The sequence below is a fragment of the Miniopterus schreibersii genome (assembly GCF_964146895.1).
Source record: "Miniopterus schreibersii genome assembly, chromosome: 5".
NCBI lineage: Eukaryota > Metazoa > Chordata > Mammalia > Chiroptera > Miniopteridae > Miniopterus > Miniopterus schreibersii.
In genome coordinates this window covers 24,742,594-24,870,588 of record NC_138106.1, presented here as the reverse complement: position 1 = coordinate 24,870,588, position 127,995 = coordinate 24,742,594, and the positions used below count along the sequence as shown (strand labels likewise).

General features: G+C 38.4%; 1 protein-coding gene across 2 annotated transcripts; it reads left to right on the top strand.

Moving 5' to 3' along the window:
* The first annotated feature begins 16,452 nt into the window (after positions 1 to 16,452).
* Positions 16,453 to 127,658, top strand: WDR49 (WD repeat domain 49). 2 transcript variants are annotated; one of them, XM_081138476.1, is made up of 19 exons: positions 16,472 to 16,609; positions 16,928 to 17,141; positions 36,445 to 36,885; positions 42,073 to 42,249; positions 43,457 to 43,631; positions 53,615 to 53,782; positions 55,424 to 55,572; positions 67,265 to 67,498; positions 81,131 to 81,295; positions 84,467 to 84,582; positions 90,851 to 90,981; positions 93,046 to 93,144; positions 94,799 to 94,963; positions 96,857 to 97,044; positions 97,967 to 98,164; positions 101,650 to 101,831; positions 108,496 to 108,605; positions 110,658 to 110,804; positions 126,219 to 127,658. In XM_081138476.1, the coding sequence occupies exons 2-19, from the start codon at positions 16,998 to 17,000 to the stop codon at positions 126,347 to 126,349; spliced, it is 3,120 nt and encodes a 1,039-aa protein (XP_080994602.1). In that variant the 5' UTR covers positions 16,472 to 16,609; positions 16,928 to 16,997; the 3' UTR covers positions 126,350 to 127,658. The 2 variants fall into 2 exon arrangements, with proteins under 2 accessions (XP_080994601.1, XP_080994602.1); XM_081138475.1 differs by having other exon boundaries at positions 16,453 to 17,141.
* The last annotated feature ends 337 nt before the right edge of the window (positions 127,659 to 127,995 follow it).

Here is a 127,995-nt window from a genome sequence, read left to right as displayed (position 1 = left end):
TAGACATTCTTGTAGATACAAAGCGGTATCTCATGGATTAAATTTGCAGTTCCCTAAAGATAAATGAAGTTGAGCACCTTTTCGTGTGCTTATTAGCTGTTTCACATACAGAATTCATAGAGATCTTTAGCATTCTTTATTTTTTTGTAGATAGCTTAACATTCCATGGTGTGTAGATACTATATTTTATCTTATCAATCCACTATACTTGGGCATTTAGGTGTTCTATATCTTGCAAAATTACAAATACTATTACAATGAATTACCTTACATAAGCATTTCTGTTTAAAGGTATACCTTCAGAGTAACTTCCAAAAGCAGTATGCATATGCATGTGTAGTTTTATTAGATCGCCAAATTCCTTTCCGTAAAAGTTGTGGCAATTTGGATTCCACCAGGAATGTGAGACTATTTTCCCAAAGCTTCACTAACAATATATTGTCAAGCTTTTGAGTTTTTGCCAATCTGATGGGTGAGAAATGGTATCTCATTGCAGCTTTAATTTGCATTTCTCCTTTAAGTGAAGTTAAAAATCTTTCATATTTAAGGACCATTTTATGTCTTTTTGTGATTTTGATTTTGCTATAGTTTTTATCATACAAACTTCTAAAATTTTTATGTAGATAAATTTATCAATTCCTTTATGAAACCATCAGGGCTTAGTGCTTTTTTGTTATCAAAAAAAGTTTCCTTGATAACTTTCTTTTATGTGTTGGTTCTTTAAACTTTGTGCAGGAGTCATTTTGCTAAACCATTTTTCTAAGAAACTATCCATATCCTCTAGGTATTCAGATGTATTTCCATTGAAGTGAGTGAAATAATATTCTATGTTTAAAATTTTTTTCTCTAATTGGCTATTTCTCTATTGTTACCTCTTATTCTGTATATATGCACTTTCTCCCCTTTATTAAACTAGCACATCCTTTGTCGACATTTTTGTTTTTACAGGATTTTTATTCATTAATTTGATGTATTTCTGTTCTCTACCTCTTTAATTTCAATTTGTTAATTTCTGTTCTTGTATTTATTATTTTCTTCCTTGGGCTTTCTTTTGTTTTACTTTTTGTCCTAGACTCTTTCAGATGGGAATATAATTAATCTTCATTATTTATCGATATAGGTGTTTAGTGCTATGCAATTTTCTCTAATCACTGCTTAGAATGTATTCCACAGAAGTATTTATCATTATTTTCAGAAATTCTGTAATTTTTGTTTGTATTTTTTATTTTGCCCTCGAGTTAAGTTTATTAGAATATCTCTAATTTCCAAATGGAAGAACCTTTTTGTTTGCATTATTAATTTCTATTTTTATTGCATTATAATTAGCAAGTTTGTAATAACTTTATAGTACTCGCTGATTCTTTCTATGTGCAATAATATATAGTCAGGTTTTTGCATGTCTGTGTAAATGTTTCATGCATACTTGAGAAGGTTGTATATTCTCTTATTAGGATATAGTATTCAATATAAATCCGTAACATGTATCTTTAGCTTTTTTTCTGCTGTTCACTGGCCCTGTGTTGCACTGTTTGTGAAAGTGTCTGTTAGTAGTGTGTTTCTATCTTTCTCCTGGCCTCTCTTGTAGTATTTGTTTTGTTTAGGTGGTTGATGTGTTATTTGTTGTGTAGATATTCATACCTGTTACATCCTAAATGTGAAATGTGGATTTTAACATTATAAAGCGCCCTTTTTTGTCTAATTTAATGCTTTTTGAAGTTTGTCTTTTCACCTTGAGTTAAACCCATTCACATTTATTGAGATGACTGTTATGTTTGGGCTTAATTCTGTTATATTATTTGTTATAATTTCTATGTGTGTATTTTTTCTTTTTGGTGTGTCCACTTAAAAAAAAAAAATCCTTTTGGTATTTAAGAAAGTTTGTACTTTTAACCTTGTTGTGGCTTTAGATTAATAATTATAGGATTTTTAAATCGCCTTTTTTTCTTAAACTTGTCCTGTCTGGTATGCCAAGTGAAATCATGTTCTTCCACTCTCACCTATTACCTAAATGAGAGTACTTTTTCCCCCCTTACATTTCCCTTTTTCTCTTTCATCTCTCATTTTATTGGCATTTTTCTACCTTATCAAGACATAGAGTATTTACACATTACATTTCAACCTCTGGTCCCACCGGTTTCAGTCTAAACTCGACAATTAAATATATGAATTGCTCCTAACTAGTATTTTTGCCTAAATTTTCTCAATCATTTAGGTTGGATGAAACTCATGCCCTAGTAGCTTCTATACTACACATTTATATAGTGTTCTGAGTTCTTGGATGTTCAACATAATTTTCCTATAGTCTTGATACTTAAGGGATATCTTGGTTGTATATATCATGCTTGGTTCACATTTTCTTAAGTTCATGAAAATGTAGCTTTCCTGTTGCTTTGTACAGGGTGGGGCAAAAGTAGGCTTACGGTCCTTTCACATACTCACAACTGTAAACCTACGTTCGCCACACCCTGTATGTTGTTTGGAGCAGCCCAATGTTAGTCTCACTCTCGCCTTTAAATTATTTTTTCTTTTTGCCTGGAAACCCTGGAGATTTTTTCCCCTGTTTTCAGAGTCCAGAAATTTTGTTAGGATACGTATCAGAATGGATGATTCCAGCTCAATTTCCTGCACTTTGATAGGCCCTTTCTGTGTGTAGCTTGAGGTCTTCCTGTATGTCTAGAAAGTTTTCTTGGGTTACAGTTTTAAGTGTTAATTCTGTCCATTGTTTTTGACCTTCTGAGACATCAGTTAACACGTTGGGTCCTCTTTGCCTGTCTTCTGTTTTAACCACTTTCTCTGACCTTTTCAACTTCATGCTTTTTTTAATTTTCACTTCTCCTGGTTGTTTTTTCGTGTTTTTATTCAAGACTGTTAAATTTTTATCCAAATGTACTCTATCCGGCACCTTTGAATTTAATCTTGATTTTTGGTATAACTTCTTTTTTCTTTCCTGCATTCAATCAACTCTCATTTCTTCCTATTTTTGTGCTTTTCTGTTCTTAGCACTTCTGATTTAGGCTACTTTTTTCATATGTCATATGTTCACTTGAGCCTACTTTCTTTAGTTGGGATGTACAGTTATGGTTTTATTTAGTTCCTTTGGATATTTTTGGAAGGAGGGGATTTGCAGCAGCAGCCATGAATTGTGGTGGTGCTGGGGAAAGAAGCCCAGTGTGCCTTGCCTCTTTTTATTACTATCAGATACTTAAATCCCTTCTTATTTCCTTCTTTCCTCCCACTGCCTCCTCTTCTGGATACAGCCCTGCCTCTTCCGTGTAACTAGTTCTATGAACTATGAAATAACCACTTAATTTTCAGAATCTTGGCCTTTACCGTTGCACTTTCTCTTTCTAGGGATGATTTCGCCTTTGCTTTCTCTACATCTTCTGTTCCTTCTCTGCTCCTTTTCACAGAATCTCCTAAACTCCTCCTTCCTTGCTGTTCTTACTCTCAGGCTGGCCAGCCGCAGGAGAGAAGTGTGAGCTCTGCTGGGATTTTTCTTCTCTACTTATAGGTGATTTGGAGGTTGTAGTGATCACTGTCTCCTAATACTGAAGGCACAAGTCATCTAAGGTTTAATTTACACTCCTTGTTGAAATTAATCATTTTATTTAGCCGGGTGCAGGGGGATATTAAGACTCAGCCAGCCACTGTTCGCCAAACCTGAAATTTCCTTTTTCAGTTTCTAAAATAATTCTGCTGGTTTGTGAAATCCAAAATTCCTAAAACCTATGGAATAAAAGACTGGGCTTTAGGGATACGTCATCACCCAGCCTTTTTCCTGGGAGGCCGGGTCAGGAGAAAGCTGTTGGCTCCCCTCTGTTCTTTCAGTCCCCTCTCCCATAGGCAGCCCTGGTAGGAAATGAGCTCTGCTGCTCTTTCCCTGGTCTTGGCACTCTTGCCGCTCATTTGCAGGTTAACTTGGGATACACTCTTCTGTTCCAAGAAAGTTCTAAATGGCATATCCATGTTGGCTAAAATGGAATACTCATGGGCTTCAAATTAAGAAATAATGTCTATTGAGTCCAGTGGTTATTTTGAGTCATCCAGTGGAATATGCAAATTAACTGTGATAAGTGATGGCATAAATATAAATTTTTAGTAAAATCTAGTACTATTAATGATGCCTAAATTCACATATATTAGTCTACTTTGGCTGCTATAAGGAAATGCCATCAACCACATGCCATAAACAATAACAATTTATTTTCCCACAGGCCTAGAGGCTGGAAGTCTGAGGTCAGGGTGTCAGTACAGTCAGGTGCTGGTGAAGGCTCTCTTCCTGGCTTGTAGATGGCCACCTGCTCACTGTGTGCTCATATGGCGGAGAGAGAGAGGGGAAAGGGGGGAGAGATTGATTTTAGTATAAGGAATTGGTTCATGTAATTGTGGAAGCTGACATGTCTCAAGATCTGCAAGTTGAGTTGGCAAGCTGGAGACGCAGGAGGGCAATAATTTAGTTCCAGTCTGAGTCTGAAAGCCTGAGAACCAGGAGAGTCTGAGGGCAGGAAAGAAGCTAATATCCCAATTCAAAGACCATCAGGCAAGAAAGAATTTTCTCTTACTCAGGGTAGGGCCAACCTTTTTGTTCTAGTGAGGCCTTCCACTGATTGGATGAAGCCCACCTACATTACAGAGGTAGTCTGCTTTACTCAGTCTACGACTTAAATGTTAACCTCATCCAAAAATTCCTACTCAGAATAATGTTTGACCAATTATCTGGGAGTCCCCTCTCGCAGTCAAGCTAACCATCACAGACTGCGGGGAGGGAGTCTTGGACCTGTTGGTAAGACTTGGAAAGGAGATAACAGAACAGCCTAGAAGAACTAACAGTTTAAAAATCTGAATTTAGAATTTAATGCACATGTGAAACATTCCCTTGTCTTTGAAATGTGATAGTGACATCACTGATGAGGTCAGGCATTACAATAATTTGGGTTCCGAATGTAAAATGATCTTAAGTTTTGAATTTGGCAAATCAATGGTGTATTTTGATGCCCCTCCCTCCCAAACTATAGCTTACCAACAAGTAGGCCTAAAGAAAGATGAAATCTAATTTATTTTAGCTGAAAAATAAATAGGACTCATAAATGATATCTGTTAAATAATTGTAATTGCCAATACAATTATTTAACAGAATGCCACCTTCTTCCTAAAGCATGCACAGGAAAACATGGAGAGGCCAGAAGAGGAAAGGACAGCCAGCACAGTGCTTAAACTTAGGCACTCCATGAATATTGAAGGAATGACCCATTAAACTACTTTTACAAAACGGTGAAATAACATTAAATGTATGTTAAGTGTAGAAAATCTTTAGAGAAGATTAAGAGAGGGTTAAGGGTGCTAAGTGAAAACAGGATTTTTTTTCTCCCTTGCAGAGCAACAGAGAAAGAATCAAGGAAGATAATGCTAACAGAAACGAGTGAACCTTCAGACATCTTAAGGAAGATCTAAGATAGATGCTAAAATTAATACTAACAAGGAGGGATAAAGCCCCTGGGAAAAAACACAAGAATGAAAAAATGAATTTGCATACTAGGCCTTTCAGCTACGAGAAATGAAATTAGGAGAAGGGAACTGTTGTTCTAGAGGATGAGTCTAAATAACGTTACCTTATAAATGTACTAAAATGTTTCATTTCACATGAAATATTAAGATACTTTTGAGTGTTTTGTAAAGACGCTAAATAAGAGCAAATATTGCTTCAGAAAAGATTTCACCTGGGCACAATGCCTAAAAAGCTACAAAAATTATCCAGGACATTATTCTAAATGGAATTTGAAAAAAAAAAGAAATTATATACATTAAATTCCAAATGAGCTAAGATTTCTGTAGGGGGGATGTGGGGATGGGAGTGTATTGGTCTATTTCACCTACTTTTTTTGATTGGCATTTGCATTTGGCTTCTTTATAATGTTTATGTATTTTTCTTTTTTAGTAAGCCTTTTCCAAAAGTTGTTTTTGAGAGTATTTTTTTTATTTTGACAGTTTGACATTTATATTCCAAACAAAAGTGCTAAGCTTTTTCAAGCCTGTGTTACTAAGGTCTTTGAGAAAATGAACCCAGTCATTTGGTACCACTGCAGGGAAATAGTTATCTTTCTGAGTCAAATCAGCTGTCACACAGGTGTTCCATACTTCATTTTATTCTATAATTATCCTACGGCGTCTGCTTTGCGAGCGTGGGTGGAAAGCCACTCTGCACAGCAGGGTACGCACCACCGCATTTCTTCCCTGCCTCCTTCGGTGGAACCTGTACTCGGAAGCGCCAGGTCAGCCGCCTGGGCTTCCTCCAGGCGCCCCTCTTAAGGAAACTGCCTCACCCACGGTCTTTGCTGAAGGAGAACGACCTTGGCTGTTTCTGTGTGACCTTTCCCAGCTACACTGATTGGAACAGGGGTGGAAACCTATCCAAGGGCAAAAAATTGCTGGCGGATGGCCTTTGAGTTTGCCAGTTCATAGTATGACTTGGCTCCATCGTGATGAGCCACTGCAGATTCTTGCTTCAGCTTCTAAACTAGATGATTCTGAAGATTGGTTGGCAGGCGGAGAGGAAGCTGAAAAGGCACAAGGAAGCTGTAAAGCAGACAGGGCTTCCCTGAGCGACACGGGGAGGAAGCAGAGGATGGGGGAGGGAAAACTGATCCAGGGGTCAGTGGTCAGCTTGTAGTGAAAAAATAGTGTGAAGACAAAGAAACAGCTGGGAGGTTCTCAACGTACATTTAAATAATAATCCAGTTGACTGCTGTGAGATAAAATAATCCAGTTCCCAGCCCTGGTTGGGTTCCAGAATGACCTTCCTGTACTTTTTAGTAGTTCATCAAATTTGGTGGTGCTCTAATTCCTTACTTCTCCAGGAGTGCCCACCCCTCCTCCCTCCCTCCCTCCCTCCCTCCCTCCCTCCCTCCCTCCCTCCCTCCCTCCCTCCCTCCCTCCCTCCCTTCCTCCCTCCCTCCATCTCTCTCTTCCCCCATCTCCATCTCTCCCTCCCTCTTTTTAATAGCACTATATAACAAATCCTCATTACGTGGCTATCTGAGTGAGCTTGTTTTTATAACCAAAATAGCCTGGCCTACATTGCTTAATGGTAGTTTTTGGGTGGCTCTATTTGTGGAACATTAATAGTTAGGTATTCATTTATTTCCCTAGTGCCAAAATATTACATTTATTCTCTTAATTTCTCCATTTCCCCCAATATAGTTTGCCTCCCCTCCCCCCCTTTTTTTTGGAGACAGTTCACCACTGAAATGAAGGTGGGCGGGGGGGCGGGGGGGGTGTGCAATCTAATTAACAATGCTCTCCCTGGGGTCTGCACAATCACCAGCCACAGAATCCCCTGGCTAATCAGAAGTTCCTTATACTTTAGAAGAGGGGGATGCCTCCAGTTCTACCTATCACTGACTAATAAAAGGCAGTTATATGTTTTTAGGTTTATTTCCTTTTTTCTTTCCTGCTTAAGAGTGAAAACCGTACAAAACAGATACTTCCCAGGTAACAGGAAGGCACGAAGGAGCAATAGTCCTCGCCTGTTCCTTTCCTCCTGTGTGTTCAAAACTACAAAAAGCACAGAAACACGGGAAAATTATGTCAGGCCCAGCTTTTCCATGACTAGTGGTCAGAATCCTGATCTGCGCTGATCCCCCATCTTGATCTCCTTCCTCCCGCCCCAAATATGAAACACGGAGAAAGCACCCCAACATACATAACCTCTTCTCGATTGGACACCCTCTTAGCTGGTTCCCAGAAACCTGGGTCTAACAATTACAAAACGGCACTTACTGCTAAACCTTGCATATTCTCTAGTATTTTCTAACAAGACAAATGTTACCATCTTCCTAATTGTGTGTATCTGTTAGGAAAAATTAGGCTGCACGTAACAAAACTCTCCTATTTAAATAAATAGGAATTTTTTTTTTAAACATAAGAAATCTAGAAAAAGGCAGTTGCTGATGTTGGTTAAGTGGCTCAAGCATTGACTTTCTGAGAATTTGCTGTCTTTCCCTCATTACTCCTGTCATGATGTCCACGTTCAGGGCAGGATGGAGAAAAGGGGAACTCCTGGCCTATTTTACCATATAAAACATAAGTTTTTCCAGGACCCACAACAGTCTTGCACTTAGGGTTGTGTTGGTCGGAGTTGTGTCATGTGGCCGTTTCTGCCTGGAAGGGAGTCTGAGGAAAAAGCAGGCCACCTTGCCTGGTGTTGGACACGGTGTTCTACGTGAAACGCGGGCCTTGTTAGCAAAGGAGAGGCAGGGAGGAGATGCGGGCAGGAAACCCAAACTGCTTGCAAGGTGGCCAGAAGAAAAGATTAGCAGTTGGTTCACTCGCCTTTACAAGCCTCAGAAAGGTCAAGCATTTGACCTTTTATAGAATCGCTCTTGACACATTAACTCCAAGAATTATAAGGAGGCTGTGTATGCTGGACCTAAGGAAAAGGAGAGTCCCACCAAATGTGACAATGGTCCAAGCACCTGTACTTCCCTGTCGCAAATGAGCGTGGAGAAATGAATAACTGGTACTACGAGATGCGGGCTGCCCTGGAGAGTGGGCATAGTCATGGGCACCTGGGTGGGAGCAGCGGTGCTGTGACTCCCAGGTGAAAAGCTGAAGCAACCCCAGAGCCAAGGGTTTCCCTGAGCGAGGTTGTCCTACCCAGATGAGAGCCACGGGGCATCCGGGATCTTCCATAAATGCACATCTCATCACGCTCCAGACTCTGCTTGAAAATTGCCACAGCCTCAGTGCCCTCAGCATGCACGCCTGGCTCCTCAGTGCGGCTGTCATGGTCTGGACCCGCTTCTGCAGCCAGGCTCCCGCCCCTCCTCCCGGGCCTCCTTCCCTAGGCATGAGCCCTCCACACGACACTGCTTCTGTCCCCAGAAATCCACCGTGAACTCGGTTCCCTCCAGACCTTTGACATACTGTGTCCTCTGCTTAAACCCTCTTCTTCCTGCTCTTACCTGGCAAACAGCGAATCAGCACTTGGGTGCCATCAGAGCTATGGTTTCTTTCAATCACATCTTTCCTCACCTTGCAACTTTGGGTTAGGAGGCCCCGCGTGTCCTTCCTTGAATCCAGCTCATCAGCTCTCTTAGAGCACTGTAGGTAGTTCCTCTGCTTATTTGCTATCTCGCCCTACTAGATCGTGAGCTTCATGAGAGTAGGGGCCAGCCTGTCTTTGTGACTTTATATCGCCAGTGCCTAGCACTGTGCTTGGTCCTTAGTATCAGTCACTGTATGGGGAAATGAATGAATGAATGGGTGAAGACACAAATATATTTACATTGTATTTCTTTGAGAGAGTTCACTTGCTATAAACAAGTACCAAAATCCCCACTGTGATCCAACAGGAGAAGCAGGTGGTATAGGGCTCAGCGTGTGGCAGGTATACAGGTGTTTGACTGACAGATCCATTAGTTGATCATATGATTTCACTCATCATCATTTAGAAACTATTGTCAGAGTCCACATTCATGTTCTGGGTATTACACATATGACTATAATAATATTACCTGGGACGTAACATCTTCTCTTTCTCTGTGGCACTCACAACATTCTTATACTTTCCCCCTCCCCTCTTTTTAAAATTAAGTATTGGAAGGGACTTTAAAAATCATGTGATTTAAGTTTTTAGATGAAGATTCTGAAACCAGAGAAGTTGAATAACTTTCCCCAAGGTCAAGCAGCTGGTTGTTGTCATAGATCTGTATCATTATTTCCTTTGTTGGAAACCTGACTCACTTCCCTAAATTTAGCATCCCACTTGGTAAATCTGTGAGCCCAGACCATTACCACTGCTATATTTTCCCAGTAGGTGGATGAGCTCTTTCTCTGAGCCGACTGCCTCCCTCTCCGCACTTGCACACATCTGTAGTGGACACGAACACAGTAATCAGCATCCTCCCATCTGTGCACTCCCTGCCTCATTCGGGACTGCACTTTAAAGGACCTTGTGTTTTGTGTGTGTGTTTTTTCAGACATTGGCAAGAATTAATCTTGAAAGTTACAAAACCAAAATATGTTGAGTAAATTAAGACCCATTTTCTCTGACAGCATTTGGTCTAGGCAGTGATTGCAAAAGCTCCATCTGCATTTTGCAAGATGCCATCTCTATGAGTACACTTAACAACCTGATTTAGGAGTGTACTTCTGATATGAATTTGACTATTGCTGCTCCTGCCATGGAGAAATAGAGGCCCTTGGTCTTTAGGGCTTTTCATCAGAGTGCCATTTCGGGAGCACTGTGTTCTGCGAGAAATATTTATTGTGGCCGTGCTCTCTTGGGATCGCAGCTTTCAATCTTTTAGAGTGCATTTGTCTCAGAACTTTGATTTTTACAAGTTTTTGAATTTCTTTTTATTGCCTTTTATTTTTTAAAATTTCTTTGCTTTCCTACATAGACTTTCTTAGAGTAAAGAAAAGTGAAATGGCTGCATTTTTCACAGGAGTGAAAAATTTTCTGAGTTTGTGTGTGTGATAAATACAGGATTGGCCCAAGGGCAGAAGTATGAAATACATAATTATCTCCAAATTACACTTCTGCCACCCAATTAGTGATCAGTGCTCATCCAAAGCTCTGTGACTACTCACTGTCCTCCTGTGCTCATTAGGCAACTTGCCTGAGAAGCTACACTCCTACACATCTCCTCTCCCTCTCCCTGCCTTTCTCTATGTATATGTACATATACATGTATATGAATATGCATATGTACATGTATGATCTTTCCCTGAGGCTAACCCATTCAGAGAGTCCATATTGAATTAAAATCTGCTTCCCTTCTAGAATAGTTTTTAATGCTTTATAAACAAAACATCTGATTCTGAGGATTTGGGGACTCAACCTGAGAGTCGCTTTATGACAGACAGTAGTTACACTGTTTTGGTTTGGGGAAAAAGCCATTTCTGATGTTATTAAAACTCGGTTCAGACAGTGCCAGACAGACCAGTTAGTTCTTCTCAGAGAAGACTTCTGTAGTTACCATTAGTGCGATTCATTCTAAGAGAGAAAATGTTTCTTCAAAGTGTTAAAAACCACACATACACACACATTGCATTCATAACCCACCTTGAAAATATTGATATGGAATAGATTTAGACATTAGCATGCCCTAGAAGCAATAGGAAGGATTATACAATCCTGGCTTCAATATGAAGCTTCATGACATGGGTAATTTTGCTTCATTCTGTTTTACAACTGCAATGTTCCAGCCCCTCTGTGAACTCCTGTATGGCCTCCCCGAGCTTGGAGCAATTTGCTTTCCTCCGAGTGTGTACTAATATTAATGCTGATTCTTGTGCATAATGTTCCTGCAATTTACAGACAGCTTTCACCATGTTATGTCATTTTAACCTTAAAGCCATTCAGTGACCTAAATAACATTGCTATCTTCATTTGGAGAAATGAGTCAGTTTGCTCAAGATTATAGCGTTGAAAGCGAGAGGTCCGAAATTTGAGCCTGGTATTCTAACTGCAAATTCTAAGCTCCTTTGATTTTATTATCTAGGCTATGCTTTATTATTTTCCCACTTTCCCCACTCCTCCGCTCCCAAACTGGATTAGAATTTACGACAGTGTTTAGCAGATTATACTGTACGTGGTTTTACACTATGGACTACATAGAAGAGTCTGAGTTTTGAGTTCCAGCTTTGCTACTTCTTTGCTATTGGACAAATTGCTTAATCTGCTTAAGCCTCAGTTTATAAATAATGTTGACCAGAATAGTGCCTACATCATAGGATTTCAAAGAGAATTAAATGACAAAAAATTGGTGTAAAGTCTTAGCAGAGACCATAACATGACATTATTATATTATGCAATTTACAAGTTGTGTGAAGTTGGGAAAGATACTTAATCATGCTTAGTTCCATCATCAGTTTAAAAAAAAAAAAAGGGACAATATTAAGTACTGTGCAGGCATATCATGAGGTTTAATAGAATATCATTTGTGAAAGGGCCTAACACAGTACTTGGCGCATACTAGGAACTCAATAATTGTTAATTTCCAACCTACCTGCTTTCTTTCTCTCTTCAAAGAGGAAATCAATACGTGTTTACTGGATTTTCAGTGACTCCTTTCATGCAATGATTTTATGACTATTTTTTAGTGGTTCTATACATAGATGCAAGTATTCGATATCAAGGTGACTTTGACAAACCGTTCTAAAGCTCCAAGTAGAATAAAGCGCAGCGTTTTCTCAGAGAGGCGACATAAAGGAACCTGGTAACCTCGTTCAGAGTAATTGCCCAGAAAGTGGCTCCCTAGTGAAACCTTCGCGGACAACCAGCAAGTCCACTGCGACCTTGAACATAGACATTGGATTTCAAAGAGAAGTATTTGTTCAAGCAAAGAGGAGCTCAAAAGTGATTAACTGTTCAGAAGACCCATCAGAATTTGCTCTAAAAGACTGAACTTGAGATATTTTTTAGGCACTTATTCTTAATATTCAATTCGGTAGACTCTATGTGTCTCCTGATAAAACCCCTTTTCAAATGGGTAGGGATTCTGAAGTCAATAATTGGGATTTTCTCAATTTTACATTTCCTTCCATATATTTTTAAATTTGGCCACCACCCTTTGCTTAGACTAGAACTTAAAATACAATGACAAGTAATTTATTGCAGAATTGCACACTTAGTTATTTTAGGATATCATTATTTCACAAATTCTCTTGTTCAAATACTCGAACAATCTGAGAAATGCTGTTATGAAAATAGTTTTGTTACTTTGGACATTGTGTTTGGACATTGTTCAGCAGATCAGAGGAAGGCAAACATTGTGTTCCCTCCGATTTAACAGGGGACCTGCTTTCTCAAGAGATAGGATTAATTTGAAACCAACATTTACTGTTAACCTGTATCTCTGAGCAACGGTGGGCATAGAGCTGTGTCTCACTCCTCTTTGCTTTTCTGGTGCTAGAGTAGCGCCTGGCACAGTGTAAGGCCTCAACACATTTTCATCTTACGTAGAAATTATACATACATGCATGTATATACACACATATAATAAATGCTTTGTTTCAAGAGCGCTTGAATAGTGTATTAAAAGTGCCTTGAAGGTGCACTTTCCAATTTTGTTTCCCTCATTTTCTTGTATCACGGAATCCTGCCACTGTATCTCACTCAATGCCCCCTATTCCCAAGACCCTGCCCTGCAAACTCAAAGCTGTAGGTGAATTTCACTTCCCACCCATCCTATTTTACAGATGAGTTCCCACTGCTATATGCTGTGTAGTTATGCAAAGCTCTGCGCTGGGCAATGTAAGGCATCGGTGAGGCACTGTCCTTGTTCTTAGGGAGTTAATGTAGTCAGAGAGATACACAGGCAACTAATTATATTTCAAGGCAGAAAGAAAAAGTGCTGTGGTGAAAGTACAAACAAAATGCTGTGGTTGCAGAGTGGAGGGAGTAATTAAGTTGGACTGGGAGGATCAGGAGCAAGGAAGGAAAGGAACTAATATTTATTGAGGGCCTAGAAGCTGCCAAAAGCACGGCTGGTGCTTTCTTTCCCTCAGGCTCTGGGAGGAGATTGGGTTTAAAGTGAGCCTGGGGAGCCCTGGCCTGTGTGGCTCCCCCCAGTCAAGGGCATGCACCTGGCTACAGGTTCATTTCCCTGCCCCAGTCGGGGCCAGTGCAGGAGGCCTCTCTCACATCCATGTTTCTCTCTCTCCCCCCTCCCTCCCCCTTCCCTTCCTCTCTCTCTGAAAAATCAAGTGAAGGTTAACAACAACAACAACAACAAAAGAGCCCAGAGAGATATGGCGACTGGGCCATATTAGGAAGGCCCATGTTTAAGAAGCGAGGAGACCATGGGAAGCCACCCTTCCTTCTACTGGCCCCAAGGGACAGGGACGGGATAAGAAGCAGCCTCAGCAGCCTCAACTTGAAATGGTTCGGTGGGCAATGGGGTGGAACCTGACTTCCATTAAAGTGAGGAGGTGTTGGGGAGGGTTCTAGGCACAGGTGAAGAATTTTAGTAAGAAAAGGCTTCACTGCGAGGGGAGGGCAAACATAGGGAAGGGGAATTAGAGGAAAGACGAGGCCCGCGTTTGTGTCGATGAGTATAAATTACTGGGGAAAACAGAGCAGGGATTTGGGGTTGCGCTGGGGAGTTATGAAAAAGACACATATGGGGGTGCCTGTTCAATGGGGAGAGCGAATCAGTCCCAAGGTGCCAGAGGGGGCAAAGGAGAGTGGGTGTCTGTGCTTGCTTTGCTCTCTTGGGTGCTTTGCTCTCCAGGATGCTAGTAGTGCTGGCCCATTCCTAAAGAGGTGGGAGCAAGTGTTGGTTCATTTGTTAGCATTCTCTCTCAGCTCAACCCTCCACTCCTTCAGAGCATGGACTATCTCCATCACTACACCGTTCTCCAAAGAGCCTGCTATTGGAGTGGGCATGTGGCAGATAGTGACAAAATCATAATTGCTTCATGACAAGCAAGAAGATACATTTCAGCAGAGTCAAGAGGCTAGTTATGGATTTTCCAGGGTTGTGGAAATTTAACCTGAAAATTAACCATACACTTCCAAAGTGGTTTAAAGCCATTTACGATTTTATGATCAAGAACTATCTCTAATGACATAATTTTACAGAAAGAACATGGTGTCAATTGATTAACTTCTAGAGTAATGTGTTAGCTGCTCGTTATATTTTCCTGTTTTGATTAATGAAAACGTTTAAAGCTGCATCTTTATGAAGGCCAAGTAAGCCAGGCAGTTTGACCGTCTTAGAATAATGAGAGAGGCCCTGGCCGGTGCGGCTCAATTGGTTGGGCGTCGTACCATACACCGAAAGGTTACTAGTTGGATTCCTGGTCACAGCACATGCCCGAGGTGCAGGCTTGATCCCCTGTAGGGGGTGATAGGAGACAGCAGGTCAATGTTTTCCCCTCACTTTGATGTTTCTCTCCCTTCCTCTCTCTCTAAAAATCAATAGAAAAAATCTTTAAAAAAAGAATAGAGAATTTTGCATCACCAGCCAGTGGGATACCTACCTCTCCTGCAACTTCCCTCATTAGTGTCTGTTACTGAGCAAAGCCCAGCTCTCCAGAATACCACTATAAAACATTCTGCAGACATTTATGGACAGATCCAGCTCATCTAAACTATTATTAATTTACAAGTTAGGATGGGATAAGACAAATTTTGTTCTTATGTGAGATAACTTAGGGGAATTTATAATATTAGCTCTTAAAATGGTTTCCTAGCTTACGTGAAGTGATAAGCCAAAACAGGGACATTGGTGGTAGACATGTCCCTTTTGCCTTCCTGTGCCCCTGATACACAGCTATAATATATGATGCCACTCTTTTCCTCTGAGCCAAGATAGGACTTCATAATCCTTCTCAACACAGCACTATAAACAGCAAGAGGTTTGGACTGGGCTGAAAGATGAACTAGACAGGTAATTGCTTCTAAAAAACTATAAACCATTTGGGACAGGTCCCAGGTCCAATTCAGGACTTGACATAGGATAGGTTTTTAATAAATGATTTTTGGAATAAATGATGGACAGATAGATAGATGAATTAGTGAATTCATAAATGTCATGTCTTTTCTTTTTCTTAAACTGGTATAGGAATGTCTGCAGGAAGCTTCCTTCCCTGTGTTGAAGGCAATGTACTGCGTGCCACCATGTGTCTTGTAAACACCAGCTCATACAGTGATAGGGTGGAAAGGACCTAGAGACTATTTAGTGACAACTTTTCAGTTTTACAGAGACAAAAATAAGGTGCAGAGAGGGGAACATCTGTAATTCAGGCTCCTGAGGAGGGAGCCAGGCAGGCTGCCCACTGTATCTCACCCCTTACTGACCGAGTGGCCTGTGGCATTTGCCTTGTCTCTTCATCTATACAGGGGCACAGAGATCTAACCTGCCCAGAGGGTTGTTGCGAAGTTTGAGGTAAGGAATACAAAGTGCTCACTGTAGTGCCTGGCACACGGCAAATAGTCTAAAAATGTCAACATGTCTTCTTTTCCCTCTTTTATATTAATAGTAGCTGAACCAGTGATGGTACTATAAGTAGTTTTATCATAAGGTTAATCATATTATATGTTGCTGTTTTTTGTCATATTTTCAGTGAATTGAAAATTCTTTCAAACCATCCTCACTTTAGGCAAAGAGAATATAAAGAATGGATTCTTATTAAATAAGAAAAAAGAACCGCAACATTTCCCCTGTGCAAAACATATAATTCTTGAATGTTATGCCCTTTTCTTTGGCTAATCATATCATTTCATAATACACGCCATGCTTCATAGAAAATATATTTATAAAAGGCGACTTTAAATAACACAGCGATAAGATTTAATGAAAAATGAGTGGGCTGAATTGTCCTTTAAAAAAACCCCTCAGCATTTGCATTATATAGTCCACCCTTCAGGTCAGTTATTAGCTGGGGGCTGGGGGAGGAAGAAAGGAAGAGTTGTAGTTGGCTCTATGTGGGTTGCCAGGAAACATACAAAAGCAGCAGCGACAGAGGAAACAAACAACTCGCTGGCGGGAAGGTGGCCTTCAGGGCAGCGCTTCGCGGGACACAAACCCTGCAGCTGCCCATCCGATGTCTCCAGACAAGACAGTGGACTTTCAAACCGCAGCATGTTCATAGAGACAAGGTTAGCCAACAAGGTTCTGAGAAGGTGCTTTTCTAATGCATTTGACATGAGGATTAGGAGCTGCTCTCTGTGTCAGTTGCTATAAATATGGGGGAAACTTTACCCATTTTTAACCAAGTCAGGTTCAACAGAGTGTAAGGAGGGGGTGTTTTAAAACATTGGACTGCGGACTTTGAAAATAAACTGTGAAAGTGTGGGGGACGAGGGCTTCCATTCTCTCCCTCTCAGCTCGAACATTCTGCCTCCTTCTTATAAGCCTTGAAGTGGATTTTGATTTGGATTTGGAATTCTATTGCTAAGTTGGGTTTCTTTTCAAAGATACTTGTTGAAGGAAGAAAAAAAAAAGTCTAGAAATAGTTGAAGGCTCTTGAAAAGAGGCGAAGTCATTATGAGTTACCAGAGTGCTGCACTTGAGCTGAACAAGGGGTCGGAGCCTGGGCCGGAAAGAACAGAAGGTGAAGGCCACGGCGCAGCTCTGCTCGAAAACCAACTCAGTGCGGGCGACTTTGTCAAAATACAGAGGGCCTTTGAGGTAAGCACTAATCGTATATACTGGAGGCTTGGAGTTGCTACTGAAGGAGACTAGATGAAACAGGGAGATTTTCCTCTTAAAAATTGTTATGTATTTAATGGTTAAAATATATTTAATGGTTTTATATATTTAATGGTTAAGTTCACACAGTGACAGATGATTACTAGACTTAGGGAGGTGATCAAATTATAAGGTATAAAGATGTTGAATCGCTATATTGTACACCTGAAACTAACACAACCAATATAAGATCATACACCAAATATAGTTAAATTAAAAAAATAATTAATAAAAAAGAAAACCAAATAAAGGTATTATTCTTAAAAACAAAACAAATGAGACAAAATGGAATTGAAAAGAATTGATCAGGCTTGGATTTAAAACCAGAGTAACTTTATCCCTCTATTCTTCCAGTCAAATTATATTATTTAATTTAGTGTGAAAGTGCTGCTGTTGAATACCATTACCACGGAGGAAGGAAAATGAATTATTGGACAAAATTCTTCTTAGAGATCAACGAAAAGTTATGGTTATGAGTGGGGAAAGCCAGATGTCTAAGGCGACTCCCAGCAATAGCTGTTCTTGCACGTAACAGGGAAGTAAAACTCTGCATCGCAACATGCGCCTCTAGTTTGTGAAAATCCCCCCCCCCCCCAGGTGACCCAGCTCCTTTTCAAAGCTGATTTTGGCACTTCCTTGTCTGGAGATCCCACATGAAGGACCCGTCTCCCACTCTTTTTCTAAATTTTGGAACAATGCCAATGAAAACAAAATGTAAAGTTTTCATTTTAATTATACACATGAAATAAAGCTTAGGAATTCTAACTATAAATGAACATTTTTTTCTCTCTTAGTTAATTAGTTGGGAATTCTGCAGCTATGCTCCATAAAGAGCCCATATTAAAATGGTTTTTAGTTTCTCACGCGGATAGGAAGAAGTGGTCTGTGTTGTGGAATTTAGGTAGGCATGAGCCTCCAATCTTTCTACTTCATTATGTTTGTTAAAATATGACCTCAGGGCTTCAGAAGGTCCTCCCAGGGTGCTTGGAAGTGTCCATATTAATTTGAAACCCACATACAATATTTTGGAATATTACCTTGAAATTAACAAAGTATGATGAAATCTAAAAACTATATTATCCTGTAATTGGCACAAATTTTAACCTTTAGCTATTCCAAAAAAAAAAAAAGGTTGCTAACCACTGAAAAACTGCTGTACTGTGTTTTGTATAACATGTTAGATTTTACCTGTGTTGATAAATTAATGTCCCAACAGTATCGATCATTTCTTCATGATAGAATCTACCATAGTTAGTAGCAAAGACCTGCTCTGCCCTACACTTTTTTCATTCTTATCTTTACATATTTGCTGTTCATCCAACCCCCTTTGTCTGAAAGATTTCAGTGCTGCTCTTGTCCGATGCCCCAAATAAATTTGCCATATTTTGATAGACATAGCAAACAATTTGACAGGACATTTGGAAAAACATATCAGCAGATTATGACAGCTCTGACTCTGGAATGAATAAAAATGTGGTGGTTTTGTTCTGGTGCTAAGAACACAAAGAATCTGAATGCTCAGGTTTATTAGGAGAGTCAACATTATAAAGTCAATATGTTAGAGAATGAAACCGTTCAGAAAGATGGGGGGTGGGTGTTCTTTTCAAATTACTGATTGATTATTTGGGGTAAATCCATGTGAAACTGGTCAATTAAATCTCAAGATTTTTTTTTCTTTTTTTCACTTTAAACGTTTCAAAGGCCAGACCACTTAATTTGAAATTACCAGTTGGAGAAACACGTATTACTGATGGGAGAAGAGATTGCAGTCCAGAGCTATTGTGAACATAGAGAATCTAATGATAGCTTTTTAAAAAAAGAAATTGAACTTTGCAGGTGTACTATCAAGGGAAAAAAAAGTCTCTCCATTTTTTAACAGACTCAACACACACAGAATGGAATAATTCAATGGCAAATGTGCAGGTAGGACTAAAAGTTAGGCCCTTGATCCAACACGATTTCCAAACACAGTGTGGACACCTAGAGAAGAATGATACCCTAGGCGATTTCACTGGAGCCCAGCCCGTCTGTCATGAGCGCTGGGCCCACAGGCTACGGGTACAGATAGAGCTGTGAAAGGAAACATTGCCCTCGGCAGCTGTCCTGCAACACTGAACTGTAAAGGCAGTGATTTGTAGCCCAGTCACTGACACATCACCTTAGAGATTGACTCTAGATCCCTTTATCTCTTATTTTGTTTATTGTTTATATGCAGTCTCTTTATTTGGATCTGAAGAGTTGTCAGACGTGAGGTAAAGCCCATCCCCTTTAATAGCTGTGGTGATGCTTGATTGAAAATGGGAAGTTGGGTCCTTCAATTGTATAGCAAATATTTTACACATATTTCCAAATGAAATGTTGCATATCATATAAATCTTAGTAGTAATATTTAGAAATAAAGTAAGTCAAATTCTTATGTTTATCATGTGACAGTACAAATGAGTCACAATCACTTAATGTTTGAATTCCAGTTTTGCGAATTATGATGTGACTGTGCCAATCACTTAACCTCTTTGGGCCTCAGTTTCCTTTATTTCTAACTTGGGGATAATAGAGTTGTTATGAGGATTAAGTGAGAGCTCAATTAACAGCTATTACATGCTCACTTAGTCGAGGGTGAACCACATGGTCTCTAATGTCTTCATTCTAATTCATATATTTCCTAAAGGCAATTAAATTTTAATAACACTCACTGCTCCGCTTCTACCTTTCTTTTAGCTGTGGTAGGAAGTGGGAATAGTAAGATTTTCAAAGATATAAATTCACATAGAAGAGAGCAAAAGCATCATTTCCCATCTCCTGCTTTATATTTTAATAGCATTCGAAACATTTTAATTGATGCCATGATCCTTTTTTTTAGAGCAAAAGTTTCCTGGGTAGAAGTACTAGAAAAATAACTTATGAATTTCATTTTCTTTCAAGTGATGGTGTCCAAAAAGCCATATGTCAGCTGGAAGGGAGGGAAACGTGTATTATTCATAGAATTGTAAAATGGCTGTTCCCCAAAGCTTCCTATAGCTCCTATGATGCTTAGAGAAATGGCACGGCCTCTGGGTATTCCTATTATTTTGATGTCAACCATAATTTACATGTTCTTAGGTACTTCAAAAGCCAGCTATTGTGTAAGGAAGGATGGCTGTGGCTTGCTGATTTGATAGGAATGTTGAGAAGTAGAAATTATGGGCCAAGGGAAAGTTGGGAAAGGTGATGGGCCTAGAGCTGGGGGCTGGCCCCATCTACTCCATGCTGCCATTTACCCAAGCTCTGAGAAATCTTTAGATTAAAATAGCTAGAAACGGTGTTTCCTAAACCATATGTAAAAGGTGGGGTGTTTATACTCAGAGCAGGAAAGGCCAAAACCAGTTCAGGGTGAGAAAGGCAGAGTAAAGGCCTGAGCAGGAAGCCCCACCGACGTTCAGGGAGGGTTCTCGGAACAAACCTGTCCCGGGCGTGGGGGGGGGGGGCGCAAAATGGAATCTGAACACTATACACTTGTGCCAACTTCACCTCAAAGGACCGGGGAAGTTCAGGAGGCAATGGCGCAGGTCTGAGATTCGTGCTTGAGGTGTAATGAAGTGAATGATCCACAGGACGTGGGATATCCTCGTGCTTGATTGTCTTTGTAAAGTTCCACTGATGGCTGCAGACAGGTTCTCCCGCAGGGCTATCGGCAATGCTTCTTTGCTCCAACAGGTCGAAGCTGAGGGGTCTGACACCCGGCCGGGCACGCTAGGCTCAAGGGGTCAAGAGAATCAGACTTAGTCCTGTTCTACCTTTCCATTGTCTTTCTTTCAAAACGCCCAGGATTACTCCCAATTCATTAAGGAACAGTCTTCTCTTCTTTTCTCACTGTTGTATCTTCACTATCAAGTTACCCAAATGGACAGGAGTTCCTGGACATGTCTCATGTGCTAGACGATTCTCATCTCTGGCTTCTTTCCTTTCTACCCCAGGAATCACCATCTCAAACACATAAATAAAGTCACCCTTCCTTGTTCCATTTCCTTTCTTTAGAACTGTTAGATTTTGCTCCTCTCTGACAAAATATGAGACAGTCCCTAAAGTTTTAAAAATGAAATAAACCTGATCGTTAAAAATTCTGGTGCTCACTTCGGCAGCACATGTACTAAAACTGGAACAACACAGAGAAGATTAGCATGGCCCCTGCACAAGTGTGACATGCAAATTCATGAAGCAAAAAACAACAACAAAACCACACACACACACACACACACAACTCTGTATTATGTTCTTCAATAAACTTTCAAATTTAAAAACCTTCATTTTTATAGTGTGCAAACTGTGTAAAATAGCTCAAACATGATAGAGGTTCCTTTCTCACTCATGTAAAGTAGAAAGCGGGTGTTTCTAATTGGTGGCAGCGCCAAGTAATTCAGGTGCTCAGGCTCCTTGTAACGTCTACCTTCCATGCCCCCCACACATCGAGCTAGTGCTTGGGGGAAGGGGTGCAGGAGCCCATGGGAAGGTTTTGTGGGCTCCCATCCCAACTGCAAGGGCGACTGGAGAATGTAGACAGGCGTGTGCCCAGAAAACAATCTCACCACACTTCTCAGAGTTTAATGGCAGGAGATTTTTCTTCGCTCCTATAAACCAGCATGCTTCATTTTGTAAATGAAGGAGAGTCATGTGCCGAATAGTGCTTTGTGTTCTGCCTTAGCCGCCAGGAAGTTAAAAGCTAAATTTAGTGTTCAATTGATAGAACTATTTTTAACATCGGTTTTTCTGGAACAATTATCTGCTATTTTCATTATATGACTCTTGCTCTTTTATCTTTGCTTTAATGGTCCAGCTGCCTATGAACCTTCTGTTGTAACGGAACTAAAACTCTTTCTGGAAATCAGTGGAGGTAAAATGGTGAATACGAATTTAATGCTTTTCAAGCATGGTACGATCTGCTAAAGCACTTCTATATGTATTTTGATATTTGATACTCTCACCAACCTGGAATGTGGGCAGGGCCGACATTTCTATTTCCCATTTACACATAAGGAGAACAAAGCTCAAAAATGTTTAATTGAATTACCCCTGGGGCAGAAGGAGCCAGGGCTCAGGGGGCAGACTGTCGGCTCTCCAGCCCATTGTATGGCATGGCTCCCACTGGCCACAAGACAACCTCTCTTTGGGACATTGCTCTAAGGGACAGGGTAAGGACTGCATTAGCTAAATGAGCATTGCTAAGTTAATAGCACACAGGCACTGTATCTCACTATCTTGGAATTAATGTGTAATCAGCAAATAAGCAATAATTCCTACAATAAAATCAGTGCAGAGAAAGAATGGATGAATAAAAGGAAAAGATAAGAATATTCCATTGTTTTTTTTATTATATTTTCCTTTCTAAAGGCTTCTCAGTGGAGACTTGTGAGAAGGCAAACAGGTAAAGCTTAATTTATAACTCTCTTATATGGTGCAGAGTGCACACAGCAGCTCAGTCAATTCATCACCTACTGAAAAAGGAAGCAGGTCAGAACATGTCTCACCCTAACTCTCTCAGTGGAATCAAAACCCCTATTTTTGATGGCAGCAGAAAAATCAGTGAGGCTCTGCAAGTCCCTCTTCTCAGCATTAGGTAATAGTGTAAAGACAAATCCAATTCCACTGCAGCTGGCACAATTGGAAATGACAGAGGACTCTGGTGGTTTGGTCCAACTTGTTAGAATTCATGGGTGAGGTTAGCAAACAATGTCATCACCAAAACGCAATAAGTGAAGTTGTGTGTCAACACATGAAAAATTGGTTTTCCTTGAATGCTGTGGCCTTTGAGCTGAATTCTGTGACAACTTCTAACAGCTTCATGCCTTTTCCAATTTCTCTGTGTGCTTTTGGAACAGGTGTTTATAAACATTAATCTGGATCAGAGAGGCTGACGAGCAGTGCTTTTGGTGAACAAATGTTTTAACCTTGAGCTTGGGCCAGGACTGGAGCAGAGGAGGCAACCAGGAAACTTGTTATAAAGGAGAGAGAAGGGCAGCAAAGGTGCTGTTGCTATTCATTTGTGGTGCATGTAGCCAGACCTGTAGACCAAATCTTACTTTTTCAAATTTCCTGAGAATTAAAAGAAAACAAAGAACTTTAATTTGTGCCATTTTGACTTCACATTTCTCACATATTACCAAGTATAGCATACCCAATAATGACACAAGGCCCCACCAACTCTGTTGTTACAAATAGGGAGCCTCTGAATTGTCCCTTGATGATTTCTGACTTTTTTCCTAGACTCTGTGTCACACTTGCTCAGGCACAAGTTCCCTGGGGTCTTTTCTTTCTTCTTCATGTCTTACCACCGTTTTGTGGATGTGACTCTCATTAAATCTCGACTCTCTGGGCACCAGCGTTCTCTGCTGAGGATGGGCAGGTACACTGTTTTCCTCTACCCCTTGGCTTCCCGTGTGTGCATGCTTCTTCCCTAATTCTCAACACAGCTGAGGCCAGGTTGTCACACTGGTCTTGCTATAGACCCGCACTGTCCAACACGGTGGCCACAAACCATATGTAGCTATTTAAATTAAAATGAAATGAAATAAGAATTTAATAAAATAAAACATTCAGTTCATCAAAAGCAAAGCCACATTTAAAGTACTCAGTAGCCACATGTGGCTAGTAGCTACCATATTGGACAGCTAAGGAAGGAAAAGATGCAGGCCAATCTATATGTGGGGTGCAGAAATTTGAGAAAGTTCCCATCTGATTGACATCTCCTCTTCTCCTCTTCCTCCTCTCATCTTCCTCTTTTTCTCCCCTTCATTTCTGTGACTTACAAGTTAAATTTCTTTATTAGTAGAAAGTGGAGAATAAGACTAAGAGTTTGGCAAGAAAACTTGGAAGGGTTCCAAGTAGTTTAGAGGACCTTTTTGAGGTTGGAGAGCCTGTGTTTTCTTACAGTGATAACATTCTGCCCATTTGTATGACCGTTGTCCATCAGTGTTCAGCAGCCTGCATGTGGGCCTGGAGAAGATGCTTTTCCAGGGCTAGTTACTAGATACCTGAAATAATGAGAGATCAAAGGTATGAGTATAATAACCGGAGATTGACTGAAGTGTTGGACCTTTGGTTTGAGAAATGCAATAGCAAGGAGGAGATGATAATTTGGGTATAAGGGTTTTCTTCTAGAACCTGGTTGGGAATCTTTCTGACTTTTGAGTCATTTCATGCTTACTTTATTGATTTGGAGTTCATATATAAATTTTGAGTATAACATCATAAAGTTTTAGGGTTCTAAGTAAATATCTTTTACCAAAACTGCATGAGATCATTTGAGTATACACATTCCAACCTCATATTTTTCAGCTTTGTTGGTGAACATGTTATGCTAGAGATAATCAAGTTTGGTTGAAATCAATGTATTTGTGCTGTGATAAAAGTGATTAGGAATTAAAAGTCCTTGTTTGTAGGCCCACTTTTGCCAATAGTGTGCTTTGTGTCCTGAGAAGTCTTTTTAACTCTCTGGGCCTCAGTGTTTTCCTTTTAAATGAAAAGTTTGGTGTAGATTCTCTAAACTTTCTCCCAGCTCTAAAATGCATGGAATTCAGGATGCATTAAATCCTTTGACTCAATTTATGGTTTCTAACAAAAGAACAAGAGCCCAGATGCCCATCAGTAGATGAGTGGATAAAAAAGCTGTGGTATACTTACACAATGAAATATTACACGACTGTAAAAAAGAAGGAAATCTCACTTTTGTGACAGCATGGATGGACCTGGAGGGTATTAAGCTAAATGAAATATGCCATTCAGGGAAAGGCAAATATCATATGATCTTACTTATATGTGGAATCTAATGAACAAAATAAACCAATGAACAAAATAGAACCAGAGACGTGATTAGGTGGAACAGACTGACAGCTGTCAGAGGGGAGGTGGCTGAGGAGACTAGGTGAAAGAAGGTGAAAGATTTAGCTAAAGAACATATATGCATAACCCATAGACACAGAGAGCAGTGTGGTGATAGTCAGAGGGAAATGTAGGTGGGGGCTGGGTGAAGGTGGGCAAAGTGGGTGGAAATGGGGACAGGAAGAGACTTCGCTTGGGGCGATGGGCACACAATGTGGTATGCAGATGATGTTTTATTGAGGTGTACACTTGAAACCTGTATGGTTTTGTGAACCAATGTCACCCCAATAAATTCAATTAAAATATTTAAAATAACAACAATTAAAATGGTTTTTATAAACAGTATATGTTTAACCTTTTGTAGTGATATTTCCAGATGGAGCTCATTGAAGCTCAGTTGTCTCTTGGTGGCACCATTCCTCTGGGCAGGCTCATGACCCCAAGTTTCTAGCTTAAACAAAACAGATAATAGTAATAAATATCACTTAGGCCTAAAGCAGAGAACTGAAAACTTCCATAGATAGAGAAAAATGATATGGACAATTATACATCTCGGCGATTACAATTATCTTTATTTAAAAGTGAAAGATAGATTTATAGATTTTGTTTTTCCTGCAGCTGCAATTCAATTTCAATTTTTCCAATTTATAAGGAAATCTAACTGCTGAAATTTTGGTTTGGGAAAGTTTAGTTCCAAAGTTTAAATTCAGTACAGGGATTTCAAGGTGTGTGTCTTTGTTAGTCACAAAATTTAAACTCCATTTAGTTTGGTGAGCTTTTGAATCATTGATATCATCATGTAAATGAAAATTAAAACCAACTAAAATCAGTTGAAGCAAGAGAAACAGCACTATGAACCTCGGTTGGTAGGCTGGTCTCCTGTTCTGTTCTTCAGTCTCTCATGAATGTTCACTGGGAGGTGAAAATTGCAGGGGGTGATGTCAACTGATGCCTCTGTTTTGAAATTACATATCTAATTTGCTCCAGAAGATGCTCATAGGGTTTGACAGCACACCCTAATACATATTCATTACCAATGTGCTTTGTAACCAAGGGAAATTGAGGCAAGTGAGGCAGCATAAAGCATGAGAAAGCAACGTGTTAATTTTAAATTTAATTACAGAGATGGGGACAAGAATGCATGTTGATAGTGCATATTAATTCCGCTGTCACGAAACATTACCCCCAAATCATGCCAAATGTTTGGCAGAAAAAAATGTTGTTTATGGTGAGGCGCTTGTTAAAACTAGAGGATTCTGAGGAAAACAAGATTCTGAAACCCTATTAGAAACTATTTTTTCATGTAGAGAAAAAGAAACATTGCAGAATTCTAATGATCAAAAGTAAAAGCAGGAAGAAAAAAGCTTTCCAACTAAGGAGAGGTGGCTGGGCCATACCAGATTTCTGTTTATGGAATTTTATGGAATGTTTAAAGGTATGAATTCAGTATGAATTTGGAAAATTCAGTATGAATTTGGAAAAAACAGTAATTAGTATGATTCTTGTGATCTCTTTACTTTTGGTACCTAGAACCACGTGTCATTCATTGTGACCAGCACACCTCGCCTCCCCACTTAAGTATAAGGATTTGAAGAGCATAGACCTTGTCTGTCTTGTTCGCAGCTGGTGATGAGTGCTTAGAATAGAGTTTGACATGGAGCAGGCAGTTAATAAGTGTTTGCTTAATAAATAAACCTACCCCATGCTAGCTTGTGTCGTTTACATGCCCAATAGATCAATAAATAGATATATAGAAGGATGGATGGATGGATGGATGGATGGATGGATGGATGGATGGATGGATGGAAAGATTTCTCTAAGTGCCTTACAATTCATCATTAGGCATTAATTTTTGGGATCTGGAAGAAAATACTAACACTGGATAAGGGTAGTGATCCTTGGGTCATTGACATGCAAACACACTGTCAGTTTTGACAGAGGAGAAAATACCCAGATTTCTGATCCAGTGGAATTATGTTCTCTCCATAGTTTGTAACTGGGAACTGTATTCTTGTCTTGGGCAAGTCCTTATTTACCGAGTAGGAGAAAAGAAACTTTGTCTTTCCTCATTTCATTATAAAATATTGCTATATATAGGGAAAAGTTAAGGGAAAAAACAAACAACATTTCTGAGAGGTAGCAGGTTTTTGACAGAACTGAATGTCTGCTTTGGGAATGTATTGCTCTGTTCTACCAGAAAGTTTGTAAATGTTTAGGCTTACTAGAACTATTTTTTAGCAACTGATGAGTTCTATAAGGGTGAGAATACCACAACTTGGTAAGCTTTGGAGCAATATAGGCAATCTCATATACTTTTGATGGAAATGTAAATTTGTCCAACCACCTCCAGAGGAGGGTTTGGGGAGATACATAAAAAACTTTCAGAATGTGCAAATTCTTTGACTCAGCAATTCCGCTTCTAGGAAATTTCCCTCAGGAAATAATTGGGCAACTGAGCAAAGATATATGCATAGGGATGTTACTGGGTTGTTTACATAAAACAGCAAAGATAGAAAATAATAGGGGTTTGTAAATTGTATGTCTTCTCCTTAGAAAATTGTGCAGCCATTAAAAATGATGATAAAGACCAGTATATATTGTATAGGCACAGCTTCATGACATGACCTAAAGTGGGAAAGCAGCAGAGATATGTATATCGTGACACCATTTGGTGAATAAAACACAGATATTTATATTTCTGCCTAGAAAAAAATCTGAAAGACCGATGGCATTATGGAGGATTTTAATTTTGGGTTTATCTATATCTTATATGTTCTATAGTAAAAACAGATTATTTTGTGCAAAAATGAACAATTTTAAAAATGCACTGGCGCACACACATTGCCAATTGAAAGCACATGATATCTTCCTTAAGAAAAAAAGGCTGTCAAGTTTCTTACAAAGGGTATTTTCTTGAAGGTTTGCACTTAAGTTTAGTGCTCAGTTTTCCTATAAGTTACAGTGAAACCCAAATTTTGCAAAGCTCAGAAGCTGAAGGGAATTTTACAGAGTTCATTTTTTGTTTTTATAAACAAGATAGGCAGCTCACTAGCACTAACTGTACCTGCAGAAAAGCATTTATAGGCAGAAGGAAATGATTTTTAGAATATTCTCTGAAAGGGATTCAGGGAGACAGGAACCTTTTCTAATGGTCTAGAGTTGTGCATACTGAAATAATCAACCGGACATGCTGAGTATATTACCTGTCTTGCAAGAAAAGTCAGAGGAAATAACTGATTATTTTCTTACATAGCGAAATAACATAGCAAAATAAATTTACAAACATTATCTTACGGAGGGCTGAATGAGAATATGTTTTCCAATGGATCATACACTTTTCACTTTTACCAGAAAATGAGTTCTCAGAGACACAGGGGCACTAAATTTTACCTCAAAAAAACCCAGAGAGAGAATATTGACTAATAGGAGTGACAGGCATACATTAAAACACGATTAGGTAGTTTTTATTTGGTAGGTCTACATCAAATTAGAACAAATTGGAAGAAAATTTTATTAAACCCATATAAATTAAATTTTCAAGTGAAGGGACTGAGAATTAATTATTTTGTGCTCTATGTTTTATAATGAAATCAAATTTTCTAAATTCTTACTATTTCCCTAATTATACTGAATACATGCTAGTGAATTTAGCTTGATGTGGATGTATCTTCAACAATAATAACTGTTTGAATAGAATTATCTAATGAAAAAATGGTCTTATATACAGATTATCTTATTGGACCTTCAGACAAACACTGAGGCAGATTATGGCTGGCCTGTGGTGACACAAATATTATTTAACAAACTCAGGCATAAAACCCAGCTGCTATAAAAATTAGTACTGATTTAAATATGTAAGTATATATGTATACATACAGATATACATACATATATATATACACATATAAAAAATATATATATCCAGCCCTGGCCACTTTGGCTCAGTTGATTGGAGCATTGTTCTGGTTGTGGGTTTGATTCCTGCTCATGGCACATACCTAGGTTGCAGGTTCAATCTGGTTGGGGTACATAATGAAGGCAACAGATAGATTCACATCAATGTTTCTCTCTCTCTGTCTCTCTTCCTCTCTCTCTAAAATCAATAGACATATCCTTGGGTGAGGATTTATGGATATATGTATTAATATATATACATATATATACATACATATATCTACAAAGATAGCTCAAAGAGAAATTATTTTGCCACTCACTACTGAAATTAACACAGGTTGAGAGTTTGTAGAAATTAAATCATAGTATACACAAGCTCATGTTTAAATTGAAGGATTATTTTTTCTTCCTTTCTGTGAAGTAACATTTTGCCAAGAAGTTTAAGGCAAAAATCTCTAGCTCACCTAAAGTTCATAGAGTAGCAGTACACGTGGCTCAATACAAGAGGGAAGCTACTGTTACTCACAGTGATGAAATGTAAGTCTTATGTGTATGAAATGGTCACCTGGTCTTGGTTTCTGGGAACAGGTAAACTTTCACCGGGCTCACTTAGGATAGTTTATATTTATGCCTCTGAGGAAGAGCAGGTGACAGAATGTGTACACAGTTTCTGTTTCATGTTATGCCTCAAACTAGCATCTGCTGTCATGATGGCAATGGTCAGAGACACAGGGCTTCACATCCGATTGTGGAATCTCCTACACATATTCTTCTGACCTACTAAGAAGTCTCTTAGAACCATCTAGTTAGCAACTAGCTAACCCTGATAGATAGGACCAGCTTATTTTATTTTTAAAAAGAACTTTGTGTATTGATTTTAGAGAAAGAAAGGACGGGGTGGGGGGGGGAGAAGTTTGTTGTTCCACTTATTTATGCATTCATTGGTTGATTCTTGTATGTGCCCTGACCAAGAATCGAACCTGCAATCTTGGTGCATCAGGCAGTGATCTAACCAACTGAGCTACTTGGCCAGGGCAGATTAGTTTATTAAAATTAGTAATTTTGTACAACTTCAGAGGCCTTACACACGCACACACATACACACACATGCACACACACACAAGCACACACATCAACAAATGAATTTAGCTTAAATCTTCAGAGAAGAGTCATTGTTATCATGATGACTTAATTTATAGTCTTAATCTTTAAAACCTTTAGCAGAGAATTAACTTTTATGGAGTATAAGTGTGCTATGCTCACATGAAATTATCCCATGTGGTATACATACATTGAATTATCAACTAATCCTGAGATCGGCCCTAAGGGCTCGTTATTATGATCCCCATTAGAGGTGCAGTAGCTGAGGCTGAGGCAACTATACAACCACACAATCTCCTTACCACAGCTGTGATGTATACTATAATATATATGTGTGTGTGTGTGTGTGTGTATATATATATATAAATATATATATATAAAAAATATAGCAGAATGAATGAAGTAATCCTAGGCCCAGAACGTAAATGGGAGCTACTGACAAAATAAGAGTTAATCATATGGTTAAGCATTTGTGCTTTAAAGCTTCTATAAAAGATCACATACTTTAATTGTACATTTAACTAATTTATTAAAGCGACATACTAGAATAAAATAAACCACATACTTATTGATCAAGGCATAATGGTTCTTGAATAAGTTGAGATTTTTCAGTAAAGGCAAATTCCTAAATTTTACCCAAAGATATGCCAAAATCATGGTTTTATTTTAAACTTAAAACAACAAAAGCTAATGAGTGAACAATCAGTAATGGAACTGTCAGGTATATCATACAATTGTACCTTTCTGTCAAATTTCTTAAAGTGGGAGTACTCATCAAATCTTCCCAGTGCATACTGGCATTATCAATGTGCAGAAATTATTTTCATTGTTTAACTCACTTCAGGGAAGAAAATTTGTTTTAGTCTTTGTTTATGATCTAGTTCCAATTTCATATTCCAGAATATATAAAAGATTGTTTTGATATTTGTCTGTCAGAAGAGTTTCTTGTTCTTAGAAATAAAAATAAGTTATTACTTTATAGGAGGAAAATACTCTGAGATTCAGCTTTAAAATATATATATATTTTAAAAATGGGACACTAACATAGATAAGAGGTTGATTGATGTAATGCAATGATTTAAGTACAAGGTCAACATTGACTCAGTTTTCAAATAGTTTGCAGTTTTGGCTCAGATGGAGTGTTTTTAGGATCAGATTTCTTTCTCTACACTTAAAATACGGGTCACTGAAAAATTTCCATCTATCTAAGCTTTTTAGACTAAAAATAATTTAAGATAGATAAGAATAATGGACTTCTGAGTAGTTCAAAGGGACAGATATCAATTATTTCACAGGAAGTTAATTTAATTAAAAACATAGATTAACTTCTGTTAAATACTTGATTACATAGTTCTGGCACACATAATATCCTGCCTCAAGTTGACTATATTTTTGTGGGTCTACTTCTGAGCTCTCTGTTCTGATCCATTGATATATTTATCTATTCTTATGCCAATACCACACTGTCTTGGTTACTATAACTTTTTTTAAAAAATTTATCTTTATTGTTGAAAGTATTACAGGTGTCCCATTTCTCCCCCCCCCCCCAATTGACCCCCTCCACTTCACTCGTACCCCCTCCCCAGGCCTTCACCCTATTGTTGACTGTGTCCATGGGTTATGCATATATACATAGAACTTCTGTGGTTAATCTCTTCCCACCCTCCACCACCCTTCCCTCTTTCCTCTGAAATATGATCGTCTGTTGCATGCATCAATGTCTCTGGATCTATTTAGTTTGTCAGATTCTTTTGTTCATTAGCTTCTTAAAGAAGACCCTTCCTGTAGTGCTGGTCTGGTGGTGATGAACTCCTTTAGCTTTTCCTTGTCTGTGAAGCTCTTTATCTGACCTTCAGTTCTAAATGACAGCTTTGCTGGGTAGAGCAATCTTGGTTGTAGGTCCTTGTTTTTCACCACTTTGAATATTTCTTGCCACTCCCTTCTGGCCTGCAAAGTTTCTGTTGAGAAATCAGTTGACAGTTGTATGGGTGCTCCCTTGTAGGTAACTAATTGCTTTTCTCCTGGTGCTTTTAAGATTCTCTCTTTGTCTTTAACCTTTGGCATTTTAATTCTGATGTGTCTTGCTGTGGGCCTCTTTGGGTTCCTCTTGTTTCGGACTCTCTGTGCTTCCTGGACTTGTAAGTCTATTTCTTTCCCCAGGTAGGGGACTTTTTCTGTAATTATTTTTTCAAATAAGTTTTCGATTTCTTGCTCTCTTTCCTCTCCTTCTGGCACCCCAATAATATGATGTTGGGCCTCTTGAAGTTGTCCCAGAGCCTCCTTATGCTATCTTCATATTTCTGGATTCTGTTTTCTTTTTGCTCTTGTGGTTGGGTGTTTTTTGTTTCCTCATGTTCCAAATGGCTGATTTGATTCTCAGTGTCCTCTACTTTACTGTTGATTCCCTGTAAATTATTCATTTCAGTTCATGTAGCCTTCCTTTCTGATTGGTATTTTATTATGTTGTCAATTTTCTCAGTTATTTTCATAATAATATGCTTGAGCATCCTTATAAACAAAATTCTGAACTCTGTATCTGTTAGCTTGCTTGGATCTATTTCATTTAGTTCCTTTTCTAGAGATTTCTTCTGTTCTTTCCTTTGTGACATGTTTCTTTGCCTCCGCATTTTGGCTGCTTCCAGGTGTTTGTTTCTATGTATTGGGTAGAGCTGCTTTGTCTCCTGGAATTTGTAGAGTGGCTTTGTGTAGTAGGTGTCCTGTAGGGTCCAGTGGCTCAGCCTCCCCAGTCACCTGAGCTGGGCCTTCTAGGTGCTCCCCTGTGTGCGCTGTGTGCTCTGACCTGTTGAAGTTGAGCCTTGGTTGCTGTTGGCGTCCCTGGGAGGAATTGACCCCCAGGCCAATCAGCTGTGAGGACCAGCTGCAACTACAGCCAGAGAGCTGCTGTGCTGGAGACACCCCTATGGAGCAGGATTTACTTCAGTGGAGCTTTGGTGTTCACCAAGTGCGCCCCTTGAGTGTGTCACTCATGGGTATGGTAGGGTTGTAATCCAGTGTGGTTGAGTCTGACCACCAGGTGCACTGTCTCTGGGGCCTCCTGGGAGGTGTAGTCAGTCTCCGCCAGTGCCTTGCCCAGGGCCACCCAGCATGAGCTACACAGCAAACCATAGTTGGCTGCTACTTGTGCTGGGCTTGGAGGTGCCCAGGAGAGGCCAAGCTATGAGCCAACGCAGCTGCCGCTAGTGCCAGGCCTGGGGCCACTTATCAAGCCGTCTGGGCCATGCTGCTGCTTGTTTGAGAGATTTTAGGAAAGTCCTAAGCATGAGGCTCGAGAGGCCACTTGCACAGAAAAGCCCCTGGAAATGGCCTGGATGAGCTGCAGGTGGGGAGGGCGGGGCCTCCGGGAATCACGGGGCGGGGCCCAAGGTGGGAGTCAGGTGCTGGCGATTCAAACATGGCGCCTGCCTGCGGGCTGTGCGGGGAGGACTCGCCAAAGGAGCCATGGCCTCCGCCAGCCCTTCTGCCTGGGAGGAAGCCGCCCCTCCGCCTCTCGCCCGGATCTCAAGCAGGTTAGTTCCCCCCCCCGAGTGTCCCGGGTCCTTTCAGGCTGCTGCCTGGCGCTGGGCGCAGAGGGAGCGTCCGAGTGAGTCCGCGCCGGGCCCTTTGAGAGGAGCTGCTGGGGCTCCCGCAGCCTCCACGACCCTCAGGGACAGTCCCCACTGGTTTCACAGCCCGAAGGTGTGGGGACGTCTCTTCCTGGCCTGGAGCCCTGGGCTGGGGGCCTGCTGGGGGGCTGGGACCCCTCCCTCCTCCGGGAAACCCCCACCGCCGAGATGCCCTCTCGGGTTTAAATGGTGGCACCGGTGTGGGCTCGTGGCTGCGTCTCCAATTCAGCCCCGATCCGCCCGCATTTCCGCGCCTCCTATTGCTCTCGGTGCTCCTTCGGCTCCCTGGTTGTGGGGCTTCTGTGCAGCTGGATCTCAGGAGGCTCTGAGTGACGGTGGGTCTGTGTTTTAGGTGTGATTTTGGCGTGGTTGCAGCTGCTACCTGCACCGTCATCTGGTTTCCCGGCTACTATAACTTTAAAGTAAGCCTGGAAGTTGGGTAGAGTCAGTCCTCCAGCTTTGTTTTTGTCTTTCAATATTTTACTAGATCATCTGGGTCTTTTGCTTTCTCCATGTAAACTTTAGAATCAGTTTTTTCATATCCACCAAATAAGTTGCTGAGGTTTTGATTGGAATTGCATGAAAACTTTGGATTATCTTGAGTCTCCCTGCTCTTGAACAGGAACAATTTCTCCATTTATTTAGTTCTTCATGATTTCATTAATCGAAGGTTTGTAGTTTTTCTCATATAGGTCTTGTACATATATATTTTGTTAGATTTACACATAAGTATTTCATTTTTGTGGATGGTAATGTAAATGGTATGGTTTTAATTTCAAATTCCATTTGTTCATTGATGGTGTATAAGGAAGCCATTGCCTTTTGTCTATTAGCCTTGTATCCTACAGCCTTGCTGTAATCACTTATTAGTTTCAGGAGTTTGTTGATTCCTTCAGATTTTCTACATAGATGACCATGTCATCTGAGAACAAATGCAGTTTCAGTTCTTCCTTCACAATCTTTATATCTCTTATTTCCTTCTTCTTTTTTTTTTTTTTTTTGGTCTTATTGCATTAAGTAAAGCTTCCAGTATGATGTTGAAGAACAATGGTAAGAGAGTACATTTTGGCCTTATACTTGATCTTAGTAGAAAAGCTTTAAGTTTCTCACCATTACACATATTGCATGTTTTTTGCAGATAGTCTTTATCATGAATGGGTGTTGAATTTTGTCAAATGTTCTTCTGCATCTATTGATATGTCAGTTAACCTTCATAACAATTTTCTTGGGACTCATGTTCATTTTAGAGATGGGATAATTAAACAGTGACGTAACCTCCCAATAGTTCCCACAGTTCCTGGTAGAATCAGGATTAAACCTAGAATTGTTTGACCTGCTCTCCAATATGCTGCCTCCCAGAGCTAACTGTCAATCCTGACTTTGGCTCTGAAGTAATAGGAAAAGTAGATTCTCTCATCATGAATCTCACCAAACGAGACAACCTATTAATATTAAGTTATGTACTTTCTTGCAATATGGATGATTTTTATTATTCATGAATTCTGTATTTGTAAATTTGCCTACTTGCTGAAATTTATTTGTAATGACAAAGTTAGTACTTAAGATAATTTTATGAACTTTCACAGACATATCCAGAGTAGCAAAAAACTTCAACTTCCAATGTGCATACTCCAGGCTGAGGTCAAACAAGATAATACTCTGCTTTCTTATTTCAGCTCTCATACTGTAAACAATTGTCCTATTTGTGATTTCTTTAGTGCAAAGATTTTTGCATTTTGTGCTTTTTGTTGGTGATTTCACTCTTTAAAATAGCCCTCAAGAGTAGGACTGAAGTGCTATCTAGTGTTTCTAAGTGCAAGAAGGCTGTGATGTGCTCTATGGAGAAAATACATGTGTTAGATAAATTTCATTCAGTCGTGAGTTAAAGTCCTGTTGGCTATGCGTTCAATGTTAATGAATTAACAATATACATTAAAATAAGATGTCTTTCCACAGAAACACACATAAATCAAAATTATGAATTGATCAGTTGATGGAAATACTGTGACCAGAGGCTCAAAGAAACCTAACCTTGTATTTCCCCTGGGAGCAATGGTTCAATATCTGCTGATTTAGTATTTACAGAGACTTCATAAAACATAACTATCATGAATAACAAAAATCAACCTTATATGGGTTCACTATTCTCTGTGTATATTTACAGACATGGACTTCTTGCCCTTGGATTAAAGTTTCACTGTTGTATAAATTCACTGGCTGTGCTAAACTTTCTTCAGGGATTCATCCATTTTCTGTAAATCACTGTATTAATTTCCTATAGATGTTATAACAAATTACCATGAATTTAGTAGCTTAAAATACACAACTTTATTATCTCACAGTTCTAGAGGTCAGAAGTTCCAAAATGGGTTTTATAGGGCTAAACCAAGGTGATGTCACAGTTGTCTTTCCTCTGTAGGTTGTAGGAGAGAATCTGTTTCCTTTCCTTTTTCAACTTCTAGAGGCTGCCTGCAACATTGGCCCATAGTCCTGCATCATTCTGACCCATGCTTTTATTATTATATCAAACTTCTGACTCTCCTCCTCCCTCTTTCACTTATAAGGATACTTGTTATTGAGGATGTCTGCTTGTATCACTATCAATTATTTTCTCCCCAGTGCAATTCACTTTAGTGCTGTTATAATGTAAAAGACATTTTTCTTTGCATCGTAAAAGAATTGCTGATTAGATCCACCTTGGGGGGTGGGGATAGCACAATACTCTGGTACTTATGATGCTTTCACTGTTGTCTTGTTTTTATCCCAATTTCTAGCCTCCAGAGTCAAGTCAAACCACTTGTATGTCCAGAGAAGCGTTTATGCAGACAATGACAGAGATTGTTGGTTGGGGCACAAAGGAGGAATATGGGAAGCTCTTTGACAAAGTGGATGTGGCCCAAGATGGCTTCATTAATTGGGACAAGCTGACTTCATTCATGCTGTTAACACTTTATGAGAATGATGAAAGAACAAAGGCAACTGTGGTTCCCCAGTGGAAAGACCTTGAATTCCTCCCAGTGAAACACAAGGACACCATTCAAAAGGTCGTTTTCTTAAAGAGTTCAAGCCGTTATCTGACCATCAGTAAGGAGGGTTTATTAGGAATCTGGGGAGAGAATTTAAAGCTGCAAGAAACACTTCCCATCACTTCAGATGCCACCAAGCTTAAACACCTGTGGGTGACAAGTCTGGTTTCTCTGGAAAATGTAAACAAGGTACAAAGTCTTTATACATCAATTTACTGCTTGTATAAGGAGAAAATTGATGGGACAGGGTTCCAGATCAATATCTAGTATAACGCCAGCAGTGACAGATTGCTGCATTGCTCTTTTGTGCCTCTACCCTGACCTGGAGGGAATATAAGTAGAGCCAAGGGAGCTACTCTATTTTCCAAGCTGTTCTCTTGTGTGCCTTTAAATGACATGGCTGATACTGACTCAGATGCTAGACTTTGTCTCAAATGTGGTCATGGTGCATTACTAGCTAATAAGACCTTTACGGCTATACAGTTTACAGCAGAATCCTGGATCTATATGCAGAGCTGAGAGACTGTACAATGCGTGGCACAGCTGAGCACAGTTACAGGGCACTGCTTGTCTCATTTTAATGATGTTGACCACTGTACCAATCAGTTTCTTAATTCTGATGTGTAGGGTCCACTCAGTCCAAATATAATTATGTCAAGAGCAAGGTGACATACTGAAAGGAAAATGAGTTTGTGAGGGAAGGATGCAGCTTAAAGAATTCATGTTCTTGATCTTTTATATTAAGCAGATGGTAAATTTCACTTTGAAAAATTTTAAACTCACACACAAGCATGAATAATAGTATTAAGAACCAATATTCACCTTTAACCATTTTCCAATTCACACCCAATCTTGTTTCATCTCTACTTCCCCTCAGTTGGAATCCCAAACATCCGATCATTTAATCTGTAAATATCTAGTATTTTTAAAATGTGTTTCTTTTTAGTACAACCATAATACCACTACACATTTAATGAAAATAGCAATAAATCCTTAATATCATTAAATATCCAGTCATGTACATCCTTCCTTGTCTTATGATTTCTAATAGTTTATTATTTATTTAATAGTTAGTTTGAACCAAGATCCAAATATAGTTCAAACATTGTTAATTGTTGATATGTCTCTTCTGATCTACGTATTTCCCTTCTCTCCCTCTTTATCCTTGCATTTCATTGTGGCTGATGTGTGATGTTTTGTTAAAGAAACTAAGTGTTTGTCCTTTAGACTTTCCCACAGTCTAGATTTTGCAGATTGTATTTACCTGGGGTTGTTTAACATGTCCACTTGTTCTCTGTATTTCCAGTTAATGAGTAGTCAAGACTAAAGCCTTGGAATAGGTGTTCCTCAACCAGGAGGCACAAAATGCCTGGTTCTCTCTCTTCTTGGGATGTTAACAATTATGGCAGATTATTCCAGATTCATCCGTGTATTAGGAATTGCAAGATGATGATGTGAATGTCATCATTTCATCTTTAGTATTTATATGCTGGAATACCTCTATAAAAAGAAAGTCCACTTGTCAATTATTTAGCTATCATGTTGCATAAGTTGTAGAACAAAGACAGAATAAATGCCTAATTCTTTACTTTTATTTACCACTATTCAACATAATGAGCTGTTTTTCTAATATCTTCTGAAGTTAAAACATGAGTACTACTATCACTATGGTTATCAATAGCATTACAAACTCATGGATTTAAACAAATTTGAATTGTGTCAATCCACTGAGTTATTATCCCATCCCCCAAATTGTACCATCTTTGTTCAGTGGAACTAATGTAAGTCAGCTTCTGAGTCTTCTTTGATATAAGCCTAACAGTCCTTGAAAAATTCTTTGCTTCCTGATATAACCAGATGTTCCAGGATTATCTTGATATATTAAGCTAGACCCAGAATCAGCCATTTCTCCAAAGAGCAAGGATTCATTTTAGTGGGAAATAGTGTACTCTACTTTCTGGACCCATAAAAAGAAAATCATCATCATTAGCTTCCCCTGTGGCATGCCCTGTTCTATTAATCCCCTCAAGGTCACCATAAAGTAGATATTATCCCCCTTTAAGAGTTAGAGATTGAGCAAGGAGAGGCTGTGAAATCTGCCCCAGGTCACACAGGATGTAATCAGTGTTGCAAGATTTGTTAATGGATGCAGCCTAATTTCAGAACCTGTGCTTCAGCCTTTGCTGCCCGGTTCCTTCCTGCTGAGGATCTGGTGTTACTGCTTAACTGGTATGGCTTAAAACATAGTTCTAGTCCAGATTTTTTTTTTTATGCCTATGTGCAGCATTCTGTTCTTATAAATATAATGCTTGTGTTGCTTTTTAATATAATGATTATGTTGCACTATTTTTTCTTTCCAAGACTGATAAATCTTAGCCTTTCTTTTGTATTTACTCAACATACAAACTTCAAGAATGCTGCTTTTGCTTCTTTTTAAAAATAGCTTTATTGAAATATAATTACACAAAATAAATTGTACATATTAAAAGTATCCAAGTTAATCGATTTAAATACATTTATATACCTGTGAAAAATCAACAGTACGATGAAGATAATGAACATATTCATCATCTTCAAAACTTCCCCTGTATCCTTTTGTAATCCTCCCTCCAGCGCCTCCTACCCTTCCTTGTCCAGTCGGTAACCACAGATATGATTTCTGTCACTATAGATTACTTTGCATTTTGTAGACTTTTATATAATTGGCATCATACTGTGTGTGCTCCTTTTATGTCCAACTTCTTTAACTTGGCTTAATTATTTTGAGATACATCCATGTTATTTTATTTATCTTTGTAATGCTTTTATTGGTGTGTAATATTCCTTGTATGGATATAGCATATCTTTACCAATGCTATGATCAGGGTTTTTGTTCTCTGAATTTGAGCCATTTTATTTTATTTTATTTTACTTTATTTTATTTTTATTTTTAATGTTTCTTTATCTTTATTGTTGAGACCATTACAGGTCTCCACCTTTTAACCCCACTGATCCCCTCCACCCCACATCCATCCCACCCCCAGGCCCTCCCCACACCAATGTCCACGTCCATGGGTCATGCCCATAAACATACAAGTTCCCTGATTAATCTCTTTCCACCCACACCCCTCTCCCCACCTTCCCTCTGAGATCCCTCAGTTTGTTCCAAGCTTTTATGTTACTGGATCCACTTTGTTCATCAGTTTATTTTGTTTATAATATTCCACATATAAGTGAGATCATTTGGTACTTGTCCTTCTCTGACTGTCTCATTTCACTTAGCATAATACTCTCTAGTTCCCTCCATGCTGTGCCAAAGGCCAAAAGGTCCTTCCTCTTCACAGCCGCAGAGTACTCCATGCTGTAAATGTCCCACAGCTTTTTTATCAGCTCATCTACTGATGGGCACTTGGGCTGTTTCCAAATCGTAGCTATTGTGAATTGTGCTGCTATGAACATAAGGTTGCATAAGTTCTTTGTGATTGGTGTTTTGGGTTCCTTAGGATATATTCCTAGAAGTGGGATCACTGGGTCAAATGGCAGCTCAATTTTTAATCTTTTGAGGAAACTCCATACTGCTTTCCATAGTGGCTGCACCAGTCTGCATTCCCACCAGCAGTGTACAGGGTGCCCTTTTCCCTACACCCTCACCAGCACTTGAGTTCATTGACTTGTTGATGGTGCCATTCTGACAGGTGTGAAGTGATACCTCACTGTGGTTTTAATTTGCATCTCTCTGATGATTAGCGACATTGAGCATTTTTTCATATGTCTCTTACCGTCTGTATGTCCTCTTTGGAGAAGTGTCTATTTAAGTCCATTGCCCATTTTTTAATTGGATTGTTTGTATTTTATTATATTGTGGTTTTAATTCACATTTCCCTAATGACTAATCATATTGAGTATATTTCCATGTACCGATTTGCTGCCTATATATCCTCTTTGGTGAAGTATCTGTTTAAATCTTTTATTTTTTTATGACTTTGTTTTGTTATTATTGAGTTTTGGAGTTATTTATATATTCTTGGTTTATACATTTATCAAATGAATACTTTACAAATATTGTATCCCAGTCTATGTTTTGTGTTTACATTCTTCAAACACTGCTTTTGGTAATTTCATGTTCAGATTGCTCATTGTTAGTATAAAAAGTATAATTGATTTTTTAAAAATGACCTTATGTCCTGCAACTTAGCTGAACTCATTTATTTGTTCTAATCTTTGTTGTTGTTATTGTCATTGTTGTTAGTTGTTGTTGATTTTTTAGGATGTATGAGATTATGCCACCTACTAATAGGGATAGTTTAAATTATTCCTTTACAATCTGGATGCTTTTATTTATCTTTCTTGCCTAATTCCCCTGGCCAGAAACTTCAGTACAGTGTTAAACAGAAGTGGTAAGAGTGAACCTTCTCATCTTGTTCCTGATCTTTGGGAGAATATATTCAGATTTTCACCGTTAAGAATTACATCAACCGTGGGTTTTGTTTTTTTTATACATGCTCTTTCTTAGGCTGAAGAAGTTCTCTTCTTTTCCTGGTTTGTGAGTATCGTTATCATGAAAATGTGTTGGATTTTGTCAAATGCTTTCTTTGGTATCTATTGAGATCATCATGCAGTGTTTGTCCTTTATTAATATGGTGTATTACATTGATTATACCTGTATGTTAAACTAACCTTTCATTCCTGGTATAAATATCACTTATTCATGGTATGTAATCTTTTAAATGTCTTATTGGATTCTCTTTGCTAGTATTTATTTGAAGATTTTTACATCTATATTCATTAGAGATATTGATCTGCAGTTTTTTGTGATGTCTCTGTGAGGTTTGGTATTAGGATAATATTGGCTTCATAAAATGATTTGGGAAGTGTTTCTTCACACTTGTATTTTTTAGGTGACTTTTAGGCAAGTTCTGTCAATTTTATTGACAAATTTATTTACCCTTTTAAATATAGGTTTTAGGATATTATCTGACTTAGGGAGGCTTCTTACCAAGTTTTTATCAATTGATATCTGTGAAAGCTTTTGCCTGCTTTGTAAAACATGGTTTGTAAAGTTTGTGGTATGACTGTGTGAACTTGGAGCTCTGTGTCTGTTTTTCCTGTGTGATTAGTCATCTAGTCTCCATGGATAGAAGAAGTTGGTGGGTGTGTGAACTGACGATAGACAAGAAAGTATTTTCAAATGACTTTAGTGGGAAATATTTTTTCTTGGTTACCATCCAAAATTAGAATAAAGCACATTTGTGCCACCATACCTTATTTCTGTAATGCTCTTAAGAACGCTCAGGGAATAATGTCTGATTTGGTGCTAAGATTTTCATGTCTGCTTTGCATATTGATTTCACTAAATCCATCAGAAGTGCTTTCTGACTTTCTACTTTGCTACTTTAGATAGCGGTGGCTTTTACAACTAAAGAGATTTGTTTTTATGATCTGCTGTCCAAAGAACAATTTCCTTGCCAATATAAACTCCAAGGCTTGAAAGGAACACCAATTTGCATGGATTATTGGTATGACCCTCTTGATGCCAATGAATCAATTCTTTCTTTTGGGGACATAACTGGAAAGGTAAGTAAGGGAACAGTAAGATTGAACACTATCTTATTTATTTATTTATTTATTTAGAAATTTATCTTTCTTGTTGAAACTATTACAGATATCCTCCTTTCTCCCCTCATTGATCCCTCCCCCACCAGGCCTTCGCCACACTGTCTGTGTCTATGGGTTATATATATATGCATATAAGTTCTTTGGTTAATCTCTTCCTGCCCCCCTCCCCCCTTCCCTCTTATCAAACAGTAGCCAAATATAGAAATAGAATTCAATGAGTGTCTCCTTCTAATTGAACTACATTATAGATCATAAGATCACACATGATGAACATGAAAAATGGATTAGGTCACAATTTTTCTTCTTTTTTTATTTTAAATTTTTATTGATTGGTTGATTGATTGATTTTAGAGAAAGGAAGAGAGAGAGAAAGAAATATTGATCAATTGCCTCCCTCACTCACCCTGACCAGGGATTGAACCCAGCACCTTTTGGTGTATGGGATGACACTGCAACCAACTGAGCCACTCCAGCCAGAGCTTATCTTCTTGCTTATGAAAAAGAATCTTTATTGTGGGTTTTCTTGAGTATGTATAATCTCAATTTTCATATTTAGAGATTTTTTTTTTTGCCTCTTTCACCACAGGATGCTTATAATCTATTAGATCCCAATATTAATACACATTAACTATCAAATGTTTAAAGTTATCTCTCATAACTATTTCAAATTAATTATTCTGATTTTCATTCATAAGATTTCAGGCTTCTCAGTACCAGCCTCCTGGAAAGTGATCATTTCCTATGTCATATAACATAGATGCATTAGAGAGAGCAGCACAGACACCCAGGCGTGGAGGCAATGATTTCTGTCTTTTTATCAAATTCCACCGGACCGCTTTAAAATTCCTACTGAATGACACTAGAATATGCCTGTGAACTCTTAAGTAGTCTAATTTGAACAATTTTCTTTCATAGTTGTGAAAGATTTTTATTCTTACTGTTACTAATGACAAGTGTATCATAAAAGCAAATGAACTGCTCTTGGTAATTGCCTTACTTACATTGTAGTTCTGTCTTTTAATATAACTGCTTGTGTCTTTTAGATAATATTGAAGAGCTTCCTATTAACTCAATATCAATTTTTTTATTAATGATAAAAAATATAGATTTTTCTTGCAACCATTTCTCTGCCCACGTTTGTTTTTCTTTCAATGTTTCTTTCAAGGTTCAAGCCATTATTTTCACGATGGCCTTGATCTCTCTGTTTGAGCGTCCTGCTAGTGCCTGTGAAGATGAAGAACCCGCCATGACCATTAATTGGGCAGAACTGCTCTCTGGGTATCACAAATGTTGCTATACACTAGAGCATACACTTCACCATGGAGACTGGGTCAGGCAAGGTACTGAATTTGCACAGTAATGAATGAAATGGTCAGTTTCGGCTTCTACATTTATATCCTTTGATGAAAATGTTACATACAAAATGTTCACTTTTAGAAACCAATAATTAGTTCTCTGGAGGTTTTGTGCTGGACTCTGCTATCCCCTGCATACTAGCAGGAATCCTTTCTTTCTTTTATTTCCTTCTAAATTATGCCTCATACAATTAATTAGGTGAGCTGAGCACTCAAAACATCTCAAGAGAAGGGAGAAAATTGTCACAGAATCCATTTAACTTCGACACCTCTCTGATCCTAACTAGCCTCATCTAGTCACTTCAAGACTGCTTAATAAAAGAATTTAACAAATTCCCTCAAAAACCACTCCTTTGTTTTCTTTATGTTCTCGTGGGAAATATACTAATTTGACTGCCTTCAAGATGGAATCTTCTTAATTATCTTTTCTCTCTCTTTTCTCTTTTTTTTGGTATAATGAGAGAGTTTCTCTGATCTAGAGTACTTGAGCAACATTTCTCTGTGTGATAGGATTGTTATAAAACAGAATCTATAGAAAGCCAGGACTTTCATAAACTTAGTCACCAATGAGTTTATTAGTTTCACAATATGCGTAATTCTTACAAAATTTGCACCTGATCATTCAAGATTCAGATGTGCAGCATCTGCTCTAATATCTCCTTTGATCCAGACACTAAGGACTGTGGTAATTTTCTCATTTCTAAACTGCTGTGCTAAATAGTGCCCATTGAAAGGAATGGGAGCTAACAATCTTATTGACTGTTATATGGTAGGTCTATTCCTAATTTACTTTGAAGACTAGACAGTCAAAATGGACCCAACTGTTGGCTTTTACACTTTCTGGATTCTAGGAGCTTGGCAATGCTTTAATGCATGACCCACAATAATAATATTCCACACGAAAACCTACAGATCCTGCATTTCTCCTTCAGTATAAATCATTCCATGTCCTTGGTACCTTCTACCCATCTTTTAATTCTGGCATGATATTAGTAGTGGGAAAAACAAAAGATGTTATTTTTTGTTCATCAGCTATGGATGACAGGCACAAAATTATGTGTTACATTTTCATAACATGGAAACAAAAATCACAGTACTAGAAACTGTAGGGGGTTACTGAAGCTGCTTCCAAGCAAGCATGATATTATAATATGTAAACCAGACTAGATAGATTGTGGTAATAAAGTCATAGTTCTTGTAATCTATTTAGATTCTATTTCTATGTCTTCAAGTTATGGGATCTTTTCTTCTGGAATATTGTACAGAAGTTTCAAAGATTGGGGCTGCCTCTCTGGTTCAGGTGGGCCAGAATACCCCAGCCTAGTGCCTTACTGGGGGGGAGGGGGCTGCAGAGACCTGGGGCATGGGATGCACCCAGTGGAGCCGTGATCAGAGAGAGGCCACCTCAGAGAGCTCCAGCATGGATGGGGTCACTGTCCCAGCAAGGACAGTACCCCTGGGGGTGAGATTGCTATCCTAGTGTGTCTGAAAGAGCATCAAGCTAAGGAGGAGCTTTGAGCTTTAAGGTTTAACTGAGTTTACCCAGTTAGGTTCTGTATTTACTGAGGACCTCTTACTCCTTTCTTCTTTCATATTTCTCTTTTTAGAATAAGAATGCCTATTATATGCCTGTTTCACCATATATTTTGAAAGCACATAACTTGTTTGGCTTTACGAGTTCAGAGTTTGGAGAGGAATTTGCCTCAGGGTAAATTGTGTCCTGAGTCTTACCCATATCAGATTTACAGGATATTAGATGAAACTTGAACTTAGACTTTAGAGTTGATGCTGTAATGAGTTAACACTTTTGGAACTGTTGGGATGTGCTTTGCATGGATGTGAACTTGGGGGAGGTACACGGGCAGAATATTATGGACCAAATTTTTGTGTTCTCCCAAAATTCACATGTTGAAATCCTAACTTCCCAATATACAGTAATGATATTAGGAGGTGGTGCCTTTGGGAGGTGGTTAGGTTCTGAAGGTGTAGACCTCATGAATGGGATTAGTATTCTCATAAAAGGGACCCCAGAGAGCTCTCTCACCTCTTCTCCATGTGAGGACACAGCAAGAGGCAGGCCAATCAGGAAATGGGCCCTGACCAGGAATTGAATCTGTCAGTCCCATGATGTAGGACTTCCCGGCCTCCAGATCTGTGAGAAATAACTGTTTGTTGTTTAGCCCACCCAGTTTGTGTATTTTGTTATAACAACTGAAATGCAGTAGACATTGGGTAAATGCTATTGAGAAATATTTCAAAAGAAAAGAGGGAAACCAAATAAAATCTAAGTATTTGTAAAATGCTTTTTAAAAATACAGATAGAGGATTATTTATGGTTAAAATGGTTGTGTGAGAAAGATATATTTACAAATAATGTGTAGTTTACTACTGTGTGAATGGATGCTGAGGAAAGTTGAGAAGACAACTCAAAAAAGAGAAAGTAGAGTGTAGAAAGGTGAAGTATCTATGTAAGATTTTCTCCTTTCAAGTGTTGGATCTGAAGCGCAAGTGCCTCTGAAAGGGGGGCCTACCTCAGTCCTGACCAATTAACGAGTAACTTTTCTCAGATTTAGCAATAGAAATTAGAAGCTCAAATAAAACTTTGTTTGCAGCTCTGTTGTTTCACTGTGAGGAGAAGGCAGGAAGGCTGAAGTGAGGGGGCAGGGGGAGGAGGCGCAGATGGTCAAATACAGGCTAAGGGCTTCCTGGCGACTGCGTCCCCTGGTCTGCAAGACTTACTGCGTCAGGAGCAAGCACTCAATGGCTGCTTTCCTCGGGTATTCTTTCTCACCCCAGCAAAATGAATTGATATTCTTAGAAATGCTTTCGCCGATTTTCTTCTCAGTGTGAGGAGAGAATATACAATTGAGAAGAGAAATACACGAGCATGTACAATAATAATGTTTCATTAAACTAAGGATAACATATCTGTAAAACGGAAATGTCAAAGGGAAAACTCAGTTTCAGACATAAGAGTATTAGCTTACTCCGTTTAGATAAGGCTCAGACTTCTTATTTAACACTTTGAGGGAGAAAATGTTTTCGTCTTATCTGAGAGTTTCTGTGTCATATTTTAATGGAAAAATAATTATATTCTGAAATGCTTGTAAAGTTAGTACAGAGATTTTGGGCAATAGTGGCAAGATATAAATGTTTTAAATCTCAGGAAATTTTCCTTTTTTGGGTCCTAAATATTTGCCTTCTCATATAAGACAATATCATTGGAAACCACAGAATGGAGATGCAGCTATTGAAAGAGTGAGCGCTCAACAGCCAACAATAAAAACTACTGACGCTTTATTACAATGAAATGTACTTGCCCCCTCTGTTTGACCATGGCCAGAAGGTACAAAACAGTCTGAGCTGATGACAACACCACTAATTGCTGTGCTAATCAATGGAGCTGTGCCCGAGAATTCAGAATACAGACGCCAGGTTGTTTCCTCAGGGAGCCTTCATAATTGATAGGGACTGTGTTGGGAAGAGAAGCCAGATTTAGTGTCTTGCTTGTGTGTTGTTCCACTTGGCTGTGTCTAAATCAGTTCTCCAGACAAAATGATGGTGCACCACTGAGTTAGCTAGAGCACAAGCCTTTCCTGCCAGTCCCCTCACTGTGTTTAACGCGGCTGAAACCAGCTGCAAGCTGGTTGCCTAGGTTTGAATAAAAGAAGTTTCTCCCTGCAGCTTGCTCTGTTGCGTGATGGAAGGGTAAGATCCATTTGTATCATGGACATGGATCTAAACAGCATTTTGAAAAGTCATTAAATTAATTGCATTATTTTTGAAATTGCTGAGCAGTGCTGAATTAGATGCATTCTGATTTTTGAAAATGGAACTAATAAAGTTGTTTTTATCTTTCCTCTTTCAAATGGTAGTTGCTCAGACTAGAGAGTCCTGTGGTGGTCTGAGAGAATGGGGCTCCAACTTGAAAATAAGAAATGCAACTGAAAATAAACTCTCTCAAATAAGAGAACATCAAAGGAAGCTCAAGGCAAGGTGTTTTCCTAAGTCAAGTGATTCATAAAGTAAAAGCCTGGAAAATGATAAGACTTCCTAGTTAGAAATGGCCCAATTTTTACCTTGCTTCAGATCTACCTGTTGGCAAATGGTACAGCGTGGTCTTATTCTAGCTCACTCTGAGTGCACCTAATAGCACTACTTACTTAGTTTTTAGGTATAACTTTTCATTTTCAAATCACTTTTCCCATATTACCTAATTGCTATTATACAGGGTCATTTTGACATACTCGAGGACAGGAATTGATGGCAGGTCTCCTTAATGCCTTTTTAAAAATGACTAAATGGCAAGAGAGCAGAAAAGTTGAAAGTTAGCATCCTAATGGCAGACATGACCAAGCTTTTTCTCCCTCAAAATATTATTTAACAGAAATGTGCATTTCATGCATTTCTTTTATTTTTAGTACATGAGTTTTTATCAGTAAGTGCTACGTAGTATGATTTTCTGTTTTTAAAGCCTTACATAAATGTATCATCCTGTTTGTATTCTGCAATTTGTATTACTCCAGGTTGTGAGATAAATTTGTGTTGATTTAAATGGCTTCCCCCCATTATTTCTCAGGCTGTAGACTTTTTCACCTTCTATCTAGCCTCTTGTTGATGGACATGCAGGAAGCCCCCCCCCCTTTTTTTTTTACCACTTTGAATCATGCTAACATTCTTTGCATACTCCCTTGTGCACATACGTGGAGTCTTTTTAGCTCACATGCTTAGGAGTGGAAATGCTGAGTTGTGGGTTTGGGTTTACCTACCTTTAACCACCAGGGCTGCCAGGGATGGCACAACTTTGCCATCTGTTGCCAGATTGTTTTTCAAACTGGTTGTATCAATTTATGTTCTCACCAGCAGGTGTGAGAGATCCCGGCTGTCCACATTTTCACCAACCTTGGTATTGTTAGATGTTTAAATTTTGCTCATCTAATGAGTGTGAGATACACTCATCAATTATGGTTTTAATTTGCATTCCCCTGATTATTGGTGAGGGTAAAACGTCTTTTCATAAGTTAATTGGCCATTTAGAATTCGTCTTCTGTAAATCACCTGGACTGTTTTTCTGTGGAATTGTTTTTCTTATTGATATGTGGTTCTTTCTATATTACAGCTAGTAATATTTATTTTTATCAGTTATCTGTGTTATAAATATTTCGTCCCAGTGTGAGGCTTGCTTTTCATTTTGGCTAATGGCATATTTTTTCATGAAAACAAGTTTGTAATTTTAGTGCCAAATTCATCTGTCTCTTATAATTCGTGCTACTTTTGGTGTATTGTCTTTTTAAAAAAAATAATGTATTTATTTTTCAATTTCAGTTGGCATACAATATTATATTAGTTTCAGGTGTACACCCCAGTGATTAGACATTATATAACTTATTAAGTCATCATCCTGATAAATCTCATACCCATCTGACACCATATATAGTATTCCCTATGCTGTACTTTACACCCCCATGACTATTCTACAACAACCAATTTGTACTTCCTAATCCCTTCACCTTTTTCACTCATCCCCCAACCCCCTCCATCTGGCTACCATCAAAATGTTCTCTGTACCTATGAGTCTGTTTGTGTTCCGTTTTCTAACAGAAATTAATTTTTTCCCTCTACCAATCCCCAAATTCACCAAGAATATTAAAAACAGATCATTTACTTTTAATCAGCTTACCCCATCCCCTAGCTTGATATTTTAAAAACAGCATAACTTATCATTTCCTTTCCTGTCTTTAAGAAGTGAGGAAAACATTTTATCTATCAGGTAATTTGATTGTAAGGAAATGGCTTTACTCTCACCTTTTACTCAGGCGTCTCAGGAGTTCTTGCATTCCACAATTTAATCAGAAACAGGTTCTATCTTGCTTTAGAAATAAAGTGTGAATTGTTGAGCCTCCAATATGTAATACTACACATGGGCCCATAAGTGTCACTTGGTAGCATTTCAGATTCAAACCTTAACACTCTACTTTGACTACCAGAGCAGAATGTACATTTTATACATCTTTCTTTATAGCCTCAAAACTGAAGATGATACTTGTATATAATATGGGGACATGTGACAAAGTAGTTTTTGGGGTAGAAATATCTTATTTTGATCATAGTGTAGTAATATTAGGGAAGTTCTGTGAATTTGAAGATACAATGCTAGTGTTTGGTTTATACTTTAGATCTTATAATACTGCTTCACTGAGCCAAGTTACAATAACCCTTAGCATTTTCTGTAAACAAAGGACATATTTTCAGTGAGGTTGCTTCCTAATGAGAACAATTGTCATCAGATTTTATATTGTTCGTACTTCTAGTAAAGTAGCAACAGCGATGTTAGCAGGTGATCGGGAACCTTTATGCCCCTATGATTAACACTCCCCAGCGAGGCTCAAAGACTCACCGTTATAGAAGCCGGTCCCTTCTGGGGCTTGGCCGGCCTGCCTTCCTCCTTTCCTTCCTTTTTCTATCTTCCTCTCTCTCTCTCTCCCTCCTCCTTCTTTTTTTTTTTTTTTTTCTTTTTTAGAAGGAAAGACAGCAGATGCAAGAAAGGGATTAAAAAAACACACAAAGAGGGCATAAAAATACAGTTCCTAGGGGGGCAAGTGAGGAGATCAGGAAAGGGAGACAAACCAAGTGGTGGCTTGGCCTGGGACTGAGAGTGTGAGAGACATAAAGGGAGCTGGTAATAAAAGAACCTCAGATCTGTCTGCGTGTGGCAGTGTGGCTTAGTGGAAAAGCATGATGCAGGAATGCAACACAGAGAGCTCAGAAGCAAACAGGAGCGGCTCCGATTTCATTTCCACCTCCAGCGAGCTGCCTGCCCTTGAGTGAATTGGCTTTGGACTGTCTGTTGCCTCATCAGTAACCTACCTGCTGAAGATGATTGTAGGATGAAAGCAGCTGGCGTGATGCCTAGTTCAGGGAAGAGATACGGTAAACTATCCTAGGAATTATTACAAGGAATTCAGAGCTTGAGGGAGATTACACAATGGGAGACGTGCAAGAAATACATCATCGGGGCAGATTCCAGGCAGAGTGGAGGAGTAGCCCATTTTGGTCTTTAGCAGTGCTTCATGCTTTGTGACTCACTTTTCCGTGAGTTATTTGGCATGCCTAGTGCTCAGTGAGGCAGCTCTGCTCTGGTCCCCTTTCTGAAAGTCTCCTTTGCACCATCCCAGACCTTCCTTTTTCTCTTAGAAGCTGTGCTCAGGCATTAGTTAGGAGAACCCCAGCATCAAAGGCCAGTTAAACTCATTTAATTTAAAGAAGTAGAAGCTAAAAAAATTTAAAAAGGAGCTCAACATAAGCATCGATGAACACAAACGGTGAACATCATTAGTAACAGAAATTGTAAGAATCCCTTGAGAAAGCCAGTGAAGTGTTTTAACAATTCAAAATTGCTTGTAGCTGGAGGTTCATCATCTGAGTTCTTCAGATCTATCAGGGTTGGGCTTCCTGAGTGGAGGGTGGAGAGGTTCCGAAAATCCTGGTATTTCATGCAAAAATGTTGTGTGTATACATCTTTCTGGTGGAGAGGGTATATAGCCTTCATCCTAAAATTTAAGAGCTATAGAATAATCATCTGGAGTATAAAAGAATGGCAATACTCTATAGAATGTATTCTAGTGCTTGCTACTTAGGAGCATCAGTAGTGGCACAACTAGGGGTCTGGTAGAAATGCAGAATCTTAGGTTTACTGAGTGATAATCTGCATTTTTACACCAATCTGATCCCCAGGTGACTCATATGCATGTTGAAATTTGAGAAGCCCATTTCAGTGGTCAACAGGTCATGCCCTGTATTCTGAATTTGTACTCTAGCTCTGTCAAATGTTATGTCACATTAAACTGTACCAAAATCAGAGTCAGAATGCTTGGGCTCCAGGCCAGAGTCTGACAACAATCAGTTGCTGACTGGCCAAATCATTGAACTCACATGGATCTCTATTGCTTCATCTGTAAAATAAAGTAGATCAATCCTCTTTCAGTACTAACTTCTGGAGTTTATCTTGTTTCCCACACACGTGTTTTATCACCACTTCTCATCAATTGAAATGATATCTTTCTGTCAACCCTTACCAAATGTCTTCTAAACCCTGAAGCCCACACTTTTTCCTTCTTGGAGCTTCTATTATACTTTCTGTGCCACTCAATTGGTCACTTTATTGTGTGCTAAAGTTTTTTCTAGTTGCTTGATTTACATCTTTTATTCCAAGCTTGGGGGCATCCAGGCTGTGTCTATTTCTTCTCTTATTAATCTCATCATAGCACAGGGCACATAGTTGATGCCCAGTAAATCTTTGAAGATTGGATACCATATTTTGAGACAGGGTATCTATCAATGACAGACTGGATGTTCTCCATCTCATTAATTTAGTTTTAAATTGGCCATGTTAAGCCATATATTTCATAGTGAGATAAATATGAAGTATGTTAATTGAAGCTATTCACATAATGTCAATATAAGCTCTTAAATGAATAAATTCTAGTTGCTGCTAACTCAATAAAATAGACTAGAGGAAAAGAAATGTGTTGAGCTATCCTGCCTCTCAAATTGTTCTTGCCTTTAGTAATTATTTAGAAATGTGTATATATATTTTATGTCCAGCATAACCAACAATATAAAACCAACACTGTGGTGCTCACTTGGAGAAAAAAATTTAAAAAAATCTTAAAATGGCAGAGGACATAGGACTCCTGTGCTAGAGAAAAAAGGACCTTATTACTCACAGCACAGCAAGCAACAAACATGTGCATCAGCATATTCGTGTCAGGTTCCCTTGCCCGTTAAGTCCCATGGAGGAAAAACGATGGTCCCAGGTGAACACTTGCACATGCAGTGGGCTCTGTTACAGGAAAGAAATCCCAAGCTTAGAGGATCTCAGTCTTTTTTACTGGACCGGATGCATGTCCACTCCAGAGGAAGACATTAATTTTTTTATTCTGGGAAGTAAGTTTGACTACATTTTGCTGCAAAGAGAGACACCATTTCTACATTCCAAGGTTGTTTTCTATGCAAACATCCTTAAAAAGATAGTCTAGAACAAAGGGAGTCAGTGATTAGTGTCAAAAGAAGTGCAGGAATTCTGGACATCCATTGCGAATTGTCATTCAACAGTGTCACTTCTGATTCTACATAATATGTAGATCAGAAATATTTCTAAGGGCCATTATGTTAAAGCAACATTCCTCAAGCTATGCAATATCGTTCTTCGTGTAAGGTGGGAATTCGATTTTGAGGTCAAATCAGAAATCCTTCAACTCTGGGCACAAATCATTGAGCAAAATGCATATGAGAACTTCCACTTAACTGTGGAGGGCAGCAGTTGTTGGAAGTTGGGGAAAGATCTGCTATAGTTCTTTGCCTTTGGAGACTGAGTGTGAAAGAATGGAAAGGTTCTCCTGACAAAGGAGTCCTCACTTTTCTTGCTTGGGAAGTAGGATTTTGTTCCACAACATCTGGTATTGGGTCATCAGGAATACAGGAACAGCCATTTTACCCGAGTCTCTAGCTGTGTTTGAGTTTTGGCAGGGCATTGAATCCTGGCCATCCCACTCTCAAACAGTCGAAACCAGGCATAACTCAAATAAACCATGGCTTGGCCATGAGCTGGACCTTGGAGAGCAGCAGATGGCTGTTAAGCTCCTGTTTGCCTGCTTCAGACCCAGGAGCAAGAACTCAGGAGCTTGGCAATTACTCATCTTAGATTCCCCAGAATTCCATATAATTATAGTGATTAATATTTTTTCCTGCCCTGTGTCCCAATAAAAAAAAATTCAAGGTAGCCTTGGGTTGGGTAAAAGGTTTGAATGCAGACTTTGTTGTAACTTTTCACTGTAAATTCTTTAATAGGATGGGGGAGGGGTAATCTGAGTTTAATTTTTAACTTTACCTATTAAAATGGTTCTATTTTGCTCATGTGTTTTGAGAAACTAATTAAATATTCTTTTTCCTTTTTTTTTTTTTAACAGTTTTTTACAATGCTTCTTTAGATGCTATCATTTCCTGCACAACCAACAATGCAAACACTGTAGTGCTGGCTTGGAGAGAGAAATCAAAAAAGCGTCTTCAAATGACATCCTTCAACATTGCCCAGGGCATTCATGCTTTTGATTACCACTCTCGGCTTAATTTAATTGGTACGTAAAATAAGTCATGATAACTATGAGGGACTCATAAATAGTCTGGATGCCAATTTGTATGCAAGAAGTCTCTTCACCTAGCTGCTTTATTGCCAGAGAGACCAACTTGAGAAGCTTACATTTTATTGCCCCAGAATGTCTGATAATGATGTATTATGGTGCGGTATATATGAGCTACACTGGGGTGAAAATATGAGAAAGAGCCTCAGTGCTTTAATTAGTGTTTTTATTAGCATTGATAGGGTAGTAAAGTGATATACAGAAAGAAGACAGCTTGTGCAGTGTCGGCCATTCTACCATCGTTCTAACACCACCAAAGTATTGACCCCCCAAATATATAATTTTCCTTGCTACCCCCCTCAACACATACACACATGTGAACTTCAAAATATAGAACATTTTCACCTCTCAGAATACAACTTCTAATGCTTTTTGAAAAATTTTAGATTATCCTAGCTTTAGATTATTAGAGTTTTTATGTAAAAGAGCACATTTTAGCTGAGGAAATAAGCTATAAAGGTTTTCAGGCATTAACTGTTTAAATATATAGACATTTGAAAGCTGATAATTTGATATGTATGATATTAGTTCAAACATTGTAAAAAAAATTGAGGTACTATTGAAAAATTAATAGGGTAGTTACAGAGAATGGACATATATGACCTACAGAATGGGTCACTTTAACCCTCATTCAATAATTATCATTCATATAACGGGTATTGATAGACTCTTAGCTAGGGGCCTGAGTCCCTAAATTTCCCAACAATAATAGCTGACAACTATGGTAAAAGATAACTTGAATACGAACTCGGAAATATACCAACATTAAACTTTCAAGGAGTATTGTAGATTTATTAGAGAATGCTGGAGGGGTTGATGAATTGACTTTGAAAGGACTCAAGTATCAACCATTTCATTGATTGATCGATTATTTCAACCCCTTTCCACTGATCTCTACTTTGTACCTGATGCAGTGCTGAAAAATGAGGGTAAGCTCAGCTCCAGGCGGTCCAGGCACAGTGAAGAATGTTGTTCTGGTTTCTCCACAGACCTGAAGCAGCACTGTGCCCCCTGCTCTGAATTGCAGCCAATTGCACTCCCTGAGTGCAGCCAATTTATGTTCAAAAATACCTTATTCTTGCAATAAAACAGGTCAAAAATATATTGGTGCTTCTTGTTTGCTTGTAAATACTCAATTATTTACATGGCAGTGAAAAATAGTTTGTTTCCTTATACTTTTTAATTATTTTGGAAGCTTTAAATATTGTTTTAGTTCTTTCTTACTCCTGGGATAACTTTACCGTGTCTATGTTCCTAGGCTGTGCTGGGTGGAGAGCAGAGATGGAAGGACTAGAAAGCAGTATTTTGTCCCCTCCTGGTTGGGCTGCTGCTTGCTTTCTAAAAGAGACCGTATTGACCTTTCACCTCATGACCACCCCTTCTCCCCTGCTCCCTAGGTCTCAGCTATCTCATATGCTGGAGCTCATGCCCTATGAACCTGGGCTGTTGGGCAATGACAAGATTTTCCATCCTTTTAGACAGGCATTTGTCTACAGATATGTGATAAATTCAGTTCATAAAGAAAATGTGGGTTATTCATGTTATTAAAAACATTTTTTTTTTTCTGATTCTGATTAGCAACTGCTGGCATTGACAATAAAGTTTGCCTTTGGAATCCCTATGTTGTCTCTAAGCCAGCTGGTGTTCTTTGGGGCCACTCAGCCAGTGTAATAGGCGTCCAATTCTTTGCAGCAAGAAAACAACTTTTCAGCTTCTCCAAAGATAAAGTAAGTAATGTTGTGCATTTAATAGTTCTGCTCCCCAGTTCTGCCCAAATCTACCCTTGATCCTGAAGTACTCTGAGAGGTGGTTTAGATTTTAAAATATACTGGCTAACTACTATGTTTTTGGAAATTTGTATTTGGAAAAGACATTGATAGTCACTTGAATAGTCCTGGGTAGAGGGACAAAGTATTTCATTAAATTTTTTTTTTTTTAAACCATGTGCTCATGAGTTTAATTCTTATTATTGAGCTCTTAATAGGTCACATATTGATAGTTTCTAAAGTTTTCACTAATTCAGTAGGAAAAAAACAGATTGGGGATGGGGGTGAGGAAATGTTACTTCGGTAAGACACAGCCAATGAGCTATTGTTGCTTCAATATTGAAGAGACTCAACAAGTAAGAACTTAAAGTTAATCTGAAGTATATCAAGTACATTAAGAACACTTCAATTAGGCATATCAGTCCGTTTCTACTTGATATTGATGGGATATTTTAAGTATGATAGAAAAACAGGGCACTGGAACCAGATAGTCCCAGTTGAATCCTGACCATGTTATTTACTCCTTGCCACCCCCCCCCCCCCCAAGAAAGTTTCTTAATCTCTAAGAATCTTGTCATTTGTTCCTCTGTAAAATTTCCAATTTACGTGATGCTTGACTTATAGATCCCGTTAACACGGGATAGATTTCAGTACACCTGGCTGTAAAGTGAAGGGTGGGCAATGGGCTTAATGGGGATAGTTTCTGAGACTCCTAATCTTACTCCACCCGTAAGTCCTATCAAATGAGCAAATTTTACCGTGTACCTATCACATAAGTCCTCTCCCTTTCCTTTAAACTTCACCAATCAACTGCCAATTTTTGTTGATTATACCATAAAAATATGTTTATCAGCCTCACCTCTCCCTCTCAGCAGCCACCACTCGAATTCCAAATCTCATCTTCCTTTGCCCTAAATACTACAAAGTTTTCCTAACACGTCTCTCCACTTTCAGACTGGTCTGACTTCAATCTGGCACCTTGTAGTGTTTGTTCAATGATCATTTATTGACAGCTTGAAGTGAAGACACATTACTGTGAATCTAAAATACCAAAGAAACTCAGAGTGAAACCTTTTTTGATGCCCTACTCAGATTTTGTTGTTTTGAGATCTTTTAGCACTTTGTTCTAACTTTCATTATTGAATTTAAGACAAATTGATTTGTATACTGGAGATTGTATATGTACATTGTATCCTAGAGGCAAAGATTATTTGTTGAATTCATTGCTGTTTTTCCCAGGACCTCACACATATCAATGCACATTAAACACATGTTAAATATATGACATACCAAATAGTGCAATTGTCAGCTAACTTATAGAATTTGTGAAGTTAGGGGCAATGTCTTGTTTGGATTGTGTTATACATATAGAAGGTCCCCAATAATTCTTGAGGAACTAATAAATTTATTAGTCAAACTAACAAATCTCTATCAAACATAATTGTAAAATAAATACCAGGTATTTTATCATTATGGAGCTCTCTGAAAGGTTTTATACCTTTAAAAGCAAGTGAAAAAAATGTCCTTAGATTCAGAATTGAGGGTGTGCAGCTATTATCAATGTTTAGACTACCTGGCTTCTTCCCAACCACTTTTAACATTCTAGTTTTGCTTTGACTTGTAAACCATTACATTATAATAAAGCTTGTCATGCTGTCTTTCACATTAGTCTAAATCCATTTCCCTTGGATAAATGCATAATAATCTCAGTCTTTATGTCTTCACCACAAACAACAGGGCTTTCTGTTAGCAGGGTACGCCTCTGCGTTTTTGCTATAAAATTATTTTGGGTATTTTGTAGGGCTGGGGATAAGTTAGGGAACAGGGAAAATGAAAGGAAGCATCCTTTTTCTAACAGAGTTTTTGAGGGAACCGTGTTTTGGTCAATGAGTTGCTAAATTAGAGGTTTTTCAGAGCAAAGTCATTTAGATCTAAATAATTTCCTCCCCAAACGATCTGAGACCAGTTCTCTTTTGGAAGACTGTTCTATTGCCACTTTCTAGTGATGAATAAGCAGTAAGTTTATCCCTATAGAATTTGATAGCATGGTAAATGGTTGTCCAATTGCATTTTGTTTTGGGTTCCTAAACTGTCTCATCAGATGGCAGTCACTGATGGCAAGGCCCTGCTGGAAGCCAGCAACTTGGTCTTTTGAAGGAGGCAACACCATGGGGAGTAAGAGGATTTTCAAAGCCCAGAGGTTGATATTCCAACCAGTGAACCTGATTAGCCTTTTCTGCTGCTCTTGGCCCTTCTCTCCTGGGTTACGAATCCTGACTTCGCCGCCAGAATCAGATCAGTTTGTAACTTAATCCTTTGTTCAAGGCTCTGATTTTGCCCAGGGCCTGATTTCTGTATTGTAGAACCAAGGTTGATAAGAAAAGTACAAAATGCAATTTCATGTTGGTGTCTCCATCTTACCTGCTTGTCTTCTTCCCCTTCTGTATCCACTACCCCCCAACTTCTCTCCATTTACCCAGAAACTGTCATTTTCATTTTGTCTTAATTACGTAAGTACATGGATTAATGCCCTTCCATAAAAATTACACATGAAGAAGCATGTGGTAAAAAAGAGAATATTCTTGTTAACTTCCCCTTCAAATCCATTCCTCTCCCCACAAATAGCTAGTATTAACAGTTGATGTGTATCTTCTCATATTGTTTTATTATTACTTAATATATTGTATCATAATATATTATGTTATGATATTTTTATGATATTTTTATATTATTATATATACCATTCTATGTATGTGTACAAATACAAAGTATTTATTATTAGTTTTCTGGTAAATGGTATCACAGGGGTCATATTTTTCTGCAACTTGCTTTTCCCTAAATAATCTCTCCCAGAGAGCTTCCTATGTGAGTATACATAGCCCTGAATTTTTACCTGCTACATAGTGATCTACAGTATAAGTGACCATAGCTTAATTACTTAATCACCTATTTATAAAAAGATATAAAGATATTGCTTCTGTTTTTTAAACCTATAAACCAGCTATCACACACACACACACACACACACACACACACACAACACCTCATAAGTAAATTTCTTTGTGATAAGTTTCTAGAAGTTGTGCTATTGGGTCAACAGAGATGTACTTCTTGAAGAATTTTAGTAAATATTGGTGATTTCAACTCAGAAATGTTGCCCTAATAGGAATACTCATGAGAGGTGGGTAAAGGTCCTCATTTCCCCAAGCTCTTGTCAATAGTCAATGCCATTAATTTATTCACCTTTTTGTGAATCTAATGACAAAACAGTAGGGTAATTTTTTTCAAGTATTTATTGGCCATTTACATTTGTTTTCGTGTGCGTTATCTGAGCATGCCCTTTATCTTACTAGACTTTGTCTTTTCTTACTGATTGGTTGTTTGAAAAATACTTTGTTCATTCTTTATTATTAGGATGCAAATATGCCCCTCAAGCCTACGTCTCTTACCTTTTTCTATGTCATTTTTCTCATTAAAATGTTTCTAATTTTTATAAAGTTGAGTCTAAGAAATGATTTTCTCTCTGGCTCTGGATTGTGTACCTAGCTTAGGAATGTCTTCTACACCTCATATTTATAAAAATACTCTGTTTTAGTTTCTGCTAATACTTTTTATATTGTAGAAATTTTTGCATTTAACCTTGCTCCTTTATTTTTGTGTAAGGTTTCTATTTTCTACAAATGGATAGCCAAGATAATTTTTTTAATAATCTCATTGGTTTGAAATGCTATTGTTTTCATCATTTGAATGACTATATACATGAATTTGTTTTTAGATGCTTTATTTGTTCCATTAGTCTACTTGTCTGTTCTCACACGAAATTACCCCTGTTTAACCATTTTGATACCCGGTGAGGCAGCTCCTACTTTTTGTTTTTCTTTTTCAGTTTTAACTATTATCTGGCATTTTACTCTTACAAGTAAATTTTAGGATCAGTATGCATGTTCCATGAAAACCATATTGGTATTTAAATTGGAATTTCTTTGAACTTGATATTTGACATCTTTAAAATATTGAGAAAGCATATCCCATATTTACCCATTTATTCATTCTTTTAGCTGTTTTTCAGAAAAAAATTATGCACAAATTTGTGTCCTATTCTCTGTTCAAGTTTTTCCTCCATATTTTAGGAGACACCTTTATCACGTATATTCTTAACTTTAAAGGGGGTGTTGCTAATAGCGTGTGCCCATTTTCTACATAAACTATACACTGAATTTTTACTTTTATCATAGTTTTTTCCCTAAACATTTTAAAACTGCTTGGCAATTTTGAAGAGTCATTGTTTGTTCATTTGGGGAATTTTACTTTCAGCTCTTTATTTCATATTAATTATTTTACATTCTTATCTAGTAATTCCAATATCTGGAGTCCTTGGTGATTCAAATCTGATATTTGCCATTCTGGTGATTCTCCCTCAGGGTGACTTGCTGCCTTTTATGTTTGGCTATCTTTTACTGTTACCTTGTTTTCTGCTATTGCTAAACTAGGGGCATTCTGAGGAACTAAATGGAAACTGTTTTCCTCTGGGGATTGGTATTTTTTTTGATGGTGGAAATGAGGAAAGCTCTGTCCTGCGGCTACTGCGTTCTCCTTTCCCACCGTCCGCTCTAAGTGAACAGCCTCGCCTCGGCGCCTCCACCTTGCTGCTGGCCCAAGGCTTCAGCTCCTGGTTTTAGCCTCTGCTTTGTGCCTACTGTTCACTGTCTCCATCTGAAGTTTGCTTCTGTTTGTCTCTTTCTTCCTTTGCAGGAGTGGAGCTTGTCTCCACTCCCTGAAGGCCTAGCAAAGCAGTAGTTATGTTTTATTCAGAGCTGTTTCTTTGAAGCAGGAAGGCCCCCTAGAAAAAAACTCTCTCTGTAGTCACACTTGAGCCAGAGTTCCTTTGTTCTAGCTATTTTTTACTTATTTCCTTCAAAGGTGTTGTTAGTATAAATATTAAGTTGCTTAAAATAGAAACTGAAAGTGTTGAAATTTACTTGGTAAAATAAAAGGGGAACTGTGATTTTTGACAAGCAGAGTTAGAAATCTTTTTAAAGGCCAGCAAAAATTCTGTTATTTTTCCCCCTATATTGTGTGAGTAATGAGAATGGCAAAAAAAATCAATTTAACTGAAATTTTAAAATTTCCCCAATTAGAATTTTTGAATTTTTTTTCTAAAAAAAAAAAAAATAAAAGAAAGTGCCTGAAATGAAATGTTGACATTAGTTAGATTTATTGCCAAATTTGAACTGAGAAATCTATGAGATTTCTGCAGAACAGTTCGTAGTGTTAGAAAACACTTTAAGGTTTTCAATATCAGCTACAGAAAACACAGACACATCATGAAAATTTGAGTCTCAGAGCTATATATCTTCTCTCATTTCTGTTGAAAAGACTGAACAGTCTGGCTGGCGTGGCTCAGCGGTTGAGCATTGGCCCAGGAACCAGGAGATTGCGGTTCGATTCCCGGTCAGGGCACATGCCCGGGTTGTGGGCTCGATCCCCAGCAGGGGGCGTGCAGGAGGCAGCCAATCAATGACTCATCACTGATGTTTCTATCTCTCTCTCCCTTTCCCTTCCTCTCTGAAATCAATAAAAATATATTTTAAAAATAATAATAATAAAAAAGAATGAACAACAAAAAAGAGAAGAATAATGGTTATGGTAACAATTTAAAAATAAATAGCAGCCCGGCCTGGCATGGCTCAGAGGTTGAGCGTCGACCTAGGATCCAGGCGATCGAGGTTCGATTCCCGGTCAGGGCACATGCCTGGTTGCAGGCTAGGCAGTCGATCAATGACTCTCTCATCATTGATGTTTCTCTCTCTCTCTCTCCCCCTCCTTTCCTCTCTCTGAAATCAATAAAGACATATTAAAAAAGAAAAATGAATAGCACAAGAGAGGATTTTAATTTGTGACTAACATTTTGTTTGACTTCAGCATTGGTGAAAACATGTTTTAAAGAAAGATTTGTTATTTGACTTTAAGATAAAAATGTTAGCTGAGGCATTCTGCCAGCCATATCTGGTAAAAAAAATTGCCTTTAAGTATTCACTGATTATGTTTTTGTGGATTATCCAAAGGCTCAAATTCTAAATAGACTTGTTAATACTTAAAGGTGTATTCAGGAAAACCAATGCTCTGTTTGTTATCGGATTATCTACAAATACGCTATTTTTGTGGATTATTCCTGGAAACCTGAGCTGCTGCAGCTGTCCTCAAAATCCCTTAGTGATATATACTCTCTCTCTTTTATTGTTATTTTATATCCATTTCCTGCAGAATGGCAGGAGTTAGTAGTAAATGTTTGATAAAACCAAACAAGTCTAATTCCCATAGAGTCACTGAGTCTGTCTTCTACTTTTCCCTCACTCTTATTATTAGGGATTTATGATTTCTTTTCCCTAACTACATTGAATTAAACTTGGACATGTTGCCAATATGTCAATAATCTTGATTTGGTTTTAAAAACTGCTTTCAACAATAAAGAAAAAAGACTGCACTGAAAACAGATTCCTTATCTATCCATGTATCTACTCATAAACCTATTTTATCTATGAAGTTATCCATTTATAAATGTGGTGTTGATAAGACAATATTTAAACACATTGAATTTCTTTTTTTGGGGGGGAGGGTAGGACAAAGCTAAATACTTTACATTTCTTTCTTTTTTCATTTTATTCACTTAATATTATACTAGCAATAGCTTTGAAGGAAATAAGTAGTCAATTTAATTAATTAATTGATTAACTCATTTATTTACTAATGACTTATTCAGTATAGTTTTATTTTGTCTATGGGAAATGATTCTGCCCATCTCTGGCAGGGAGCAGGGAGATTCATCATCAGAAATAGACGAAAAACATGGTGATGTCCATTTCTTTAGGTCAGTCTTCCTGACACACCTCCTTGAGTTTGTTCAAATTGTTGTTATTTTAGAACCTTTAGTTAATGGGTTGGGCAATTAAAATTACAGAACTCTAGAGCTGGCAGGGCCTGTTTAGTAGAAAGATGAGGTCATGGAGAGGTGACACCAAATATCTCATCTGACAAACCTCAATAGTTTAAAACTCTGATCTGGGTATCTGGAGTCTCAATAAATTGGCTTCTAGTTCCAGTGTATACAAGGAATACAATATTTGCTTTTATAACCCTGCATTATTAAACAGCTGGCAGTTGAAAAAAGATAAAAATTAACTAGAAAAAAATGTCATCATCTTTCTGTGACTAGCTATATTTTACCTTGATGTAAAATCATAGCCTTAGATACTTACTCCTCCTAATATAAAATAGATAAAATAGCCTGTGCATAAAGCATTTTAAGGACTTCACTTAGTAAATCTGAGTTTGGACAGACATTACAAGTTCCTAGTTATCATGATATAAATAGAAAATAATACAGTTTAGATGAAAATTTGTGAAAAATGTTAAAAAACAATCAATTATTTAACTTTACTTTTTAAGCTTGTTTGTCAATTTATTTATTTTTCATCCTAAGAATAAAGAAAACATCTCTAGGATATCTGGATTAAAAGTCGATATTAAATATAGTCCATTCTGAACTATGGCCTAATTCTTTTCCAAAAGTCAACTTGAATATAAAAGAAGAGGTAACTAGATATTTAAGTGGCATTTTGTCAAAGGACTGGATTAATAAAACTCAATTAATGTGAGATATTTTTCATGATTAAAAGGATATAAACTAATTAAGAAAGGAGGGAAGTACAGTTATCTGGTTTAAAGCCAAGCCACATAATATTACTGATTAAGCTGAGAATAAGGCTTCTTGTCCAAGGAGATTAGCACTGACCTTTAAACCAAGTAGAGAAGTTAAGGTATAATGCAAAAGTAATACTTGGGAAATTAAAAAAAAATACTAATGCCTGAGTCCTATGCTCAGAGTTACAATTTCGTTGGCCTGGGAAAAGGGCCCAACCATAGGCAACTTCTAAAGCACCTTGGGTGTTTCTAATGGCAAGATTAAGGACCACTGATATCAAATGTGGTTAAAAAACTTACGGGAAGTCACATACCATGACATGATTGCTAAGAGATTTTTTATTTAATTTATATGACCAAATGTCAATGAAATATTAAAGCCAATATAAATTACTTAAACCACACAGTGGAAAATGATTCTGGCAGAACTATAATTCGTTAATACTGTTGAGTTCTTGTTAATCTATGCTCAGCTGTGCCCCAGGTTATTATTCTGACATGAAGTTACTTTTTATAGTTTAGAACAGGGTCCATACTAAATAAGACAGAATTTTGGACAACGAGGGCAAGACTATCACAAGTAATATGAGTATTTGAGAGTGACCTAGATGTGTCTAATCTTATGGCTTTAACATTCTAAAAATAGTTTATCGGTTCTATTTATATTTAGAACACGTTGAAATCTATCTATTTGCAAGTCTTGTTTCTTGTAGAATCTATATTTTTGGAGGATAAACATTTTTCTGAGGAGCTTCCAGAATATTTTAAATAAAAATAATTTAGTAATATTTAAGAATCAGAATGAGTTCTTTAATAAAAAAATCTTGCCAAGAAAATCCAATTTACTTTATATTTGTACAGGGTGGGACAAAAGTAGGTTTGTAGTTGTAAGTATGTGAAATACAGAGTATATTTTGTATTATTACTTATTAATTATTGTATTATTTTCCATATGAACAAGTGCAAACCTACTTTTGCCCACCCCGTATATTCTTGGGGTTAGAGGATTGGTAATGCTGTTTAAGAATTGATTAGGTCTGTTTAAGTTTGTTGTGTTGGTAGATGGAGGGGTTATCTTATACATCAAACGTGATTATGTCTGCAAGATATTTGAAAAATTCTCATAAATATCATTAGCTAGGACAAGTCCAAGAATATCTGAGATCTGCAATTAGGTGAATAACCATGTAGAAATAACCATGTAGCATGTTTTTTATGGGATTGCTATATTCTTGGACTTGTCCTAGCTAACCTCTTCATCAATAAGCTGGATAAGGACATGGTTATTAGGTGAACTACAACCTTCAAGAAATTAAAAAAATATTTATTGGACATCTGCTATGTCCCATGGGATGTGTGATTAAATTAGGGAGGATTTGTCAATATAACTGAATTATGATCCAAATTATATTGTCACACTGTAACTCTGAATCAAGACTAGGAAAAATGCTAGTCTTAGCTTAAAACATCAGATTTTTGAAGATAGGATGTTAGATATCTTATTTGAATCTCTGTTCATCAAAATAAAATCTAGGGTTTTACTTGATTAGGACCTCAATGTAAGTGAAATGCATGATGGAGTAGCTTAATCAGCTAATGAAAGAATAGGCTGCTTTAGAGAACTCACAGTACCTGTAGCAGTGGTGAGAACCACCTGATATATTGGCTCAATTCTGAGCACATTGCTTAAAATAATCCTTGAGTATCCTAAGGTACTCATCTTGCAAATTGGTGAGTCAAGAAATAGTTTTAAATTTATAGTGCATTAATTAATGTCTACGTATGTCATTTTAAATTATGATAACCAATAGGACTAAGAAATAACATGTCCAGATGGAGAGAAATGGGAAGATAAAGGGAGAAAAGGAGTGTTAAGTAACCCCTTTTCTTTCAGAGGAGAGAGTCATTAGATATGTGAGTAATATATGCTATATATACACAGACACACAGACACAGACACAGACACAGACACACACACACACACACACACACACACAGACACTCCCATTCACACCCATGGCCATTATTTGGTGTCATGGAGAAAATAAGACCCAAAAAGAGATAAAAGAAGGCTGTCTCTGAGGAGTGTGACTTGGGGTCGAGAGGCATTGGCTGGGAAAATAGTCCTGCAGATTTTATACCACGGTCAGATTCTACCATGGTTTTTAAAAGTAAACAACGTATGGATGACCATTCTTCCCTGGAGAGAAATGAAAACAAAGATGAAGTGAGAGAATTGAAGGGCTTCCATGGTGGAGTAGATCTAAAAACCGATAACATGAAGGTTGAAGGAGCTGGGATAATTTAACCTAGACAAAAAGCACAAGAGGAGTCAGAAGAGATTTATGAAGAGATTTATGAGGGCAGGATAGAATCAAGACCTAGAAGAGAATGTCTTTGGCTCAACATATTTAATAATTACTGTAAAAATTCCTATCTTGTGGATTTCCAGGGTCTGTATGGGAGATATGTGTGCCCATATACCCCTAAAATTACATGGAAAATTGTATCCTTTTATAAGTATATGCATTTAGGGGAGGGGACAGACTGTTATTTTCAACAGATTTGTTTTCAAAAGGAGTTTACAATTTAAAATAGGATAAGAACTACAAGATTGCCTGCCTTATGGAGTAATAAACACTTATTTAAACAGAGACAATTTTTAATAGATAATTTTGAAGTAATTCTCCCATTGGATAAAATAGACTAGTTTATTTGAAAGAACCTTTTCCAGTCTCAGGTTCTAATATTTACACAATGAAAAAATAATAAAATAAATGAAATAATAAAAGAGCAGTTGTTGAGCACATTCCATGCTGGTTGTCATGCTCAATGCTTAACATGGGCTCTCACAGCATCAGATGACGGAGGGACTACATCAGATACTCAGACAAAGACACTTACTGGAGGTCACCCTATAGGAAGGGACAGAGCCAAGATTAGAACCCAAGAGGTCTGGCTCTAGAGCTTGTCTGCCCTTTGGATGGGTTTTCCATTGTCTTTGTTTTGACTCAGTTTCCCTCACTTGCATATGTTAATTCTGGACCAAGACTCATAATAGCAACATTTGCACCTGTACAGCTGCTTCCTGTGTTTGTCTTGTCTACCTGCATATTATCTCTGTGTCTTGATTGTGCTTGAGTAAGAGTCTAATATCTGTGGGTTGTTTGAACTTGATATCATTTAATACCAAGTCTTTAATACCAAGTCTTTAAAATATATATGGAGATGGAGGGAGAGAGGGTGAGAGAGAGAGACAGAGAGACAGAGCACTATTAGTTTCTATTGCTACTGTGACAAATCACCGCAAACTTGGCTTGAAACAATATAAAATTATTTTGTGTTCTGTAGGTTAGAATCCCAGCATGGGTGTCACAGGGCTAAAACCAAGGTGTTAGCAGGGCTGTCCTTTCTGGAGGCTCTGGGGGAGAATGTTCCCTTGCCATCCCAGCTTCCTTGGCTCAAAGCCCCCTCCTCCAACTTCAAAACCAGCAACAGTAGGTCCGTCCTTTTTACATTCCATCACTCTGACCTCCCTTATGATTACATTGGACTCATCCAGGATAATCTTTCCATCTCAAAGTCCTTGATTATCACATCTGTGAAACCCCCTTTTCTGTGTAAGATAACCTAGCCGCACATTCCAGGGATAAGACAGGGCCATCTCTGGGGATCATCAGTCTGCCTACCATAAGCACCTACTAAGTGCCAGGTACTTTTCCAGGGACTGAGACAAAACACAATCCCTTCCCTAGAGGAAATGATTACAATTGATGAAATATTTAGATAGATAAGGGAAAAACAATATGTGCTATGACAGAAGTGTGGACAATTATAGCACTTTGGAGGAAACAACTATCTGCCTGGGGTCAAGGGTGAAGCAGGAAAAAATCTGGCTGAAAATTAGAATTGTTCTTGACTTATTCATATGACTTTATCACTTTCCATTCAGGTCTTGAGACTCTGGGATATTCAGCACCAGCTATCTATCCAGAGGATAGCGTGTTCTTTCCCCAAAAGTCAGGACTTCAGATGCCTCTTCCACTTTGATGAAGCCCACGGTCGCCTTTTCATCTCATTTAATCACCAGCTAGCACTGTTGGCAATGGAAAGGGAAGTCAGCAAGAGGGTGAAAAGCCACAAGAACTCAGTCACATGTGTGCTTTACAATTCAGTCTTGAAGCAGGTAATAATGCTTTTCTGTCCCTCTCCCAACATGTCCCCATATCCAGAGGCTTTTTCCTTAATTCCATTTAAGGTCGCTGAGGACAAATACAGAACAAGAAGCGTGGGAAAGAAATGATTTAACAGGCATGTGCTTTTCTGCAATAATGCGTGTTCAGGTGGATTTGAAGATGATTTCATCTTCAGCCAGTGATCAGCGCAGCACTGACAGTTATAACACAGAGTTATCAGGAATGACAGTATTCCAGCTAAAACAAACACAACGTGTTACACTACTGAACTTATCTTCGTTACCTGCTAGCTGGGGTCTCGGTGGCAAATGCAAGTAAACCTGGTTGTAAAATTTTCTTTTATGAACACCATCTTCCTGTATCCCCATGGAAAGTTCTGAAATATGCATGAAATGTAATTAGCAGAGACCCATTTTGCCAGCATATTTTACACCAGTGGCTCACAGTGGCGGCCCGGAATGTATTCATAATAAAATGATTCAGTTAAATGTGGTGCCACTTGGTATGCAGCTGGAGTGTTGTTTGTCTCCCCACCACTTTAATGACGCTCTGCAGCCTTGGCTTATCGGAGCGCTACCTGCATGTCAATGAAGAAGCCGCCTCCCCCGTAGCAGGGGTGCCACCCACCCAGACCACAGGACTTCTTGGAGCACCGGGAGGGCCAGCCTGGGGTATTAGCGAGGGAGTGGGCACCTTTCTGCTGCTTTGATCAGCTCAGGCCTGATTGTAAGAGCACAGCAGATCTCCGGTATCCAACTTGGGGCCAATTAAACAATAACTCCCACCCATTCTTTACTTCCTCAGCAGAAGCTTCTGCAGTCACACAGACATGAGTGGTTCAGATTTTGCGCAAGGGGTGGAAAGCTCTTTGTTAGTAATGAGCAGTGTGTCATGTCACTACTTCAAGCATTCTGTTCTCTGGTTATTCTAGGAGATAAAAATTCCTCTAAGAAACGATCCATTTTGAATTCCATCTGTGGGAAATGTTCCCCAGTAAATGTTTTACTGAACCTTTTGAAGGCAACCAGTTAATTCGGCTCCCTGGTGGCCACTGAGCGATGCATTTGCTTCCAGGAGAACATTATGCTAATTGAGATCTGCAAAGTTAAAAAGCTAGGTTTGCGGGTAGATGTTAAGATCCTATATTGCCTGGCCATAGATGAGCAATATTCCCTGAAGAATTCAGGAAATGGGACCCAAAGGAGTTCTGGAATTTTTCTATTTGGGACATGAAGATAAAGCCAAGATAACACAAATATATGCAAGTTTTGGCAACAACAAAACATGCACATATGGTATATGCTGTAGGAAGAATCATTGTACAATCGAGTGTGCACACCTCTTTATTTTCGCTGCTAATAGCATAAATAATTAAAAGCATTAATATGTATATAAAGCACAGAGCTGTATGCCACATACATAAGTGCTTCCTAACTATTAGCTGCTAAGCTATAAAGAAACACTTTAACATTGTATTACATTTTTTAATTATGAAAATGTATTGGCAGTCAAGTAAAAGAAAACATTATCACCCACAGTCCCATCAACCAGTGATATTTATCACTTTAGAGTAATCAGACAAAGCAAATAAAATGGTTTTGAAGAAATACCAAGTCAGGATGGAAGGAAACTCAGGTCTGTAAAGGCAGGTCCAGGGTGTCTTCCTGGGGCTCATTGCTCAGTAGGCCCATAGGTGCTCATGACAGGACTGTGGGAAGGAAAACGGGAAACAGATACATTCCCAACACACACAGCAACGGTGGAGTTCAGTGTAATGAAGCAGAGGTAAGAGCAAAGTGCTGTCTGTGGAAAGGGATCAGTTCTGCCTGGCACTGGGGCGGGTTGCATTTCAGCAGAGCCCTGAAAGTTAAAGTGGGGGACCCTTAAGAGGAGAAGGAAGTAGTTCCAGGCAGAAGACACAACTTGAGCACCTGCAGAGAGGCTTGAGCACTCACGATGCATTTACAGGGAGAGGGGTCATTCTGGGGTAGCCGCTCTGGGAGCACTTGGCAGATGTGGGAGTTGAAGCCAGATTGTGAGGATCATTCACTGAACATACCACAGTCTGGTCTTGGAAAAATTACACGTAAACTTGGGGTTAAAACACTAATTCTCAGCATGATCCCAGACCCCTGAGGACTCGGATCCTTTCAGCAACTCGGCACTTTTCTGTGACTTTTCTGTATCTTCCTGACTTCTGGAAGATCAAAACTATTTTCATCATAATATTAATTTGTTATTTACTTTTTTCACTGTCATTGTCTCATCAGTGTATAGTGGAGTTTTCTAGAGGCTACGTGATGAGCTATGACATCATTGTTGTGATGTCCAAAAGAATGTGTGCTTTTGTATTCTTGTGTTTTAACAAATTCTCAATTTAAATTTCTAATGTGAATTACCTATCTGTCTATGTCTTCCATATAAATAAAAGCTATTGAATTCTTCAATAATCTTAAGGGACCCCCAAGATCAAACGTTTTGAGAACCTCTAGGTTAGAGAAATCAGAGTTCAAATGTTGAGCAGATTACTTAACATATCTAAGCCTCAGTTTATTAATTTTTTAAAATGTGTGTGTTTGTGGGGCATAAACATGATAATGGTAACAACATGTATCTCTTGAGCATTTCTTGGTAGGGCCTGCCTTTTGGGAGCAGATTCTTTTTCCCAAGTGGCCAGACCTAGCAAGTCTCCCCCAGGTCCCCCGTACCTCTCAGGTTGAATGTTAATGCTTTGTAACACCTCTTTTCAGCTTGTTAACTTCTTGGTATTCCTTAATCTTTATTTAATCATGTGTCATGTGAAAGCAGAAGTTAGGAAAAGTTGGAAAGATGGAGGGGACCCTGAGTTGGGCTTTGTCCCTACCCTGCTTCTGTTCAGGAGCACCCCTTGAGGTAAGGAAGTTGTTTGCCCCATCCCTTCTCAGCCATTGCAGTCCCTGGTCATAAGCATTGTTCTAGGGCTCAACATTGGTGCTCTCAGCTCCCAAAGTCTCCAGGGACAGCCCCAGACACACTTATCTCACCTCTCTCTGAGCACTGGTCACATGTATAGTGGTTGTTTTCTAGTTAAACACTCAACTCTCATTTTTCTCTCCTATGTTTTTGGTGTAAGGGAAAGATCCTTGTCTTCCACTTCTGTATTTTCCAACAACTCCTGACACTCTTCTGAGCACCAAATGGATGCTCAGTTGCTAGAGTTGGTCAATTATTTCCATTTCTCATTCCAAATTCAAAAGGAACCCATGCTTTTCTAGTCCACTGACACTAGCTCTTTGGTTATGTGGTTTTGTGCTTCTTTTGAAGACTTCCCATTTGTCTGAAATTAATGGAAAACTTTTCTCCTGTTGTCATTTCAGCATGTAACTGACATGTGAGTATTATTTAATTCTATTTGACTTCAGTGGGGACCTAACATATTCCCTGTATAAAAGCAACTTGGCACTTTTCTGTGACTTTTCTGTATCTTCCTGACTTCTGGTACCCTGACATCCCTAATCTTAAGAAAGTGATGGTGAGCCATGCAAAGCCTCTTACAACCACACACTTTGTTATACCCTGCAAAGATTGCCCTCACAGCTAGTGGCAGGACAAGTTGGGACAGGGTGATGGAGTCCCTGGAATGCACAATTTTGAAAGAATCAAAGTAACTCAATATCCTGGAGTCAGTTCTAATAAACTGTGTTTGGACTGAGTTTTTAAATGAACCTTTTCTTAAAATCTCATGAATTTTAGGAACCTTTAAAAATATATTTGTAGATATAAACAGGAATAGATAAAGTTTGGGAGTTATCACTATGGCTTTCATCCTAGTGGTGCAGGTTAATGTGTTTTTGTAAAACAGATAATGTTTCAGTTTGTTTTGCACCTAAGACACACTTGTTGTCAGGTTAGACATTTAGGTGTCATCAGAATTTGACAGACTATAATATTTACTACTTTTGTTATTGAAATAACTTTATTTTTTGTAAAACATTACATGCTTATTATAAGAAATTGGAACAATGCGGTAAAGCTCAAATAAGAAACTAAATATGATCATGTTCTAAATATCTCTCTGTGCATAGACTATTTTGCATAAATTTGGTTCTGTAACCTACTTTTTAATTCTATAATAGATTGAAATGTATTTCCCTGTACCTAAATGTAGATCTAGTTCATCATTTTTAAAAGGCAGCTCATATCCCACTGTAGGTATGTATCATCATTTACTGATCCATTTGCCTTGATGAGAATTTTGCTATTACAATTTTTTTTTGTACATAACTATATTCATGCTCATGACTTTATTTCTCTAGGGTAAAATCTTAGGAATGATTTTCTAGGTTAAAATATATGCATAATATATAATTTGATACACAAATTGCTTCCCATAATCTTATCATTTTATCCAATCTCTAAGAGTAAACATATTAATCACATACATGATTGCATAAACTTGTCAGACAATGCTGCCTGGCTGCCTCCAGCAGGACTCCTGAGATCCTCGGTGGGGTTTCATAAACCAGCACGGGATGTTGGCTTTGAAAATCTGAAGGCTAGACCGTCCTCATATTATCCAGAGTTGTACTCTTTCTTGAAGACCAACTCTCACACTACCACATCACTCATCAAAAATGACACTGGGGTGTAATGTTTTGGTACCAGTGCATCTCCTATCCTCTTTTCTATACACCATTATTTTGGGAAATTGAGATTTTTGAGAATCTAAACAATTCAGTTTGTAGTTCCCTTGGTAGTTACAAAATCTGAGAAAAGGTAGGCTGACACATTTAAGGGAAATTTATCTCCATCTTGCAAGACATTATACCTCTTTAGTGCTTGTATTTAGGGCAAAATCAATGAGTTTCTCTTTTGAACAGAACTGGATGAACACTAATGAAAACTCCCTCTTTGCCTACCTTATTGCTCTGAGTGACCTCCATTCTGTTAACATGACTTTTCTCCATTAGCTTGCTTAAGGCTTTCCTTGGTTTCATATTAATCCTGAGCCTATGAGGTCTAATCACTAGATTGAGAAATGGTAAGTCCCCTAGTTTTAAGGTTACACCAAAATACATACACACGTGCACATGCATACACACAAATTATTTAAATGTCATTAGCTTGGAAGGAATAACACATTTCAGTGTTACAAAACTCAAAAGAACAAAGGATACACTGAAAGTTTCCTCTTATCCCTATGTCTACCTACCCAGTTTCTTTCCCTGGAGGCATCCAGTTTTATGAGTTCCATGAGCCTCCTTCAAGGGCTTTTCTGTTCATACACAAATAAATATGTGTACTCACTTTTAAGTATATATATGTAATTGTTAATTTTTAAGAACACATTATTTTAAATGTTTACACAAATGGCATCATATTATAGGCACAGAAACATTGCTCTGCACATTGATTTTTCACCCAATGATACAACTTAAAGGTCATTGTATCTCATTACCTAAAGAATATGCTTTCTTTTCTATAGCCCCATGTGACTCCATTATACGGATCTACCAACCTTTTTAATAATCAGTTCTTATAGGCATTTAGGTTAATTCTGATATTTTGCTATTACAAGTAATGTAGTGGTTTTTAACCTTGAACACACAAATTTTAGCACAAGTGAGGAAATATCTGTGGGATAAATTCCTAGAACAGGTCAGAAACTATTTATGTCAGTAGCCTTGATAGATATTGTCACATGTTCTCAAAAAAAGCTGCATTAAATCTATCAGCAGGGTAAGAGAGGATCCTTTCCTCAGCCTGTCTCATCATCGCAGCCTCAGCTTTTCTAAGATCTTATTTTTTTAAAAGCACCCTTTTAGGTTCACAGCAAAATTGAGAAAGTGCAGAAATGTCCCAATCCCTCTGTCCCCCAACATGCACAGCCTCCCCCTTCTCCATGTTCTCCACCAGAGTGGTACATTTAGTACAACTGATGAACTGCTACTGATCCATCGATCCAAATGTAAGCACAGTTTATATTAGGGCTCACCCTTGGTGTGACACATTCTGTGAGTTTAGACAAATGAATAATAATATGTATCTACCATTATAGCATCATATAGAGTAATTTCACTGCCCTAAAAATCTTCTAGGCTCCACCTTGTCTTCCACCCTTCTTCCATAAACCCTGGCAATCACTGTCTACATAGTATTGCCTGCCTTAGAATGTCATACAGTTGGAATAATATCGTATTTTCAGATTGGCTTCTGTCACTCAATAATATGTAGTTACATTTCCTCTATACATTTTAATGGCTTGAAAGCTCTATTTTTTAGCACTGAATAATATTTCATTGTATGAATGTACCACAGTTTACTTACTTATTCGCCTACTGAAGGATGTCTTGGCTGCTTCTGAGCATGGCAATTATAAGTAAAAGCTGCTAAACATCTGTGTGCGGGCTTTTGTGTGGACATAAGTTTTCAACTCTTTGGGATAAATATCAAGGAACCTCATTGCTGAAGTGTACGGTAAGAGTGTGTTTAGTTTTGTAAAATATTGCCCATTGCCTTCTAAAGTGGCCGTGCCATTTCAGTTTCCCCTCAGCAGTGAAGGAGTGTTCCCATTGCTCCACAGCCTCCTCAGCGCTTAGTGTTGTCACTGTTCCAGATTTATGTCATTCTAATGTGTAGTATCACGTTATTGTTTCACTGTGCATCTGTCCGATGACATATGAGGTGGAGCATCTTTTTATATGTTATTTGCCATTTGTTTATCTTCTTTGGTGATGTTTGTTAAGGTCTGGCCCAGTTTTGAAATAGGTTGTTTTCTCATTGTTGAATTTTAAGAGTTCTTTGTATATTTTGGATAACAGTACCTCAAGAATATGTCTTTAAAAAATATTTTTTTAGTCTGTGGCTCATCTTTTCATTCTCTTGACAGTCTGTGTTGCAGAGCAGAGATTTTAAATGTAATGAAATCCAGTTTATAAATTATTTCATTCATGGATTAAACTATCTATATGGACAATTATAGATATTGGTGTTTTAACTAAAAAGTCATTGCAAAACCAAAGTTATTTAAATCTTCTCCTATATTATCTTCTTTGAGTTTTATAGGTTTTTTGTTTTTGTTTTGTTTGAAGCATAGGTTTGTGATCCATTCTGAATTAGATTTCCTGAAGGCTATATGGTCTGTATCTAGATTCATTTTATTACATGTGGAGGCCCAGTAGTTCCAGCACCATTTGCTGAAAAGACTATCTTTCCTCCATCAAATTGCCTTTGCTTCTTTGTCAAAGATCAGTTCATTATATTTATGTGGGTCTATTTTTGGTCTCTCTATTCTGTTCTAGTGATCTATTGTCTGTTCTTTTGCTGATACCACAGTGTCTTGATTATTGCAACTTTGTAGTAAGTTATGAAGTTGGGCAGTGCCAGTCTTCTGATTTTGTTCTTCTTCTGCAATATTGTGTTGGCTCATCTGGGTCTTTGGCTTCTTTATATACAGACCCATTATTTTAATTTCTGGTCTGAGAATTCCAACATCCCTGACATGTCTGAGTCTAATGTTTGCTCTGTATCATCAAACTATGTTTCCTGCCATTTAGTATGCTTTGTTTTGTTTTGTTTTTCTTAGTTGGATATGATATACTGAGCAAAAGCAGCTTCTGTAAATAGGGCTTTAGGGATGTGGTGGTGAGGTGTGGGAAGAGGTGAAGTCTTCTAGAGTCCTATGATTAGATCTCGGTCCTTCAGTGAGCAGGTGCCTCTGGACTGTGACCTTCACATATGCTTCTTAGTTGTCCCCTCATCCCCCTCAATTGTCTCTTCCTCCCTGTTGGGTAGAACAGGAAGGTGAGAGGCAGCTAGAATTTGTTGTTTCCCTTCCCCAGGTCAGTTAGCCTCTGATAAAACCCTAGCAGGTTAGGGTCTGGTTAAACAGTTTCTCCTGAGGGCAGAACTTGTTAAGATGAATGGAGTATTCTGACATATTTCAAAATAGTTTTCTTTCTCCTGCCCCTGCCAGGAACATGAGGGGATTTTTCTTCAATATTTACAACAAGAACCTGGTCGATATCCTCAAAATAAAACTTATAAAATTGTGGGGTTCCCCCATGACTGGCTCCCCGTGGAAGTTTTAACTCTCAGACTTGTCCACTTTGAGCTTGCAGCAATTTGTCAGCTGCAGTTCCCATTTTCTTGTTTTGGCACTGCTGCCTGAGAGTTTCAGTTCATGAGTTTTGCTGTGGTAAGTTGGGACCTTATTTATTTGCCTATTGGTCTTTCTGATGTTGGGGGCAGTGATTTGCCCTGTGACCTCATTTTTTATATTGATCTAAGAAAAGTTGTTGGTTTTTCCGTTTGTTCAGTTTTTTACTTATTGTTAGGATGAAGTGAGAAATTCCAAGCATGGGAGTCCAATGCAGTCTCAGCTATTTTTTGAAGTAGTTTTTTCTTAGAGAGGTGGTGGGATTTTAGTCAGAGTACCTAGTACTTTACAGTGAGCAAGTGATTTAATTTATCTAAGCAACAGGTTTTGTTGTTTTTTTAACCTAGAAGATGAGGATTTTAATATCTCCCTTGAGGTGTTCTGTAAAGGATTAAAAGGTATTCTATGGAAAGACACACAGAACAGAGCAAGAATAAAAGGTAAATAATTATTAGTTAAAACAGGACAAATGATATTTTTCTGGCTTTGTCCCCTGGTTTCTGTGGGTGCTTGGTGACCTTGGGAGTGTTTGGAATACCTCTATAATGACTTCAGGTGGTCACAGCCCATGGCCCTTCCCCTCATACTGCCTAAGTCTTGCGAGCCTGTTGCCAGTCCTTGAACAAGCTAAGGACACTTCACCTCAGGGCCTTTGCACTGCTGTTTCCTGTGCCTGGAACTTTCTTCAGCCCAGTATCTGCATGGCTCCTCCTTAACCTCAGTCATGCCTTTCCTCAAATGAGTCCTCAGAGAAGCCTTCTCAGAGCCCCCAATTTGGCACCAACTCCCAACGATCTCTACCTACTTCTCAGTTACGTTGTTTCCATAATGCTTCCCATTTTATATATATATACATACACATATATATTTGTGTGTGTATATATATTTGTTTAATTTTTTCTAATCTGATTGCATCTCTCCCCCTCTTCCCCCACTAGACAGAAGGGCAGAAATTTTTCACTGCATCTCCAATGCCTAGACCCTGTGCCTTGAGTATTATAGGTATTCCATACATTTAAGGAATAAATTTGAAAGAGAAAATTATACATTAATCTAAGAAGAGGTTATATATATATACACACATACACATATAATGACAAGAGTATATCAGCAGTCAAATTTAATTTTATGGCAATGTGCATTAAGGAGCAGGCTTCACGCAGTGTGCTGAAAATCAAGGACTATGTCACAACATAGAACCAGTATTAACCAGAACCTACTGTCGCTAGGACAATGTCAGAATACACGAGTAAGGAAGCAGGTGAAAGACCTGCAGAGGTTAGTGATGGGCAATGACTACCTTCACGTGCTTGAATCCTCTGTCCAGTGCTCTGAGATAGGATCATTCTTCTTGCTACTTACTGAGCTGTAGCTTCAGAGATCTGGTGCAAAATAGATCTTTATATTATGGGACTTTAAACAGCACTGACTTAAAAAAATTATAAAACAGCAATTAACTCTAATGTCCTGATCCCTTGGTAGCCGGCGACATCCGCTGCTGTGATTTTTGATTCCTCCCCTTGCTTAGACCTAGAACTTAGGATGTAAACGAAAGACAGCTAAAATGCCGATGTTGTCGGAATAGCAAGAAGACAATTAGGGGACATGGATACAGTGTCACATCTCTTCGTATTGTCTGATTGGCTGTGACAGCCTCAGATGAGAGAGATAAAAAGACCCATGCATTCCTAAATAGTTATTAACTCAGGTACAGAAGGTGGAGTGTGCTCCCGTCGGAACAACCAGTGGCTCCTGCGGCCCGACGCACCGCAGCGTAGTTATAGAAACAGGCCCAGTTCTGCTCTGCGAGCCACCAGGGCCCTGCCCTCAAGGGCTGGTGTCTCCTGATCAGCAGCAGCCAGAAACGAAGTGAAAACTTAAAGGCCTTGATGTCATGGAAATGCAGCTTATGAATGTGATGCCAGTACTTCACCCTGGGCCTTACACCAACCCAAACTTTATGGCTCGCTAACCATAAAGCCCCCCCTCTGCAGTCAGACCGCGCCCTTCATCTGCTGAGTGATGCTAAGTGTACTCCTCTCTCCCAGAACTTTGAAAGTCTTTTCACCTGCTTTGTTCCTCTTGTATTCTGACATTGTCATGGTGACAGTAGGCTCTGGCTAATGCTGGCTGTATGTGGTGAGATAGTCTGTCCTTGTTTTTCAGCACACTGCTTGCTTGAAGCTGCTCCTTAAGGCAGATTGCCATAAAATTAAATTTGACTGACTATCTACTGTTGTCATTATTGATTCATATTTCATGAAAAATTGTTAAATGAGCACAGAAAGGTGCTGAGAACTGATTAGTATGTTGGAGTTCAGGTGGGTGGGCGCGAGAGTGCGAAGCAGGGACTTAATTAATTCCTGATTGAATGGCTGCATTAGATGGAAGTGGTGGGCTGGCGATTGCATGCTTTGTGATGTGGCTGGAGCCAGTCTTGAACAAGTGAGCAAGTCTTTCCTTGGAATATAACCTTATTTTGTTTTGATCTTTTAATTTCTGTCAGGGAATGCCCATTTTTTTAGGACTGAACTGTTAAGCATGTAATAGGTGCTCAATAATTGCTTTTCGAATAGAAATCGTGAAATGCTTCATAATCTTCAACTTTTTCTTGAAAGAGCACTGTCAAACTTTTCTCATGCTTAGAAAATTATATGTTTTCATGGTTTCTTCTTTAATGAATACAATCCAGATTTCTAAGCAATTAGAGTATGAGAAAAAGTCACAGGTAGGGTATAATGTGAAATCTTAATGCACATCTACAAACGTGGTTTCTAAAATCATAATTGCCTATATTCCCTGTCATGGCTGGAAGAAAGCAAGATATTAAATATTTTTGTTAAATTGATTTGGATATAAAAAGTGATATGAGCCCACATAACAGGTCAGATGAATAAAGCTTAAATGCAATAATAACACTAGCTAATTTTTATGGATTATTGATCGTATGCCATGCACTGTGTTTTACAAATGTTAGCTTATCCCTGTCTCTTAAAAACAGTTTGAGGTAGTTACTATGACTCTCTCTAGTTTATAGGTGAGGAAACGAGAGCTTAGAGAGGCGGGGGAATGAGCCAAGGTCAGACAACTGACATTCAAACTCAGGCACCCTGGCTCCAGGCCCAGTGCCCTTCACCACCACGCATATTGCACAAACCAAAGCAAATGGAAACAGTCAGTTACATGGAATGGTCATTAAAGTGTTAGGTCACACTGTTTCAAAGAGCCAGGTCATTTGTCCCAGAAATTACACTATCTTTTAACAATGGTAATTAAAGTTACATCATTTGAGAAATTATTTGATTCAGAGTTGTAATTTCAGGAAAAAAGTCTGTGAGAAATTGTGTACTTATGATCATTTCTTTGCTGAGACGTATGTTGCTAAATGGTGGCCCTTTGTCCCAGTTCCTCTTCTCCATTTTACCTCCAGAAATACCTTTGGTGAGCATCTCTTACCTGGACTATTGCAGCAGGCTCCAGTTTGTTCTCTACGCTATCGCCAAAAGTACCTTCACAAATCAACCCACAAAAAATGCTATAAGACTTCCTCCTTATTAAGAACAATGGGATTGTTCTTCATTTTAATTTACGTCATACACCCTACTGACAATCCAACGAAAGCTATAGACCCTTTCTGTGTAAAAAGGGCTCTATATACTTTATTCATTAATCTCTGGCATAACTTGTTAGGGGTTTCAGACATCCACCACCAGCTTGCGTCCTCACCTGACATTCCCCCGTTTATCCCATCATCTGCACCCTGGTTCCATTACATTTCTTACTGTTTCTCATGCTTGGAATATTCTCCAGTCCTCTCTTCTAAGCATGCTCTCCACTATCAGGAATACCATGTTGGAATAGAGGAAGCCTTATGATGTGTTTGTCATGGGCAGTCCATGATTCAAACCTCATTCTGTAAGCCTGGGAATGGTACTTAGCTAATTGGAATCTTGCTTTCATCACTCACAGATGAGGGTGGTAACATTATTTATTTTACAGAGTTTTTATAAAGATCAAATGAGATAGTGAATGCAAAGGGCTTGGCACTCAATACATACATGTTCCTGTCTTCAATCCCGATTGACCCTCCTCACTTTTTATTCCCCACCCCTCACCCTGTGAGTGGATTTTTGGATTTCCTTTCTGTGCCCACACAGCACCCAGTTGATACCTCTCAGCGGGTAGCATTATTTGACATTTTCCGTTTCTTGTCTGTCTCACCATCCAGACAAGTAGTTCTTAACCCAGGTTGCACACTTAAGTAACCTGGGAAGCTCTTTAAAAAATGCCCCTCCTTGCTCCAATTAAATCGGAGCCTCTGGCCTGGTACGCAGTCACGGTTTTATAAAGTTCCCCAGGTGTGTTCACAGTCAAGCCTAGAAGAGAGCAGGGCTTCACTGGTGAAGCCGCTGCCGTCTTGGAGCTGGGTGCAGAGTGGATGTTCAGTGTGTGCCCTACAACAAATGAATGAAGGCCTATCCAGGCCGTCTGAATATGCACTTGATAAACTTTAACCCATTTAATTATGAAAATGTGACACTCAAATTTGATATTTTTAGTAAATTTACATTTATACAATGGTAATCAACACATAAGCAGGTCAAGACATGCTTTAAGTTTTCTCAAAGTAGATATTGCTTCAGAAAACTTCTTATGTACACATTTGTATGGTTAGTGGTTTTGTTTTTTTTTCATTCTTTGGGTCCTAAAGTCCTGTTGGTGAGATGATTTTAACCTATAAATCTCTTAAAGGGCGCTTAAATGCCTAGAGCTGAAATCAGCAGTCTAGCTGCCACTATAAGATTTCTCACTGTTGAACTACTATATATCATTCTATCCCTACTAGCATTTATTTTGCTGCCTTTCTCTTGGAGTGTATATGCAGATTTATATTTAACCTTCCTGTGTTCTTTCTTTTTAGTGACCCATCAATAATAGTGTTTAGCTGTAAGAATATACACAGGACCTTGAGAAAGGAGGAAGAAAGGACTAATGGCATTAAAAGCAATAGCTTTAGCAATTTGTCGAAATTAACTTTTCCTTATAATGGCTGCTAGTGCTTTCTTTTCTGAGTGCTAAATGGAAATTGATATATAACAAAATGTGTCTTTTCCTATAGTAAATAGTTTCAGATCACCACAACTAATACAATCAGCTTTCTCATTTAAATGCAAAAGATCTGTAAGTTTATTTTCAGTAGGATTCGATTTCAGGGTGGCCTCTAGACACTAAGCTGAATGGTGGGAAGGGAAGTAGATGCCTATCTTTTCTCATAAAGAGAATCATGACTTTATTACCTCAGTTCTGGCCTAGAAATTAAAATGTTATCAGCTCAACAAAAAAAACAAAATACATTACAAAAATGTCTCTAACTGTTGGCAGATCCCAGTAGGGAAAATGTACAGGTTAGATATTTTTAACTGAAATAAAAAATGGTGGATTCTGGGACTATATTTAATTTCTTTACAATGTTCTTTTCTCTTAGGTAATCAGCTCTGATGTGGGGTCAACTGTTTGCTTCTGGATGATAGACACTGGGCAGAAAATCAAACAATTTACTGGTTGCCATGGAAATGCAGAAATCAGCACTATGGCCCTTGATGCAAATGAGATGCGGCTTTTGACTGGCAGCACAGATGGAACTATTAAGGTGGCAACACAGTGATGCTTTTCTATCTAGACATGAGGGGGCTAGGATACTGGGAGAGGAGACACAGCTTTGACAATATTTATTTGTGCCTTTTGGCTCTGCAAGAAGAGACATGAGACAAAATAAGTAGAGCTAAATAACCCAAACCATCTAATAACAAAGCTGTTAAGAAAATAAAACTCTGTGGAAAAATGAATAAATGATTTTTCTGAATAAATTATTTAGAATAAAAGCACAACTTGGCTTACTTATTTCAGAAAGCTTTTTCCAGTACTCTGGATAGAGGACTACTTTGGGGAATAAGAGGCCTGAATAATTTTCATGTGCTTCGGGTAATATCTCTAGTTTTCTTTTTCTCGACTTATAAAATGAGAAATCAGGGCAAGTTGGTAAACTTTTCAAAATGGCATAAGTGCAAGTTTGTCAGAAAATTAATATTTGAAAATCAACCCATTTTGTAATTTGCATTTTTATGTAAAGGTGAGATGGTAAAGAAAGAAGGAAGAACAATCATCATCTTATTTATTATTCATCTTAAACTAACATGATTTTAAGCTTTTGGGTTTTTGAAATTTTGTAGCTATTATTAACTTCTTCTGGGGGGAAGGTGCTATTTTAATTTGCAAAAAAAAGATCAAATTTTTATGCAAAGCTAGATTTAATCTGAAATCATGCCCATCAGTGAATCTTCCCTGCTCCCCTCAGCTCATAATGACTATGTTTGATTGGCAATGACTTGTGACATTTTGAGGCAACAGAAGGTAGTTTTCTGAATAAGCTTTAAGTGGTTTTCAAACTCCTGTCATCTCTGGAGTCATAAGGGTGTTAATTAAATGTACCTTCCATGATTGGATGCATGATGCATTGGGGTGAGCTTCAGGGGAGGCTAAGGGAAAGCTATCTGGATACGTAGGTGTAACCTCAAGTCAGCAGGGGGATCCCAGGCTGGGGACGGTCAGTGGGAAGGAGGTGCTATGGCACGCTACAGTAAGAATCCCTGGGAATCAGCAGGCTTGGCCTCTGGGAAGGTTAACGAGTGAAGTATGGACTGGGAGCTGGGGTTTCCGTAAAGTAATCTGGCTCATGGGAGGGCAGACTGGTCAAATGTGTGAAGGTAATGGGATAATCCCAATCCTAATAGTCGAGGTGGAATAAAATAGGAATAACTGGAAGTGGAGTATTAGACAGTGGCTTAGGCACAAGGAACAAGCAACTATCCCCCCTACGTCCTGGGGCGTGAGACAAGGTGTTAAGAACTGAGCCCTACGGGAAGCGGGTTAGGTTCCCGGTACTCTTACCATGGAAAGCAGCCGTGCAGGGCAGGGCAGACTGGCAGATGGTGCTGAAGGGTGCCGGCTAAGGGACTCGGCAGGGTCTGGGGGAAGTCAGATCTGTACATTACCTATCTTTGGGTGCTGTTTTAGGTGGGTTCGGTTAAGAGCCATGTTTAGAGGAAAACAAAGTGATGTGACGTGGGTGAGCCTCCCGGTCTCAGCTCAAGCCTTGACATCTTAGAAGTTAACGTGAATTTAGTAGTATAATCACAGCTTCTGAAGGTACATTCATCTTTATCACAGTAGCACAACAAAATTCTGAGATTTGGTGACCTCTGCACAGGACACATAAACCAGGGTTGAGCTACACTGGCCGTAGTCTGTGAAGAAACAAGAATGGGTGACGTTTTCCAGTCTCATTTATCACTTAGCATCTAAAACAATACCTATGCAATCAAAGATCTAAAACCTATTTATCAAGGTTTTAAAGCGTGTTTTTAAATTAATTAATGTTTTGAATAATTAATGGATGCCTATATATAATAAAGTTTGAAATATAAAACAGATATAAGGAAAAAAGGAAGTTTCTTTTCCCGTCCCTGTTCCCAGCTCCATACTTGTGGCTGCCACTGTTCCAAGGTTCTTCGTCACGCTTCTGGCCTGTGGGGCCGTCTCTTCCTCAGTGGCAGTTCACTGCCATGCTGTTCTGCACTTTGTATTTTTCTGTCCTGGACATTGATTCATATGAATGCAAACAATAATCATAATGTTAGCTGATGTTTATTGCATGTTTAGTATGAAACAGGAACTTTCCTAACACTTTACACACACACACACACACACATACACACACACATACACACACATGGATGTGGTTGTTGCTATTATTATCCCCATTTTATAGATGAGAAAACTGAAGCCCAAGGAGATAAAGCAACTTGCTTAAGGTGCCGTAGCTGGTTTCGTTTTGGCAGGGCTTAGACATGTGGAGGTGACTCTTTCTTCTGAACGGCTACATTATCTGCCACTGCATAAGTATTCCATATTTGGATGTTCAGTCTCTTATTAGTGAGCCTCCAAATTGATTCAGCTATTTAGCTCTTATATGCAATGTTTCAGGAATATGCTCCAAATTAGGCCGTTTCACACATTTGAGTGTCTCTGTGTAATGATTTTCTGCAAGTTGAATTTTTGAGTCAAAAGGTACATGCATTTAAGTTTGAGAGAAGGACAACTTGCCCTCTGTGCGATGTACCAACAATGTCTCATAGTAAGACATAGTTTTAACTGCTGGTGACCTAAGGACATTCTCTCTTAAACTACACCCATTGGGTTTACTGCGTCACCAGTGCCTGAGGGGGAAACCAGAATTGCTTGTGCCTCTAAAGGACTGGGTCCTAGCACCCACTGTCAACAAGAGGTTATGTGGGCAGATGACCGGAAACCTAGTACAATGATCACTGTTTCAGGTTCTGTATTAGATGTTTAAAATTCCAAGCATCCTTTAGGAGTAAGATTCCTGTGTCATAAATGAGGAAACCAAATTTTAGAGAGACACACTTAAAGCAAGAACCAGAATTTCAACAGACTCGAGAATGGGGCTCTTCATGATTTTAATTTGCTGCCCCCCTTAAAAATATGCACTAATTTATTAGCCTTTGAATCAAGTATTATTAGAATAGACTGATAGGGTTATACATAGAGTAATACATTTAATGGCTAAATTTAAATAGTGAGAGAATTTTCTTTAATTATTACATATCCCGAGTGAATCAACCCTTGTCCAGAATGGAAACACAAAAATTTAGTGTAATCTTATTATACTATGCTGTTTTACTCAGTAAAGAAGACATTTTCTTTTCTTGTCTCAAAGGAGATTTTAATTTTTCTCTTAAAGATATGGGACTTCAATGGATATTGCCACCACACACTAAATGTTGGGCAAGATGGAGCTGTGGACATTTCACAGATCCTGGTTCTTAAGAGGACAATACTGGTTACAGGCTGGGACAGGTATGATACGCTTTGTACAAAGCTACAAGAAGGTAAAATGTTCTTATCTGAATCAAAATCTAAAAGAAAAAAGAACATAGAAATCTTGACCGATTCTGAGTCATTAACTTTCTTGTGACCTAGGTGAGTGAGACTGTTTGGAATTGACTGAGTGCTCAGTGACTACAATATTATAGGATCATGTAGCTTGAGCAGTTTTGAGAATCGTTAGAGGGCTTTCCCCTAGCGTTGGGAATCTGCCTTTTTCTTTAACCATTCCAGGTAGGGACATAATACCTCTTCCTGAGTATTAACTCCAAAAGTTTCCCAAATTTCATAGGCAATAAATTCTTAATGTGTAAATTACATTCTCTCACCCGTAAAAGGAGCTCATTCCTTCTCCTCTCATTGCTTATTTTAAATTGCAGCACAGGAGGGAAAGAGCCCACTGAACTCTGCGTTAGTGCCTCCCTCTTCTTAGTGCAGAGAAGGGCCTTTCACAGCCCACTTACTGTTCTCAAGGAGCTATTCTTCCATCTCATTACGAAAATTACTTTTCTTTCCTTTTTCCTGAGAGAACTAAGAAATCATAAACAGGGTCTTTTCTATGGCACTGTATAAGTACTAGGAAAATTAAAGTGCTATGTTTTGAAAATATATTGTCCATAAATTCAACATTTCACAAAATACTGCTCTAATAGGTAATTTGCTCAAAATTATTCCTAAAGAATGATGATAGGAAGGGTTTGAAGCTGGGATTAAACCGATTTTATACCTAGAAAACTAGCAGTGTATATACTTGGGGATTTTTATCAATCATATGAAAGGCTTTTCTTCTAATGCAAATGTGCGTATGCAGAGCAGAAAGCATAGTGCCACACACAGCTTAGCTTTCAAGGGAAGTCTGAATATAAGGAAAGACATAGAGTCCATATTATTCTGCTTGATAGTAAGAACTAATTCCATCAATCTCACCTTTGAAAGGCAAGGCTTCTTCACATCCCTGGGAGTGATCCTGATCCATTAAAGACCGGCAGCCACTCCAACAGACTATGGCCTAACGATCTCTATAATTAGGCTGCAGCAGTGAATAATATTTAACTCTCTAATATCATGGCAGGGTAGATGTGTAGTATATAGCTGATCCAATTTAAATTTGGACATAACAAAAAAGAATTTAAAAAATCAGTGTAATTAAAAACTTTAGAGATACTATTTTCTTAATTATATTTTTTAGATCTCCATAGTTAGAAATTAGCATTACATATAAGGCTTTTTTTGATTGCTTACAGGGGAAACATTTTAAAGATGAGATGTATAGAGTCATCTAAAGATGGTTTAAAGGAACACCTGATGTTCTGATCTATATTGGCGGGTGATCATGTTCTATAATCCTAGGATGCTTTGGGAAGACTGGAATGAGAGGAGGAAAAGTTACCACTCCTCCCATATTTCTCCACCTTTTCTATCTTCCACAAGGTTGTCAGGGCTTGCATCCCTTAGCTGGAATCGAAAGTTAAGGAATACGTTTTCAGTGATATCGTTTCACTTTATGCTGTTAGATTTAAAAATTATATTTCCTAAATCAGAGGCCTTATGTTAAAATGGATTTTGGAGGATCTTTGCAAGGACCTTTTTACCAGGAGGCATCTAACAAAAGAGGCAAGAGGATAGGTCAACTGTTTGGTTATAGCTGGGGAAGGATGGTCCATTGAGCCAATTCCTTAATAGTTTAGTGATTAGAGAAAAAATAGCTAGAAGATTGACAGTCAGTTTATTAAGCTTTCTTTAAAACCCAGAAGAAACTGTTAAGCTGAAGCTTTAACTTCAGGCTCTAACTAAATAAAGAGATGGGTTTGCTAATTTTATCCAGGATTAAATAAGAATTCCATTTATTTAGTTAAGTAGAGAAACATGCCATCTCATTTATTTTATCCATAGAGCTTTGTGGCATTTGGCACTTGATATATGTTGTCTAATTTAATCCTAAGCATCATCTTGGAAGGTATGCAATATTTTATAGATATCTCAAGTCTCTATCTTTAGCTCTTATCTCTCTAAACTCACCCATTGGCTTGCTGGACGTGTCTGACTGCAATCCCAAATTCAACGTATTCTAAACTGAATGTATTATTTGTCCCCCTCTGCAAAACCTGCTTTTTCTGTTACATTCAGAGCCTCTGTTAACAGTCAGAGACCTGAACATCCACCTTGGTTTTCCCTTCTCACTCAACTTCACCACCGAGGAGTCACTAAGCCTTATCTACTTTATATTCTAAATATTTCTCAAACTGGTTCTCATGACTACTACAGCCGTATAATTCAGAGCATCATTTCCACATACATGGATGTCAGAGCCTTCTAATTTGCCCTCTCCTCTAGTAATGCCCCACTTTTACCTCTGAAATAGATACTGCACATTTTAGCTACAATGATTTCTTTCTACGCTGCGTTCTATCTATCTCTTCCGTGTGTGACACCTTTCACAGTGTCTACATAATAAATTGAAGTTCCCTCTGGCTTGGACCTATTCTTAGTTTCATTCTCACTCATTCTCATGTACATTTTAAACTCTTGGAGCGACCTGCTGTCAGGGTGCTCCCCTTCAAACTCACTGCTCCACACCCCCTGGCTGTATTCCTCCCTTCTGAAGCATTTGCTCATGTGGCTAATGTTTATTCCCATTTCAAGTCTTGTTCACATAGTTTCCCCACCAGGATATCTCTTTACTTCCAGGATGGAAATATGCCTCCTTTATGTCTTTGTGCTCTCTAGCTTCCTGCCTTTTATCCTACATAGGAATATATATACCATTGAGCACCTAATAAGCAGATACATAGTATGTAAATATATAGTGTCTGGTACTTATTAGATGCTCAGTGATATTAGTTAAATAATTTAATGTTTATTGACTAGACAGGGAATCTGGGGATTGGCAAGATTAATTACCCATTAGTCACACTCTGAATAAGAGGCGCACAGAATAGATATTCAAATCTATTCTCTCTTCGCAATACATCAGGAAGCTAAGTATCCTCCACCCTCTTTTATAACGAAGGAAATGAAGCTTGAAGGAGTTGGGTGGCCTGCCCAAGCTTACAGAGCTAGCAGGCAGCTGAGTTAGAATTAGATACCAAAGTCCACGCCCTTTACATTCTTTCTAGTTACAGATGAAGTCTTAAATCACAAGAAAGCAACTATATTCTTTTTTTCCTTTTTCCCCCATAAGTGAAGTTAGTTGCATATGTTTTATTACTACTTTTAAGACAGTTACTGCTTTTAAAACTTTATTTAAAAAATTTATTAACCTCAGGTAGAATTGTAGCAAATATCCTTTTTGTTGTTGTTAAAAGCATTACAGATGTCCCCTCCCCCCTCCACTGATTCCCTCCACCAGGCATCCACCCCCACCCCACCCCCCAGGTCTCCTCCACACTGTTGTCTGTGTCCGTAGGTCAAGTATATATGCATCTAAGTTCTTTGCTTAATCTCTCCCCCTCCCACTCCTCACCCCCACCTTCCCCGACTGCTGAAATTCGCCTGACTGCTCCATGCTTCTATGTCTCTGTATCTATCTTGTTCATCAGTTTATTTTATTCATTAGATTCCACATATGAGTGAGATCATGTGATGTTTGTCTTTCTCTGCCTGACTTATTTCCCTTAGCATAATGCTCTCCAGGTCCCTCTATACTGTCCCAAAGGGTACGAGATCCTTCTTCTTTACAGCTGTGTAGTATTCCATGGTGTGAATGTCCCACAGCTTTTTAATCCACTCATCTACTGATGGGCACTCGGGCTGTCTCCAGATCTTAACTATTGTAAACTGCCCTGCTAGGAACACAGGGGTGCATAATGGAACTGCCGTTTGATGCAGCCATATTCTTTTAAACAAGTAATTTGATTGAGTAGGTTGGTCATATCGACCAAAGCTAATGAATCATATCTGTGCATTTGAAGCAGCATATAAAAAATGTATTGTCAACTTAACACCTTAAAGTTCTAGCTTATCATTATTTTCCCCCTTTCCTTCCCACAAATATTTTAAAACTGCACCCAGATGAAAAGTATTGGGTGAGGAACTATGATGGGCTGAATGTGAGGAAGAGTATTTGGTGCTCTTCTAGTATCACAGAAGAACACCAGATACCCTTGGTGTCACATTCTAGTTAGGAAGTCAACACATACACAGCAGGAAATGGTAAATGCCACTAAAATTATCCTAAGGAAAACCTGAAATAGAGAGCCCATGTTAATTATTTGGAAATACTATCATTCTTACATAGAAAATATTTCTGTCAGAAAAATGAAGCCCCAAATTTAGAACTTCTAGAAATGTGTTTCTTATCATTTTAGGCAAAATATACTTTAGAGACATATGGTCAACTAAAAAAAATACCTGGTTAAATACCTGGCCATATTTATTTTGGTAAAATGAAATGAATGAAGGATCAATTATCTTTGCATTTGTTTAAAGTCATGTAATATGTACATTATGGTAAAATCAAGTATATAATCATAATAGTTTAGTATTTTATTCTGCCTTAAAATTCTGATTCCATACTTGGCAACTCCCTATAAAACCAGACTCAGACTCTTAGTTTCCTCCACTTTATTTCTCTTCTTTCTGTTAAAGGCGAGGCCACTGTTTATGAAGATTTTATCTCTGTTAAATACCTAGACCTATACAAATACTTAAAAAAGATAATCTTTTATATAATTTCAAGTAATTCTGAAAATATTATTGATGGTAGCATCCTTCACAAAGTTTTGTAAAAAAACAAACAAAAACAAAAACACAACCAATGAGGTACTCAATAAATAGCTGTTGAAGTAATTTGGTTTCTAAAAGTATTTCTAAATGAAATGAGATTGGGGATTTAAAGTTCCTCAACAATAAAACTTACCTATCACAAGATATTAAATTCTTAATGATTGCCTTAGTAAGAAACTATAATTCTATATGACTCAACTGGTTTCTATTATTAGGATAAGAATCAGAATGAAAACTTCCCGAGCTGTGAGCTATTCTGAATAACCATGTTAGAGGTCAGGTTTGAAATTCACAAATAACCCTCAAACGTAATTTTGTGATGGTTTTAGTGTTTAAAATTTGACTCCACACATTTTAGGGAAAAGGGTAAAAAGGAACTGATATATAGTGAACTAGTTTTCTGTCTTTGAGATACCCCCTCTTTAGCCTAAAAGTTAGTAGATAGATTCTTATGATAATTGGACTAACAACACATGAACAAGTAACCTTGAAGGGAACGAGTAGTCGATTGTGTTCTTTTGTTCTTTCCATGACAATTTTTACATTATATTTTATTAAGGCTATTTTCCTAACTCATTCATCCTAAAAGAGGTTGTTTTTTTTTAACAGCATTTAAAATTTTATTTTTCTGCACTTGATAGAAAATAATTTAGTTCTCACAGAACTGGTCATTATGGTATCTAAATTCTGAATTAAAGATATGATCATCTTCTCAAGATGACACAACAACTCAGTAGCAGGACTCAGGATTTCAAACGTGAGTTGTGAAATAGAGTGTCAGAAAGAACAAGTCTCAGACCCTTAAAATGGCCTTAAAATTGGCTCATTCTGTACTTTAATTTTACTCTTGGCAAAAGTACAAATGTAAAAAAGTTATCTTTGAAACGGACAGAGTAAGAACTACAGTGTGGATTCTGAAGGTATTTTAAGGATAACTGTCATTTCAGGTTGAAGTTTTAAGGGAAGGGTGGCAGCTAATTAGCTTCTTGAGATTTTGACACACAAGGTCAGATATCAGAAGTGCTACTTTTTGAACCATCTTATGAAAAGCAATCTGTGCTTTTGGGTGGCACTCCCTAAATATATCTAGTTAATATGGGTATCTCAGGGAAAAGACATCTGACATTGAATTTTAGCTGAGAGATGACAGAAGAGATAGAGGATTGACCTCTTCCCTCCCCCTCCCACCTCACATTCTCCGTACAGGGAAACTTTGCCTAGGGTCTTAGTGATGGATAATTAAGCTGATAAATGCATAAATGTTTAGTGTTAATGATTGTAAAAAGGATAATTAACCTTCTAATACTAAGTATTTATAATTTACCAGATAATTTAATGAGAGAATCCAAAAGAAAATTTAATGTGGAAAGTTCAGTGTAATGGATGGCATGCGGGGAAAAAATTGGGTAGGGTAGTATTTTAGACCGCCCAAGTCACACTGCCCACGTGGATGATGGCTACTCAATATCTATATCACTTTTAGATCCACAGCTAAATTTTATATCTTTTTTACTAGGGCTATAACCGTGTTTCGACCTCAGAACTTCAATCAGTTTTTCATCCAGCCTGAAGAATGGAAAGGAGGAATACGGCACCGGGATGACATTGTGTGCGCTGCATTTTTACCGCCGCAAACTCTTGTTACAGGTTAATTAAACCTTCACTTCACAATCAATGGTGAAAGTTTTTTTTTTTTTTTAAATCTCACTTACTTTAAAAAGACCTTTTCTCAACTGTAAAATAAATAGATTTTTTTGAAGAAGCAGTTCTTGCACTTAAAGCTATTCTTGGTCCTTATTTGTAGGGCTCCCGAGCCTGACTACCTGGCTTCAGATCCTGTTTTCACCACTTGTAACTCACGATATTGAGCAAGCTATTTAAACTCTAAATCATACTTTTCTCTGGCTAACAAGAGTGTAGCTATATCTTAGTTTATAGTGAAGATTAAATAAAATAATTTGTACAAGGGTTTAACGCAGTGCTCCGCACACAGTAAGCTCATCAGTTAATGTTAGCTTTTTTTTTTATTGTCTTTTTTCTGGGAGCAGCATTAGGGCTCTTCTGTGGTACTCAGATGTTTTATAATGGGAGCATATTAACCCTTTGGCACAATGTAGTCTAAGTAATATTGGTTAAAGACTGGCCTCATAAAATGTCAACAAATTTAAGCTCTTAAAAGGATCCATGGGCAGACTTTGATGTGACATATTAAAGAGGAACAGTAACTGTTGTATCATTTCTGGCCAAAGAAAACAATTTATAAAGACAGATTGCATCATGAAATTAACAAGCCCATATTTTGACAGCCTACACTTTTTCTTTTTTTAGAATAAAAAATGTCATCGATTAAGAGAAATGAAAACTTACAGGAAAAGGGCCAGGATAGCTATGAAGTATTACAATATGGGTTTTATTGCTCTATCTGCACTTAAAGTTGCACTGTTTTCAGGACTTTCCTGATTACCTTCCAGTAGAGCCGACATTGCTATTCAATTTGCTTTCTAGCTGCTGGAAGTCAACCCCTGCAGGGAGTATCACATACTGACGGATAATGGAAACAAGTAAACTATAAGGCTGTATAGCTGTTATTCTGAAGTGTCATAAAATACCATTGTAATTGGTGAATAGATAATGTTTTCATTCCTTCTCATCCCGTCAGTCTTCTGTGAAAATGTTTGTTTAAGCACTTTGAGAGTAAAACATTTCAAAATCATAGGAGAACATAGGTGCTCTGATGGACAGCTAATCCATGGGAATACACCGTCCTTGGCCAACTTGTGACTTGCACAGGTTGCTCTCTCTAGGACAGTGCAGAGCTTAGTACATATTACTCTCTTCTCTCTCCAAATCCCAACAAAGGCACCATATGTACATCCCAGTCGAACTCAGCTTTCCTCCTCTGCCCTTTACTTGACATTGACACTTGGCTCAGTAGGGGGTTGTCCTCACTGAGCTGCTGAGAGCCAGTCTGGCAGGCATTGTCCCTCCCCAAGACAAGCTTGGTCAGATGTAGCCTCATTATTCGCATTTTTCTACATTCTCTGTGAAGAGCGGTAAGGAAGGACTTGCTATAGGGAAAACTTTAGGACTGGAGAAAGCAATGTACAATAATAGTATAGGAGGGAGGAAATGAAAAGAAGACATATGCACACCGAAGAAGGATATGGAAAGCAAACCCAGAGAAACTCGATTTCCCTGACCTCACTGAATCATTTTAAATTTATGATAATTATTATAAACCCTTTTTCAGTACTTATAATATGAGGCACTATTCTAAGTACTTCTCATTCTTCACATCAACCCTAGGAGATAAATACAGTTTTTAATTCAGTTTTTTAGATGAGGAAATTGAGGCATCATGTAGAGTTAAATAACTTGCCCAAGGCTGCACAGTTAGTAGGTGGCAGAACCAGGACTCAAACTCCAGTTGTTTCATTGCGAAGCCCTTATTCTGAATGCTTTATTACAAGGTAAAAAGACATAACAGTAATTTTTTATCATACTTAATGCACACATATGTTGTGAGGCTCCTAAGTTCCAAAGTTTAATAAAAACACTAATTGTTATTATTCATTTACTTCTCCAAAAATATATAGAGTACCTACTATGTGCCAGATTCCATGTAAGATTTTTTAATAATGATTTCTTCTAGTTGCTGTTACTCATATTTCTCTTTCTGGCAATTTATGTTCTCCATGCTGGCTCATCTAGGGAGTTATGATGGAGAAATCATTCTGTGGAACAACAGCACAGAAAATGCTCATTATGTCCTTCACCCCGATTACCAGAGGCTGCTACAATCGAAATCAGGTGAGTGCAAGTTTGAAACTAAAATAATGTGGCCAAGTCAAACCACAATGGGCCTGGTTGTTTATGCATGTACCATTGCAGCTTGCTCCTAAATTATAGATGATTGGCTATATAATAAAGGGATTAGTGATGTTGTCTTGTCAAAGTGACTTAAAAAAATTCTTGAGATTTACTTGGGTTAGTAAATTCTCCTTGGCATGCCATTTTTTCTCTTTATACTATATCAGCATTTCTGAATTACTGACAGCAGGGAACAGGCTTCTCATTTCTATCTAGTTTAGTTTTTGCCAATAAACCTCACCAAATTGCCTTTGAGTGAACCTTGGGTACCCTTTGGTAAGAAAATGGAAACTCATGTTCACTTGATTGGCTGCTCAGGATCAGTCTAGAGCTTATATTAAATATTATGCCACCTGGAAATCTTAAATTATTTCTTATGTTAGAAACCTGTGGGAGCATTAGATGGGAGTATATTGTATTTTATGGGAATTTAGCCGAGCACATGAATATTTTATACTTAAGCAAAATGTCTTGACAATTGCCTTTCACATTTTATTTTAGCTTCCATAGGTACTAAAGGTTTTTCCTTAGACTAATTTATTCAGGTAATGAATATGTCATTCCTCATGGCCGATCACTGTTCTGTTGTCTCAATTGGATAAACTCAGAGGCTGAACTGGACCTTAGAAAAAGACTGATCATTAGATACAGGGTTTTGTTTGTTTGTTTGTTTGTTTGTATGTGTGTGTTTTGTGTGTGAAAAGTTGAGGGACTGATTTGATAAGAGTAAGGAAACATATTTAAGAGATTTCGGACTTTGTAGCCTGCAGGTCCCAAACTCTAACATGCTTTCTGTACAAGGAGCTAATCATTAGAGTTCAACTGAACCCTCCATGGAGTGGATGGAATTCTGCCTCTTCCTCTATATTGGCCTTCAGGAGAGCACTGTCTTGGTCTTACAGTAAACCTAACTGTGGCTATAATTAAAAACATTTTCTTTAAATAAGAAAGAAAAGCAGATAATATCAAGTTTTTAAAAGACATGAGAAGCATTGCTATAGATTTCTTGCTTTAAAAATTTGAAGATACTTCTGTATAGATTATTCATAACTTTGGGCAGGATGTTCATAGATTCTAAGATGAATATCCCTAGTTTTTCTTAGTGTAGCTTGGAGATAGTGTCATGAGATAATCAAAATAGCATAGGAATATCCTTTCCAAGGTAACTCACTAATAAATAACATTGCTCAAAAAGATCATTTAAATATATTTAAATGGTCATTATGTCTCATGCAAGATTAATATTCATGATTAATAAGCTGAAAATGCTATGATAATAGGATCACATTTGTCCTGAACATATCAAGATCTCTAAGATGTGACTACAAAATGAAGTCCTTATTAATTCATATCAAGGGAAAACTGTAAGTGTGTATGGAATATGCAAAGAAAAAGGCAATCAAAAGATCCTTCAAGTTGGGGTTGAGGAAATGACTAGCAGAAGGTTGGATGGATATTGAATGGCAACCTATTCTGGGACTTCATGGGGTCATCTGAAACTGTAATGAAGGTGGGCCTATTGTTTTTCATAAGCATTCGTTTGAAAAGCAAATGTTTCTCTTCTTGAAGACACTTGGCTTTGTCTCTATCACAGATACAGAGCCTCAAAAGCTCCTCAGTGCTGGGAAGAGCTGCTCCAGCCCTCCCACAGCAGACCAGGCTATACTGGGAGCCTGTTCCTTTGAGACTGGCACCCAGAGCCATAATGCTGTTATGAGGCTTTGCTTCCTTGAGGCAAGAAAAAACGTTGCAGTGACAGGTAAACTATATATGTATATTTTGACTGCAGAGTGCTTTGATATATTGTAAAATATTGGAAAAGAGGGCAATAAAGAGAATTCAGTCTAACTGTATTTAAGTCTTGTAGAGTCTGACTGCATCTAGCTGACAGTCAGTACTGGGTCATGGGAGGCCCTTACTTCAGAGGTTAGGCTTCAGGAGGATGGGTCTAAGAACATGAGCCAGACTAGACCCCACCAGAATTTTATACAGTACTGCATATGTCAGAGTCAGAGTGAGCAAAACTCTGGAAAGCTACTTAATATGGGCAACAATTAGAATTGGTCTTCCAGCCATGACAGAAAGAGGTTTAGTAGGGGAGAGTGCACAGTAAGAAATAAGCACTATATGGATGATGTATCATAGAATTGTGCACTGGAAACCTATAGCATTTTATTAACCAATGTCACCTCAATACATTTAATCTTAAAAAATTTTAAAAAAGAAACATGCTCTAAATACATTATCTCAGTGTTGATGCAGCCTGCATTTTCCCAAAATAAAAATCTCATTTTGAGACTAATGCATATATTTGACTTTTTAATCTAAAAAATACATATTTTAGAAGTATTTTTTCCTTAACTTTAGGAATCTAGACATATATGTATTGTATGTTTAAAACAACATATCTGAACCATGTTTTCTATATACATTTTTCCATATTCAATTTGTAGATGGAAAATCTGCATGATTTTTATATAAAATTTTTCAAGATTAAAATCAACAAAGTTATACTCCTACAGAGCTTTAGAAGCACTGTGGAATATTTAGAATAGATTGAAACAGATTCTAAAACTTTCTATTTTCTGGAACTCACACTCACAATATGAACTGTTATCCTGAAGTTGCTGTTCTTTCCTTAAGACTAATTCTTCTTCTTTTTTTTAAAATATATCTTTATTGATTTTAGAGAGAGGAAAGGAGAGGGAGAGAGAGAGAGAAACATCAATGATGAGAGAGTCATTGATCGAGCCCGCAACCTGGGCATGTGCCCTGACTGGGAATCGAACCCCGATCGCCTGGATCCTAGGTCGATGCTCAACCGCTGAGCCACGCCTGGCTGGGCAAGACTAATTCTTCTTAATGTTATCAGTATTTCTCAGTTGTTTCCACTGAAGCCACTACATGCTATTATTTCTACTTTAAACAGATATAATTGTTCATCAGTAGTACATTTGTGAAGCAAATTGCAAGTCATCTACAGACTTATCAAATAATAATAGTAACTTTGCCACAGAAGAATAATTTAGGTAAAGTGCTTCTACAAAGCATATAAAAATGGAAAGTGAAAAGGTTAGTTCTAGGTCTATGAACCAAAAAAAAGTGTCTCATAAGAGCTTACAATAAATTTTTGATTAAAAATGTAAAAATAAGCTCATAAGTAGGATTCTAAGCATGCTACTATACGGGAGAATCAATAATTATGCTGCTGCTACTACATATATGCAGCCAGATCTGTGCATGAGGAATTTTACTTCTTTGGTATTTGTGTTCAATGAGTTATTAAGAAAGATGGGTTTTATGTAATTCGAATATTATCATCAAGTTGCAATTAATATCTTATAAGTTTATTTGAAGGAACAAATTAATTCTGTCTAAAATAAAAAAAATAATATCAAAATTATGAATGAAGGAAAGAAGACTAAATTTAATGCAGCATCTTAGATATCCTTTGTTATTTAATATTCAATATAAACCAATAAGGCTATCTTAGGGTTATCTCAGTTTTATATTTGAAAGAATTAAAGTGCTGGGAATTGATCTCAGGGTTACCTCCCTCTACAACATGCACATACTTTCCATAGGGCAAGCCATTGAAGTTGTTTAGGTAATTATGGTCAATTTCCTAATTAGGTAATTCTTTACATGTCAGGAGGTGCTAACTTGGTGTCATGTGGAGGATCTGGATATGTCAGATTCTGGGATACATTTAAGAAGCAACTTCTGGCTGAATTTTTGGCTCATAGTGGAGTTGGACCTATTATTATGGCTACTGATAAATTGAATCGATACCTCGCCACAGGAGACCTTGATGGATGGTTGAAAATCTGGAATATAGAGGTGAATTCAAAACAGTCTACATTCTCTTTATTATTTTTGGTTGCCTTTTGTTGCAGATGACTATGAATCCAGTCTTGTCTGTTTCCTGGATAAAAGAAGAAATGTTTGTTCTGAGTACTTTATTTTTTTACAGTATTTTAAAAATTTTTAAATACTTTTTCAGTTACAGTTGACATTCAATATTTTATTGATTTCAGGCATACAGCATGTTGGTTAGACATTTTTATAACTTACAAGGTGATCCCCCTGATTGAGTATTTTAAAAGAAACACTTATATGTATTGAGCAGAGACTTCTTTTAAATAATTTATGGAGAAAACTAGATTTTACTTAGTATTAAAAATCTTCTGTTAATATATACTCAAGTCAATCACCCAATGTAAGAATGCAGTATTGTCAGTAAGACACTGCAGCATTGTTTGAGAATGAATAATTTGGATATACCTTATTTGAAACAAGACTATAAATGTAATTTAAATAGAGTACTGGTCCTTCACCTAACATTATTTTCATTGTGAGTTAATGTGGGATTTTTTGTGTCACTGATTACCCCCTCAATTTTCTAATAATATTATAAAATTGTATAATATGTGACTACCTCTATGTGATAAAGTTCCCCTCTATCAGATAATTGGCTTTACTGTTCATTTTTCTCTTTCCATCCTTCCTCTCCCCGTTTTTCCTTTCTGTCCATTTTTCAAGTTAGTTAAATCAGTTAGAAACCTTTTTTGAGTGTTAATATCATTTTATTAGCCTCTGTTATGAACTATTCTTTTGCATTTGGATCACAGATAATTGGTCTCAAATGGACCTACTTTTCATATCTGTATCAGACATTTTTAAAAAGAAGTATTATGTGTTATGTCTCGGCGATAATTTAATATTTGGACTCTTTAGAATTCTGGCATTTCTTTTCGCTCAGGAGTACTGTCTGAATTCTAGCAAGAGCAAAGTCACACAGGCCCCAGCTCTGCTAAGATCATTCCAACCTCATGAAGACCAGATAAGTTCCCTAGAGATGTGCGAGCGGGGCGGCCGTTCTCTGATTGTCTCCTCCTCTGCAGACTGCAGCATTTGTGTGACTGATGTCTGCGGTGCTCCTGTCTGGATCTTCGGTCAGGTAGAAATATTGCTTGTTTATTATTCTAGTATTTACTTGACATTTAGTGTAAACTTGGGCTGATTTCCATTTGAATCTCATCGGCTGTTGATGTTCATCAGTCATGAAAGGACTGACTTCCATTCTGGAGCTGGAGCTCTAGGCATCTCTTGTCCTGTTTGCCATTAACCATGGCAGTTCCATCAAGATGAGGACTCCAGAGACAGGGACAGATGGCTCTGTGCAGCTAAATGTACTCCAGGATTTGGGAAAAAATTTTCTCCTCTAAAATAAGTGAATTCTTTCCATTTCAAAATTGAATAAAAATACAGTGCGGATAATATTAGCACGTTTTATTAAACTTAGATGAGCCTGTCAAGTAATAATCAATGTAACAATCAAATAGAACATTTTAGAAAGACAAACCTTAAAGCTCATCATCTAATTCACGCTTCTGAAAATAATAACAGCCAATATTTGCTGAGTTTTTCCTGTATTCCTGGGGCACTGTTCCAAGGTCTCTACATGAATTATCTCATGTAATCTTCATAATTGTCCCTCCCGTTATAGAAGAACTTTCATTTGTCCTATTTTACAGATGAGGAAACAGAGAGGCACAGAGAGTTTGAATAAATTGCCTTAGTTCACAGAAGCTAATAAGTAGTAGAGTTTTGCTTTTAATTCAAGCTGGTTTATGTCAGAGTTCATGCTTTTAACCCCACCCTCCTATGAAAGTAAGCTCTCATTTGTAGGGGGTAAAAAAATGGAAGTGGGAGAATGGAAGAAAGAAACTATTCATTTTCTCACATTTCAGTTCTTTTTTTCTGTTTGTTTTTATGGGAACTCTGTTCCTGTTCCTTTTGTGCTTTTGGGAACAAAATATTAGTTTGATCTGTTTCAACCATGGTGGTGTGAGGTTACGCTGAAACTTTCATTTCTGTCTGGCCGGTTGACTTGGTTCCATCCAGCACCTAAGGTGCCACTCGCACGCTGTGAGAGTACAAAGCAAGTCTCCTCGTGTTGGAAGACAAAGTCTGCTGTTGCTCTGTGTGAAGTCAGTTTGGCGAAGTTAAACTGTTGAGAAGTTAATGCAATGCCAACGTTGCTGTGCAGACAAGGTTCGCATGAGATGAGGTGGAGGTTAGAATGACAGGTAATCAAAGCATCATCAAGTGGGTGACGTCTGGAACATAAGAAGTCTCCTAAGTCGGGTTGAAGCAAAACTAAGACAGTACTATGTGCGGTGCTGTATAAACTGCCCACTGAACACAGTCTGTATCTAAATTTAATTTTAATTAAGAAGTAAAACTGAAATGCTAGTAAAACTGTTCATTTTAATGCCTTTGATATTTTTCTTTAGTTGCTTTGTAAAGTCCTTTGAATTTTGAAGGACCTCAGCCCCCAAAAAGCCTGCATGAAAATTGTTTTTGTTTTTGTTTTTCTTCCTGCTGTTGACAGAAAAAGGGTCACTAGAGCTGGTGTAGTTTTACGAAATAAAGTCTGGCAAAACAGGGACAGCTGTGTTTTCTAGTCCCTTCTGTGTGAGCTGTTGAGGTTTTTTTTAATACTTTTTAAAAAATCAAACTGTCTTGAATATGGGCACGCTAGTCCCAAGGGATACAAGGGAACAGGGCAAAAAAGAGGAAGGGAGGGAGAAAGGATGGGAACAGAAAAATCAGCAGATACTGGAGAATAGCAACAATGAATGTCCTTCCCAGAGTGTGAAAGAAGAGGCAGCCTTTTACAGCAAGGTATGGGAGGCAGACAGAAATACGTAGATAAAAAGAAGAGGGCCAATTAATAAACATAACTAGGATCAGAACAATTTTTACTGAACAAACTTGATTTGTAAAGTGGAGTGACTTCTGCCCTACATTTGAATGAGGCATTTGTCTTTTACTTGAATTAATTCTGGTCTAGCAGTTATAAAGACGGGAGGAAAGCATTAATATATTTTAATTTCCCACATTAAGACTTAATTTTCAAATCACATACAGTCTGATTAAAGTATTTAAAATTTAATGTAATGTGATTCTATATATTTCATGAAAGAAGTTTTTTAATCACTGTGAATCACTTTTACAACATAGCTATTGATTGGAGATTGGTTTTCAAGTTAGATTTTTAAAAGTAAGTGGTTTTGTATATCTATTTCTAGAGTTGGACAAATGGGAGTGGAGATGATTTAACCATAGAGATACATTTATTCCAGGAAACTGTTAGGTGATTGTGGTATAAAAAGAAATTAGATGCTCTGTGCAGCTCTTCAGTGCCTCTCCTTAAGCACTCTCCACAGTTCGACTGGGTGGAGTTTGTTTATTGGCACCTCTCCTCCTCCCTATGTGGGGTTCAGTGACTTTGTGACTATTCACCCAGTGTTTAAAATTTGATCTAGTTGCCCACATTTAAAAATTAAAACATTTCGTATAAGATCCAGACTTCTCACTTCTCTTGGAAAAGAACATATGTCATTCCCTGAGAGTAACTGTAAAATGGATTCTCCCTAATTCAGCAAGGCCGAGTTTCATTTGCTGTTGATCATCTTAGATGAGTCTTCATTCATTCGCTGACATTATCTTCCTGGCCCCTGTCGACATTTCACTTTGCCCACCCTTCTGACGAGGTTATCAGTTTGTAGGCCAGTCCGATATCCTGGGGATGCCTGATGTTACCCTTCTAGCACACTGGCTGTGATCTCTGGTGCATGCCTGTTTATACAACGTGAACTGACAGAAGACAAGGAATCAGTTCTGCGTTTAAAATATAAAATAGATTGTCACTGGGGGCTTTTGCTATATGGATACATATTAAGAATTATAGCCAAGATGTGTTAAAACTATCATACAACACATTTATTTTTTGAGAAAAATGCTCAATAATTGGACTGGTGCTTGAGATATTTTTAGGAAATAAGATGGAAAGAAAGTACTTGTATCAAAAATTAACTCTGATGCCCGGCTGGGCATGGCTCAGTGGTTGAGCATTGACCTAAGATCTGGAACATAGTGGCTCGATTCCCGGTCGGGGCACATGCCTGGGTTGCGGGCTTGATTCCCAGTGTGGGGCATGCAGGAGGCAGCCAATCAATGACGACTCTCTCTTCATTGATGTTTCTATCTCTCTCTCCCTTTCCCTTCCTCCCTCTGAGGTCAATAAAGATATATTAAAAAAAAAAAAAATTAACTCTGATGATTCTTCAACAAAAGTTTTGGTTTTCTTTTAGTAAATATACATTTTGCTATTCAGGATTTTAAAGTAAGAAAGTCAATTTTTTGTAGTTCATTATCATCTTTTCAGAGAATTTTTTTTTATGACTCATTTTCTACCTTTATCAAAGTTACCTGTATAAGTCTTATCTCCCTCAAAAGACTGTATGTTTCTTGAGAACAGAAACCATGTCTTATTCTTTTATTGGGAGTGTCCCCAGCACTTTAATTAGTAGTGTAGCATATAAATGTTCAAAGAAAAAAATCATGAAAATAAAATAAATCCCTTTGTTTTTACAGGCCAAGCATTGGCAAATTGAAAACTGTTCTTCTCTTCCTAAGAAGGATAATAATTTAATGGAAAGTGAGATTCAAGGAGAAAGCATTAGGGAAACTCCTTTACTTTCTAAGGAGGAATCATGTGTAGACCCAACAGAACATTCTCTACTTGATAAGAAAAACAAAGATGAGTCAACATATAAGTAAGTAATTTTAAGTGTTACCATGATGTCAACTGGAGCCTAGATGAGACCTAGGTAAGATTGGCCCAAATTTCCTTTCGTACTCTGCGCAAGATCCAATGACTACCTCAAGATTTCTCTAAGGTTTGTGTATGGCAGGGGGAGAATGAATGTCTTCAGGGTTATGTGTGTTTCTTATTCCTTGCCTCCATTGAATTCTTGATTTTCATTCAGTGTCTTCCAGTCCTTTGTTTCTGCTCCATCAACAACCTAATTGTGGAAATTAGCCCTTTTCGTCAAAAACAATACATGTGTATGTATACATGTATGTATTTGTCTCAGAATGTATGTCAGATTTTACTCCTGGTTTTGGTAGGGTTCACAAGAAGGTTCTATGACGGAAGTTCAAAGAGGTAAACTTTGATTATTGGACATGACTCTCCTTTTAATCTTCTAGCCTTTCCTTCATGCTGTTCAGCCATTTCTTCACTTTAGTAGCATGGGATCCCTCTGCTTGATTCCATTCTTACAATCCCCTTTCTCTCTCAGGTTAGGCAGTTTTAGTTATTTCTTTTGTTTCTTATAGTATTGCTAACCCATGCTCTCTTAGTTTTACCTTTCATACTAAACAACTATTATTTTTTGAAATGATGATTTTATTCATTGTCTTTTCTTTGATACAAATGAATTTTTTTTACCATGTGCATATATTCTTTTAGGATTATAGAAAAATTGCACAGAAAGTAGTGTTTCTACATACCTCACCCTAGCCCACCCAGTGTCTTGCATTAATGTGGTACATTTGTTATAACTGATGAACCAATATTGATACTTTATTATTAACTAAAGTCTATAGTTTACATTAAGGGGGTACAGTTGTGGGTTCTTTGAGAACCCCCCTCAGGGACCTCAGCATCGCACATTTTCAAATCAATGCATCTTTGGCCATTGCCCTGTGGCTCTACCCCACTAGCTGGGTTACCTTTGGAAATACACATCACAGTGTTTTTCTGTTATAGACCTGTGCATTGGCAAGCCTTCCCTCTTGCACAACTCCTCTTGGTTTAACTTCTGCTTGACAGATAGGAAGCTCACTCACCCTCGTCACACCAACTGCTCCCTGGTTGTCCCTCTAAACCTACTTACCTGGGTTGCTCCAGCCACAGCATTTTGCCTGTAGACTTTTTCAGGCATGAATGAGCCACTGGTCTACTGTGTCCCTCTAATGATTTTCGCAGGCAGCAGTCATTCAACTCTTGGACTGATCTATGTGAATGCAGGCTAGAACTGAAGGGGAAGCTTCCCTCCACTCTCATGGGAGTGGCCTTAATGTGCACCAACTTCTCCTCTCCTCTCTTATGTTATTGAATCTTTGGTCTTTTTGTATCCTAGAATGGTGGTTGGCCTGGGTTTCACCAGGTTGGTTTTGGAGCTACCTCACTTAGGAACATGGGTACACTTTTTACCTCTTAATTGTTTTGCTTTCATACCTTTTGGACCTCTGCTGATAGGGAAATAGAAGGAAAAAAAGCACCTTGAAAACTTCCTCCTGCACTAAATTACACTTTGGTATTTGCTCTTCTATTTCCTTGAATTATGGCTTGCTGAAATGTCAAGTGGCATTTTACTTTCAAGCAGAATGATCTTTTCAGTTTAGAAATATAGCATGACCAGTCCTGTACAATAATAGCATGCTGCTATCCAACTCAATTTTATAGATCAGGAAATAAAGTTATCCCGGATAACACAGATAGCTCATTGTTTCTCTTCCTGTCACACCCCTAAAAGAATAAAGGCAAGTGTTATAGATTCCTGGCCAATATATTATTTTCCCCTTCCTTGTGACAAACACAGTTGTTGTTTTTTAATTTTTTTAATATGTTTTTATTGATTTCAGAGAGAGGAAGGGAGAGGGAAAGAGATATAGAAACATCAGTGATGAGAAAGGGTCATTGATCGGCTGCCTCCCACACGCCCCCTTCTGGGGATTGAGGTGCAACCTGGGCATGTGCCCTGACCGGGAATCGAACAGCGACCTCCTGGTTCATAGGTTCACGCTCAACCACTGAGCCATGCCGGCTGGGCAAGTAATTTTTTTTTAGATCAGCCTTTCCTTAGAGTTAAAAATTAGCAATTTGAACTGTTTACTTCTTTCTTGAGTTCCATCTCATCTTATTACATTTTGTCTTATTGCATGACTTTGTGTTATGAAAATTAGTGCTGATATGTAGTTTTTACATTTACAGATTTCTCTTAAAACTCAAGCTTTGTATTCTGCCAGATTAAGTAGGTGTATAGCTGAGTGATCTCATCTTGGTTGTAAGTTTCTGTAGGCACTGGGAGAAATTTCCAGCAGTAGGAAGCAAAGTTATCTCTATTGTACTCTATCTTGTCAAATGACAATACATAAAAAAAATCTGTGATCTTTACAATTTCTGCCTTTATCTAATCTGAATGACTAGATTGAAATAATTTTAAGACTTTGCAGTAATAAGATAGTACAGAATAATGTCATTTAAGAATTATTAAACAGATCTAAAGAAAATGGTTAAAAACCTATCCTCAAAATTGACTTGTCAGGTATATCCCTCACTTCTCTCAGGATGTCTGTGTGGAAAAACACATGCAATGTCATTGTCAGCTGTAAAATGTTCTTCATGGCCTCAGTCTAATACCGAAGAGATTATAGATTCTTTCCTCCCTAAGAAATTATTATTCTGAAGAATGTACTGTTTTCTTAATTGGATTAGTAAATCCAAGGAGAGAATCATGCCAGTTCTTCTCCATATACAAAAATATGAAAGAAATATGTAAAAAAACTTAAAGAGACAAAACAGGGGAAAGCACTTTCAGTATATGTGTATGCAGGCGGGGTATGTTTAGATGGAGGGGTGAAACAGTAAGAAAGCTGGAGAAGCAAAAAGCAAAAGCAAATAAAACATGGGAGAGACAGGAAAATAAAGAAAAAAATTAAAAAATTTAAAACTGTGTTCTCATTTTAACTCCTAAGATTTTTTCCCCCCAGGATAAAAATCTTGGCATAGATTATCTTTTCTGGTTTATACATAAATACCAGTTTCTCACAGTGCTTAAGGTATTTTATAGTATTATGTCTGAGAAGTAGGTAGATGGTAAAATGTCATCTTTCATTTCAGCCCTGGGGAGACGAAGATGAATACAGAGTTTAAGAGAATGAGGAAGTCCTAATGCTAAGCTAACAATTGATATGGAGAAATAGACTTTGCCCTTGCTCAGGTCTGCAAGAATCATATTACCATTAGAAAATGAAAAGAAATTGAAGAAATAAATTAAAGAATAAAACAGGCAGTAAAAACTACAGAGGACATGGACTTTATTTATGGCAATATTTGGTTTCTGGACTCACAGAAAATTAATCTAGAAAAATACAGATAAAATAATTTAGAAAGTACAGCCTTAGAATATTTTTTAATTCAAAACTAATACATGTTCATTAGGGGAAAATTTGCAAGTACAAATCAGCAAGAAGAAGAAGATGAAAGAAATCACCTGTGGCAAAGCTATTGCTAACACTTAGGAATTTCACTCTTCCAGGCTTGTTCTGGGCAAAATTATGCAAATAAATAAATGTACAGTTTATAAAAATGAGGATTTAGTATACATAATTTATAACCTGTTTTATTGCTCAAAAATATACAGCAAACTTATTTCTGTATTTTTAGTATGAGTGTACACAGACATCAACATTCACTAATGACTCCCTAGGACTGTGTCATGTGTTTTTTTAACCATTTTCTTCTTTCCAAACATTTAGACTGTTGGTGACTTTTAACTGGGAAAACATTTCTTTAAATACCTTCATGTGCAATTGTTAGAGTACTCAGCTGAATTCAACATTAGAATAAATTCTCTGAAGTGGAGTTGCTGAGTCAAAAGTTTTCATACTCACCCCAGGATATGTTTTTATTGATTTTAGAGACAGAAGAAGGGAGAGGGAGAGAGAAAAACATCGACTGGCTGCCTCCTGCCCCTACTGGGGATTGAACCTGCAACCTGGGCATGTGCCCTACTAGGGAATCGAACCCACCACCCTTCTGTGCACGGATGATGCTCTAACCACTTAGCAACACTGACCAGGGCACTGAGTCAAGAGTTTTAAAGGCCCTTGGATCATCTTGCTAAATTGCTGTCCCCACATGTGGGCTTTCTCTCCAGCATATATGAAATGGCTGCCTCTGGACCAACACTTGGTATTGTCATTGTCTTAAAACTGTGATCATGATCTTCCGTTATTGTTTTAAATTGCATTTTTAAATTATTTGTAGAAGTAAACATTTTTTCACATGCTTATTAACCTTTAATAATTCAAGAGCGAAGTTGAGAGAAATACTAGAATTCTATGAAACTAACTCCTGTGGACCCTTAAGACAAGCATATCCCCACAAACATCGCACCCCATGGGGTGTGCTCACCAGCTCACAGATAGCCACCTCTGTTACTGAACCACCTCTTCATTAGAGAAGGGCTCTAATGTTAAGTCAACTTTGTCCACCTGTAGTGGTCTCTTTCATTGCTCTTTATTCTTATTTTAGGACAGTGAAGAGCAAGTCTTTTCTACCTGCTTTTATCTACAAATTTTCCTTGGCTACCATTAAAAAAGTTGCTTATGGGGATAGGGTTAATTATTAGAAACTGGATTAAAAAAGAAGATAGGAAATGAAAAAGAAATCTCCATTAATTTCCCAGTAAGTTTATATAAGACAAAAGGCGCAATTAAAATTAATGGTTTTTAGACATGTGAAATAATTATAATGTTCTAAATTCTATATTATTGTAATGAGGGAACTGATATTTAATATTATTTATGTTATTGATTACCTAATTATTCTGCCAGTAGATTTTATGTGAGAGATTAAACTGGAAAATATATAGACAACTATAAAAAAATACACAAAACATTAAAATCTCATTTTAAATCAAGTCTTATGTGACATAAAACACTTGGAGGATTGACAGTCTACTTTCACCAACAATCTGTGGCCATAATTATCATTTGCACGTGTATGACAAATGAAAGGAAATGAAAGTCTTAGTAATTTTTGAAATTTAAGTCTTAAAAATACTTGTACAGCAAATTATTTTTTTAATAAATGCTGTATATTCTTATTTTTTGTCTGATCATTCTGGTAGTTCCTAGGAGTATCAGAACTGGCTGTAGGGACTATAGGAACTCTTTGCTTTGAGTAGAAAATATTGTCTTATTTTTTCTTAAAGTGATAGTAGCCAGTACTTACTGAGGTCTTACCATATTCCAGGCACCGTTCTAAGGTCTAAAAGCAGGAAAGAGCCCAGGGTGTTTGGGGAAAACTCAAGGTCTGGTGTTAACTAGTCCAAAAATAGACCTCACTACTTCAACTGTTCCTCAATTTATTTCAATAATACTTTTCTGGGGAAAAATTCTCAATCTAGTAACTACAAGGCCTAACAGCATCATATTCTATCCTTCTTGTATCTGCCACCAGCTCCTCACTGTTGCAGATTCTCCTACCGTCTTAAAATGACTCTCTAATGACACCATCATTCTTGTCTTCAAAGCCCAGATAGTGGCTAAACAATATGCTCTTATTCATAGAAGACCCTGTTGTGAGGGAGGCCATTCCAGTGTGATCTGGGGGAAAACTGCCACCTGAACTCAGGCTTTGAATGGCAGAGATTTCCTAAAGGAAAAAAAATCTATAATTCCTAAAAGCATATGTGGATACCCCCCCCCCCCAATCAAGGAAGTTAGAATTCCCCTCCTCATCTCCCTTTAAGTGTGACTGTACTTAGAAACCTGCTTCCAGAGAGGAGTGTATAGAAAAGAAGGGGAAACATCACTTTTAAAAGCCAGTGCAGACGCTTGGCAAACACGGCCTTGGCCAGGCGATGACGTCAACACACACAGCAAGTGAGGTGGCTGGCGCGCTCCCTTGATAAGATTGGTGAGAACAGCGCTTCATCTCTTGTCGTCTTCCCAACAACCTACAACCCCCATCTAACCATAAGAAAAACATCAGGCAGGTCCAAATTGAGGAACATTCTATGAAAAATCTGACAAGTGTTTGCCAAAACTTTTAAGGTCATGGAAAACAAGGAAAGTCTAAGAAGATGTTTGAAACCATTTCTTGTTTTCTGGCTGGAATTATATACAACTATATAATGATTTCACTCTCTATGTTTTATTGATAAAACTATTTTCCTTGGGTTCAAGCTAATCTAAAATTTTTTTATAGATTCATATGTGGATCCTCAAAAATGCTGAATTTTTCTGAATTTTGTATACCATAAATGAAGATACAGGCCTGACATGGGATGAAAGAGTTTTTGACACATCGCACAGATTGTCCCGTGTAACTGGTACACAGGGCAAGCGTAGCGTGTGTTTCTGTAAGATTTTTCTCTGCATAGCTTTTTCTCTGACCTATCTGTTGTTATGAGGACAGAATCTTTGCTTTAACTAGCCTCTCTAGCTCTTACCATTTTATATTAGCACACGGCTAGCAGGCGTTTTATTTAAAGATTTGACTTGTTTGGTGTAAACAAATGTCACTACTTGGGTCCATAGGATAGAGTTTTTGTTATTGTTGAAGGAAGACATGTATTTATAACTGGAAAGTGTTCATCCTTTGTGGTTAATTTTATTTCACTATGAATTATTTTCTTCCAGTGTCAGACCATCTGAAGTCATAAACTTAGATAAAAAATATAAGGAAAGAAATATATATAAGAAAAAAATGCATAACCTTTACAATGGTGAAGTTAGACAAAAATCATTCGGTAAGTAATCACCACTGATTTATTTTTATAGTGTTATTATTTTACTGATTGATGTGAAAAAGACAAATAGCTCCTCTGTGTGCCAAGAACGTTGGCATATCCTTAATAAACTTGAAAGGAAGGCCCTGTGACCCCACTTAACAAAGGCGGAAAGTGAGGCTCAGAGACATTAAGTGACTTGTCCAAGGCTGCACAACGCACAAGTGGCGGAAATGTAAGATCTAAGCCAGAAACACATGTAAGCTGCCCACTGCACTTCCCAAAAGAGAGCTGACACAATGTTAAATCTTTCCCCTAAATGCTTAGAGATGAAAATGAATAAAAACTAATTTTGTTCTAATCCATAGCTACACAGAATGATGCACTTAGGTTATTGACTGACTAGAAAAAGAATTATAAAAAGTAACTGAAACAAAAGAATCATTATTATATTGAAGTGTATTGTTTAACAGTATGGTGATTGCCAGAGGGAAGAGGGATGGGGGGAGGTAGAAGAGAGTAAAGAGGGGATAAATGGTGATGGAAGGAGACTTGACTTGGGGTGGTGAACACACAATACAATATACAGATGATGCATTGTAGAACTGTACACCTGAAACCTGTACAATTTTATTAACCAATGTCACCCCATAAATTCAATAAAAAAAATAAGTGCAGTGAGAATCATTCCCAAAGCTCCATCAGATAGTGAGACCATTTCACATACTATGAATCTTTTTTTCAACTTGTGTCCAAAGGGAACCTGCACTTTTATAGAGAAGATATTTTAATTTTAGAACTTGGGTTGAAATTTTGCTGTCAAACGTTCATTATTTGTTAATATTCAATGCACATTTATAAACTGATCTACTCCATAGGAATTTTGTCAGGATTACAAGAGACATTACATGTAAAGAACAGTGCCTGACATATTATAGAAACTCAATGCAATTTTATTAGCAATGTTATTAATTAGTTATTAATAATAATAATTATTATTATACCTTGGAGCATGACCTTTGGAGTGAAACGTACTTGAGCTGAAGTCCAAGGTCCACTGCTTACCAGCTATGTAAATTCAGGCAGACTGTTAAATCATCTTGAGCCCCCTCTGTTTCCTGTCTGTCAGAAGGCACAATGATACTTTACAGGTTGTGAAGACTTCTTCGGTTTGACTTAACACATTGCTTCTCAGACTTTGTTCCCAGGCCTAGCAGCATGGACATCACCTGGAACTTAGAAATGTAAATTTTGTGGTCCCACCCCCACCCTACCTAATGCGAAACAAGCCCTGCAGGCGATTCCGAAGCCTGGTCAAGCTTGAGCACCACTGACACAGCACAGGACCTGTCCCGTAGCAGGGGCTGAATCTGTATTAGTTTACTCTTCCTACATCCTGAGCCACCATGACAAAAGCACAAAAGCACAGTTGCCACCTTCGCAGAGCTAACAATCAAACATAAAGGCACATCCTGAATTCAGCTTTTGTAGGCTTCCAATCTATTATCCATTTATCCTATGAAGCAAAAAGAAAGTGTTTCCACTTTGCCCAAGACTGTGCTTTTTGGGGTGTGATTAAAAGAGCTTTCCTTTCTATCATCTCATTGTACGCACCATAGATACACTCACACCTCTCTGGTTTACATGTTAGCAAAATGAGAAAGTACCTGCAAATTCAAACCTTTAGAGACGTTGTTAAATTAAATGCTTAAAAAAACAGATTTCATGTCACAAAGGATACAATTTTCTTATAGATAAAAGAGGAGCTGGAGCGTTTCCCAAACCGCAAAATACTCATTTTCAGGGGAAAATAGTGAAAGAGTGCTAAATAAAAAATAAGCGAATGGGGAGCCTTGGGTTGCTTTTAGTCCCTTTGAGTGAAAGGGCCAGGGGTTTACTGTGAACAGCTGTGTTTAAAGGGTTTGCCGATGACGGCAGCTGTACCAGCTGGGTGACAGGAAGGCTAAATTTAAAAAAAAAGTTAACTTGGAAATGTGCTGGCTCCTTCGGAGGAATTAACGACACTGTCTGTACTTTTATTTCTACCTTGCCATAAAACCCGCTCTTGTGAAGGAGTATTTAGGTCGTTAAGCATCGGGGCCCTGAAAGAGCTACCTGAAGTGAATAAACCAGCCTTTCTTCTAGACCCTGAGAAACACTTCAGGGACAAGCCGGCGGAGGAGTGCCCCCAACTTCCAGAGCTCCCGTCGCTTTCTGAGAGTAAGTCCGCAGCTTCCACCAGCTCTCCCCAAACTCAACCAGTTAGAAAAAGACAGTAGAAAGGAAAGCAAGACATGTTTGCCTTCTGGGCTGCAGTGAAATGAAGTGTGGTTTGACTGTTAAGATTTATAGCTCAGCTGCTGATCTGTGCTCCCAGAAAGGCCGGCCAACACGCCGGGATACATACAAAGAATGTTTTTATTTTGTCCCTTTTCTCAAGTCAGAACGCTGTGGAGATGTGTTATGAGTTGCCACGGATGGGAAGCCTTCCCTCCAAATAATCTTAATTTTCAAAATTGATTCCGGAGAAAGAGACATCATAAGACTTCCTTAGAGTAGAGTCTCTGATGACTTGGTTTTGTTCTTTTCATGTAAAACACTACAAGTAAAGGCTACTTAAAATGTATTTTAGAGACTTCCTGCTGCAGAGCTAGGCTAATATGATGACAAGAAAGCTGAACTTAGGAAATACAAGTGAATGCTCGCGCAGGGTTTGGAAACAAGATGTGTAAAAGGATGCTTTGTTTTTCAGACTGTTATAGGCTTCGGAGTTTCTAAGAATCTGAAGAATAATTTCTGTACAAAAATGCTCCCCATACGGAGGGGCCCTGCGGGAGAGCAGACAGAGCAACCTGATTCTCAGCGAGGCGCTCAGAAAGCATATGGGCCCTGCAGGGAACTCATTTAAAATAATTAATGGAAGTGCAAGTTTTAGCTTGTAGTCATCAAAGGATCAGGACGCACGCGAACCATCTCCTGAGATCTGTGGTTTCTAAACTTTTCCAGTCCTCTGAGATGGGGGTTCGGGCCCCTCCTTGAGAAATCATAAGCCTGTAGGAGGGAGGCGTTTCCTTGTGTCCACACTTGAGGTTCAGGCCTCTGTCCTTGCTGCTCCCGGTGGAAAGGGACAGCAGCTGGCCATCTTCTTTTTTAATTCCACTTGTCAGGGAGGTACAGTTGTCATTCCTCATCACCAGGGTTTCCAGTCAAATTAGTATCACTTCCTTTGCCTTTCCTCAGAGTATCTCTTTCCCAAATTTATAATCATCTCTTCGCTCTCACGAGGGTCATCTACGGCTTCTGCTTGTTTCTTTTAAAGACATGATCCATAAACATCAGGGCTCGAAATAACCTTCTGTGCACCTAAAAGGGCTTTCGGCCTACCGGCCCACTGCTTTTCCCCAGCGTGATTCATCTTTGAGAATAAATACGGGGAGCGCTTACCTTGCTGTCCTGTCACAGACAGGGGAGAACGTGGGGGACAGACAGCTGGAAAAGCCCCAGAAGGCTAGGCCCAGGTGGCCAGCAGCCGGGACACAGAGCAGGCCGGGAGGAGCCTGATGGAGCCGGGGCCAGGGCTAAGGCAGGAGGGCGTTCAGATGCCCCGGGCAGGCGGGTAGGGTGCCCACAGTCGCCGGCCTGGGCCTGCCGAGGCCTGCTCCTGGGGGGCCTGTCCGCTGGCTCCGCCGCAGCTGAGCTCTCCCCATGCGCAGGGGGTGTGGGGAGGTGGGGGGTGGCTCATGGAAATACCTGAACTCCCGAAAAGACTCTAATACGTTTTCCAAGAGACAAGAGATTTATTTTCTCCAGGGTTTGTTCATTTAAAAACTCCCTGTAATTTGCACACAGTTTTGCAAAGATGTTTTTTCTCTTTAGCTTTTTAAATTTTCTTCAGCTTTTCTTTTCTTTTTTTTTTGGCCTTCTCTGCAAGTGAAAATAGTTCCTTTTTTTAATCTCACATTTAATTTCACAGACCTGAGGGAGAGACAGAGGCAAACTACTGAGGGCAACAGAGTGCATGACACAGGACACCACGGGTGAGGTTCTGCGGGAGCCCAAGGAAGGAGCCAGATTCCCCCGGGCTGGGCACAGGAGGAATTCCGAGCGGAGGGCACCTGAGCTGGGACTCACAGTGCGCAGGGTGGGGAAGGAGAGAAGAAAGACAGTATTGAGGGAATAATGTAAGAGAAGACACGGGGTGAAGTCAGGCGGAAGCCCAAGTGACTGCAGCTTGGCGGCAGTGGCTGACTTCAGATGGTGACCCGCTAACTGAGTCTGACAAAGCACATTAGTACCGACGCCTGGAACATGTTGAGTGTGATGAACTGGTTGCTATTAGAAATCAAGGTCTGGAGGAAGGCAGAAGATTGTAATGTCCTCTGTGTGATAATATCGTAAAGGCTTCAACTAGCTGACTGAAATAACGTTGGCTCGTTTATGTATTTAACCTTTCCTAAGGTAGATATTGAACGACTGCTCTGTGCCAGACCCGGTGCTGGATGCTTGAGACACAGAGCTAACATGTAGAGGCCCGGCCTTCAAGAATCTTGGAAACTTTTTGGAGAAATAGGCAGATGAAAAAACCAAATAATTATGCTTTGCACCAAGGGCTGTGACGGTAGAGATAGAGACCACATGGAGAGTCGTGGGTGGTTTTTCCAAGAAACCAGATTAGGCCTGAGTTGGATATTAAATGTTAAGTTGGTATTACTCAGGTAAGAATAAAGGGGGCTGATATTCCTGGCAAAGGAGTAGCGTATGCAGACATGGGTGGCGTGAGTGACGTGTGTGCCGAGGGAGCCGGCTGCACGCAGTTCCAGGTAGCTGGTCCTGGAAGGGGCATGGTGGGAATCAAGTCTAGACAGGTCGGTGGGGCCCCGAGCGTGGAGCACTTAGTTTGCCGTGTGCTAAGGACCTTGCCATTTATTTGACCAGAAATGAGGAACCATTATAATGTTTTAATCAAATATTCTGAATTACACCATTTTATGTCTTTTATTAATTCTTCGGTTTTTGTATCTCTTTCTATTAATCTTAGTGACTACTCTAGAGTTTACAATATTCTTTCTTGTGCTCTTTACTGCTTGTGGTACCTGGTTTCCACCTGAGATTTTTTTTTCAGTCTGAAGAATTTTCTGTAATTTTTCTTATAATGTGGAGCTGCTGATGAGTAATTTTCCCAGCTTCTAAGTGTCTTAAGTATGTATTTATTTTATTTTGACTTTGGAAAGATATCTTCACTGGGTTTAAAACTCTAGATAAGGAGGATTTTTTTTTCTTTCAGCTCCTGAAAGATAACAGCCCATTGTTTCCTTACTCCCATAGTCTTTTTGAAAATCCAGCTCTTAATATTATTGTTGCTTTTTTGAACTTATCTCTTTTCTGGCTGCTTTAAAGGCTTTTCTCTTTATCCTTGGTTTTCAGGAGTTTTATTATAATGGGTATAAATACATTTCTCTCTGTATTTATACTGCTTGGGATGATAGGCATTCTTGAATGTACCTTTTTTCAATTTTGGACAATTCTCAGCCCTTATCTTTTGAAATATTGTTTCTTTAAAATTCTCACTCTCCTGTCCTTCTAGGATTGCAATTACACACATGTGGGACTTCATTATAGCACAAATGTTCCCTATGTTTTTCCCTTTCTCTACTTTGCATTTTACTTCCTCTTTGGGCTTCATTTTGGATATTTTATACTGACTTGTCTTTGCATTCATGGATCCTGTCTTTTGCTGGTCTGCTTTTATACCTGTGTGATCAGTTCCCAATTTCAGATTATATATATGCATATACACATACATATATATGTATATATACACACATATATGTATGTATATTCAGTTCTATAAAGCCATTTGAATCCCTTTTATCTGTATAGATTCTAGTTCTCTGTTGAAAGTACTCATGTTTTCCCCCAGCTTGCCCACATTTTCTCTGCGTTTTTTTTTTAAAACATGTTTATAATAGTAATTTTAAAGTCCCAGCCTGCTAACATCAATATTTACGTGATCCTTGTGTCTACTTCTAATGTCTATGTTTCCTCTTAGCTATTGGTCACATTTTCCTTCGTTTTTGTAAGGCCTGTAATTTTTGTACAACTTCTATTGTATGACAGAAATTATGTATAAAAGATCTATAGATACTGAAATTAATGCTGTTTTCTCCCAGAGATAATTTACTTTTTCCTCAGTTCCAGAGAGAGCGTGAGGAGCCAAGCACGTTAATCCAACTAGAAACTGACCTTGGTCAGTGCTGGGTTAGAGCTCTAGCTAGACTTAGACTACTCCTGATGTCAAGTATCTGCTTGCTTTAGACTCTTCTGTTAGTGGGATATTGTCTCCTAAGTACTGCAAGACTGCAGAAAACCTTGCTCTGCCTCTCCAGCCCAACCCTCCACCTCCCACACCACCCCAGCACTCAGGATGCATCCTACAGGGAACACTGGCCACAGCTATGAAATTTCTCTCTATTCCAGCACATCACACCAACCCACAGTCATCAAAAGCTTTTCTAATTTTACTTTCCCTTAGAATAGTCTCTCTGTCTATGGTAAGCCTGTTTCTCAGAAATGCCCAGACATGATCAGTCCCCAGAGGGAAGAAAATATTTGGCAATCTTAGCTCATCTAAGAAGGGTTCTACCATCTCTAGAATTTTAATGTGATCATCTTTGCTTCCGCAGCCCTCTGATAGCTTTAAAAATTTATTTCTGTAATTTACCATGGGCTATTTTGGGTTTGTTGTTGTTTTTCCTATCTGGTGCAACAAAAAGAATGGCCTGCCAGTACCTATTAAATCCTATCCGGAAATAAAACTCCTGTCGAAATGTTTACAACAGGAAAGCGACATGACCAGATTTGCATTTTAGACAGCTTTCCGGAAGCTGGTGGTGGATGCGGTCTGATGAGGCTACATCGAAGGCGGCACATTGTAGTGGCCGGAACTTATTCACAACCAGCTACCTGCTTTTGAGCCCTCCTGTGCCTTCTCTTCCTTGCTCAGATCTCAATAAATTACATAAGCTGTTAAGTCCCAATTTCCTCATCTGCAAAAGGGGGATAATGACACTTGCTTCTTGGAGTTGAGTTAATTTTACCACAATGAACACCACTCACTAAGGTTTCATTAAATGCTATCTATTATAATTTTGAAGATTAGGAGGCCCCAGAAAAGATGTAACTAAGATGAGAAATGTTAAGAAAAAAGAATTTAAAGGATTATGTCCCCTGATGAGATGTGAAGACATGTATGACTATCAGGTTTCTAGCTTGGATGATTATGCCAACAAAAGAGACTATTATTGAGAGAGAAAATACAGGAAAAGAAGGTAGTTTAGAGTTCGTTTTGAGAATATGTTGAGTTGGAAGTGCCCAGGGAACATCTACCAAAAAAAGTAATACTTTTCTAAGAAACTGACTAAAGTAGAAAGAAAAAACAAAGAGTGGCAACTGAAGAGCAACTACAGTCAGGACAGGCTTGTTTCAGAATTGATTTTATGTTTAAGGTCACTTTTTTCTGATAATATATGGGCATTACAGAAAATTGGCTAGTAAGAAGCAAAGAGAACTTTAAAGAACATAGGAATAGCAGGTGCAAAGATCTGAGACAGAGAGACCAAGGAAGATGGCCACCCAGCAGGCAGAACTTGCTGGAAGTCAGCTTTTAAGGGTGCCAGGGGGGCCATGCACAGGGAGGTGCCGTATCTCAGAACTTGCTGCAAAACTATTCAGGGAGTGCAGGAGAGGCTGTGCTCAGGGAGGAGTCACACTGATGGTCCTCTGCTTGCTTCTTGGGGTGTTATGGAAAGCCATTCACTGGGCGGTGCCAGACAGGTGGCACTCTGCTACAAAGCCACCTGAGAGGGTGACAGCCGAAGCTGCTGGCTCTGGGGTCTGGAGAGGCCACATCTACATTCTAGGGGTCTGGAGGTGGAGGAGCTTGGAACTGGGGAAGTCATGCCATAGGGGCCTAGCGCTGGAGAAACTACTGCAGGAGTCTGGGTCCAGGAGCGACTACTTGGAAGAGAAATCCGTTTCTCCTTCAGTGTCTCTCTGGTGCCCTCTAGTGACAGAGCTCAACACCACACCAGCGGGCAAAAGAAATATTCAGAGGGCTCCGGTCCGTTACCACAGAGCCAGCAGTGAAGAGTGGCTCTGGAGTTCAGGGCCAGTACATTGATATCATCATCTTACCTTGCTCTTCATGTTCTTTCCACTCTGGGTTCTTTACATGATTTTTCTCACCTTTGAAATTACAATCATTATCCCTACTAAGTTATAAGGTGTAATGGTTACAGTTGTCTTTCGGGAGACTTTCCATTTATGGAGGGGATACAACATGGAACACTCAAAGCAATAAAGATATAAAGGTAAAATTTTAAGCATAAGCCTGGCTCCAAATCAAGACTCTACCACTTGCTCGCTACATGGCCTTGAGAGGTCAATTAAACTCTCTGTGCCTTAGTTTCTTCTACTAAAAATGGACATCATATTAGTTACCATTCTCATAATGTTGCTGTGACCTTTAAATGGCATAACCCATGTGACAGCCTTAGTACAGGGCCTGACACCTAATAAGAGCTTGATGCATTTGCTTTAATGATAATATTTTATTATTATTCCCCTAAACAGCTCTATGATATAGAATTTTTATTGTCCCTATTGTTCTATATAAAAAGTCTATGGCACTCTGTGACATAGATATATGGAGTCTGTGGCATAGGTCTCAAGAGTGTAAATACCTTATCTAGTTTTACAGAGCTAGTAAAAGATGAACCCTAGATGCGAAGTGTCCATGTTAGTAATATTTCTAGGTACAGCCTTTCTTGTTCAAATAGTTATAAATTATATTCCCTAGGTAGCCTACTCTTATGCTGATTTCTAAAGCCAGCCATTTTACTATAATATTATCTATTTTTATCACTTTTATTTGAAATTGTTCGTCTCATTTTCAGCAGAATACTGCTGAATTTAAAAATTGTTATTACAAAAGAGAACTTCAAAAATTCTCAATTGCCAATATATTCCCCTCCACTCTCTCATTACAGAGTGTCCCTTAAGTCTTTGCACTGCATTTCGCACACATTCCTGCAATCTCCATAATTACAGTGTGCAGAGTTATTTGGCAATTGTATGATGAGAGGCTTTTTGCCAGACCTACTTTCAATGTTCTAAACTATCACTTTGGAACTCTGGACAGTTTTCAAACACTTCATAATCCCCAGGTGACTTTTTAGTTTTACCTACTGGGTCTTTAATGTCCTTTTGTATTCTCTTTCCTTCCCTTTCAAGTTGAAACATCTTTCACACTCTCTCTTTAGCTTCCAAGTTGTTCCCCGCAGACTCTCAAACAGCTTGAAACCCCTCTTTGATATGCCTGATTCAAAAACCTACTTAGAAGAGTCTCTGGGTCAGACTTCGCCAATAAATTCACATCCTTTCAGAAAGGCTTTAAAACTCCCAGTGCAGAGAAAATGCTGCATTCCTGATACCTCAGGGGAACTGTTTTGGTGTTGTTCTGTCAAAGACAAAATAAATAGGGCAATCACACAGACTATTTCAATTAGGTGTTTGCAATGGAGAGAATATTCCTTAAAGAGGAACATCTCAGAGAAAAGGAAGGGGGCCTGAACTGTGATAGAGGCAGGTCAAGGCACCTTTGAGTCTTGTTAGACTTGTGAGGAAGGGAGAGAGGGTCTTACCTGACCATACGAGAGAGCAGAGTGGTCCTTTGCTGTCATCTGTTTCCCAAACAAAAAGACATGGAGGAAGCTTATATTACTATTACTAAGTGAAAAAAGCTAATCTGGAAAGGAACACACTATGATTTCAACTATCTGACATTTTGTAAAAGGCAAATCTGTGGAGACAGTAAACAATCAGTGGTTGCCAGGGGTCGGGGGAGACGAGATGACTACTAGAGAAATACAGGAAACTGTTTAGGACACTGAAAGTACTCTATATGATAATATAATAAGGCATATATATCATTATACTTGCATCCAAACCCCCAAAATATACAACCCTCAAGTAAACTATGCACTTAGGCTGATTATGATGTGTCAATGTAGAGTGATCCTTGGTAAAAAAAATACCATTCTGGTAAGTGATATTGATAATGGGGAAGGCTATTTATGTGTGGGAGCAGGGGATTTATAAGAAATCTCTGGACCCCCCTTTCATTTTTGTTGTCAACCTAAAACAGCCATTAAAAAAATAGTGTTTGGGTTTTTTTTTAAGAAAAAAAAGTCTCTACAGGTCCCAAATAATAATTTGAGTCAAATGAAGACTATTACAGCATCATGATTAATCCTCACCGTTCTGCGGCTTTGTTGCCTGGCTGCTACTAGGTGATGGCTGAACTAAGTGACAGCTTGACAGTATTGATCTGGAGTCTAGATTTAGAGCAGTGGACTAGCTCAGGCATCACCTGGAAACGACAGAAATGTAGCAGCACAGGACTCGAGGCAGATCTATTGAATCACAGTCTGCATTTGAACAAGATTTCTAGGTGTGTGGGGTTTTTAAAAATTTTTTACGCATATTAAAGTTTGAAGAGCACTTTCCTGGAGGACTTAGCCTAGGATGCAGGATGTAAATGAGGAAGGAGGTTTTCAGAATACTGTACAGCCACAGACTAACAACAGCTGGTCATTGCAGTGCTCTGCTTACGTAGCCGCCTAGCCCCTTCTTGCCAGGGTGCCTTTGTGAGGTTTGCCACTATTGTTCATCTGATTAGTGGCCAATCAGGGGGCAAGGGATGAATCAGATGACAGAAAATTTACTTTGCTTCATTAAAATTACTGAATCATTTCAGTGTAGTGAAAATCTTTTAATAGCTTCATGGCCACCACATTTTTTATTTTCATTGCTTTAAAAACACCTTTTTGTTATCAGTATAACAAATCTTGTCAGGCAGTCAACCAACAAATGAAGTGATGAATGTATGACCGTCATACTTTCCCAGGCAGGAAATAGTGAATGTAAATGGTTACAAATAATGCTAGATGTTGAAGAGCTGGGGTTGTGGCAAGTGGATGGATATAGGATGTATGATACCAGAACCACCCTTCTATCACCATTAGGGAGCTGAGCCCTCGGCTCTCTGGAATGCAAGAGTTCCAAAGTGTGAGGCACCCCTTTGCATGCCTGGAAGTATCTTCATTCACTTCTTCATTTATTCAACAAATATGCTTGTTGAAAACCTTTATGTACCAGACATGATGCTGGGAGTAGGGGTATAGGAGGCATAAAGGCAGACACATTCTTCGCTCTCATTGAATTTATCACCTGGAAGAGAGCAATTGATGATGGGTATGTAACTATAAGAAGAAGATAAGTTTGGATAGTGGTGATAAGATGGATGAAGTGAACAAGCTAATGTGATAGGATGTGTCAGGGGGAGCATCAGCGAGCGTCTCTCTACTTTTTGAGATCAATCCTGAAAGAAGGAAGTAGTCCCCAAAGAATTGGGGGCAGAATATTCCTAGGACAGAGAACAGAAGTGTAAAGCTGATGAGGTGGGAATAAGAGGAACATGTTCCAGGGACAGAAAGGTCAGTTTTGCTGGAGCAGAGTGAGAGAGTTGGAGATGGAGACTGGTACAGGATGAGTTTGGAGGGTTTTGGGAATCAGACCATGTAGCCTGGGTTTAAGTGTGAAGGGAAGCCGTTAGAGTATTTGAAGAAGGGATGTGACTCCGTGAATCCATATCCATTGGCTGTTGCTAACTCCTCTAAGAGAACTGCTCTCCAAGATCTAAGTGAGTTGTGGGACCCAGAAAGCAAGGAGTTTGACCCTTGAGGTTCCTATGCTAGCACCTGTGTGGGACCGTGAAGGTGCTTTAAGATAAGCTGCATATTTTAAATAAACACAAACTTTTTTTACAAGGAGTATTCAAGAGATTCCAGTCACAAACCACAGACACTTGGCAAGCCAGTTTATTTGTCTCAATGAGAACACTTTGCCCTTTGCAATTGTTCTGTGGTAAACAGTGTGTTTCATGGCAAGCTCATCAGTCAGGATTCCAGGAAGCAGAATCAGCAGGACCATATATTGAAATTTATGACACGGAATTGGCTTGCAGGATTGTGAGGGCAGCTGACCAAGTCCAAAATAAAGGGAAGATCATGGATGAGCTGGCAAGGCAGAAACTGTTGTCCAGTGGTGGAATTTCTCTCCTCTCCTAGGGAAGCCTCAGCCCTGCTTTTGAGACCTTCCAGCTGAATAAGTCTGGCTCACCAGGGTATCCAGGATTATCTTCCTCCCCTCCCCAATTATATGAGAAAGTTTATTTATAAAGTCACAGAAGTACAAAGAAGTGAGCCAGTTGGGCTGCATGGGCTCTGAAAACAAGTTACAGAGGCAAAATAAGGGCCCCTGGAGCTTAGGAGAAAGAAAGCAAAGGTAGTGTGCCAAGGGAAAGAAGAAGGGAGAAAGGTGCCAGGAAAGGTGCCTGTGTGCTCCAGAGAGAGAGCGTATGCTGGGTCCAAGGTAATCTTTCTTACTTTAAGTTCATTGATTAGGGACTTTAATTACATCAGCAATATCCTTGCAGAGGAACATCTAGATTAGTGTTTAATTGAGCAGCTGAGGACTTTAGTCTTGCCAAGTTAATACATCAAGAAAACAAGTCATTAGAGCAAGGCTACAGACATCCTTTTATAACCTTAGATAAGTTCAATAAGTGGTTAGTGGCTTCGTCCATGTATCATATTACATTGCAGACTCACTCACAACATCATATGAAAACATGCCAGTAACCTAGCAGCTGTTGCTCCCCTGAATAGTGAGAAGAAATGATTATCTTTATCCATTTGGAAGGTGTTTGGTTAATTTTGACATTGTTTTTGTCATGTAAAGGAGATTGCCAATGACAGGTTGTGTTGTTTTATGGGCCACACCTACATAGATTCTTGTGAGTGTTAGGGAAGTTGCTGGGAGTTTTAGAGTGTCTAGGTGAAGAGCAGAAACCAGGTTTTAATTTCAGGTACCTTTCTTAAAAGAGGTCCCAGAAGAAAAGGACCCAACTCTACAAGCTCCAGGAATTCGTGGAGATTTTTTTTCTCTCATTCTAAATAAATAGCCACTTTTATGAATAATTTATTATTTGTAATTTTATACCCTTTTTCTTAAAGAGAGACCCCCAAATCCTTAGCTTCATGCTCCAAAATGAGGAATCCACTCCTGTATATGAATTTTTTAATCATCTGTTTTTTAGCTCAAAAAAATGAATTATCCTAGCAAGGTGGTCCCTTTCAGGATCTTACAAATGTCTATCAGTTAGTTATTGGTATAATTGTCCTAAAAACTGGTTAATTAATGCGGAAAATGTTTTGTCTAGTTCAGAGACAAACCTCAGTAAAACAGCTAGAGTTTATTTCGAAAGCAACATTTTGGCTCCCACTGAGAATCTCAGGAGAGCTCTAAGGCATTCAGAATGCCTTATGATTCTGAGGTGCTAATCTGTAGTCAGCTGGGACAGGATCAACTGCTAATGTACAGAAGTCCACATTATCTCCTACTGTGGTATTAGGCAAATGGAAAGTGTCCTCATTTGTAGCTTCGATTATGAGGTAGTTTCAGGTTTATTCATTTTTGCTTAAAAAAACACACATATTCACACAGTTCAAATACTGATGGGTTCAGTTCCCATTATCATTTATTTCTGGCAACCCTAATTACGAGTTTCTGTGTCTCCTTGGAGGGTTTCTGTATGCATTTATGATTCTGGATTTTGAGCACTGCTTTCCTTTGGTTTTCATTTGCCTAGATACTTTGCCAACCTTTTTATTTCAAATTTTCTGAATCACTTTATTTTATTTATTTTATTTTTTAAAATATGTCTTTATTAATTTCAGAGAGAGGAAGGGAAAGGGGTGAGAGAGGTAGAAACATCGACTGCCTCCTGCACCCCCCCCACTGGGGATCGTGCCCGCAACCCGGGCATGTGCCCTGACCAGGGTTCGAACTATGATCTCCTGGATCCTAGGTCGATTGTCAACTACTGAGCCACGCCTGGCCGGGCTGAATCACTTTATTTTAAATGTGTGTTGGTTGTTGCTTTGGATCCAACTAAAGAAGTTTTTTTTTTAATCATGAAATTGACATTTACTTTTATTGATATGTTAGACGTTTTGGTTTTGTATTTCTTACGCTCTTTTATGCTATTTATTTTTATACATACTTGAAGGTTTTTCACTGGATCTGGGATTTTTTTCTTTGTCTTTATTTGGAGGGTTGTTATGTGTTTCTTCTAGTGGTACATTTATAGTCATGGGTTCATATAATTCCTCTAGCCCTTTATTTCTCTAGGACAGTAACTGTGAGATCCATGCTGAGTGACAATAAAGTGAACCTTTCTCCATTCCCCTACCCCTCTTCCTCTACACAATGTATTTAATAATATGGCCTTTCTTTGTGCTTCCTTTTGTTTTAAATTTGCTTATATTATTATTATTTGGCTTACGTTGTTTGTCTCTTAACTATTATCATGAGTAAACGTCTCCCTTACTCTCCCAATTTTTGTTGATTGTGTCATGTCTATATTGCCAGGCGGGTGGCACATACCTTCAGTTTGTCATCCTAAACGCCACCCTATTTTGTTCTCACTTCTACATTTAAATATATTCAGTGCTCAGCGCCAACTCTCCCAAATTTTCTTCGGTCATTTCTCAGTTTACTTTGTTATAATTTTCTTATAAAGATCTCTTGGGAACAGCAGTCTGCGTTCTCTGCGAGGGGGAGCTTTGTCATCTCTAGATCCGAGGCAGAGTGGGTAATGCATCCCCACACGCTCTTGCCTTGATTGTCCTGTTGGCGTTGCTCCGCTCCCTTCTGGTATCGCTCATTGTCATGAAGAGATCTCACGCAAGATATATTTCGCTCCTTTTAAGTGACTCAGTCATTTTGTCTGGCTGCCAAATAATTTTGCCTTTATCTCTAAAGTCTAATAATTTTACCAGGCTGTGCCTTGCCTTGGACTGTTCGGAGTCTGTTACTCCTGGCGCACAGCACAGCCAGCCCTCCGTATCTGCGGCTTTGGCATCCAGATTCAACCTACTGCCTATTGAAAATATTAGAAAAAGGTTACATTGTTGCCGACATGTGCTGTGTAGTCAGGCCTATTCTGTGTTGAACACGCACAGACCTTTTCCTTGTCATTATTCCCTGAACAATCAGTATGACAACTAGCTACCTGCCGTTTACACCGCATGGCGTTGTAAGGAATCTAGAGGTGATTTAAGGGTGCAGGAGGATGTGTGAAGGTCATATTCACCGACCACCTCATTGCACACGGGGGACCTGAGCACAGGCTTCCTTATCTGATCCCCGACGAACACGAGGGGTGACTGCATGTCCTTTCCATCTGTGTCAAGTCGCTCATGTGAGCAAAGTTTCATTACATGATACCTTCCAATATTTGTTCAGCTTTGCTTTGCTTTCTTAAGGACTCACCCCATTTATGTCTTCGTTGGATCTATTTTTTTCAATATCTGTCATTTTCCTCTCTAATTTGTTCTTTTTAAAATTTTCACCTTATTATTTTTGTTTTTCTCATTTATACGTTCCATGTTCCCCGTTATGTCTATTCTCACTTATAATATTTTTCCCCCTGTAAGTTCTTTGTTCTGACAGCTCACATTTCACCACTTCCTGCTGCGTCTTTGTTTCTTCCCTGAGTTTTTTCATTTCTGCTCTGTGATCTCCCTTTATAGAAGCAAGAGCCTTTTCAGGTTTTAAAATTTAATTTGCGACAAATGTTCAGTAACAATATTTACCCAGTGGCGGTGGTCCATGTATTGATTAGCTTTGCTGCTCTTTAAAGCATGTTTTGCTTTTAGTTTTGCTTATAATAGCTTTGTGTCTATGGTACACTGATTATTTATTTTTTAAATTTCCTCTTTTAATTAATGAGATGAATGAGTTGGCTTTTCTTAGACCTGAAATCTGTAGTAAATCCTGGGGCGAGAGCTTGTGACAGTGATCAGTGTGGCCTTCAGATTTTACGGCCCAGGGGCTGACTGCTTTCAGCAACAGTGGCTCACGGGTGCGATTCTTCGTCGCCTCCCCTCACCTGTTTCTCTGGCCAGAGGAGGTAAGGGGGGCTTCTGTGTCCAGCCTTGTTCGCCTCTGTCTACACCCACAGGCGTACAGGAAAGACAGCATTTCCTGCGGGCCAAGCCCTCGCCTTCCCGCCTTCGCCACACTTGCTGAGCGGCCGCTGGCTGCCCCCCTCCCCTCTCGCCCTTCACCCTGGGCAGCCCTGCCCAGTCTCAGCTGCTCGCCTGCCCTTCTGCATATTTTGTAGGCTGCTGGTTACATCTCTCTTTGGGTTTTGCTGAACGTGGAATTTACTTGCAGAGTTATTTTTCTTCATGTTCGTGGTTCTCGTATAATCTTCAAGGGAAAAAGGGGAAATATATTGATTTATAGAGTTATATCTGCATAGAAACTACAGAGTTTTTGTTTTGTTTTCAATTTAAATGTATAAAGATGGCACTATACCGTGAAGTTGCTCAGTGTTTACATAGTTTATTTCAAATTCCTTGGCTTGGGATTTAAAGTACTCCCCAGTCCAGCTCCAAGCTCATTCTACCTTCATTGCCTTCATATATTTTAAGTTTTTGTTAAATTGTATCAAATTATTTAGAGTTACCTGAATAGTAGTTCCTGTTTTTCCAAACTTTTATTCCATGTGTTCCCTCTAGTTGACATTTCCTTTCCACCTTGCTAACCCATCCTCACCTCCATGGTTTGCATTATCAATTAAAATCCTATCTGGACTTCAAGTTCCCCTGAAATAGCGTTTAATTCTTAAAGCTTTCCCCCTGTTTTCTGCAAATGGCTATAAGCTCTTTATATGTTTAGCCACAATTTCCATTGCTTGTATCCTCTTAGAACTGTATGCTATTGTATATGATATTTTGGCTATTTGGGTACTGCTCCTTTCTACCAGTTGAAAGAAAACCTGCAACTTAGTTATATTTTTGCCCCATTTACGCCTGAGCACAGAACATTGTGCATAATATACATTCAATAAACATTTGCTGAAGTGATAAAATTAAGCAAAAGGCCAAAATTATTTTTTTGAATGTGTGGCGCAATTTCCTCCTACTTCTCACTGATGCACAATATAACCACTCATGGGGATAATTTGGCTCTTTTTTCTGAAGCCACAGATCTCTGCAGATCAGAGCATCTTATAAGGATGTGATTGCAGATGCACTGGTTTAGTCATGCAGGCAGTCAAACTGTGTTTTGATTATTTTAATTGTCTTATTTCAATACAGAATAATTTGTTCTTGGCTTTTTATGAGTCCTTGATAGGTTTTAAGTATATTAAAAAACAAAAATGGAAAACAATCTTCTTTAGTCTTCTACTGTTAAATGGTGGATCTCTATTATGATATAAATGCATTAATAGAACTAACTCTGTTAAAATGTAACTTTTAAATTTAAATTGAAGTCAAAGGAATAGCAGAAGCTTAAGAGAAAGTTTACCTCTCAAACTCTAGGTTTTAGAAACAATTTTTAAAAATAAAATGAAACTTGAATATTTTCTCCCCACTATTTCATTTAATTGGGTCCCTTTTCAAGTATAACTTACATGTCACTTTCTTCACCATTTTTTAGCTTTGAAAGCTGTATTTGTTGAGAAAAACCTGTTTCCCAAAGACTTTCTGGATCATGAAAGAAGAGCCAAGCAATTATGTCAAGAAACAACTAGTGAAGTGAAGATAAAAAGAAATAAGAAGCAACTATAACTGAAAGAAAAATAGATATTTCATTGACACATAGAGTTTGTGTATGAAATGCAGAAAAGAAATCAAGAGTTTTGCCCTCCTCTTTATTACTTTATATTTCAACTTCAGAAAGTTTTGTTTTGTTTGAAAGTTTTGTTTTCAGATAATGTTTTTACCCATCACCTTTCACTTTCTATTTTCTTTCTAAAAGAAAGATTGGATTAAAGAGGGGGCAGTATTAATTGGTAATACCCATTCTAAAGTGTTTTTATATAAAAAAATGTACAATTTCAGAACAAAGCATTCTGACCAGTTACACCTTTCGTTGTTTCTATAGACAAACATTTTGGTCAATTTTTATTGTAAAACCTGCATTGAAATTAAACACAAAAAGTACTGACACAGTGAATATCTACAAAGGTGACTGAGAAAACCATGCCCACTTATTTATACTTTGTAGTGTTTTTTGTTTTTTTTTTTAATACTCACCCGAGGATATTTTTTCCATTGTTCCTTCAGAGAGAGTGAAAGGGAGAGAGAGAGAAAAACAGTGATGTGAGAGGGACACGTCGATTGGTTGCCTCCCACCCACACCTCAACCAAAGCCAAGGATAAGCCTGCAACTGAGGTGTGTGCCCTTGGCCGGAATCGAACCTGGGACCCTTCAGTCTGTGGGCTGATGTTCTAACCACTGAGCAAATGGCCAGAGCTCTAGTTTTTTTTAAGACATGATACTGCTAATGCAATTAGACCTTGTCAGTAGCAGCTGTTCTATTATTTTCTGTTGGCTTATAGCCATTCTTACAGGTACTTATTAAGACATTCCTGCATAAGTTCTACTTCTATAGTCTGTTATACTGTTCTCTAAAACTGAGTGGCGTAGTTCAACCAGAGAGGTAACAGCCTCAAGAAAAAAAGGCTTCTGAGGTTATATAAAGAACTCACTCTATGTGGAAGATCAAGTAGACAGTGTTTGGTTTTGAAACACAATGCTTCACCTCTTTGATCCATTTTTCTTTATAAATATAATCATCCATCAGGTAACAAATATTCTTTTTTTTTTAATGCTCACCCAAGGATATGTTTCTATTGATTTTAGAGACAGAAGAAGGGAGAGGGAGAGAGAGAGGGAGAAACATGGATGTGAGAGAGAAACATCAATCAATTGCCTCCGGTATGCACCCCAACCAGGGGGTGAGTGGAGGAGATGACCAGCGGGGCTGGGAGATTAATTACATTGAGTAAATAAGAACGGACTAAATAAATGAATAAAATCAGTAAACACTGAGGATAGTGAATGTCAGATATCTCAGTCTTTAGAAGGTAACTGAAAAATTTGAAAGGAGAAAAAATGGAAAGAACCCTGAGATTTTGAATTGGGATTTGAGATACCAGATATCAGTGTGAACTCATGGTTGCAGGTAGATAGATAAACAGATAGAATGGAATATGCAGGAGTAATAGAAAATTATGTTTGCAGTTTGCTTTCAAATGATTCAGAAAATACAAACTACAATGTATGTGTGTGTATGTATATATATATATATATATGCATACCACATATATGTATCCACACATATATATTATAGAGATAGCTGGATAGATGGATAAAGATTAGTTATATAGATAGAACACACGTATGAGGTGAAATGTTAACAACTGGGGAA

What these genes read in the sequence shown, in the direction of transcription:
- WDR49 (XM_081138475.1), top strand. Translation starts at nt 16,998, where the DNA reads ATGAGTTACCAGAGTGCTGCACTTGAGCTGAACAAGGGGTCGGAGCCT. An exon ending in AAATACAGAGGGCCTTTGAG is followed by an intron (nt 17,142 to 36,444) that starts GTAAGCACTAAT and finishes CCCAATTTCTAG; the next exon opens with CCTCCAGAGTCAAGTCAAAC. An exon ending in AAAAAACGTTGCAGTGACAG is followed by an intron (nt 94,964 to 96,856) that starts GTAAACTATATA and finishes TTTACATGTCAG; the next exon opens with GAGGTGCTAACTTGGTGTCA.